The 121,896-nt window shown below is 42.8% G+C and overlaps 3 protein-coding genes across 4 annotated transcripts; 1 reads left to right on the forward strand and 2 right to left on the reverse strand.

Annotated features, from left to right (window-relative positions):
- Window positions 1-41,084: 41,084 nt before the first annotated feature.
- On the reverse strand, window positions 41,085-72,742 carry S100PBP (S100P binding protein). The gene is made up of 6 exons (XM_063455893.1): window positions 72,618-72,742; window positions 51,524-52,818; window positions 49,163-49,269; window positions 48,324-48,415; window positions 41,987-42,071; window positions 41,085-41,840 (listed from the first exon to the last, which is right to left on the reverse strand). Exons 1-6 carry the CDS (start codon window positions 72,628-72,630, stop codon window positions 41,690-41,692), a joined length of 1,743 nt encoding a protein of 580 aa, XP_063311963.1. The 5' UTR covers window positions 72,631-72,742; the 3' UTR covers window positions 41,085-41,689.
- Window positions 72,743-72,780: 38 nt separating this feature from the next.
- Window positions 72,781-100,722, forward strand: YARS1 (tyrosyl-tRNA synthetase 1). The gene is made up of 14 exons (XM_063455907.1): window positions 72,781-72,879; window positions 74,902-74,983; window positions 78,039-78,185; window positions 78,393-78,568; window positions 78,867-78,996; window positions 79,117-79,197; window positions 91,908-92,000; window positions 92,387-92,522; window positions 92,605-92,690; window positions 92,793-92,928; window positions 93,315-93,412; window positions 93,826-94,019; window positions 99,909-100,050; window positions 100,159-100,722. Exons 2-14 carry the CDS (start codon window positions 74,927-74,929, stop codon window positions 100,267-100,269), a joined length of 1,587 nt encoding a protein of 528 aa, XP_063311977.1. The 5' UTR covers window positions 72,781-72,879; window positions 74,902-74,926; the 3' UTR covers window positions 100,270-100,722.
- On the reverse strand, window positions 100,547-121,695 carry NHSL3 (NHS like 3). Of its 2 annotated transcripts, none has more exons than XM_063455881.1 (7): window positions 121,247-121,695; window positions 115,904-116,053; window positions 115,746-115,798; window positions 112,989-113,097; window positions 112,208-112,315; window positions 108,277-111,012; window positions 100,547-103,033 (listed from the first exon to the last, which is right to left on the reverse strand). In XM_063455881.1, the coding sequence occupies exons 1-7, from the start codon at window positions 121,425-121,427 to the stop codon at window positions 103,029-103,031; spliced, it is 3,342 nt and encodes a 1,113-aa protein (XP_063311951.1). In that variant the 5' UTR covers window positions 121,428-121,695; the 3' UTR covers window positions 100,547-103,028. The 2 variants fall into 2 exon arrangements, with proteins under 2 accessions (XP_063311951.1, XP_063311942.1); XM_063455872.1 differs by having other exon boundaries at window positions 108,266-111,012.
- Between the last annotated feature and the right edge of the window lie 201 nt (window positions 121,696-121,896).

The raw sequence follows: 121,896 nt of genomic DNA on the forward strand, positions 1-121,896 counted from the left end.
GAATCGCCAGTCCACTCTATCGAATGCTTTCTCTGCATCCGTAGATAGCAGAAGTAGCTTCTTCCGATAGAGTTTCGCCGCATGTTGGACCACGAAGAGCCGGAGGGTGCTATCCCTGGCTTCCCGACCCGGGATGAATCCCGTTTGGTCCGGGCGGACCAGTCGCGGCACGTACTGTCGTAGTCGAGAGGATAGGACTTTTGAGAAGAGCTTGATGTCAGCATTGATAAGCGAGATCGGGCGATAGTTGCCAACCTGTTCCGGGTTTTTACCCGGTTTCGGGATCACCGTTATCGTTGCCGCTAGGGACTCCTTGTGAAAGGATGCGCCTTCCCGGAGGCTGTTCAGTGCGTTGGCCAGCTTCGGGACCAACTCCTCACCGAATTTCTTGTAATACTCCACCGGAAAGCCATCCGGGCCCGGCGCTTTACCATTCTTGGCCACCTTGAGGGCGAGTTTGACCTCTTCTTCAGTCACCGGTGCGTCGAGCGTTTCAGCTTCCTCAGGGGTGAGTGTATCGGGGTTGAAGTCCCTCAGGTATTCTATGGTGTTTCTCTGTTTGCTTGCAGCAGCGGGGCCCTCAGGTGAGTTGTCCAAGTTATAGAGGTTGGTATAGAAGACCTCAAATTCCTTTGCGATAGCCTCGGGGAATTGCGTCAGTACTCCTTGGCTGGTGCGCAGAGAGTGGACTTGGGCCCGATTTTGTGGGCCTCTTAGCATTTGGGCCAGCAGTTTACCCCCTTTGTTTGCATGCCTGTAAAAGAAAACTTTGGAGCGTTGTAACTGTCTCGTATATTTGCGTTCTAGGATGTCAGTTAGTCTTCTCCTTTGTGTGACAAGGTCTTTAAAAGTTTGATCTTGTTGAGATCTTTTATGGCTCTGCTCTAAGGCCGCTATCTGTTCGGTGAGGTCGCGTATCTGCTGTCCTTCTTCTCTTTTCTTCCGTGCTGCTATCCGAATTAGGTGGCCTCTGAGGACACTCTTGTGCGCTTCCCATATCGTCATGTCCGTCAGTTCCTCAGTCGCGTTCTCCTCAAAGAATTGACGGATGTGCCCCGCAATTTGCAGTCTCGTCGGTTCGTCTAAGAGCAAGGCATCATTTAGTCTCCATGTCCTTTTTGTCGGGCGGTATAAGGGTGACTCCATCTCCACTTTTACTGCACTGTGATCTGACCAGGGTGTAGTTTGGATAGCAGCTGACCTTAGATAGGTCAGTCCTTCCTGTTGTACGCAGATATAGTCAATTCTGGAGTATCGACGGTGCAGCGTGGAGTAGTATGTGAAGTCCCTCTCCATTGGGTGTAGTGCACGCCACGCATCCATGAGCCGAAGGTCTCTGAGGGCTTTCAGGATGGTCCTGATCGTCGAGCTTGGCACACTGCTCCGTCCCGTGGATGTGTCAGTCAGGGGGTCCAGCGGGACATTGAAGTCCCCCCCCAGGATCAGGACTCCCTCTACAAATTTGGTTAGCTTCAACAGTGTTCTGCGGATAAAGCTCGCCTGTCCCGCATTCGGAGCGTAGATGTTCGCGAGCGTGTATTTTTTCCCTGTTATCTCCCCTTTCACGAACAGGAATCTACCGTCGGCATCCGCTATCTGGTCGGAGACCGTGAATTGGAGATCGGCCGCGATCAGTATAGCTGTACCTGCCTTTCTCATGGAGGGGTGGTTGCTATAAAGGTTGTTCGGGTAGTACCTGCTCCTGAGTAGGGGATTCGCCGTCGCCCTTAGGTGAGTTTCTTGTAAGAGCGCGATGGAGATGTGTTGGCTCCTGAGGGTCCTCAAGAGATGGGACCTCTTTTCCGGGGCATTGAGTCCCCTGCAGTTCTGCGTGAGAATGGTTAAGGGTGATGGGGAGTAGGCCATCGTGGGAGGGGGGGGGGGTGTCGACTTCGATCTGTCGACTTCGGCCCAGCCCCGCCGGACTACCAGCTGCACAGGAAGACTGAGGAAGGAGGGGGGGGGGGAGCGGTGTTCACGGGGGGGGGGGGGGTAGCGGTCGCCTGGGGGCCCAGGAGGGGAGGGTGTGAGGCGAAGGTGTGTGTGTCGGTCCTCTACCAGAAACTACTATGCTCCCCGTGTGTTAGTATCCTAATGTGTGTTAATGAGTGAGGGTAGTTACCCCAGAGTATCCCAACGTGTGGGGTTGATACTGCCTTTGTCAGGCAAAGTCCCTCGTAACTGGGTGGGCGGCCTACGCTGTACCACTACACGGTGAGTACCGGAGCGGCAGCAAGCGCGGATCCCCCAGTAGTCCTGGTGTACTCGGGTCTAGGTCGGGTTGTGGCTCTCGCCTAGTGGCGACGGTCAGGTGTGTGTGTTCCTTATGGGTTGGGTCGGGTTCCTGTTCCGCTAAGCATGAGTCAGTAGGTGTGCACATAGCGATCGGGTCAGGTGCCAATGCGTACTCTCCATTTGGGGCCTGAGACGTCCGTCAGGTGTGTCTCGTACCAATGTGGTCCCCCTGTCCCCTGTAGTCCGGGCTCTCGGCATGATAGCTGGTAGGGTCATCTAAGCATACAGATAAAGTAGTGAGCTTGTCATTCGGGAGCAGAGGGGTGGCGGGGGGGCACGGTCTACCTTCCCACAATGCAACGTAGTAAGCAACAAAAATACATGAACCAAGGTACATAAACATGAATAACCCCCCCCCCACCCCCCACCCAGCCCAGCCAAATATCCCCGATCACCCGTCAGGCGAAGAATAATGCATGTATATAGGGCAGATTATAACGATCAGTATTATTAACCAAATAGTTCAGCATAATCGGGATGACACTTGACACATTTGTCCCCATTGTAGTGGAGCCCCTCCCCTCCCAACATGTGCCCCCACCCAACAATGTCGTGGTTCTTGTGCAATCCATTAATAGAGCTGTCAGTATGTGTGGCCCACCATAAATCTTCCGCTGTACTGTTGCAACGCTGAAATAGATAGGGTCCCTGAAGAACACCCCCCACTCAGCTCAGTGCCCCGTCTCCATGCGGGAATCCCCAGTCCCCCCTCCCAAAGTGTCCACATGGCATCATAATGTTCCTTAGTGTGTGTGTTTCCATCAAAAGCTATGCCCCATGGTGGGGAGGGTCCCCGGGGGGGACGAGTCACTTTCACAAGTGTGAGGGTAGCAGTTGGTATACGACTCATTATGGGTGGTGGAAAGTGCTCATCCACGACTATACAGTGTGTGGAGTCACCGTTATCTTAGCTTCAACTATGGGTGTGGTGCTTGCTACCAGTAGAGGCCATACCTCGCGGTGGGCTAGGTCCCGGGAGGGACGGGTGTATGTCTATCGCAGAAAGTTATCAGTCAGTGTGCGGCCCAAAATGGGGGTGGTGGAAAGTACTTATCTGTTTCTGCGCGGGGAATGACGTCTGGGTCCCATAATCGGGTGCGGCATCATCTCCGGACCACCGGGCAGGGGGGAGAGACACACCGGTCAAGCCAGTCCGCCCGGCTAGTCCTCAGCATGCGGGGCCGGGTTGCGCGGCCTGTGTGCTGGGGATCTGCGTGGTGAGTCCTCTCTGCGTCTCCTAGCGGCTCTCTGAGCGACGGGACCTGGTCGCTGTTCAAGGGGTCCCAGTATTCAGTCCGCAACTTCGGTCGGTGGTAGGCTTAGTCTCCTCAGGAACACGGGGACCTCGTCTGGCCACCTCACAGGTACCCATTCATTGTCATGGCGAGCTAGCAGGCTAAAGGGGAATCCCCATTTATATGGTATATTTCTGCTTCTGAGCAATTGCGTTACAGGTCGTAGAGCTCTGCGGGCTTCTAGTGTGAGGGGTGAGAGGTCCTGGTAGAGGGCGACTTCGGCTCCTTGAAATAGCCAGGTTTGTCTGGATCTGGCTTTTGACATGATGAGATCTTTCACCTTAAATTCGTGTAGGCAGCAAATGATATCTCTGGGCGAATTGTCTGCATTGCGGGGCCGGAGCGCTCTGTGTGCCCTGTCGAATTTGAAGGTCGGCGGGGAGTCAGGGCCCAAAATCTCCCTGAATAGGGCAGTGAGAGTAGCTTCCACGTTTTCTTCGTTACGTGGTTCAGGGAGGTTACGTATCCTGATGTTAGACCTGCGGCCCCTGTTGTCCAGGTCTTCCGCCTGTCTCCTAAGATGTAATAGGATGGTACCTTGTCTGCTTATAGCCAGGTTGTTAGCTTCTATGCGGCCCGACATCGTTTGCTCTGCTGTTTCCAAGGCCAGTATACGGGTGCCCTGTGCTGCTAGTTCATTCCCCAGCGTTGCGACCTCAGCACGGATAGCCTCATGTAAGGTATCAGATGAGGCCTTTAGGTCCGCTTTAGTGACCATGCTGGCAGTCAGGGTAGTCAGGGCTCTTATGTCCGCCCTGATGTCTGCTAGCGAGAGGGTCTCACCCTCCGGTGGCGTGGTCGGCCCGTCGGCCATCTTGGGGCCCTGTTCGGCTTGGGCCGGTCGCAACGGAGTGCGGAGGTATCCGTCCAGCGGTCCGCTCTGTGAAGCGGGCAACTGTCCCCTGGGTGTCTGTGGAGCGTCTGGGCGTTTGGTGCGCCCCATTTGGAGAGTCTGTGCTTCGGATTGTGCCCTTATTATCGCTGCGCGGGTCGGAGCTCCGAAATCAAGCGGGCGGCGCCATCAGCGTTCAAGCCACGCCCCACCGATGGATAATTCCATTCTTGTGTAGATATTGTATTCCACACACCATTTCAGCAGCGAGAAATCTTGCGATGTCAATGTCCAGCTTCCCGTTCTTTTCAATCAATGCATCCAGATCACCTCCGTTCAAATATGGCATTACAAAGAACAGATGATCTTTAGTTTGGAAAGTGGCATGTGCTTCAATGAGGAAGGGACATCCACCTGCAACCTCTAGCACTCTACGTTCTACGAGTGTGCTGTCCTCATCCTCTTCTAGCAGGACTCTTTTTTTTAACAATTTTCACTGCCAGGTTCTGTTTAGTTATATTATCTGAGGCAAGCATGACCTGTTGTCTGCTGTCTCTGCGATCAGGCTGCAGCTCCTCATTATCTTAGCCAAGAAGCACTCTGAAAGCCCACATTATCATTTTGTATAGAAGAAACAATTAAATAAAAATACAATTTACAAGAATTTTAAAAATATAAATCCGTATATTCAGCCATCCATCATTAGAATAACATTCTCCACTTAATATATCTGTTAAACCAGCATCATCTAGGGCCCCTAGTTCTGGTATTTAGATGATGGGAGAGAAGAGAATCCCTTTGTGTGTCTCTTTTTCCTATTCCCCATCCCCTCTTTGTGTGTCTCTTTTTCCTATTCCCCATCCCCTCTTTGTGTGTCTCTTTTTCCTATTCCCCATCCCCTCTTTGTGGGTCTCTTTTTCCTATTCCCCATCCCCTCTTTGTGGGTCTCTTATGCCCCCCAGCGTATATTCCCCAAAGCTCCTTTATGCTGCTTTCTCCTCCTAGCCCCTGTGTGTGTCTCTCTTCTTCCCCCATATCCCTGTGGTCACCTACAAATTTCCCTCAGTACTCATGCAAGTAGCAGTACAGTGAAGAATGATGTCTGCCATGGAAAAAAACATGGAGTAATATGGTTCACTCTATTATAGAGCTAAAGAAGTTAATTAGGTTAGAACTCATCGTATATATCCTTTAATAGTTTATTTAGGGATTACTTTTATCCGCCCAGATAACCTTTGAGAGTTTATTTAGTGATTACATTTATCTACTCAGGTAAATTATGTTTGCATTTGTTTTTGTATTTAACAGCCATGTTACAGTGCTGCTGCACACCTAATGTATTTCATATTAAGTGGTAATAAGTTTGTAGTGGTTCCATTAGAGATTTTGCCTTTTAGCTGCAAGGTGAATTGTTAGTATATAGGAGGAACCAAAGAAGTTTGACTTGATGTGGCAGATGAGTTTACACTTGAATGGTCATTTGAGTGATACTATAAAAACCTCCAGTTATTTAAATGTGCAAAGGAATTTAGGATCTTTTTTGTTTTTGTTCTATGTATTTGGGCTGATGAAGAATTTAACCACTGCTGCGGCCCAAGAGTAGTGCAAGTTCAAGCGTAGTCATACATTTTGTGTTTTTGTGTTTGAAACCAAGCCTTTGACTCGTGTATTGTCTGTTGGTCTTTTTTTTCAGGACCCAGGTTGGACGAAATGTACAGTGATAATGCAGAAATGTTAATTTTGCAATATCAGTGTAGTCAAGGAAGGCTGGTCTCTGGGTATGTAGGAGAGCTCTGTTATTTTGTCAAATCTCTCCGAAAGCAGTTCTATTTTAGGCAATATAATCCGGAGGGTGTGGCTGCTTGCTATGTATTTTTGGAAACTATAATATTTGCTTGTTGACACTAAATTCCATGAATTGTGGCAGAAATCTCACACCATCCTTTGCCTCTGATCCCTGTTGGTTATACATACCATTCAATACTACCATAACAACTGTCCCCACTTACCATTGTGAAAGAATTTACATTGATTCCAAGGTTCAGGCATTTAGGTGGCATATTAGATATTCTATATTAAAATTGGCTAACTTGGACTCAGGAAATGCTTAATGCTTAAAATGACACTTAAGACCATATATGTCTAGTTCCAGGAGCAGATAGCCCCCACCTGAGCTGTCTCTCCTAAATCAGTCTGTTCTTTCTCTTTCTCAAAACTTATCTGTTAAATGTACATGACTTTCATCCCTATGTCATATGTGTATTCCTTTCACCTTTTCACTCCCTTCCTACTACTGTCCTATGAGTATTGGCACGTAAGCACTTACTTTTTAATGTATAAAAGAACAACTGACAAAATAAAGGTCAGATGCTTATTTTGATTACCAACAGGTGTCTGGTGTCTAATTCACGCTTCTCCAAGTGCAATTGAAATATAACACAGATCTCATTGGATCTATATCACAGTATGCCTCTTTGTGTATTGTATATGCAAATGGAAAGTGTAAGGGGCATTTGAGTCGTAGTAATCAGGGCAATGGAAGATCAGACTGTTGCTTTGTAAAACGGTTGTCTTATGTTTCGACTAATCTGGGGGCACAAGCGGGGACTGAAGGGGGAGGTGTGTCTCCTGGAGCTGAGCTTTAGCATCCTATTGGTTGGGCCCCTTTCTCTACAATCAATTTGTTTACAAATCAGTTTGAATAAGACACATTGTTCTTGTTCTAAATTACTTTTTAGTTGTATAAAGTGTCTTTTTGTCCATTTGAAATGGTAGATATAACTTTGTAACATCAGTACATGTGACCACCTTGCTAGATATTCTTGCTGAGGAGGTTAGATTGTTGACAGGAATGTCAACTCTTTGCCAAAATGAGTGAAAGCTATAATGATTGAATAAAGACATAACCGATTGCAAGCTGCAGGTAAAATCACTGCAATTCCCCATCCAACTACTTACAGTTATATTTATCTCGTGTACTGTAGTGAAAGAGATCTTGATCCTTTTTTCTGAATTATCCTTTTTCATGACCTTGGTATTTAAACATCAGCCTCATCTATTTAATAGCCATATTTAAAAGCAAATATACTGTGTTTTGGATCATAATAATCTTGTCTTCGGGCCAGGTTTTGAAAATATATTAATAATACTTTGCTGAGATTAATATATTAACTGCCTGGCAGATAAACAAATGCATTAGAAAGAATCCTGTCAGGATAAAATTGTAAAGCATCCACCCCCCACAATGAATAACCCAATTCTACAAAGATTATAACAAACTAAATTGGCAGACGTGACATAAGGGTTATTCCATAAACTGAACTGAAATTCACCTTTGTTACATTTAGCCTCAATTTTAAAATTAGAAATATAGCTGTTTTAAAGTTTTTTCTTAATGTAACAAATATGGTCAACAATTAGACTTTCAGTTCCCCCCAGAAAATAACAGTTATTCATTAAGGTGCAAATTGTCAAGAATTCATGGTGAATTTCATATTATATGCCAAAAAAACCAAAGCTAGCCTGAGCTAATTTTTCCAATTGAGCTATTTTGTTCTACTTTTTAAAATTTTCATTGTGTTTTATCATTTTTGTATAAACAGGAGTGTTTACATTTTGTTAAATTTAAGTTTATTGCAAGAAACGTAATCTTTACCACACACAGCCTGAGGATAGCAAATTGAAGGAGTATCTGGTAGCATTGAATAGGTTGAAATTGAAAATGTGTTTTCAGTGTGATTTTGTGTGTGTAGAGTGCATGCAGAGTGTGTGTGTGTGTGTGTGTGTGCAGTGAATGTAGTCAGGGCCGGCCATAGTGCTAAAAGTCTTCACGGGCCCCTACCCCCCAAGTTGCCTGTATACAGTCCCACACACAGGTATAAGCAGACAGTCAGACACGCTCAGTTACAGGCAGTCACACACACACAGTTACAGGCAGACAGTCACACACAGTTACAGGCACACAATCACGAACAGTTACAGCCACACAATCACACACACACAGTCACAAGCAGACAGTCACACATACTCCATTACAAGCAGACAGTCACACACATTTGTTTACAAATAAAAATGTAGAAAAGAATGCAGGCACTCCAAGATATTCCAACAGATAGGCAATTTTATTGGACCCAAGTAATCCAAGGTATTCCAACAGACATTTGGTTACAGGCAGGCGGACACTCACACACGCTGATAGGCACACACACACACACACAGTTGCAGTAACACATACAGGCACAGGCACACACAAAGGCACAGCTACAGCGACACACACAGTTACAGTCACATAGAGAAAGACAGTCACACACACAGGCAGACTGTCACACACACAGGCAGACTGTCACTGTCACACACACAGGAAGACAGTCACACACATAGGCAGACTGTCCCACACACATAGGCAGACTGTCACACACACACACACACACACACAGGCAGACAGTCACACACACATAGGCAGGCAGGCAGTCACACACACACACACACACACACACAGGCAGACAGTCACACATAGGCAGGCAGTCACACACACACAGGCAGGCAGACAGTCACAGGCACACAGTCACACACACCCAGGCAGACAGTCACACTGTGCAGCAATTACCAGGGGCTTCTGGTAGGTTTAAGCCCCACCTCTGACTCGGGATAAGCTCCACCCCACTGCTTGGTAAGCCCCACCTCCACAATATTGTGGTATCTGATTAACTCCCTCCACACTCCTGTCACCCGGCCATGTGTGAGCTGTGTCGGCCAGATGGCACCCCATGCTCCACCGCGCCCTGTGCGGCCGCACAGCTCGCACACCCCTTGGGTTGGCCCTGAATGCAGTATATATGTTTGTGAAGTGGATGCAGTGTGTATAGTGAATACAGTGTGTGTGTTTGTGTAGTGGATGCAGTATGTGTGTAGTGCATGCAAGGTTTGTGTGTAGTGGATCCAGGGTGTGCTTATTGGAAGCAGGGAGTGTGTGTAATGGATTTAGTGTGTGTAGAAGATGTAGTGTGTGTGTAGTGTATGCAGTGTGTGTGTATAGTGGATGCAAGATGTGTGTAATGGATGCAGTGTGTGTGTATAGTGGATGCAAGATGTGTGTAATGGATGCAGTGCGTGTAGTTGATGCAGTGTGTGTGTGTGTGTGTGTGTGTAGTGGATGAAATGCAGTGTGTGTGTAATGGATGCAAGGTGTGTGTACTGGATGCAAGATGGGTGTAGTTGATGCAGTGTGTGTGTAGTGCATTAAGGGTGGGGTAGGATAGGGGCTTCATTCTGTGGGGAAGAGGCTGTTGTTGTTTAACCCCTTAAGGACACATGACATGTGTGACATGTCATGATTCCCTTTTATTCCAGAAGTTTGGTCCTTAAAGGGTTAAATAAATATATTAATAATTTTATTCCCACCTCCCTGCCTTTTACCTGTGGCCAGGGAGGGGGGACATTACACTACCTGGTGGTCTGGTGGCAGTGTGCATGCTGCCAAGTGCTCTGTAGTGAAGAGAGGCCCAGAACACACAATCTTCAGCTTCCAGCAGCACCTCTCTCCAACTCTTGCATGCCCCGTTTTTGTGTCTCACGGAACTTTGCTATTGTAACCAGCTGCAACGTTCTAATTGTCAAGGGGCCGCATCTTCACAACACAGGCTTCTGGGGGTTTGCAGTGGCACATATATATATATATATATACACAGAAAAATGAAAAATCAAAATGCACTCACAGGTCTTCTTAAGTGGAACACTTAGTGCTTTATTGTTTCATAACTGGTGTACAGAAATCAATCGACGTTTCGACCCTGCCGAGTCTTTTTCAAGATCACAGAGTACATGGCAGTGACGTGTTTATATATGAAATACAAATCTAAATCAATGTGCACTTACCCAATGGTGAAGTGAGGTGGAGTGAGTCTGCCCGTTAGAACCCGGAAGTGCTTGGAAGCCGCATAGGACGTCACGTGATCGGGACGTCGGACGGAAGAAAAGTGGTTGCCAAGGCAACGATATACACAAAGAAAACTCAGATACCGGGCGCAAGTGAAACGCTGTGGAGAACAGAGTGGGAAGTATAGACTACCAAAAAGTCTGTATAACACAGATGCCAGGAAAGAGTGCTGGTAGACAAACCAGTGCAGTGTACTGACGTGTTAAGAGTTGTAAACACACATGTGAAAAGGGTGCCCAACCAAAAAAATTACAACCAGTGAGACAACACAAAAAGCCTGACATCATGAATTAAAGATTAAAATCAAAGCGGAGAACAACATATATTTAAACAATGTTATATGCATTATTATTATTATTATTATTATTGCCATTTATATAGCGCCAACAGATTCCGTAGCGCTTTACAATATTTTGAGAGGGGGGGATGTAACAATAAATAAGACAATTACAAGAAAACTTACAGGAATAATAGGTTGAAGAGGACCCTGCTCAAATGAGCTTACAGTCTATAGGAGGTGGGGTATTAGAAACATTAGGATAGGAAATATCAAGTAGGAGTGAAGCAGAGCTGGAGGAGAGAGCAAAGCACTATCCCATAGGGACAGGTATGTAAGGGAGAGATTACTCTGGGAGGCCATACGCTTTCCTGAAGAGATGGGATTTAAGGCCCTTCTTAAATGATTGAAGACTAGGGGAGAGTCTGATGGCAGTAGGCAAGTTATTCCATAGGAGAGGAGCCGCCCGTGAGAAGTCCTGCAAGCGTGAGTTGGCCGTACGGGTGCGAGCAGCGGTCAGGAGGTGGTCGCGGGCAGAGCGGAGGGTACGAGGAGGGGCATACCTCTGGATCAGTGAAGAGATATAAGAGGGGCTGGAATTGTTCAGTGCTTTAAATGTATGGGTTAGCACTTTGAATTGACTCCTATAGGATACAGGGAGCCAATGTAAGGACTGGCAGAGGGGCGAGGTGTGAGAGGACCGACTGGATAGGAAAATCAGTCTAGCTGCAGCATTCATTACAGACTGTAGCGGGGCAGTACGGCTTTTGGGGAGACCAATCAGGAGAGGGTTACAGTAATCCATGCGGGAAATTACTAGAGCATGGACAAGCTCCTTGGTAGCATCTTGCGTAAGAAAGGGGCGGATGCGGGCTATGTTTTTGAGTTGGAACCTACAGGACTTGGCAACAAACTGGATGTGAGACTCAAAGGTGAGACCAGAGTCAAGTATGACGCCAAGACAGCGCGCTTGTAGGGATGGACTTATGTGGATATCACTGACTTGAAGGGAGAGTGAGAGAGGAGGATCAGTATTAGGAGGAGGAAAGACAAGGAGTTCAGTTTTAGAGAGGTTAAGTTTGAGAAAGCGTGACGACATCCAGTCAGAGATGGAAGAGAGGCAAGCAGTGACACGTTGCAGGACGGCCGGGGAGAGGTCCGGTGAGGAGAGGTATATCTGAGTGTCATCAGCGTACAGGTGGTAGTTGAATCCAAAAGAGGCAATAAGTTTTCCAAGAGAGGCAGTATAAAGAGAAAATAGAAGGGGACCAAGGACAGAGCCTTGGGGAACTCCAACCGAGACAGGGCGAGGGGAGGAGGTATCCTTGGAAAAGGAGACACTAAATGAGCGTTGGGAGAGATAGGAGGAAAACCAAGAGAGGACAGAGTCACAGAGACCGAGTGATTGAAGAGTTTGAAGGAGGAGAGAATGATCAACTGTGTCAAAGGCAGCAGAGAGGTCAAGGAGAATTAATATGGAGTAGTGACCTTTGGATTTAGCGGAGATTAGGTCATTAGTCACTTTGATAAGAGCGGTCTCAGTAGAGTGGAGAGGGCGGAAGCCAGACTGAAGAGGGTCAAGGAGAGAGTTGGAATTAAGGAAGTGAGACACACGGGTAAAGACAAGTCTTTCCATAAGCTTTGATGAGTAAGGGAGCAGGGATATGGGACGATAGTTCGAGGGGGAGGACGGGTCAAGAGATGTTTTTTTCAGGATAGGTATTACAGTGGCATGTTTAAGGTCAGCAGGAACAGTGCCAGAAGAGAGAGAGCAGTTAAAGATGTGTGTTAGGATAGGCACAAGACAAGGGGAGAGAGATCTGATGAGGTGAGATGGGACAGGATCAAGTGGGCAAGTGGTGGGGCGAGAGGAATGGAGAAGTGCAGCCACCTCTTGTTCAGTAGCTGGGGAGAAAGTCTGAAGGGTAGGGAAAGCATGATTTATGTGTGGTTGAGAAAGAGAATGGCAAGGAGGGGAGAATTGTTTCCTTAGCTGTTCAATCTTGTCAGTAAAGTAATATGCAAAGCTATCAGCTGTAAGGTTAGTTTGGGGGGTGGCCACAGCAGGGCGGAGAAGGGAATTAAAAGTGTCAAAGAGACGTCTGGGATTGCGGGAGCATGAACTAATGAGAGAGGAAAAGTAGGACTGTTTGGCGAGGGCAAGGGCTGCGCTGTACGAAAGCAACATGAACCTATAATGAAGATAGTCTGCCTGGGTGCGGGACTTCCTCCAGGAGCGTTCAGCACAGCGGGAGCAACTCTGCAGATAGCGTGTTGATTTATTATGCCAAGGTTGGGGTCGTGTTCTCCTCGTGGTGCATGTTTGGAGTGGGGCTGCAGTGTTCAAGGCAGATGTGAGGGTAGTGTTATATGTGGAGATGGCCAGTGAGGGACAGGAGAGGGAAGGGATGGATAGCAGTTGTGAATCAATGTCAGCCGACAGCTGCTGGAGGTCAATAGAGTTAAGGTTCCTCCTGAGCTGAGGGGGGTTAGGCTGAGGTTGTTGGGTGAGGGGGTAATTGAGAGCAAACGATAAGAGGTGGTGATCAGAGAGAGGAAATATATATATTATGCATGGGGGGATGGTTGCACTCACCTAAACATGCTTAAATGGGGTGCTGCTGGGGGCCATATTATACAATAAACAATACACAAGATCCAGTGCACTCTCCTATCCACTAAACAGCAACTTCAATGTTGACAGATTGTATTAGTTTGTAAAAGTTTTTTTTAAAAACACCTAATCTAGGCAAAAAAATGGGGATTTAGTTACATTATATGATCATACATTGCATAAGCCTGCCACAACGTCAATGTACCCCATCTTTGGCAGGTCCTACTCTCACAGCCTAATGTCTGCTCTTATGAGATTAACCACTTACTTGGGAAAAAATTCCATCTGAGGCTCTCTGCAGTACAAGGCTAAATAGGGACCTGAGATGAGGCACCTGTAACAGGGAGGGGTGCAAAACCAAGGAGTTGGCTAGACTCCCAAATATATATAGGAAACACAATACTGACACACAGATTGACACACATTGACAAACTGACACACACAGAAGCACGCTGATAGACTTACTGACACACAGACTGACAGACATACTGACAGACAGACAGAGATACTCACACACACAGTGACACACATACAGACACAGACACACTGACAGACATACTGACACACACACACAGACAGACATACTGACACAGGTACAAACAGACATACTGACACACACATAGACATGCAAAATTTACATTTGGAAACCCACCCTCCAGTTTCCTACCTTTTGCTGGAGGGTTGCTTCCTGGGGTCCAGTGTGGTGTTTGAGGTTGTTGGGAGTAAGGATCAGACTCCCAAGCCTTCTTTCTCACTGCCTCCTCCTCCTTCCTCCCGTGCGGCTCTGCGTTTTCTCTGGGAGGAAGTGACTCATGGCAGTCACTTACTCCCAGTGCTGCCAAAAAGCAAGGGGGCCGGTCGCGCTGTTAAAGGGCCACAGCGCCTAATCGGGCGCAATTGGGCCTGTTGATACAAGCCCACCAGGTGGCCGTAAGTGCATGGGCCACCCGTTGGGCCTGCTTGGTGTGTGGGCCCCTGGCTGCACCGGTGGGCCTGTGGGGGATAAGGTAGGATTAGTGAGGGCAGTGGAGCCCAAGGGGCAGCTGCCTTGGGCCCCCCAGAAGTAACTGGGCCCGGGCTAGCTGCCCCGATTGCCCTGCGTTAAAGACGGCCCTGGATGTAACCTGACGACCGAGGAAAGTGGACGGGAATGCACATGTGTGTACAAAAATGACTTCACTGTACTAGCTAGACACCATTAAGTGAGTATGTGTACTGGGTGTCTGTCACATTCAAAATGACTGAGCAAGTAGAGCAACAAATCAGCATCAAATTTGAAACATTCAATCAAACATTCCTCAGCGTAAACTATTCGGATGATTCAGAAGGCTTTTGTTGATGATGCAATGAGAACAGCACAAGTAAACGTGTGGCACAAACACTTTAAAGATGGTCAAGAATTACAATATATTACATGCAGGTATCCTTCAGTGCTCTCACCAGGCAGGGGAGATTGGGCACTGAGTCCTTGGGGCACACATTTTGGTGCTCCCCATGGATGGGAGGGACCTGGAGAACTGTTCTAGTTACAGACCTATCTTCCTGCTCAACTGTGATGTAAAATTACTAGCCAATGTCTTGGCCAATTGCATGAACATGGCTCTACCCTCTCTAATCTGCCATGATCAAAGTAGGGTTGTACAGGGCAGAGAGTCAAAAGACAATACTATCAGGTTTTTGAAACTCCATCTTGCACAGTTTTCTGGGAAATGGTAATCCTTTCCACAGATGACATAGGTATGCTGCTCCAACGCCTGCGGACACACAGAGAGCAGGAGCAGACCGAGACAGAGGCCTGTGCCCACCAGGGGAAGGAAGGGGTGAGTGACACTGCACAAAAGCCACCCCTAGCGGAGACCCAAACCATGCATACCCCGACTACCTCAGAACCCGCGACCAGACAGGACATAGACAACCTGTTTGACCGCATCCAAAAGCTCTTTGCTGCCGACATAGCCGCGGTGCGGACTGAAGTACAGGCGGTAACCGCCCGGGTCCAGGCAACAGACACAACTATAGCCGACTTGCAAACCAAATTGCGGCAGTAGGAGACTCCGTCGCACAGCTGCAGACGCAACACTCTGACACCTCCCGCAGAATAGATGCACTGGATGAAAGGACACGCCAGAAAAATATAAAGATCAGAGGAGTAGCAGAAACAGTGTCAAATGAGTAACTACCACATCTCATCAGGAGAATGGTGTCTAAGTTACTCCCAGCGAAACAAGCCAAGCAATTCACACAAGATGGGGCATACCGCATCGCCAAGTCCCCAAGGGCACCACCCACAGCTCCAAGAGACATAATATTACGCTGTGGCACGAGACAAGACAAACAAGCCTTACTAAGGCAGTCACCTCTGGACTTTGAGAAACACAACACCCTACTATGGAGAAATTCTATGAAACCCATCACGCAACGGCCGCAGGAGGCTGGCATACAATACCGCTGGACTATGCCCAGAACCCTTACAGTACTCACAGAAGGAGGACAACTCAAGGCTACAGACGTGCCTGAGGCGGCCACCTTCCTGGCAGCGGTCGGTCTAAGCAATGTCCCGCAGGATCACTTCTGGGACTTGGAACGTGGACAATATAACCCCTTTTACTCCGCGGAATGGACAGGGATCTGTGACATAATGTGCAACCTTACTTTACGTAAAGTTGATATGTTCCTGTTTTTTTTTTTTAACTCACCACCTCGTTCTCACCTGTTAACAATACCTGTTAGACACTCCTGACTCTTCTGTTATGACTAATTACCATTTAAAAATGTGCAATGTTTATCCAAGCCATGCTTTATTCCACTATGTATGTCAATAATTAACTTGCCCATGCTGTCGTGGCATTGCAAGTGCGTCTGTTACTGCGTTGATGCACAAAAAAATAAAGAATTTAAAAAAAAAAAGATAAGCCCATTTAGGAATGATATATGCCTTTATCGTGTTAGTTCTTCCCAACCAGGAGATCTCCAGGAAGCGCCATTCTTTAAAAATTCTATTAGTGTATTTCATCAATTTCAAGACATTGGTTTCCACTATAGATTTTGGATTTGCTGTTACAGTTATTCCTAGGTATTGAAATTCTTTGTTAGACCAATACAAATTATATTTATCTTTTAGACTTTTTAGAGAAGAAGAGTACAAGTTTATAACCAAAGCTGTTGTTTTATGAATATTAATTTTATAGTTAGAAATATCCCCATATTTTTGGACCGCATACAGACAAATTTTCATTTCGGAATTGCTTATGGACATATCTTTTATTCCAGCATTGTTTCTAATGCTGATCGCAAACGGCTCAATTGACAGAACATATAGGAGAGGAGACAGAGGACATCCCTGTCTCGTCCCATTTGTGATTTGAAACCATTCTGTACAATAGTCGTGTCCCACTATTCTAGCGGTTGAGCAATTATATAGGGCTCCAATAGCATTCACTATCCACCCTTCCAGCCCAACTGATACCAGAGTTTTCTTTATATAGCCCCATCCGACCCTGTTGAAGGCCTTTTCTGCATCCACCAACAGGGTCAGAAGGGGCATCCCTAAGGATTAAGCATGTTCAAAGATATCAATCACTCTACGCGAGTTATCACTAGAGTATCTACCCTGGACAAAACCTATTAGATCTGCATGAATCAGATCAGGAAGAAATGGGGTTAATCTTCGGGCTAGGACTGAAGCATAGATTTTCATGTCTGTATTAATCAATTAAATTGGTCTGTAGTTCCTAATATCTGTTGGAGATGTATTCTGTTTCAAAATGGGTTTTATATTGGCTCTTAATAATTCCTTTATTACATTACCCGTAGAGGCTATTTCATTATGTTGCAGTTAATTTTGAAGAGATAATATCTTTAAATGTTTTTTTAAAAGGAGTTTGAGAAGCCATTAGGGTCTGGTGGTTTTACAATTTGAAGATTGTTTATAACGATGTCTACTTCTTCTTGTTTTATCTCTTGATTTATTTTCTGTTTTTGTTCCGCTGTGATTTGGGGGATTTTAATTTTTTCTAGATATTTATCTATATCTAGCTCTATGGGTTTAGCTGTTAAATTGTATAATTTCTCATAATATTTCCTAAAAGAATTGCCAATACTTTCTGGGGTTAATAAAATGTTATGTTCTCCTATAATTTTATAGATTTTATAATCTGCTTTGTTTTTTTTTGTTTTTTTAAAATCTATTTGTTAATATTCTATCGACTTTATTGTTCTGATAGTAATATTTAATTTTATTTTTTTTCAGATTAAATGTTATCGTCTCTAAGATCTTTAGATTTATCTTGTTTTTATATTCTTTAATAAGAAAAAGATTCTCCTGTGAGTAATTCTTCCTATTTTGGGCTGATGCATTATATAATTTTATAAAAAGGTTTGTTAAACTCATCCCTTGTTCTTTTCTTTCTTGGCTAGCTAGCTTTATCAGATGGCCTCTGATTACAGCCTTATATGTGCACCAAAGATTGATGTTAGATGTATGTTCTGGTAAATTTTCAGCAAAAAATAAAATAATTCAGAAATATATTTTATATATTCTTTGTTTTTTTCGGAACTAATAAAAAATCATTAGTCTCCATGGAGGGGGCTGTATTTTCATTGATTCATTCATTTCTAGTATAAGGAGATCATGATTGGACCAGGTGTTCTCTTATAATAACAGATTTTTACTTTTTTTACTAGGTCGGCATCCCCCAACACATATCAATTCTAGCGGAAGTTTTGTAAGTTCTGGATTCATGCGTGTAATTATGTTCCTTGGATAGAATAATCTCCAAATATAAAAAATTTAAATTTTTTATTTTTTTTGCCAAGTCTGCATAATGAATATGATTGTTTAGCTAAATTCTTGTCTATCCGCTGGCCAGGGTTCAGGTCTTTATCTAACATTGGAGCAGCCATACAATTAAAGTCTCCTGAGATAAGTCATGTTCCCTTACATATTACTTTGATTTTAGTCATTATTTTAGACAGGTAATTTACTGGAGATTTATTTGGTAAGTATATGTTCACTTACTTATATTCGGGGCCAGTACAAACCATTATCTGGAAATGTATTCATAAACAGGGCTATACATAGGACACGAGGTCACACATTTAGGCTGGAAGAAAGATTTCATCAAAAGCCAAGAAAAGGTTTTTTACAGTAAGAGCAATAAGGATATGGAATTATCTGCCTGAAGAGGTGGTTTTATCAGAGTCCATACAGATGTTTAAACTGCAATTGGTTAAATACTTGCAAAAACATAACACACAGGGATATAATTTCTAATTAGTGGGGTAATAGCGGCTTGATCCAAAGAGACATCTGACTGCTATTTTGGGGTCAAGAAGGAATTTTTTTCCTAGTTTGTTGCAAAATTGGAAGCGCTTCAGGTTGGGTTTTTTGCCTTCTTTTGGATCAACAGAAAAAACATATGTGAGGAAGGCTGAACTTGATGGATGCAAGTCTCTTTTTAGCTATGTAACTAGAGTGTATTGAGTCTCATTAATCGTGCCTATCCATATACTAAATCTACCCTCAGGGTCACTTTCAGGATGTTCGCACAAGTACTGAAAGGAGCACTATAGGATCAAGAACACAAACATGTATTTCTGACCCTATAGGGTGAAAACCACCATCTAGCCACCCTGGTCCCCTCATGCCTCCCTAAAAATAGTAAAATCTTACTTATATTCAAGCCTGAACCTGTAACTCTGCATGCTGTTTGCCTCAGAAAAACAAGCTGTCTGCTGAGAACATCAGAAGTGGTGGCCTAATCCAATCACAATGCTTCCCCATAGGATTGGCTGAGACTGACAAAGAGGCAGATCAGGGGCAGAGCCAGCACAATTCTAACACAGCCCTGGCCAATTAGCATCTCCTGATAGAGATGAATTGAATCACTGAATCTCTATGAGGAAAGTTCAGAGTCTGCATGCAGAGGGAGGATACACTGAATGTTTGGATGCATTTTAGGCAGCCATGACCCAGGAAGGATCTCTAACAGCCATCTGGGGAGTGGCCAGTGAAGTTATCACTAGGCTGTAATGTAAACACTGCATTTTCTCTGAATAGACAGTGTTTACAGCAAAAAGCCTGAAGGTAATGATTCTACTCACCAGAACAAATCCAATAAGCTGTAGTTGTTCTGGTGACTATAGTGTCCCTTTAATTGTGTTTGAAAAATTTATTGCGACTCATCTTTTCTTTTTTTGCATCTTTCAGGCAGTGGCTGAGGGTAAACTTTAAAAAATTTAATTGTTGTTAAGTAATAGATGCTATTATTAGCCAATTGATTTGAACATGTGACCTTGCAACAGGCTTTGTAGTCAGGGAATTTACCAACTGAGCTACCTCACCGACGATGGAGCCACTAGAGATTTCATCTGTACTCAGACTTTTATACGGGTGACATTGAGGGTAGGGCATCAAACTAGGTTTAGACTCTCTCTCCACACCAGATGGACCTATGTATCTGGTGACGGGCAATCCTGCATTACCAGCTGGCTCGGAGTGAGGGGCCTTGGGGTTCATAGCTGAAGGCACATATGTGCAAATAACATCACTCTGCAGAGATGGCACTTCCCCTTAGAGAAATCATTCAAGATAGACAGTCCACCGTATGGGAACTTTACCAGTATCATCAACTTTATCATCAAGGTATCATGAGCATCATCAGAACCTACCAGTATCATCAACTCAAACATTTCTACACTACTTTCTTGAATTGACAGCAGCTTCGCAGACCACTAACCCCATTTGAAGAGCTTTGTTCTTGGTAGGCCCTTGTTCTCTGAAAATGCTATGTTTACATCTGAAGGGTTAAAACCTGAGGGATCTGGCACCCAGACCACGTCATGTGTTCTTTTCTATATGTTTCAAAATACCTTTAGTGAAAATTATTTGTCAAAATAAAAGAAAAACAGTAACTGCAATATTAGTATATAAATATTTACAACCTAACTATAACTTAGTAGAAAAACATTTACAAAAGTAAACAATGTCTCAAAGAGCCATGCAAGCCCCAAGAAAGCATAGTCCAACAACATGGACCTGAATTCACACCAATTCGCACCATAACATTTTATGCTCATTGCATAGGTCATGAGAGAGGTCTCTGGTCCTCACCCCAATCTCTTAGCACACTGTTGTTTTAACTGTATTAATTATTAAAAGTAGAGTACGTTTTACTGCCTGCTTTGTCCAGAATCTATTTGTGTTTTGTCTACTAGAAGTTGGGTCTGCTCATGCAAAGTTACATCTTAGGATATCACTGTACCCAGCCCTATTTACAAAGGTTGTAAATTTGCCTCAAATGGTAGAACGGTCTTGTTTGTTTTGAAATATTTTGTCTGTGTTCTCTATATAAAGCATTAAAAATGGTCAACTCCAAGCCCTTCTACACCTCATTGTAATTAGCAAAACCACTTTCTAGCGGTTTACATGACATGCGCACAGTCGATTATTCGGCAGGTGCGCTGTTTACCCCAAACCCCCCAATAACTTACAGACACCGTATTTCTGTTGGAATAAAAAAGTCCACAGCTTTATTTATTATTATAAACAAGGTAACAAATTGGGGTCATTGCCACAAAAGTAAATATACCTCCACCCCCCACCGTACATAAATTACCCCCGGCAATGACCCCGCCAATAACAATAAATAACATTATAAATAACCAATAACACATAACATATGGCCTACCAAAGAGGCCCCATATCCATAACTTTTTAAACTGTAGGGGTGTACCGAGACCCCCCTACACCACCTGGTTCGGAGCCACCGATGAGCTCGAACCCACAAACCATTTCACACTCCAGTTTAATCCAGCCTAACCAATTTATACTCCTCCTACCTTCCAATTACCCAAGCCCTATCCCGCCGCTGTGACCAAACGGGAACTCCAAAACAACAGGGAGGGTGGGAGGGACAATTACCAGGTAAGTGTCAGTTTAGTTAAAATGTCCCTTAGTCATAAAATGGCCGCTTAATATACTCCTATAGTCCAACCCCCATTTACCAATAACCACACCCCTTTAACTGGTTACTCCCCTGCCTACTCCTGGCTCTGTCAAGGCCCACTCCCCTGACTGCGCTGTTCCATGGGCTACATGACATGCGCACAGTCGATTATTCGGCAGGTGCGCTGTTTACCCCAAACCCCCCAATAACTTACAGACACCGTATTTCTGTTGGAATAAAAAAGTCCACAGCTTTATTTATTATTATAAACAAGGTAACAAATTGGGGTCATTGCCACAAAAGTAAATATACCTCCACCCCCCACCGTACATAAATTACCCCCGGCAATGACCCCGCCAATAACAATAAATAACATTATAAATAACCAATAACACATAACATATGGCCTACCAAAGAGGCCCCATATCCATAACTTTTTAAACTGTAGGGGTGTACCGAGACCCCCCTACACCACCTGGTTCGGAGCCACCGATGAGCTCGAACCCACAAACCATTTCACACTCCAGTTTAATCCAGCCTAACCAATTTATACTCCTCCTACCTTCCAATTACCCAAGCCCTATCCCGCCATAGCAAGAGACTTGACCCCTTAATGTCTCGAGCGACCCCCACCACACATAAATAGGGCTTTGGAAATACCCTCCTGGAAACCTAAGTTTAATAGATCACACCCCACATCAGACAGGTGCACACCATCCCGCCTAAAATAACCGGGCAACCCGCCCTCCAATTCAAAGTGCCTCACTGGGACCCCCCCTATTCTCCTAATAAAGACAGACATGGCCTTATTTACTTTACCACGGCAACGTGCCACAGCCGCCGGGTCCCTGGCATGCCTCCAGTTCAACCGCGGCACCATTTCAGACCACACTATTGTAACTCCTGGGACCAGAGCCCTCACCCTGTCCAGGTCCCTCTTCATTCTCCTGACCAACACCTTCTGGGGGACCAAACCTAAGTCATTGCCCCCACCGTGAATCAACAGTATATCTGGGGCAAACCCCCTGGACAACATCCCAAAAATTTCACCACTTATACTCTGCCAGCTGAAACCCCTAAAACCAAACCACCGAAGGTCCACTGTGTCCAGAAGAAAACCCAGTTGTGTGCCTTGTCTCCGAACTGCGGCCCTCTTCTCCGCCCAGTAGACAAACGAGTGACCCACCAGCCAAGCGACCAAGCCTGAAAGGAAACAAATTCAGTTAACCGGCAGAGCACCCTTTTCCCACATCCACAACATTCCATTCACACCAACCTTTCCGGCCTTACATATGCACGGAACCTGATGGATTCCCATCTCCCAATCTGCTTTATCCGCTCCTCCCCCAGCCCGAGACGCGCCGCCTCAGTCGCAGCCCCGATACGGAAGGAGTGCGTACCAAATTGTCCGGGCTGCAAGCCCAATCTCGTCAACCCCATGCGGAAGACTCGCAAGAACTGAAAGCGCGACAGCGCCTTCCCATCCTCGTGAATCAGGAAGCAACCACCAACCTGCGGGCGAACCCGTAAAAACACGTCCCCACACGCTACCGGGCACACCAGGGACCCTGGTAGTGAGGACAGGACAACATTCTTACCCTTTCCGAAGACGTCCGTCTTCGAGCGCCGGAGCCAAATCACGACCTTGTCCTGTTCTATAGCCACATCCTCATACCGGAGGCCCGATGCCCCCGACCTATTGGCGCTCACCAATTCGCCAATACGAAAAGCCCCAAAGAAAGCCCACACGAAAGCCACAGAGAACAAAGTTACTTCAAATGCCGAACTACACACTTCGTTCAACAACCCCACCAACCCTTGAAGGGTGGCAAAGGACACAGGCCTCCTCGTATCCACAGACCTCCTGCCCTTCTTGAAACCCTTCAAAGTTTGCTTTACCAAGAAATGTTTGGTCAGGTCTTCCCACCCGTTAAACTTGAACAGGAAGGCTAACGCAGACATGTAGCGCTCCACCCTAGAAGGGGATGACCCACCTGCCACCAACCTGCAAAGAAGCCACAACAGCGTGTCCAACCTACCAGCTGCAGAATCGCCTGCTCCCGCCTGGGACAACATTTCCTCCCATTCACACCAAACCTTAGTATAAGCGGTCCAAGTCCCCGGCGCCAGTGAGCTCCTTATGTATCGCCCAAGCACAACGTCCCGAGCCGCCACATCTCCTCCGGGCATGCCTGCCCTGTCGCTTGTGCGTCCGGCGCTGCTTCCCGGAACCGCACCCACTGTGAACGAGACAGAGCGTCAGCGACCACATTCAGCAGGCCCGGCACGTGCCGTGCCCGGAAGACAATGTTCCAAGACATACACAAGAGCACTAGCTGCCGCAACAACCTAACCACTGGCAGGGACGAAGCCGATAGACTGTTAATTACCTGTACCACTGCCATATTATCAGAGTGGAAGATAAATTTCTTGTCCCTGAGCTCCTCGCCCCATAGTGACACCGCTACCACAACTGGAAAAAGCTCCAAAAAGGCGAGGTTCCGAATCAAGGGGCTCTCGGACCAAGCCTCAGGCCAAACCTCGGCACACCACTTGCCCCCAAGGTAAGCCCCAAAGCCAACGCTCCCCGAGGCGTCCGTAAACAGCCCGGCTTCGCCAGATGCCTTCATCGCATCCCTGAAAAACACCCGTCCGTTAAACTCAGTGAGGAAGCGGTCCCATATGTCCAAGTCCTCACTCATACCAACCGACACCCTGATGTAATGACTCGGCAGACGGACCCCACAGGTAGCCCTAGCCAGCAATCTACAAAAAACTCTTCCCATAGGGATCACCTTACAAGCGAAATTAAGGCTGCCGAGCAAGGACTGCAGTCCCCGCAGCGTAACTTTCCTAGCGCCCTTTATCGCGTGCACCTGCTGGCGGAGCACAATCAACTTCTCCTCCGGCAGCCTACATTCCCCCACGACCGAGTCGATTTCCAGCCCTAAAAAACTCAGACACTCGGTCGGGCCCACTGTCTTGTCCTCAGCCAGAGGAATCCCAAACTGTTGGGCTAACCTCTGGAACACCCGCAGTATTTGGGCACATCTGTCGGACCCAGCCGGGCCCACACACAGAAAGTCGTCCAAGTAATGGACCACCGTACCCCCGCCCGATTCCCTGCGCACTACCCACTCCAGGAACGTGCTAAACTTTTCAAAATACGCACATGAAATGGAGCAACCCATGGGTAGGCACAGGTCCACGAAAAACTTACCCTCAAAAAGGCACCCTAACAAATGGTGACAGTCTGGGTGGATAGGAAGGAGCCGGAATGCTGCCTCCACATCCACCTTCGCCATCAAAGCCCCTCGCCCTGCTCTCCGAACCAACTCGACAGCATGGTCGAATGATGCATACGATACGGAGCACAGGGCCTCATCGATATCATCATTTACTGACGCCCCTTTCGGGAATGATAAATGATGAATCAACCTAAACTTACCCGCCTCCTTCTTGGGGACTACCCCCAGCGGGGATACCCTCAAGTCAGGCAGCGGCGGAGCCTCGAACGGCCCAGCCATCCTACCCAGTTGCACCTCCTTCAGCAACTTGTCCCTCACAACTCCCGGGTGTTCACCCACCGACTTGAGGTTACTGCATAACCTCCCCACATCCCTACTCTGAAACGGTATTGAAAAACCCTCCGTAAAGCCGTGCCATAAGAATTCAGCGTCCTGACGGTTACCGTACTGTTTTAGCCACGGCAGCATCTCGCCTACTTTCACCGGGGTTGCCCCCCGCGGCAGCGGAGGGGGCCGACGCTCCAACGGCTCCCGCTCCTGGCGCAGACTTACCTCGCTTAAAACACCGGCTGGCTCCGTGTGCACCCCCACAACCTGAGCACTCGTGCTTAAACCGGCACGACGTACCCCACTTACATTGGCCCTCGTTAAAGAGCCAACAGAAGCCTTTCTTTTGCCCGGCCGATGCAGGTCCCCCAGGGGCCGCACCGGCCGTCCCTTGAAAGGGCGCAGCCTTTTGCGCCATCATGAGCCGCATCCAGAGGGGAAGGTCCATTTGATCCCACCGCATGCTGGGATTCGCCGCTAACCTCTGGCGAAATTGCTCGTCGTACCGCCACCAGGCGACCCCGCCATAGGTCCGGTACGCTTCCCCAATCCCATCTAGGTAGCAAAACAATTGGGAGCATTTATCCGGCGACTTTTCCCCTATCACGCTGGCCAGGATACAAAAGGCCCGCAGCCAGTTCCCAAACGTTTTAGGAATCTTCCGATACCTACGCTTTTTCTCCTCCTCCTCCTTCTTTGCGTCCTTCTTGTCCTCCTCCTTCATGTCTAAGAACTCCTCCAGCGGGAGCAAGGAAAAAACCTCCACAAACTCACCCTTCCAAATTTTCTCCTTGATGTCCATTTTCAGATGACAACCTAATGGGCCCGAAAAAGACACGTGCACGTTTTGCCGCGCAGCGTCGGTAATTTCGCCCCCAATACCTACCTTTTCCCCCGACTCCTTACTAGTTTCGGACACAGATAACCCCACTTCGCTATCCAGTGTTGGGCCCACGGCCCTACCTTGTAACCCCTGGCCTTTCTCACACGTCCACACTCTCCCAAACTGAGGTGAAGCCATTTCCCCACCCGCCCATGAATCTAAGAAAGATTTTAAGCAATTCAATAGTGTTCCTGCGTGTGGTGTAACAGTTGACTCACCGCCTGAGCCCGAAGCCGCAGAAGGCTGTGGGTTCGTTTCCCGTCCGTCCGCCATGCTTGGCTCCGGAGCATCCAATTGGCGCCGACTCCCGTCAGCCTGGCCCTGCCTCAGGACCGCGGGTGTAGTGCTGCGAGACCTGCAAGGAGAACGACACCTGGGTAGTGTGTCCACATGATCACATACCCGCCCAACCTCCTTATGTTCCTGCCTGTAGTTCCGCACCATATCCCGTCTCCCTGCCTGGCCCTCCCGGCCGTAAGCACTGCGCCGCTGACCTGGCGAGCTCCTGCCTGATGACCCAGACGCACTGCGCCGCTGCCTCCACCTCCGGTCCCTTGAGGCCGATCTCCTTCTGCTAAACCTGCTTGCAGACCTGCTCCTCTCTCTACCCCTCCACCCGTCAGCCTGCCTCCTGTCATGCCTGGCACTGACGCCGTGCTGCTCCCTGCTGCGATGCGGCCTAGGGCTCCGCGAGAGACCCCTCGGTCCCCGGGAGCTGCCCCTGCGGCCCTCCCGCTCTCTCCCAGCCCGTCCTGTCTCCATGCCCTGAGCTGAGTCCTGGGAGCTATCCCGACCTGCTGAACCTGGCCCCTTTTGGGCCGCCTTGCGAACTGGGGATTCCGCCTGTCTATCCTGGCGTTTTCTGTCTGCTAAAGCCGCGGGCCCTGCCGGCCCCAATGTACCTGGCTGAGCGGACCCGCCGTCTGCGTCCCTTGCGCTGAACCTGGCCCCACTAGAGGCCGCCCCCGATGTGTCCCCTTGCCCAGGGGCTCCCCCTGCCATCAGGGGGACCGCCTGATCACTAGAGGCCTCCGCTCTGCCCCCCGCCCGCTGCCCAGCCCCAGCGCCATTCCCTGACTCACCGGGCCGCAACCGCTCACTGCTTCCACCATCCGATCTGCTCTGGGTCCTGGCTCCAGCCGCAACCGTCCCGCCTGCCGCCTCCCGGCGGGGCGCACACCGCGTGGCAGGCCTCGGCCTAGCTGCTGCCCGCGCCCGGCCAGCACCGCGTCGGACCGACGGTGCCGGCCGCGGTACATCCACTCCGCTGGGGCCCGCTACCTCATCCAGGGCCCCAACAGACTCCGCTGACGGGCTCCTCCGTCTGCCGACTTCGGGCTCCATGCCCGGGCTCAGCCGCTGGGGCGGTCTCGCCCTCCTCATGGAACGCCGTGCAGCCGCCGCAGGGGTTGTAGGGGGGGGACCCTGAGCCCCCAGTTGCTCGTGAAGCCAGGCCAGTCCTCTATCCCGCACAGCAGCTCTCACTCCCTCCAGGATTTCTTCCATTGATGCCATGATCTGCAAGACAAAAGAAAAACCCAACACAGACCTGCCAAAAACAATTACCAGGTAAGTGTCAGTTTAGTTAAAATGTCCCTTAGTCATAAAATGGCCGCTTAATATACTCCTATAGTCCAACCCCCATTTACCAATAACCACACCCCTTTAACTGGTTACTCCCCTGCCTACTCCTGGCTCTGTCAAGGCCCACTCCCCTGACTGCGCTGTTCCATGGGCTACATTCTTATATGGGGTCAACCGGGCCCCACTTCCTGTCCCTTCCCTTCTAGTCTGGAAGCCGAATGTCAGCTCATTGCTGTCAGACTTAGCTCAGACAGGAAGCCTAATACCTGGAGTTGGCTGGAGCCAATCCCTGCCTCTCAGAGAGCCAGAGAGTGATTATGGTGCTTGGAGTGTTATTTTAAATATCTCCTGCCTAGTGAACCACGTTGCAACATGCTGATGATCATAATCAGCAAATATTTTTATACAAGTATATAAGCTGACCAAACACAACACTTGTAAAATATTGTCCAAGAAGGGGCACAAAAATGTGTTCATGTATATTTGAATAAAATAATTGCAGAATTCAGTGCACTAATTGGCATGTGAAAGTGTCTGGGTTGTTTTTTTCATTTTATTTTACAGCATTATAAGAGGAGAGGGTGATGAGCAGTGTTTGGAAGGATGGGTGAATGGTGTGATTAGCTAAACATGTGCTTATTAGTGCAGTCACCATCTGGAGATATCATGGTTTTCTAAAATTAATTAGTATAACAATTTGCTAGTATATCCCTCTGCCAAATATATATCTAACGTTGCTTTACAAGAATATATGGCCTTTGCCGATTTAGTTTTCTTTGGTAACACACGAATAGCTAGTTTCACCTTGTGTTCCTCAATTACGTTTTTTTGAGCAATTTAAAAAACGTCATACAATAGTTCTTACATATTGTGCATTAAAAACCTAATCTTCATTGATTCTACAGTGGCAACATATTTTTCAGATTATTACAAGCAGCTGCAATGCATAAGATAAGATAATCAAACTAAAGCAAGAGCAGATGCTGTTCTTCTGCAAGAGAAATGTGTGAGCAAGTCAGAAAAATTATCATATATGTAGCATTTAAAGGAATATTCCAAGCACCATAGCCACGAGTGTCCAGATATATCCCAGTAGTCTATTTAAGAAAGATTTGACAGCTTACCTGGGATCTGCCAGGCACGCACTGTCTCCGTCTCTTCACCTGAAGCTCCACACTGAGCTAGGCCCGGAGGTGCAAAGAAGTGCTTATTAGCTGAGATGGCTCAGCTGATGCTCTCAGTCAATGAGTGCTTTTCTGCACAATCCTGCTTTGCTTGGTAGAACAATCTGTATTCTCCTGCTGGAAAAGACTTGGCACAGGCACCCATTGAGACCCACGTAAGTTGTCAAAACATACTAAAGGTTTGACATCTTACCATGGGATAGTGCCAGGGCATTGGTTATGGTGCATAGTGTACCCATAAACCATTAGTTTCCAAACCTGTCCTCAAAGCACACCGACCGGTCTAGGATTTAGGGATTATACAGTTGTATCAAAGGTGTTTTTAGAAAGAATGGTAGGTATGCATTGGAAACCACTGCTATAAACTTGCTGCTGGGCAATTAAGTCAGCGTGTGCTGCGGGCCCCCTCTGCAGAGAACACATAGCCGGGGGCCTGCAGGTACACATATATATAGCGAAAATGTACATAGGCAATGTGGGGCCTGGAACTCCCAGAGCAGCCCAGGCCCCTCAACCATCATGGTTGTCATGCCCTGATAGTGGCCCTGCCTGCAGTAGAAAAAAAACACCTACACAAATACACGTAAGATGCACATAAAATTGACTAAAGTATGTGAATTCTTACAATTTTATTCTACTTCAAATTCATGAATTTTTTCTTCCTTCGGGGGGCGTGTCCTGGACGCAGACCGGAGCAGCCGCATGTAAGCAGAGCTCCGTGCCGCGGCGGCTATTAAAAGGCGGAATACTAAGCCCATCACGCGACGAAACACAAAAAAAAAAAGCTACCTCCAACTAATATGTCTCAGCCCAAAGGCAAAAGGGCAGGTGAGAAGGGAGAGAAAGCAAATTTTTTCGCCGCACGGACGGCGCAGGGGAAGGCCCCAAGCCAGGCTGAACATTTCCAAGATGGCGCCGAAGGGGAATCTGAAGCAGATACGGGCGACCAGGAAAACCCACTGACACACAACTCCTTGAAAAAACTGCTGGAGGAGATGTCAGACAAGATAGTGGGTAAGCTGGACACTGCTATTAAAGACCTGCAAAAAGAAATACAAGATATAGGCCAGCGCACGTCGCATGCCGAGGATCAACTCGCAGACTTGGCAGAGGCCCACAACTCCCTAGCAGACTCGGTAGAGGCCCTGGTTGGAAGGCTAAATGACCAAGACCTAAAGATAGCCGACATGGAAGATCGGGCGCGCCGCAACAACCTGCGGATAAGAGGAGTTGCGGAAACAGTGAAAACGGAGGATCTCTCTGCCCACATCACGGGCCTACTACGAGAATTAGCCCCGGACCTGCCGCAGGATTTATTCCTGCTAGACAGAATCCACAGGACAGCCAAACCCACATTTCTACCTCCATCCACTCCGAGAGATATCCTGCTCAGGATGCATTATTACCATGCTAAGGAGGCGATTCTCACTGCCTGCAGAAAACGGAGGGAGATGCCACCGGCTTACAAAGGCATAGCCATATATGCGGACATTTCCTCTTACACACTCAAGAGGAGACGGGACTTCAGAGAGGTAACCACCCGACTCAGAGAGAACCATCTGCCATACCGATGGGGATATCCCACCAAACTCCTGGTATTGAAAGAAGGGAAGACTACCGCCATCGGCATCCTCGGAGGAAGGCCAGAAAATCTTGAGAGAATGGAACATCGCAGCTGCGCCAACGAAGGCCCAAGAAAGAGACAGATCCAGAGTGACACAGGACTGGAAAAAGGCGAAAAAAAGATAAAGGACAATGACTGTCAGTGTGGGCGCCCTATGGTGACCTAATGCATGGACATTTAAGCTGCAAGGCTGGGAAATGTACGAAACTGCAATGCACACACATTACAACACATATACCCCTGGTAGAGTGAGAGGATGAGGGAGGGAGGGCCACAGGGAGCACAAGAGATAGGAAAGTGGCACGGAAACCTGCTCCGGCTCTCCCCTCCTAGCTCACTAAGGTGAGCCGGACCAGCACAACATACCCACCCCAATAAGCTTTATACAATTTAAAGAAAAAAGGGAAAAAAAAAAAAAAACCAAAAAAAAAAAAAAAACCACAGAGGGTCCACCCACATGACTTTAAAATATTCTTCCATAGCGCGGATAAGCGAGACTACACTGACATATTAAATGTAACAAACAAAAAACAAAAACAAACAAAAAAATATATATATATAACAAAAAAAAAAGCACTAAGCAACAAGAGACACTACGTCTACACGAAAGCTGCAAAGTCGCGAAGCTTTAGCAGAGAGCTGGGCTTGCCCAGCATACGCATGTGGTATAGCCGCACAGGGAACTGTTATTCCTGTAGGACAGGAGGCCATAAGACCTCTTCCCCCCACGGCACGCCAATGCAGTGCCATGCCGAACACACGGCACCATTATTACTAAAGAATGTTTATGTATATACTTTGGTTAATGTTATTGCATTACTGTATGTTGTTTTCGGTTATGTTTTTGATTTATATGTTATGTACCTTACCAACGAACCGGGGACAGGGTTAGTGGGTGATTCAACGATCAGCACCATACAAACTATATCAAACACCGAATGCCAGGGGGTCGAGACTGATGACGACTCCATAGGCCCATTAAAGGAACTACCCTACACACAGGGGAGGACTCTGCTCAGCACGAGTAAGCTGGGAAGAGCAGAGACCCCCAAATCTATCGAATGACACCTCAGAGGTGCAGAGTACCGATCCCACGACCCACCGTGATAGTCTGTTCTTTCAACGTCAGAGGTCTAAACGCCCCGGTGAAAAGACACCTGCTCACCAAAGAAGCTAGGGCCCTGGGAGCTGATGTCCTTTGCCTACAAGAAACGCACTTTAGGCACAATGACCACCCAGCAGTATTGACTAATGATTACCCGAACCAATTCCACGCCACGTCTCCAGCGAAAGTTAGAGGGGTGTCCATCCTGATTAGTAAGGCTGTCTCGTTTACGCTCCATTCCTCAGACATAGACCCAAACGGCAGATACATCATTCTCATAGGAGAGCTTAACGATGTGCTGTACACCATCGTAAACATTTACTCCCCAAACACCAATCAGCGAAACTTCCTGCACAAAATTCTGACCAAAACGAGCTCTATCCAAAAGGGCGTCACAGTGATTGGAGGAGACCTCAATCACATTCTAGACCCGACACGACGCTACCGACACATAGGTCACGCCACCGCCCCCTGAATAGGCAATGTAGGGCCATAGCGAAACTCCTACATACCCATCACCTATATGACGCTTGGAGAATCACACATCCAACAGAGAGAATGTACACTCACTACTCAGCTGTGCATAACTCATATTCGAAAATTGACAGATTTCTGGTGGCAGGCTCAGCACTTGACCAAATCATATCCAGCGACATACAGCAAATCACATGGTCCGACCACGCACCAGTAACCCTAGAATTAAAAAACAATTATGACTTTAAACACCGCAGCCCCTGGAAAATTAATAACTCCCTGCTGAGGGACGAGCGGTTTGCAGACACACTGGCAGGTGACATCCACGCATATTTCCAACTAAATGACACCAAAGATATCTCAGATGCTACGTTGTGGCTAGCACACAAATCAGTAGCGAGAGGCTTACTAATACGCAGAGCGGCATACGTGAAAAAACAGCGGCAAACACAACTCAGAGCATGGCAAACAGAACTATACGAGATAAACAGATTGAACCAAACCACACCGACTATAGAGACAAAAACCAGGATTGCCCAGCTCAACAAGCTCATACTCCAACACGCACTAGACACGGTTAACTTAAACATGCAACGACTCAGACTGTCACATTATGTCCAGGGCAACAGAGCTAGTAAGCTATTAGCGCAACGCCTAAAAACCAGGCAGGCGAATCAAAAAATATCCTACCTCACAGACCAAACGGGATCCAAAATATCCACCCCTAAGGGAATCAGTGAGGTGTTTGCCACATACTACTCCTCCCTCTATAACATAAAGCACAACACACACACGATGCACCCGACAGAGGGGTTCCTTCAGCAGGTACTAGGCAAATTCGACATCCCCGAAGGGTTTGTGTCGGTGGTCAAAGCCCTCTATAGTGACCCCTCAGCGAGAGTACTTAATGCGGGTTTTTTATCCAAGCCGTTCCGGCTCACAAACGGAATGAGACAAGGGTGCCCCCTGTCCCCACTGCTCTACGTCCTGGCGCTGGAGCCGCTAGCGATTAGGATAAGGGAGAAAGCGGCGATTCATGGGGTGGAGATAGGAAACAAGTTGTACAAGGCGAACCTATTCGCCGACGACATATTGCTCACCCTCACGCAACCTAACATTTCACTGCCAAACCTCCTACACGAAATAGAAACATACGGAGGGCACTCATATTACAAGCTTAACATCTCGAAAACGCAGGCAATGGGGATAGGGATACCACGAAGTGACATAGACCACTTGAAACACACTTTCCCCTTAGATTGGAGAGACGACTACCTCACCTTCCTGGGATTGAGAATCCCAAAGGAGCCGCAAGGTCTCCTGGAGCTCAACTATGGGAGACTGCAGAGGGAAATCAGCGACACACTAAAACAATGGGAGACTAAATACATGTCCTGGGTAGGGAGACTAGCGGCGGTAAAGATGATGCTGCTGCCAAAATACCAATACCTGCTCAGAACACTGCAGATTCCACTACCTCACATATACCTCCGAAAGCTGCAAAACACCCTCATTAGTTTCGTATGGGCACACAAAAAAGTGCGTGTAGCCACAAAGATCCTTACCAGACAGGTGTCGCAGGGAGGGCTGGGTTTGCCAGAGGTCCAAACATACTACAGAGCAGCACTGCTGTCCACAGCACTACAGGCACACACGACACAAAACCCACCACAATGGGTGGAGATGGAGTCCACATGGACATGTCCCAAAGGCCTCAAATATCTCTTCTGGGTACCTCATGGGAGACGCCCGGCGCTCCCTGAGATGCCCACCACAACCGACACCCTGTTGAGGATATGGGACAAAGCCAGACCACAACTGGGGTACACCACCAACTGGACAATGGCCACTCCCTTATATAGCTTACATATAGCATACCCCAATTTTGACCACCGGGGATGGACCGAGAAAGGGTGCACACTGGTTACTCACCTGTTTAGCCATGGACTCCTGAAACAATTCCCTGATTTGCAAGCTGAGTTTGACCTACCGCAGAGGTTGATATTCTCCTACCTTCAATTAAAAGGCATACTGTCGCACAACACCACCACAACCATTCCGACACACGCGAAAAGCATAGAAAAGGCATGTACGTCTATGACCATGCCCAAAAAGCCGCTGTCACTTATGTATGCCGCTCTCATTGACTCCACAGACCAACCACAAAAGGACAATTATAGAGACGCCTGGCATAGGGAATTAGGCATGACACTTACAGTTGAGCAATGGAACAAGGCATTCACTGCACACAAGGGTAGGTCCAGATGTGCCTCCCACCTAGAGCTCCTCCGCAAGCTGCAATACAGATGGTACCTGGTACCAACCAGATTGGCCAACATATACCCAGGCACTACCAGGCTTTGCTGGAGATGCTCCAAAGCAGAAGGCACGATGCTCCACACCTGGTGGGCCTGCACGGCTCTCAAAGAATATTGGCGCGGGGTAGAAGGGATAATCAATGGAGCGCTACTCATAGACACCAAGCTCAATCCAGAAACAGCTTTACTGTTCATGTCGCTAGAAACCTACACTAAATCACAAGCCAGCCTAATATTCCACATACTAATGGCAGCTAACCTCTTGATAGCTAGGAATTGGAAACAAACACAAGCACCTATAAGATCTAATGTCATCCAGCAAACCACACTGAACCTGACGTATGAGACTGGGACCTACCAGGGGTTCCACCCATCGAAGCACATGATACAGGCCAAGAAAGACTGGGAGGCATACATAGAGAGGGACAAAGAGCTGAACCCCTAGAGCTGAACAAAGGGAATTATCAAAGAAAAAAAAAAAAAAAACAGGAAGAAGGGGGGACAAGAAAACACTAAGATAGGAGTAATAGACAAACCAAACAATCAGGAACGAGCGTCTACATTCGGGAGAAGAAGGCGAGGCTTATAAGGTCAACGGCCCTAGAGAAAGAGAGGCAGGCAATGTACCCACTATGTACACATTTATAGCGAAGTAAGGTACCCCGTTCCCATCTCCCCCTCTCCTACAGCCCCCCCCCCGCCTTTCCCCAGGAGTACACAGTAAAAACAACTGGGAGATAGTCCACACAGATGTGCCCATGATAAGGCACCAGTAGCATGCATAAGTATATTCCGAGTGTGACTTTGAAATTGTATCACTGTAAATGGAATGTCGCATTGTAAGTGTCTTTTTTACCCACCCCTTCTTTCCTTCTGTATCCCAGTTTTGATATTTGGACATGAAAAATAAAAATTGTCAAATTGAAAAAAAAAAAAAAAATGTCTTCTTTCCATAGAGAGACGGATTGCCCATTACGCAGCATAGGTGATTGCCAAGGGCCTGGGGCTCAGGCTCTGGCTGTGAGAGTTCTCTCCTTGACTTAGCAGGGAGATCAAAGAGATCTCTATGCTTGGCCTTGGGCTCCTTTCCCTATTCATAGAGGTGCAGACCATTTTAGGAACTCTGTCGTGTTTCCTTAACGTTTCTCGATGCCCCCCTAGGAGCAATCTGTGTGTGACTCTAACAGAGCAGGAGATAAAAACTTCTGTGCTTTCACATCTGATTGAAAATTAAACAATTTTTAATGCAGGCTGTATGAGTCAAAGCCAAGGGAGGTGTGGCTAGGGCTGCATAAACAGAAACCAAAGTGATTTAAAATCCTAATGGCAGATAATTGAGCAGTAACACTGAGGGGACATGATCCATTCACCCAAACTGCTTAAATGACCACTAAAATGCCAGGAAACATAATCGTTTTCCTGGCACTATTGTGCCCTGAGGGTGCCCCCACACTCAGGGTCCCATTCCCGTGGCGCTGAAGGGGGAGGAAGGGGTTAATCCCTTACCTTTTTTCCAGCGCCGGGCTCACTCAGCGCTGGGACTCTCCTCCCTCTTCTGATGTCATCAGCTGAATTCAGCCAGTCTCATATTATCAATGCGACGCTGGCGTCTTCTCACTGTGAAAATCACAGTGAGAAGCGCAGAAGCGCCTCTAGCGGCTGTCAATGAGACAGCCACTAGAGCAGGGTTGTCCGACCTGCGGCCCCCACAGATGTTGCTGAACTACAACTCCCATGATTCTTTCAATGAAACAGATAGCCACGGAATCATGGGAGTTGTAGTTCAGCAACATCTGGGGGGCCGCAGGTTTGACAGCCCTGCACTAGAGGCTGGATTTTAACCCATTTGTAAACATAGCAGCTTCTCTGAAAGTGTTAAACCTAGCTGGACGTGGCACCCAGACCACTTTATTAAGCTTTAATTAAGCTAAAGTTATTTTGGTGCTTAGAGTATCTCTTTAAACACATGCTAAATAAGGAGCAATCACAATGGAAACCAAAAGAATGTTTCAATATGTAGCACTCTGCACCCAGGACTGCACCTCTTTTGCCCCAGTAAGTCTCCTTATTGTGTTATTTGTATGGTTTTATCTAGGGGTGGCCATAGGTGTTGAACTCGAACTCCCATTATGCCTTGACAGCCTTAAGTGAGATGAAAGATATAACTGAACAGCTGGTGATCTACCGTTTGCCAACTCTGGATTTAGTGTTTTCTTTATTAGTCTAAAATCATAGTGTATTTTAGGTCAAAATGAAGCAGCAATACAGATATCTTTAAAACCTTCCCAAATTCTCATCACAGTACATAGATTTTATGGATAACCATTGTATAGGCCACATATGCAGTGTATCTATACAATATATAGTGTGCATGTTGGCACTCATTCTCTCAGTAAGGATTAATCCGTGAACTGGTTTTTCTAACTCTTGCTGGATAATCTGCGGGGATTACTGTGTATCTGAAATCAGATTTTATATAAATATTAAACTGTCAGTCTATAGAGGGGGGAGAGGCCACCCAAGGACACTAGGTCACATTTCTCCTGCTGAGCAGGTGAAAATCAGGCCCCCCATCTATAGATATGAAGGTCAATCACTAAGTAGAAAAGAAGACAGAATGATGAAAAAGAGTTAAACTGCTTTGCATCTTCCACAGTAAAAACACCTGGTTTTGTCTAATAATTTATGTGGGTGGGTAACAGATAATTACAATTTTTTTCTAGCCAAAGCACACTAGCGCCCTGCGTATCAAACACAAATACTAATCACTTCGTAATAACAGAAATTTGTATAAACCCCCAAAACAGTGGTGGTGTTTAAACCCCCCTTTTAGCACCATCTTGCAGATTTTATCACTGAACGGCCAAAGCACCTTGAAGAGCATGGTTCAGGGAGAGACAGATGTGCAGTGATCGAGGTGATCCACATGCAGGTGCTAAGCCTCTGGTGACAGATGGCACTGACAGATTGGTACAAGAATGTGGCATCCATAGTAATTTGAAGGCACAGAAAATCTCCCAGATGTGTTCCTAGAGAGGTGGAGAGGACTCCAAGCACTCTGTCCCAGATATAAAAAAACAAAACACTGGAGTACATATTGTCAAAGTAGCACTGAAATGGGTACATAGGGAACCCGGGAGATTCATGCAGAAACCCAGAGCCAGCACTCTATATACACACATACATACATACACTATCAGTGATGTTTAGGAAAGTGAGAATTCAAAGTGAATTTCAAATTGAAAGATATAATAAACATTAAATAAGTCAGCACTCTTTCAATTCTGCTACTCTGCCTTAAATTTTAAATTCTTACTTTAGTAAGTAGCTTGGTATATAGCTACACATTACTGTGCAGAAGGCAGGTGTGATTCTGACAGATAAGTAGCCCCAAACATGCAATGAACTTTGACCTGGCTTCACTATTTCCTATAGACACCCATTATTGTGCCACTCCAGCCATTTGGCAACCCTCTTCTGTATCTGCCAAATATTTAAAATGTATCAGTCCAAAGCACCAGCTGACCTTTTGCTGCAGCCAAATTCTTGTGTTTTCATGGATAGTTGAGTCACTTAAATTTGTTCCAACATCAGAGGTTTGGCAATTTGGCAGCAAGTCTTCCTCAAAGATTTGCTGCCTGACTTCTCCGGACAGTAAATGTTGTAGCAGCAATTGGGCACTCTGTCATTTGCCTTACATGAAGAGGGGGACTGCCACCATGCCCAGTGGGCTCCTCCATGCTGCCTGTTCCCGCTAAGAAGAAGTTAATCGAGCTGCCAGGGCAGCACATGACAATGACCATCTTTGGGCAGGTAGGCATGTTCACAGCTATCCCAGGCAGGAGAATAAGAACCTGGGTAGCATGCAGCCACAGGGACATAGCAAAGAAAATTCAGAGGATGGTCATTGCTGGACTGTTGGGGCTCCATATGGCCAAATGGGCCTACCCTCCGGCTACCTGTCAGCATCCAGATTTAATTTAGAGTAGGTGTGCCTGCATGCAATTATGTATGCAAGTATGTGTTAAGGTGTGTAATTATGTGTGTCTATATGTGAATGTGCACCTTTGTATCTATACAAGTAATTGTGCATATCTCTATGCATGTAAAACTGTGTGTATGATTGCCTGTCTATGTATGTATGCATGCATGTGACTAAACGTATGGTGGTAAAGAGGGGGGTTAAGAGACACACAAGAGGGTAGTAGATAATGTGTATTTCTTTACCCAGAGATATACTAACTACATCTCCCATTACAGTGTACCAGTATTAGCCTGGCTAACAGTGTAGCTTGGGGGGCTGAGCTTTATCTTTCGTTATCTCTGTCTTAACTGGTTTTATGCAACAGGAATCCATTAAATTGCACAAATATTTTGCTCTAAGGGGAATTGTCTATGTCCTATTCTTCCCTGGTTTAAGTCCCCCGCCCCCCCCCCCCCCTTCATATAATCCTAATTTGCAACTTTCCCCCCCAATGCCCTCCCTCCATGGCTTATTTAGAGTGAATGCTTGTGCCCTGATTCGGTGAAATGGTCTATGAGAAGCATTTGATTGGACCTCATAAGAGAGGCAGTGAAAACACATGGGGAGTGGTCAGAAGTCTGGAGAGCTTTGCCTGGAGCTGGATTCCATGCTTGTTATTCATTATTTATGTAAATTATACATAGAAAAAGGGTTGGAGTGGGGGCGGAGCTAGCAGCGCGACGGAGCAGTCGCATCTCCTGGAGCTCCGACTCAAATAACTCTAAACATACCTTGCATGGGGGAATCTGAACCCAAAAGACCCCACAAAGTACACCACCGGTACCAAGCAGACAATGGTCCGGAAGACAAAAAAGGTGAAGGCAGACAAAGGCCCCCACGGCAGAGACATTGGAGACATGCTGCGGAACACGCAGCAGGCCGCGTGGTCCAAGATGGCGCTCACTGATGACTTTGCCACAGACCTCATGGAAGGAGCCTCCTTCCGACCCACACCTGACCGCAACACTGAACCCAAGAACACCGGGGACCCAGTGACTGCGGATCAAATTTAAAAAATGCTAGCGGAGCTCCGTAAAGACCTGGCGGCAGACATGGCCTACTATAAGGAGGCCATAGAAGCTGCTACGATCAAAATTGGAGGCAAGTACGAGCACCCATAACTCAAGGCTCACCAAGATAGACTAACCTGGAGACTAACCTGGAGGCACAGCAAAACGCCACCACAGATCGGCTGGATCTCCTAGAGGAGATGACACAACGTGAAAATCAGAGGGATACCGGTTTTCCTCACTGAATTACCCCACTATATTCGACGTCTCCTCGGAATCCTACTACCTCAGAAACAAGTCAAGTCAAATCTGTGAAACTGGACGGGCTCTTCCGATTGCCAAAACCAGCCCGAGCCCCGGCAACCGCGACTGCAGACCTCATACTACGATTCCAGGCACTAACAGATAAGGCCTCCCTCCTGGCCGCGTTAAAAGGAAAAACTCCTTTACTGTTTGAAGGCTCAGAACTAAAAATATTTCCAGACCTTACTAAGAGCACCCTTACTTGGCGGAAATCTCTGCAGCCGCTGCTACAGAACCTCCGCTACAGAGAGATTCCATACCGCTGGGGAACACCACGAGCTGTCTCTTTTACCCACGAAGGGACCACCAACAAGGACCAACACCATTAGGAGCCGGAGTCCATCCTGATGTCGGCATGTATACTGCGAGCGCCGCTGGCGAACAGACCAAGACTGTCCCAGATAAACCCTGCTAACATACAAGAGTTTACTCCGAGGGAACCCCAAGGATCATCGCCTGTCAGAGGCACCACCTGAAATGCAGATAGTCACCCAGCTCCAGGGGACAACCTGCTCCATCACCTGTGATTAACTTATACAGTACAGTTTTGAGATTGCTATATTTTATTTTAATGTTTCAGTTTAAATTTTATTTTAATGTTCCAGTTTAACTTTTTGCTGCAAGTAATATTGGCTGCACACATATTGTAACCCACTCACCTAGCTGACACTAACCTCTCTCCGACATGACTCCGCAAACAACTAGTAGGTTAACTTACTTACTTTAGCAATCATACATGCAAATGTCGTGTGTTACAGACACAAAGCTAGAGGCCGCACAACGCGGGACCTCAGTTGGCTGAAACTTTTTTCTTTTTACACGTACACACTCCGTGAAATCTCCCCCCTCCCCCCTCCACGCTGGTCCACAGACAAACCTGCCTCACTGCATATGTATATAGTTAACCGGCAAAGGGGGCTACACTAAGCGGGCACCACGCACGAGGAACACTACATCACCCACACAGAGCAAAAGAGCAGACCACCACAATTGTTAAACGTACCATAAATATTATTATCTTGTCTATATAACCACTTTCCAAAAAAAAAAAAGTGCAATGTCATTAATGCCATGTGATTAAGAGTGTATGCAAACTCGATTGTACCAGCTATTGTGGCAGTACTAATTCGCCTGTTAACCTTATGCACGAATAAAAAAAAAGAATTAAAAAAAAAAAAAAAAGAAGGAGTTGGAGTAACCCACTAATCACTCAGCTGACTATATGCCTATAAAATACTTGACAGTGCAAGTGTACCTGGAACAGACGTGCCCAAAAGGTAAATCCCCAGATGTTGTAGAACTACAGCTCCCATGATGCTTTGCATGCCTTTAGAATGACAGAACATCATAAAAAGCTGTAGTTTTAAAACATCTGGAGATCTATCTTTTGAGTACCCCTGGCCTATAAAAACTGATGCCGTTTTGAAAGGGTGGTCACAACAAGATATGATTTTTCTTCTTTTCACTCACAGCTTTCAAAAATCGAAATGCATTTACTACAGCATTGTTTGATATATATTGATATATATATATACACACACACTCTTTTTAAAAAGAAGATTTATATATTGATACAAAAGCATAACTCAAACACTTTTCATTATAAAAATCAAATGAAAATTCCCAAGCATTAGAATGAATAGAAGCACTGTCAGACTAGCTGTCAACTGACCAGGTTTCACCGCTTATGCTGGCCTGAAATGATGCCGTTTTTTTCTGTATTATTCCACCTCCACTAGCAGTGAAGGGTATTCATAGTAATCTTGGTTTTGATTTTAATCCGATAAAAAGTGGGTGGGGAGGCAGTTGGAGCAATGATTTACAGCAAATTTACTTCCAATTCATAAATCTTCCTTAAACCGAGATAATCCGCAGGCTGGGACCATTCCCAACAGATGAGAGAGAAATATGTGGAAGAGCGATGGGAAAATGACAAAAGAAAGAAAGAAAGATCTGAAGATAAAGCAAAGAACAGAAATGCAAAAGGGCAGATGGAATTTTATCATAAGAAACATATAAAGATTGGATAAATGCAGTGGGACAGGAAAGTTTAAATTGATGGATTAAGGATGCAGACAATCAAATGACAAAATGAACTATTTATTATATTATATAGAACACCTAAACCAGTTCAGAAAAACTGCATTTATAAAACATTAATAGTGAAAACTATTATATTACAACATCTTAACCAAGGAAGAACTACGTCTAATATAAAATGATGGTAGTAAAACCAAACTATATATGTATAAACAATTTGAGAAATGGAATGAGTTCACAGCAGTTGAGTTACCATCCTGAGGTTAGGGCTCTCATCCTCCTCATACCCACTTATAAAAGTTTTTTGGTTGGTGGAATAAACAAAATCACTCAAAGATGGATGGTAGAATGAAACCTTTAAATCCCATATCCTAATGGTTGGAGGGCAGGGCTTTAGGAATTGGACTCCTTTGAAATGTGCATGGCAAGCTTTGAAAGCGTTGACTGCTTCCTCCATTTTGTAAAACCCACTCTCTCAAGTTGTAGTTTGTGTTTCTCCTTTTAACAGAACGAGGGTGATTCCTGCAAAAGACAATGAAATCAAATGTAAAAAGCAGTGTATAGCACAACTAGCAAACATTCTATAAAGTCATTGTTCTAAGAGGAGAGCTTTGTCTGCCTCCACATAATGCAGAAATAAATCAGGGTGGGCTGTAAAGCTCATGTACCTCCTCGTAAAATCAGATATGTGAGGATAGCTGGGATTTTCTCTACTGATCTGGTTAAGTAACGAGGCCAGCTCATAATTGGGATCTGAAAAAAATACAGAAGTTGGGGGTTAACACAGTAATCCTTTATTGGATAAATAACTTAGGACCATCAAGTTCAACCTTTCATACATCTCGGGTGCTGAAGTTTATGAAAACAAATGGTAAAAAACAACAACAAAAAACGTATTTAGGGGGGCGGGGCCTGATCCTCAAGCGGGCCAGACGTGCTTTATATCAGCTCCGACCAGCACAAGGCCTAAATGGGCTAAAACTGAACGAAAAGAGAAATAATCAGCACGGAACCGAACACAGACGATACTCTCGACAAAGATCACCAAGCCTGCAAGTTTTACCTTCATAAAACTGCACTTTCGCGACGGTCGATCTCCCGCCTGGGACTGCACACCCCGTAGTGAACCACCTGAAGCTCCGTTACCCACCCCCCCCCACCTTTGGACCGGCGGGGGAGATCCCGGTCCCCACTGGGAACGCTAATCAAGCTGCCGCAACCGCAGTCTCTGATAACCCTGAGACCGCGTGGCGGAACAAAGATGGCTGACACGCCGACTGCCCCAAGAAACCAAGCAGACCTTGGGAGCCCAGACTGGCTGGAATGCATTATGGACAGATTTGACAAAATATGCCAAGATTTTTGGTCTCGCATAGAAAGCCGATCACGCATCTCCACCTCACCCACACAAACCCAGAGACAACCACAGAGGGCTCCTACCTCCACTCTGCTCGAACCTTCAAAACCCACAGTTCACCGCTTTACCTCAGCGCCAAACTCTGGGAGGCAGAAGAGAAGGAAGCAGAGAGCTCGGCGACCGCAGAAACGCCGCCCCGGCGGCAGCCTTCACTTACCTAAGCCTCGGTCCAACCAGAGACAAGCCCCAAGGCACGGTCTGCATCCCGGGAGAACAAAGACTCGACATGCACGACAGGTCACAGGCGGCGGATGCGGAGACTACGGCCGGGCAGCGGACCAGAGTGCACTGGAATATGCTGGAGCCCTGGGCCTGGAGCACCGCTATATGGGACTTGATCCATGGAGGCTCAGTTCACAGAGACTGCATGAAGTGGCCCTGTAGAGGCATCGGCTAAATCTCTGGGCCTCCGAGATTGGCGCACCCTACCCGATACCGGACCATCCACAACTACCGACCACCCTTACCATTCACATGGACTCCAGACCCGCAGAGTAGAGAGTCAGGTCGTAAATGACTGGGGGACATACTTTGCTTTACTTTAATCTTATACTTTTCAGATGAACACTTATGATTTACTTTGACCAATATTACTGAGAGTGATACTTTTTAGCCCTTACATGTTTCATATGTAACAGATACTCTACTTATCTATCCTTACTTTATGTTTAATACCATGAATCGATAAGCATAACAAATTGTTGGGGTATGTACCACTATAAGCTCCTGTGAGAAAGATACATAAAATACATTATTAGAAATATTTCACTATAGGTGATGTACACACTTGCTGAATTTGCTTTAGATAACTCCTTCAGGAAATTAAAAGAGTGTAAATACGAGAGATGTAAAGCTACATTAAGCAAATGGCCTCCTGTCCTAGTCTTATCACCCTCATTGGGAATTGACTGACTTAGCCACAAACCTTGCCAGAGGAGCTTATTTGCCTCACTGTTATTAGCCATATATTTTTTCAGTGTGCAGATGTTTTGTTTTCACCTGTATAGCATATTTTCTTATAGTTGGCCCCCAGTTGTATTAAATTAGCTGAACTAGATGTTTAAATACCACAATTGGCAGTTGTGATGACACAGGCTGTCCCTACTCTCTTAAACATTGCCTTACCCAGTGGTATTTGTTTCCTATGTTTTGTGTATTTTAGTTCCTACTCTGTGGCATAATAGCATGTTGTTTTTGTTTTTTGCCCTGTTTACCTATACAAGGTGTAACCTTGACCAGCAGCTACACATGTTGTGGCCTAACATTAATAATCATACTCACCTAACATGCTTCCCATTTGAAAAGCGAATTGCTAATTGCCTGAACGTTTCACTGTTTATCTACAATCCCATGCTAACATATAAGTAAATCAGAAGCTGGTTATACCTGTGAAGCATACTATTATTATCTTATTATATTATTATCCTATTTTAAATACCAAAAATGCCAGTTTACATAACCTTTTTTTTTACTACTCATACCTGTTCATCTTCTGGCATGACTTGCATTACCCTGTTTACTTATTTAAACATTGTGCAGTTCAATCCTATGTCGTGATACTGAATGCCTTGATTTGCCTGTTACTGCTATCGTGGCACTGCAGACCTGTTTGTAAACTTTTTTGCACAACAAAAATAAAGAATATATAAAAACAAAACAAAAAAAACAAAACGTATTTAAACCCTTAAGGACTGAGCCAGTTGTACAAGTTGTTATCAAAACAAAACGTAAACAAAAACTAGAATTTGAGCTATATATCTGTTCAACCATAATATAGCATGGTTTTGTTTTTCAGTTTATACACACTGAAATTTGCCAGACTGGTTATGTTGCTTTTTACACTGTATCGTAGCCCAGAAATTAGAATTACCCCCATGATAGAATACCATTTGCAAAAGTAGACCGGTATTTAATATAGTGTATGTCCAGTCTATTTTAGTAGCCACTTAGTCACAAACACTGGCCAAAGCTAGCGTTTATATTGGTTTGCGTGTGAAAAATGCAGAAAACGAATATGAACGCTAACTTTTGCCAGTGTTTGTGACCAAGTGGCTGCTAAAAAAGACTGGACATACCCCATTTGCAATACCTTGGGTTGTCTACTTTTGGTATGCCATCATGGGGGTAATTTTGTATTCCTGGGTTACCATACGGTCTCAAAGGCAAATTACAATGAAATAAATTAAATTGGCCTAAGACCAGTACATTGGGGGTACTGTTATACTCGGGAGATTTCGCTGAATACAAATATGTTTGTTTCAAAACAGTAAAACTTATCACAACAATGATATCGTCAGTGAAAGTGCCGTTTGTGTGTGAAAAATGCCAAAAACTTCACTTTCACTGACAATATCATCGCTGTGATATGTTTTACTGTTGAAACACTAATATTTGTGTTAAACAAAGTCTCCCGAGTAAAACAGTACTTCCCCCCTATGTACAGGTTTTAGGGCGTCTTGGAAAGTTACATGGTTAAATCTAGGGCTAGCAAATTAAATTATCTGGACTTTCTGCCTGGGTTGTTAGGCAGGTCCCTCAAATTGCAATCAATAAAATTACTTAAGTATGTAGAAATATTACATAAATATGCACATAGAATTTAACTATATATACACATATTTATATATATATGTGTATTTTTATATTAATATATGTATATACACTTAGTAAGACTATATATATATATATATATATATATATATATATACATACATACACACACACACACACACATACATACACATTATATATTGATAAATTATATGTATATAATAAATATTTATATAATTTTTTTTTTACTAACATTTTTATTTTATTTTACTGAAGCAAGGAGACTGCCTGTCAGTTTAGGCAGTCCTCCTGCAGACAATACTAGGGACGCCTATTGTGGACATGTGATCGCTCTTTTAGAGTGATCACATGGCCCGCGGGGTCCTAATTTGCGGAGGGGGGACTGTCTGGGCTGTCAGACAGTCCCCCCAGTGGGGTGGACAGTGGGGACGTTCTATGCCGCCTGCCGGCGTTTAGGCTCGGCTCCTTAAGGATGGAATAGAACACCCGCTGTCCTTAAGGGGTTAAAACATTTCCCTCGGGGGGCGGAGCCTAGCTTCCAGGCTGAGCCGACGTGCAGAAACCAAGCTACTGACCAAAATTGCCTTTCTGGGGGAAAAACACCTGAAAAATAAAGCACATCCACTGCCTGGAGGAAAACAAGCAAGGAGGGGACACCCGGGGAAACCCTTTGACACCTGACTCATGCATGTCACAAACCGGGAACCCTGAAAATCTGCTGAAGCCTACCTTGGACCGAAACGGGGAGAGGCGGCCGCTCTCCTCGCTAGAGAACAGGCTCACAGACCGCTCTAACCTCCCAACTCCTACCCCTCTCCCTCCCCCCCGGACCGGTGGGGGACATCCCGGTCCACACAGGGCGCCTGAAACACACAAAGCTAAAGCCAAGAGGCCGTTGCCGGAAAACTTGGTGAGCCACGCGGCACCTCAAGATGGCCGCTGCAGACGCTATCTGTCAAGCCTTCTGGGACCGCATTGCCCAACGTGAACCACCCCCTCCCCCTCCCGAGATGGGACCTACCTGCCAACCAGCAGCGGACACCTGTCCATCTTCTGGGCCGGGAGCCCAACTGAAGGAATCTCCAGGCCGCAGTCTAACTACCTGCAGGGATGACCGCGAGCCTGAAACCCCAGGGACCCACGATCCTGCCTCACGACGGAGGAGGATCCATGGACAGAAGGCTCCAGCTCCCTTAACAACCCGGAGCCGAAGAGACAGGGACCTGTCACGATACACACAGCGCCTGCACCACGAGCAGGGCAACCCACGCTCCCGCACATCAGAGGGGAGCACTGCTAAAGCTGACCAGGAACCAGACTCTCCAGGGCGGCATGCAAGAGGCATTGGCTGAGGACGGCTGAGCACACACTCACCAACCCATCTCCTGAAGCCCATCAACGGCCTGAACTCTGACAACTCTAGTGTGGACACTGTTACCTTGAGTAAAGTATAGCATACACACGCTCACCCACACTTTGATGGAGAGAATAACCTCTCACTGTAGCTTTGGCTTTAGATGTACTATTGTTTATGCTGACGCCCAACCAGCTTGAGCTTAACGTCTGATTATCACTACTCTACTCTATATAACACTAAGCTGCATACAACATGAATAATCTTATATACTCACCATAAATATGTGCATGTATCATCACACCCCCTAATGTTATGTTATGTTAACTGTTTTAAAAACTAAAGCATGAGGATTGCCTTTGGGTTACCCCATGCATGTTGTATTTTCATATGCACAGCAAAAAAAAACAAAAAAACATTTCCCTCAAAGAAAAAATATACTAAGTCAATATGGCAAATCAGAAATCAGATTACTCACTGAATTAACAAGTATCCTTCCTTAAAGGGGCACTATAGTCACCAAAACAACTCAATGAAGCAGTTTTGTGTTGTGTATAGATCATGCCTCTGGAGTCTTACTGCTCAATTCTCTAATATTTAGTAGTTAAAGCACTTTTGTTTCTGTTTATGCAGCTCTAGTCATACCTCCCCAGGCTGTGACTGACACAGCCTATGTGAAAAAAAAACAAATGGTTTCACTTTCAATCAGATTATTATTATTATTTACATAGGGCCAGCAAATTCCGTAGCGCTGTACAATGGGTGGAATACAACTTACCTTAGCATAATTTTATAGCCTGCTTTGTAAATTGAACTTTAATTATATACATGAGACTCCTGCAGGCTCTAGCAAGCTTTCAACAGAGCAGGACATAATTTTTTTTATCTAAATTAAACAGAATTTGCAATAAAGGAAGGGTAAACATCAGCGGACTCTTTACAGGAAGTGTTAAGGAAGGCTGTGCAAGTCACATGCTGGGAGGTGTGACCAGGTCTGTATAAACAAAGTGATTTAACTATTAAATGGCAGATAATTGAGCAGTGAGAATGAAGGGCCTGATCTGTACACCAAAAACTGCTTCATTAAGTTATAGTTGTTTTGGTGACTACAGTGTCCCTTTAATATTAAGTCCTCTAACTGGATTTTCAAAGTGATAATCTAATGTAACCAGTGGATCAGAGCGTTTTTCTTGGATCTCGGTGTGAATAATACAGTAGCTGCTTCATAACATATGGCAATATATTAATTAGGAAGTTTTGTTTTTCCCTGTAGTAACTGGTGTGTATAGATTGCGAGATCCTTGGATCAAGCTTTATGTGATGTAATTTTACACATTCGTTGGCAATTAAATTCTTAACTACATAAAAATAGACCTTGACTATTATTTCCCATAGTATATGCCAAGTCATCTGTTTCCACAATTTCTGCATTAAATTTGTATTAATGAATAATGGTTGTATTAATGGAGGACTTTTTTACATAAGGGTATGTATCTGAAGACATATGTTCCGTTAAAACAAATGAATTACAAATAGACATTACCTAATACACATAACCTAATACAAATGTAAAAAATGCTACAATCACTACAAACAGCAAATTACAGATTTAAAGAATTAAAATTCTGTTTTACAGTAATGTATTTGTTGTTTATGCTCATACCTTGGGATGTATTTGGTGCATTAAGGTGCATCATTACACTGTGGAAGTATTTCTCCTTGTTTTCTTCCAGTTGATATAGATTAATCTTGGGTCTAAAATACAGAGTATACACATCCAGTTGGCTTGACGAATACAAATTCCAAGTTACGTACTAGAGCAGTGGACCACTGCATTTCCAGCGTATGAGCCTACCTTTTAAGGTCACCCTCCTACTGATACTCTTATCTCAGTCCATCTCAACTACCTAATTTTCAACCCACTTAACTCACCGGTATCTTTAATCCACAGTTCCTATGTCTCTTACCTCAGACCACACAGCCTATTTAATACGTAAGTCTCTTATACCCAGCCTACTAAGTCCCCTGGCTGCTCACCATCAGTGTCAAAGTCTTATTGGGTACTAAATGGTGACGGTGCAAATCCATATAAGAAATAGATTGAGAACTTAGATATATCTGCCCATTGCAGTGTCCTGCATATCCATATCTCTTTAAGACCACGCTGGCCATTTCAGACAACACTATGCCCACATCATTGTGCATGGTATTGTTAAAGAATGTAGCTGTCTGGACAGTGTTGCTGCTAGTTAGCGTGCCAAGTGCATAAGCATGAGGTGTTTCATTGACTGCTTTTGACATCATGTTACTGTTTAAATCTAGTACACTAGCAAATCCTGTTTAGACAGCAGGTTTACCTTGAAATGGAGTCCAGTGAATAAATGTATGGTTTGTATTTTTTAGTAAATACTTTTGTAGACTTACTATAGGTGTCAGCATCAAGGATACACCAGAAGAGTTCCCACATGTGCCCAATTCCTATTGTAATGTAACCATGGGTACCTGACTGTAGGATTTGGTAATGGAGCCACCGTTCCCAACTTTTTCTCTTTTGGCTTAGCAGGGACAACAGGAAGAGCTGGTAGTTCAGATTCTACAGGAGCCAATGCCTGTGCAGAAATTATAAACATGCAAAAATAAATTTCAAAAAATAAAAAATCTAATCAATGTTGAACATCAATAGGCTTATGCTGGAGAAGAGACAGTAATTTTCACTTTAAGGGTTTATACGAATAATGATCCAAAGGACATTACACTTTAGGTCCCACCTTCAAAACAAATAAAAACATTAAAAAAAAAAAGTTTTTACTTACCTTTAATCCAGCGTCAGACGAAGCTCCAGGTACTGCTCAGCACATCCCTGTGATGTCATACGAGCCACGTGGAAGGCCAATCAAAGGCTTCTTGAAGACACCTTCTTCCCCTCTCTTAGCTGGCGCTCTTAGACAGCAAAGAGAGGGGAAGAGAGAGTGGAGAGTGAGGCAGGAGAAGAAAAAAAGAAAAACAGAGGACAATATACTGAGGAAGGAAGACTGCAGTTAGGGAGGAGTGACCTGTTGCCAGTGTGCTGTACATACATTTTGCTCTTTTGCACAGAATTTATATTTGGCAGTCCAGAACCAAATTGTACGTTGACGCACGAATGTCATTTTTGTATCTCTGACACATTCTCAATGAAAGAAGGAAGAAAACACGTCTACTTGGTGTTTAGTGGTTTACTATGTATGTGAGAATTTATTCTTCCAAAAAAAAAAGAAAAAAAAGGCATTGGACCCTTAAAGGACCACTATAGGCACCCAGACCACTTCAGCTTAATGAAGTGGTCTGGGTGCCCGTTCCATCTACCCTTTCTGCTGTAAACATAGCAGTTTCAGAGAAACTGCTATGTTTACCTATGGGTTAATCCAGCCTCTAGTGGCTGTCTCATTGACAGCCGCTAGAGGCGCTTCTCTCGATTTTCTCTTGCCGCGCATGCGCATTCAGCCGATGACATCAGAAGAGGGAGGAGAGTCCCAGCGCAGAGGGAGCCCGGCGCTGGAAAAAAGTAAGGGATTAACCCATTTCTCCCCCTTCAGCGCCACGGGAGTGGGACCATGAGGGTGGGGGCACCCTTAGGGCACTATAGTGCCAGGAAAACGAGTTTGTTTTCCTGGCACTATAGTGGTCCTTTAAGGATTCCTTTTGCTCCTTTGTGCCATATGTGATTATACAAATACATAGAACATATACATATGGCAATAGTTTATATTTAATCCAATGTCTAAAAAAGTTCTGGCTCTCTTCCTCATCTTCTGTGCAAAGGCATGTTTCCTAAAACCACATTCCAATTCTGCTAGACTACTTGCATCATGCTGAAGACCATTCAAAATGGCCTGGGACTAAAATTTTAGACCACCTGGGTTAGAGGGAGCATTACAGGGACTACCTGGGCGAAGATTACCTCTCCCCTTTCTTTAATGTACTAAAAAAAGAGAAATTTCAGGTATTTCTGGCACATCTACTTCAGTCAATGGGAGAATTGCAGCCCCATAGTACTTAACATTTAAAGGGGATATTAAGCTCTGACCCAATACCTGTCTTTAATTGGTGAAAAAATATGACTAAGAAGCCCTTGTGAACGTTTGACTCATTTTATTTATTTTGTTCTTGATAGAAAAGAGGCCTGTGGTTCACTCAAGGTATACATGCTCGGCTGTACTTTATCCCATAGAATATGTATACCTATATGGCTTCTTCGAACATTATACATAATTTGTACACTTCCTAATTAAAGTAAAACTAGAGTGCTAGGAAAACAGTTGTTTTCCTAGCACTATAGCTCCCTACAGTGCCCCCCTCCCCACCACCATGGTGCATAAGGGGCTAAAAACCCCTTCTGTTACTTACCTCATTACAGGGCTTATGTCCCTCGGCACTGGTTCAGGTTCCGTCTCCACTCCTCCTCAGCTGTCATGGGGGACCTAATGTGCATGTGCAGCGAGTGCATTCCCTCATAGGAAATGCAAAACCTTTGGGTTTTGGTTGACGCTGGATTTCCTTATGCATAGCATCAGGCGATCAAAAGTAGTCTAACCACCCGGAAGTCCCTCCAGTGGCTTTCTGGTAGACAGCCACTCGAGGTGAAGTTAACTCTGCAAGGTAATTATTGCAGTTTATCAAAAACTGCAATAATTACAATTGCAGGGTTAAGGGGCCTGGTACAGTGCAGCCAGACCACTTCAATGAGCTGAAGTGGTCTGGGTGCCTATAGAATCCCTTTATTATATCTTTCTTCTTGCTTGAAGGGTGAAACAAGCTATGGTGTAAGTTTTGGGATAACTAAGACAATATGAAATAAACCTAAACACTTGAATTGAAGCTTACCTGTTGCTGCTTGCTTGATTTCTGTACAGCACATTTGTCCACAATAATGCTTAAAGGGTTTCCACTAATATTGTTTTCCTGCTTAATTTCAACAGGAGTTTGCTGTTCAGCCTCTGATTTGCCAGACTTTACATCTTGACCTGTATTTTCCAAGTTGCAGATCGATCTATTAGGTTCTGGGGGAAGAGTCAGTAAATCTGGAATCTCAGAATTAGCAGTAATAGGTGGCAAAGGTGACTGAAATGAGTGCAAAGGCAAACCGGTAGGTGCAGAGTCCAACTTAGCAAGCTTCATCTCGTCACTGCTGACTGTGAGGACCAGAGGAGTGCAGCTATCTTCTTCTGATGTGGTTTCCCCGGGACTAATTTGTAAGAGTTCATCAATGTCACAGTCAAATGGCAGCTCACTCTCTTCCTCAAATACCTCAACAACTCTTGGTGGAGTACTTGTTTTTTGTACCATTGTAGATAAGGTTCTAGTGCCATTACACTGAGTTACATAGTCTAAGCATAAATCAGACTCCATCAGTAATCGGTCATGAACCCCAGATTCACAGTCTTCCCTGTGCAGTGCGGAGTTACATGCAGGTGAAGTTGTTAAAGTGGAACAACTGGAGTTACTCACCCACGGCACTTCTACAGACTGTGCAGAAGATATGAGGGGCAGTGGAACCACTGTAGCATAGTTGCACATTTCTGTGTCGCTCTCTTCTACCCCAATCAAGGTGCTGTCCTTCAGTGTGGAAGAAAGCTCATCGTTCTTAATCCCATGATCCTCTGAAGGTAGCTGGGTCACTGTTTTCTCATTTTCCACCTCACTGTCCAAACCCGAAGCCTCTGCTGCGTAGCAGGAGTCATCTTCCAGCAATGACTCTATCTCGTCTACTGTCAAATATAAAGGTGAATCCCCCTCATCATCTGTAGGATCCAACAAAGAATCATCCCATTCATTATCTTTATCTAGAGGTCCATCAGATCTTGGACAAGTACCTTCACACAGAGACATGCTTGCATGGTCTTTTAAATGGCTAGACGAGGAGCAGGGAGTGCTGCATCTAAATACAGCACTGCGTAGCCTCTTAGGACTAGGGGATTCAGCATTTATCTCCTCTCGCCCATGTTTGGTTCTTGTAAATTTATCATTCACAATACTAATCTGTATTAATTCCATGTTGTTGGTAGAGTGGTGCGAACTTGATATGCAAAGCTCTACTTGGCGGTTAACATGCTCTGCTGTGGTGGTCCAGTGGTAATTGTTACAGGAATCTTCCATTGTGCCGCTTGTAACATACAATTCTGAGAAGAAACAAGTCAAATGTTAGTAATAGATATAGCAGCAAGTGAGATTTCTGGCGCTTGTTTCCTATGTTTACAGCAGCTAAAGCTTTCCCAAACCAGAGTCTCTTCTTTCTGGTCATTGATTCAAGTAAAGCGGTGGATGTAGGGAAGCAGCGCTTAACAATTAAAGTCCTTGTGTGGAGTCCAATGGAGCCAATATAAGGGAGAAAACAAAATGGGACAGGAATACTAATATCGTGTAGTATGTCTATAACAGCAGAGGTCCTTTACAGCATAGGCGGTTTGTCCCCCACCCGGGAATGTGAGATACAGCTTCTTCAATAAAAGATGTCCAGTGAAGGTCCAGGGGTGCAAATGCAGATTAATTTTATTAAACAAATAAAAAATACGTAACACACTAACGCGTTTCACCTATACAGAAGGCTTTTCAAAGCCATCACTCTTAAATAGCCTTCTGTATAGGTGAAACTGTTTAGTGTGTTACTTGTTTTTTATTTGTTTAATAAAATTAATCTGCATTTGCACCCCTGGACCTTCACTGGACATCTTTTATTGGAGAAGCTGTATCTCACATTCCCCTGTGGGGGACAAACCACCTATGCTGTAAAGGACCGAGCAATCCCTATTTACTCATCCATTGTGAGTATCTCTCTCTCTCTTTATTTTATTTGTTTTATTAATACAGAGAACTCTATTCCTGTTCTTTTATATCCTATATACATAACTGGAGCATCATCTGGAATACCCCACGTGGATTATTGGCACAGGGATACGATACCAGAGATAACCAGGACCATACTAACATCCACAGACGGGGATTGTACCGTCCAATAGCTGTGATCTGGAGCTGGTCTTGAGCTCCAGAAAAGTGTGAGTGCAATATATTTATTCCTTATATTCTGCCTCTGCTGTTATAGACATTCTACACTATATTAGTATTCCTGTCCCATTTTGTTTTCTCCCTTATATTGGCTCCATTGGACTCCACACAAGGATTTTAATTGTTAAGTGTGCTGCTTCCCTACACCCCCCGCTTTAAATGTTAGTAATAGGCAACGGTTACAACACAAATTCACGCAACTGGTATCCACTTCAATATGTTTACCTTGAATCACTGTGAACTTAAAGCAAACTAGAGTGTTTTTTTTTTTTTTTAAATACATGCCTGATATGTTAAATGATATAAAGGTGAAATTACTTTACCCATGAAGGTGGACAACTTTTAACACTGCACTTTAGTTTTCTGTGCAGTGCCATAATTGAGCCCCGCTGCCATCTTTGACTACACCAGGGATATGATCCAATTGGATGCTTATCACAAAGTGTGGCTTGCAGTCTTTGTTCATTGTTATATCCAAGAAGAAAGAGTGTTATCCAAAAGATGATACAGTAACATCATACAAGCAATCTAATGCTAAAACATGAAATACTGGCGGAAGATCATGATGTGTTTCCAAATGAACATTGAAATTTAATGTTTTTAAACTAATAAATGCCTTTTATACACTGCTTGTATTATGTCATGTACACTCTAGAAGCAAAAAATAAAAATAATAAAAAGTAATAAAAAGATTACATTGTTAATTAAAATAAGCTAAATTATTATATTCAGGCACGGGTGTAATTCAGACACAAACTTGCTTCATTATAAATAATAGTTCATGAATTAATAAGCAACAGGAAATAGACCTTTACGTGAATAATAAAATCAGAACACAATTTTAAGAAGCTACTTCTATTTTCCCCCCTAAAATGTAAAAATATTTACCTATTTTGATGCTTCATATATGTATGCTGTGGACTGGGTCAAGGAATCTCTGAATCTCTAATATGGAATTAATTCCCCCCCCCCAAAAATAGCATGTAGTAGCTCTGAAATAAAAGTTTACTTCCAATACGAACTAAAGATAATCACCTGATATCTACAAGCTCTATGGGCTTATAAATTCATAACTAACATGAGCTGAATGCAAACACAGTCCAAACACAGTTGTACCTATTAAATTACATACAACTGCAAATGCACAGAGGAATTGACATTTACCACTTTGCTGACAGGGTGAGCCTAGCATTCTCTAATATTTGCCTTTCTATGCTAGCACCAGAATGACTTGGATACACTATATAAGAATATAACGAAGTGATTGTGTCGTTATTACTGTAAACTTTTTTGTATATTTGATTAATGTACATTTATATAAGACTTATTTTATTTGTGTTCATTATAAAGTATTGCATATATTGATGTAAAATATAAAACCTTTTAATAAAAAAACATTTGAAAATAATGATTTTCATCCTTGATAGTTAATAAATGCAGCAATGCAAACCAATACATTTCTGTAAACAGACACCTTTTTGGAAATGACCATTAAATCCCTTCATAGGATATATGCTACCGCGGCTCTACAGTTCTGAATAGGTTTATTAAATTCATTGACCACAATGTTCAAAAAAGAATTAAAATCTCCTTCATGGACCATGGGAGTGTCTGCCTCATTAATATGGAAGAAAGTACTTTATTTTACAACACAGATTTTGCAATGTTCTTCTCAGCTTACACGTTCATGGGCCAAATTTGGTTTAATGGAGGATGATGGTAGTTTGAGACCTTGACTGTTAGAGGGGGAAAAAAACCTGCTTTAATCTCTCAGCAGTAGCTAGATATCTTCCAGCAGTGGATTTTTAAATATTTATTACTACCAATATTTTCAATGGATTTCAGGCTTATTTAATATAGATTTCAAGGAGGCATCCCTCCATAAAGACAAATATACTTGGTATTTAAAAGGGACAATATAGTAACTTGAAGAACTACAGCTTAAAGGACCACTATAGGCACCCAGACCAATTCAGCTCAATGAAGTGGTCTGGGTGCCAGGTTCCTCTAGTTTTAACCCTGCAGCTGAAAACATAGCAGTTTCAGAGAAACTACTATGCTAACACTGCAGGGTTAAGCCAGCCACTAGAGGCCGCTTCCGCGATTCTCACTGTGATAATCACAGTGAGAAGACGCTGACGTCCATAGGAAAGCTTGAGTAATGCTTTCCTATGTGTTTTTTTTAATGCGTGTGCGCGGCTCTGGCTGCGCATGTGGCTCCACTTGGGAGCCAAAGTCAGACGGAAGGACAGGCAGTGGCGGATCCAGGGGGCGGGCAACGGGGCAGTGGTGGATGCAGGGGGCGGGCAACGGGGCAATTGCTCCCCCTCACCCCCCAAGAAAACCGAGGGTCTCCCTCTCCCCTGTCAGCACATGCAGGGCGCTAGCCCTGCAATGTGCCTTCATGGACCGGGGAGGGAGATCAGATTAGGCGCTGTGCTGGCAGCCGGCGGGGGGAGGGAGGGAGAGAGAACCCGGGAGCTCAGACTGCAGCTCCTCCAGGTCCTCCTCTCGCGAGCACGGAGCGTTGCTGCGGTTACCACGGCAACGTTTCAAATCTCGCGAGAGTGAACTGTAGCCCTGGAGCTACGGGCTAGAGTTCCCTCTCACCACTGGAACCACCAAGGATTCCCACTGGACCACCAGGGATGGAGAAATGTCCCCCCTCCTCCCAGTAAAGGTAAGAAGGGAGGGGGGACATTATGTTTATTTTAATTAAATTTTTAAAAAAAAGCATATTATAAAAAAGCCCCCCCCTAGCCTTATCACACACACTCACACACACATTGCCCCTCCCCCTCACACACGTATACAGCCCCCCATACACACATTGCCCCCCCTCACACACACTGCCCCAGACACACATACACTGCACTCCAGACACACACACACACACACTGCCCCACATATGCCCCAGACACACATACACTGCCCCCATATAGCCCCCCTCACACACATACACTGCCCCCCATACACACACACAGCCCAACATACACACATACAGCCCCACATATGCCTCAGACACACATACACTGCCCCGATAAACACACACACACACACACACACACACACTGCAACTGTCACACACACACTGACCCCCTAACACACACACACACTGCTCACACACTGTCCCCCTCACACACACACACACACACACACACACACAATGCACCTATGCCCTATGACAGCCCCGTTTCCCAGCAGACCTCAGGTAAGTTGTCAAACTGTTCTTAAACGGTTTGACTACTTACTCTGGGAGGAGGTCCTGGCACTATTGGCACCATAACCACTACACTGAGCTGTAGTGGTTATTGTGTCTGGATTATTTATTTAAATAATCTACAAGTGCCCCTCCCGAGATCAGGCTCTGGATCCGCCACTGAGGAGAGGTCACCAGCGCCGAAGGAGCCCGGCGCTGGATAAAGCTAAGTGGCTGAAGGCGTTCCCAGCGGGAGGGGGGCCATGAGGGTGGAGGAGACTTAAGGACTACATAGTGCCAGGAAAAAGAGTTTGTTTTCCTGGCACTATAGTGGTCCTTTAATGTAGTTCTGGTGAGTATAGTCGGTGCCTGCAGGCATTTTAATGTACATACTGCCTTCACAGAGAAAAAGCAGTGTTTTCATTACAGCCTAGGAACAACTCCAGTGGTCACTCCTCAGACAGCCACTAAAGGTGCTTCCTGGGGCAGTGCTGCACAATGTGCAGCATTGCCGTTCAGCATCTCCACGCTCTGCACTGAAACGCTGAACTCTATGAGGAGATACTGATTGGAAAGGGCGGCGTCTGGCTCTGCCCTGCCTCCTTGACTGAGATCATCAGCATCGACAATCTAAGGCAACCAAATGCTTTCCTATTGGAAAGTATTGTGATTGGTTAAAATCATCAATTCTGATGATGTCAACCAAGGAGGCAAATCAGGGGAGGGGCCAGACGTAAGGACACTCGAGCTGCGCTGGAAAAATAGGAAGGGATACTAATAGTCAACATAACTACAGCTTATTGTATTTGTTCTTGCAAGTATAGTCAGTCCCTGCAGCCTTTTTGCAGTAAACACTGCGTTCTCAGTGCTTACATTACAGCCAATGATACCCCCAGTGGCCACTCCTCAAATGCTTCCTAGAGATGCTTCCTGGGGCAGTCCTGCACACTGTGCAGCACTGACCTGCAGTGTCTCCACCCTTTGCATTATTAAGACACTGAACTTTATTTCATAGATATGCATTAATTCAATGCATCTCTATGAGGAGTTTCTGATTGGCCAGGGCTGTGTTTGCCTTGAGCTGGCTCTGCCCCTGATCTGCCTCTTGACAATTTCAACCAATCCAATGCTTTCCTATGGCTGACATTACCACTTCTGATGATGTCAGCCAAGGAAGAAGATCAGGGGCAAAACAAGCAGCAGCAAACTGAAATAAAGGTAAGATTTTACTATATTTTTTTGGGTAGGGGGAACCAGAGGGTGTTTTTAACACTATGGAGTCAGGAATACATCTTCACATTTCTTACCCAATGTAAGGGGGGAAAACCACCTAAAAAGTGGTTTTAGAACAATAGTGTCAGGAATAGATGTTTGTGTTCCTGACTCTATAGTACCCCTTCAAAGAAAAAGAAAAAATGGTCATCGTAATCCCACACATACCCACAGACATAAGCAATAAAGTAAAATAAACATTCCAACATACAAATCCACCGATAGGACATAAGGACATGGTTCTTGATAAAAAGACTGAATCCAGAATAAAATGGAGACAGTGGGAATCTAAATACCTGGATTATACACACAAAACTTAATTTTATTATTTTCACATGCATCTCGCCAAGTACTAATCACCAAATGTCCATGAAATGGATATCTTGCACAATTTAATGGTAAGGGCCCTTTAGGAGAGAGCATGGGACAGGAATGTGAGATATAGGTTACTCTGCGAGGCCATAAGCTTTCCTGAAGAGATGGGTTTTGAGGGACTTCTTAAATGTTTCAAGACTAGGGGAGAGTCTGATGGGTGTAGGCAGGCTGTTCCAAAGGAAAGGAGTCGTGCGAGAGAAATACTCCAAGCGTGAGTTAGCAGTATGGGTGCGAGCAGCGAACAAATGAAGGTCACTGGTTGAGTGGAGATACTGAGAAGGAGTATACCTGTGAATCGGTGACAAAAATATAACAGGGGCTAGAGTTGTTAAAGGATCACTATAGTGTCAGGAAAACAAAGCTGGTGACCTATCCTCCCTCCGAATTTGGCTCCCCCGTCCGACGTCAGCGGAGCAGAATGCGCATGCGCAGCAAGTGCCGTGTGCGCATTCAAAGTGTCCATAGGAAAGCATTTCTCAATGCTTTCCTATGGACGCTCTGCGCGATAGAGGCGAAATATGCCTGCAGCATCGCAGATGCGCCTCTAGTGGCTGTCCGGAAGACAGCCACTAGAGGCTGGATTAACCCCAAATGTAAACATAGTAGTTTCTCTGAAACGGTTATGTTTACATGTGAAGGGTTAAAACCTGAGTGACCTGGTACCCAGACCACTTCATTGAGCTGAAGTGGTCTGGGTGACTATATTGTCCCTTTAAGTGCTTTATAGGTAAGGGTTAGTATTTTGAATCGACTCCTATATAATACAGGAAGCCAATGTAAGGACTGACAGAGGGGCAAATTGTGACAGGAAGTGTGTATGTATGTATGAATGAAGCAATAAGAGATGCACTCTCCGGTCTTAGTAAATGATCAATAGGTATTTATTTCCCAAAAAAAGGTTAACATCATCAGATCGACGTTGGACCCTACAGGGTCTTCATCAAGATCCTGTAGGGTAGAAACGTCGATCTGATGATGTTAACCTTTTTTGGGAAATAAATACCTATTGATCATTTACTAAGACTGGAGAGTGCATCTCTTATTGCTTCATTTATATCTTCTAACGTGGGATAGCACCAAGGCATCAAAACTACGTAATTGAGACAGGGTGAGTGCCAAGCTACATATTTTTTCATATATATATATATATATATATATACACACACACACACACACACATATATATATATATATACATATATATATATATATATACACACACATATATACATATATATATATATATATATATATATATAGATATATATATATATATAAACAATTTACTAGCGCTGTGCTTATTGCAGACTTTTCTCTGGTGTCCCCAACAAGTAAAAGAATAGAAAACAATCCAATGATGGCCGAACAGGACCCGAAAATATGGACATTCCCCTGTAGTGTTATGGTACCAGGAGCGCCCGTGGGATGTAGTTATTATGGTGCTTTGACTTTTCCTTTAAAAACCTTTTGCCGCTCATGATGATATTTGTATACATGTACAAAATATATCAGAAATATGAATTCCAAAGTGCAGAAAAGTACAGCTGTTAAAGGAACACAAAGTACTTTAGCTTGCTGAAATGCTTTATCTATTTAGAGCTGAGATGCAAAACATAAGGCCCACAGAGTCCACAAATTTGGCCAGCAGGATGGCTCTAAGATCACGACCCTTTAATAGTGTACTGGACGGGACTCCTGTCACATCGTTAGTGTCGCAGGCCCATGAGGGGGGAGGAAAGTTGGAACCTCAGACTCCCATCAACCTTGGCCATCCAGCTCCCACTGGAACCAAAAAGTAAGGAAGGAGGGTGGCTAAAATTATAATTTTTACGACCAAGAATGCACAAAATACAACCCTGCATTCAAACATCTACATTACTCACAAATAAGCCCCTGCACACACTACACACAACTGCATTTGCCAATATTACTCACAGATACATGCTTGTATTCAAATACCAACACTATACAGACACACTCCTGCACACAAATTCACCACTGCATTCAAACGCCAACACTACATATACACACACACACACAACTACACTTAAACGCTAACACTATAAACAAATCCGCCTTTTTTGTTTATTGGTGTAAGAAAGTAATAAATCACAGTTACGAGATTACGTGAACTGGTAGACAGCCAATAGAGGTGGAGTTAACCCATAAAGGTAATTATTGCAGTTAATTCAAAACTGCAATAATTACCTTGGCATTGTTAAGGGACCTGTGAATATGCACCCAGACCACTTCAATGAGCTAAAGTTGCCTGGGTGCCTATAGTGTCTCTATAAGGTGGGGCTAAATCCCATTCAAATGCATGGAAACATCATGTATCACAGAGATAGATTATGTATCCAACATAAAATGTCGAGCTCTCTCTCATAACGCCAATCCAGCGGAACCATTCCTTGTCTTCATGGGTGTTTCTTTTTATGTATAACACCCACCTCCAGTCCGATCTCCATACTCCTGCTCTCTTCGCTGATTTGCCCTATTTGGGAACACTTCCCCAACCTCCTGTGTGACACTGACATGCTGGCTTCTCTGCTTGCACGCCAGCGTCTGAACAGAGTGACGTCCTATAATCCCTAGCCAGCGCTACTAGCATCTGCTAGGGAGTTTCCACAGAAACCACATGGGCTGGCTGTGGTTTCAGTGATAGGGAGAGCATACGTACCATCTGTGGGAAGTATTTTCTGCTCTCCCTTGTTAGTCAAATTGTCATGATATAATCTATGCCAAAGATATGGCTGAGGTGTGAGAAAGATTTATTTTTAAATAGGTTTTTCTCCTAAAGTATATATTTGCTAGCAAAACTGCTGGCACAATGTACAGACAGAATAACATGCTCTTCAAAATGAGCATATGTTCTACCTGGCATGACAGGTCCCCTTTAAGGGTCTATGTCAAAAAACCCGAATACGGTTCTCAGGGTTAACAGTAATACCATATCGCCACCTACTGGCTGTGGGAGTGTTGATTCACAAAATAGCACAACGGGGCCTTTCGGTCATTACTGGTAAGTATGAACATTTTTTGGCACACTGGATTTCACTATGACAATAATGTTTTCTAACACTTTCTTTGAGTTTAAGTGCCATGTAGCCCACAAAGCGTAATCCAATAATAAAATGATGTTAAAGGGGCACTCTAAGTATCAGAACTGCTACAGCATCTTATAATGGATTATGGTGCTAGTTTTCTAAAGGTGACACCCTCTGGTTCTTTTTGATTACCTATTCATAACTTAGCTCAATACAGAATAGTATATTATGTATTATTGTTTTTCACTCCGAATTAAGTGAAATGTGTTTTATAGCAAGAAATATATATACTTTTTTCCCACTTTTTTTAAATTAAATAAGTTTTCTTCTAACTGAATTAAGTATACCGTCTTTCCTCAGGTTCTTCTAAGCAAACAGCAAAAGTCATATGCATCTTCCTTCTTTTAAAGGAAACAATCTCATTGTAAATTTGTGCACAAGCTAATAGGTTGTGCCGTTTTGGACTGTGATTGCTGTGTCTTCAAATTGGATGCAAGTAGTATACCCAGCTCTGTTGCCCTAAACATAGTAGCAATGCTTCACACACCTTATTATTTGCTCAGAGATCTCCAGCTGTATCTTCTCCAGTTGTCACCAGATCAAAAGAATGCTAGTGAGATGGGTGGAGCTGGAGAGATGGGTGGACCTTTTTATTAGCCCTCTAGTTTTGCGTACTCCTGAAGGAGCTTAGTTCGAGTCTGATCGGCTTCCCTCTTTAAATCAGTGCGCCCATAATAATGTGAGCCGACCATACAGTCTGGATGGTAGTGGGCCCGGAGATGTTATGGCTAAAAGTATGGTGATCACCTGTCCTCTGCCCTCTTTTATAGATTTGTCCAAGAGAGACTCAATTAGTCTCCAATTCCCCCGATCCCTCGTCGGGTGTATAATGCAGAAGGATGTTATCACCGAGGCTTGGCCTGTCCATAATATCTTTCCTTTCAAATCATTATGAATTTTGGATATGTACCGTCACTAGCCACTTGTCAATTATAGTATAGGTCATGTGAACAGGTGAATAAAAGGTGTAATCACACAGTGCCGGGAATTTGGCCCTCAAAATATTGTGTAGTTCCAGTGACATCAAAAGGGCAGACACCCGATGATTTAGGGATATATTTTTTTATTTTTTTAGATATAGGCCTATGTGTGGCCATCTGCATGCCTAGAAGTGGATCTAACATACAGTTGAAATCACCACAAATGATTAAATGATCCAACTGCATTCTCGATGGACTTCGATAAAAACTCAAACTGCCAATCATTTGGGGAATAAAGGTTTACTAATGTAACTGTTAGGTTGTTCAAAGTACTGCACAGGATAAGCAAGCTGCCCTCAGCATTAGACTATTACTTTACTATCCGGAATACTTTACTATCCCTACGAACTAGAATGGAGACTCCCTTTGATTTAGTTTTATAATATGAGTGGAAGGCTAGAGGGAATACCTGGGACATTAACTGTGGGGGGCCTACGCGTATAGAAGTGTGTCTCCTGCATTTAATTCAGATAGAACAAGCCGTCTTTGGTGTGGGGTGAAAGACCCTTTACATTAAAGGGACACTATAGTCACCTGAACAACTTTAGCTTAATGAAGCAGTTTTGGTGTATAGAACATGCCCTGGCAGCCTCACTGCTCAATCCTCTGCCATTTAGGAGTTAAATTCCTTTTGTTTATGAACCCTAGTCACACCTCCCTGCATGTGACTTGCACAGCCTTCCATAAACACTTCCTGTAAAGAGAGCCCTATTTAGGCTTTCTTTATTGCAAGTTCTGTTTAATTTAGATTTTCTCATCCCCTGCTATGTTAATAGCTTGCTAGACCCCGCAAGAGCCTCCTGTATGTGATTAAAGTTCAATTTTATTAATGACACAGAGGCTCCTATTATGCTCTCTTACTTTATTCCTCAGCAGCAAAGAGAAATATAACTGAAAGATAAAAATATGTAGAATATGAACAATATATAACAGATACAACCATATCTGCCTAGTAACAGGGCAGCCAATCAGTCTCTAGGAACAGTCCATAAGTCTCTATCCTTGTACTTCCACTCCCTCTTTCTTTGCTGCTGTCCTCAGACCAGCTAAGTATTATTTTCTCTCCTACTTAGTGTGCATGATTTGTATCTGCTAGGGTTATATACCCTGTTTTATAATGCCTAGTTGTTGATTTTATCCTGTTAGTTTTGCTGTATAATTACGTTTTTATTTCATCTGATTTATGAGTGTTTTGTTGCTGTTGCCTCCCCTGCGCTTTTCCGCCGCTTCCCCTGTCTGGGTTGCCTTTTCACTCACCCAGACAGGGTTCGCGGCTAGCAGGGGAGATTTAAACCGGAGTTTTGTACTCCTGGGCTCCCTTCCCTCTCCCCTCGCGGCCGCGTTTATCTGACGACCCGTTTCGCTATCTCCTCGCACCCACTGGTGCGAGGGAGTTCCTGTACCTCACACGCTCCCCGGCCATTGGCGGGGAGGAGCTTAGAGGCAGCGCGGCGCGCTCTGCACACGGCGGCCATCTTCTGCCTCATTACACGAGGGCGGGACGGCGTTTCAACAGTCGGCTCCCTATACCTCTCCCTTATTAACTGTGTTTTTGTACAGGTATTTCCTTGTGGGTTAATCAACCCTTTACTATTAGATTACTTGTGTTTTTCCTGTTACTGTTCAGTATTGCATTGGGTACTCTGTGCCTGATTAGTATTTAAAGGTGCAGTACATAAATTTATATTTCTGCTCTGCGCATTATGCAGGCCAGAGGTGAGGGTTCTGGTAGCCCCAGTTACCCCATTATGGACTCCTCTCAGACACCTACCGCAGGGGACATGGGCCTTACTCCCTCCCAGGAGTTCCAGGCCCTTATTGATTCTACTATGCAGAGGGCTCTGGCTTCGGCCATGGGGACCGTGTCCTTGTCCCTCTCTCACACTATTCAACAGGCACTGACACAGCCCTTGGCCCCTGCCATGTTGTCTGCTCCCATGCCTGCAGTTCAGACTCAGGCGGGTCGCAAGGCTCAGGCAAAATTTAAACATGTCTCTCCAGATGTGACGCAGGTGTTACCTGCCCTGACTGACGCGTCTATGGCCGTCCAAGATGGCGCGTTTCCGCGCAAAAGAGCCGCTGGCCGGGCAAAATCGGCCAGAAAATGGAAACGGGCGCGTGCCCGTTATGATGGATCGGATACCGATCAGACTGGAGAGTCAGATTCGGATCCCCCTGATTACGCCTCCTATGAGGAAGGGGGCTCCAGCGATGAGGCGGAGTTTGACGCTTCGGCGCTTCCTCCGGGTGAGGGGCAAGACATCTGTGATCCTCAGGGTTACCCCCTGTTCGATCCCGATGACCTTCGCCATCCTCGCTCAGTGGAATGGGACCCGCCCACATTGCCAGTTATCTGGCACTTCGTATGCGTACCCCTCTCTCCAAAGAGGGGCGCAGTAAATTGAGGGCCGAGTGCCCGAGGCCTTCCGTGCCTGATGCGGCGTGTTGGAAAAAAAACGGGTTGGAAACCCAGGAAGGGGCTGGAATTTTTACTGCATAATTGCCAGGACAAGATCCTGGACACCCTGGGCCCCGCTGCCAAGCTCTATGAGCTTTTGGAGGCAGCTAAGGCTGGAACAAAACCCATCAACTTCGATGAAGGTGGGTCCAGAGATTGATTTGCCTCCTCGGCAACGCGAATACAGCCATGTCGGCTGAACGCCGCAAGGCGTTAATAAACCTTGCTGTGAAGGAGCCGGGTGCCTCGGCCAAAGGTATGCTCTTTGGAGAGTGTTTTGTCAAAGATTTGTGCTCCTTTATGCGTACCTTCACCGCACTCGATAAGGCTCAGTCAAACCTGAAGCGGGTTTTTGGCCCTAAGGTTTTCCATGGGGCCGGGAGGTATAGGAGCCGTCCGCCCGGCCGTGGAGCTCGAGGTCCCTCGCGGACTCACAGAGGTTCCTTTTCCGCCCCCCGAACCTACCAGGAGTATAAACTAGCGCCCTTCTTTCCCTAACGTGGGAGACCGTGGCAAAGTCGAGGAAGTTGTGGACAACCCTCATACAGACGCCCTTACGGTGAGTACCCCAAAACGTATGTTTTGCAGGGCAAGTGTGGGGGGCAGACTAGCGCTATTTCTAGATATCACAGATGTATGGGTTCTGGATACGGTCAGGGGATTCCACCTGGATTTGTTGTCTCCCCCTGTCCAAACTTTTATCCCACAGGAGACTGCCGGACGAGCAGTCCGAGCTAATTACCGCGGAGATCGCGGAATTGTCTGCCAAACGAGCCATTCAAGAAATCCCCTACGACCACCCAGGATTTCTGAGCAATTTATTTCTCGTCCCCAAGAAAGGCGGAGGTGTCCACCCGGTGATAAACCTCAAACACCTAAATTTTTTCCTCCGTTACCATCACTTCAAGATGGAGGGCGCTCACTGCCTCCGAGACCTGCTCCATCAGGGAGACTGGATGGTCAAATTGGACCTCAAAGATGCCTACTTGACTATACCCATGGCAAATGAGCACTGGGACTTATTGCACTTTACGTGGCGAGGTCATCGATGGCGGTTTACCTGTCTGCCGTTCGGTCTACCTTCGGCTCCATGGTGTTTCACCAAAGTGATGAAGCCCGTGGTGGCTTTCCTCAGGGCTCGTGGGGTCCGCATGATTATTTACCTGGACGACATACTGATTATGTCTTCGTCCCCCGACCAACTTCTCAGACACCTGGGATGGACGGTGAACCTCCTGGAAGGCCTAGGCTTCCTCGTGAATTGGGAAAAATCCATTGTGGAACCGGTACAGAGGATAGAATTCCTGGGCTTCGAAGAAGTCGATTCGGTCACCCAGTTTCTGTTCCTACCGGAGACCAAACTTCGGTCGATGAAGAAGGAGATAAGGCGTGCACTACGGGCCACCTCTCTCTCCGTCCGGCAACTGGCGAGAGTGATCAGCCTCTTGGCCTCGTCGATTCAGGCGATTTTCCAAGGCCCATTACACTATCGGGCCCTACAACGTTTGAAAGGGTCCCATCTTCGATCCGGGGGCTCGTACGAGAGCGAATTGACCCTGGACGACGACTCCAGAGATGAGCTACGGTGGTGGTTGGACCACATGGAAGCCTGGAACGGCCGGGCCATCTTCGGCTCCGCGCCGGACATGATTATAGAGTCGGACGCAAGCCTACACGGTTGAGGCGCTCGCTGTGGCAGTGTCTCCACCGGTGGAAGATGGTTGAAGTCGAGTCGACTTTACACATAAATTGCGGTCAGGTACATAAACCACCTGGGTGGTACGAAATCGAAGCAGCTGGCGAACCTGGCAAGGGACTTCTGGCAGTTTTGCCTCCACAACGCTATATTGGTTACGGGCGAACACATTCCGGGGCTGGACAACGAGTGGGCGGATTGGAATTCGCGCTACCTGAAAGATTCAGGAGATTGGCATTTGCTATCCTCGACCTTTCAAAGGATAGATCGGCTATGGGGTCCACTACACATGGATTTGTTCACGTCCAGACTGAACTCCCAACTGCCCCAGTACTTCAGTTGGAGGCCGGACCCAGCAGCCGTGGCGGTAGACGCGTTCTTACAGACGTGGCCGCAAGGGCGCCACTTTGCGTTCCCACCGTTCAACCGGATATCCCGGACGCTGACGTACTCGACCAGACAGGATTGCACGTTAGTACTAGTAGTTCCCCTCTGGCAATCTCAACCGTGGTTTCCCCGTCTCCTGGAAATGGCCATAGACTTCCCACGGATGATCGAAATGAGGCCGGATATGCTTCTGGATCCGGATGGGAACTCGCACGAATTGGTGGATCAGAACTTGCTCCAACTCACGGCTTGGCTGGTCTCAGGGGACCCTGGTGTGTCGCGGACGTTTCGCAGGCGACTGCTCGACTCTTGGAGAATGCCTGGGCACCAGGTACTAGACAGGCTTACAAGTCCGCATGGCGCGTGTGGTCTAGCTGGTGCTTGGGTAGATTGCTGGATCCACTTTCTGCTCCTCTAACTGCACTGCTCAGTTTCCTGACTGAACGTTTCGATTCGGGTTTGGCCTATCGTACCCTTAATGTTTATAGATCGGCCATCTCGGCCGGACATAGAGGGATAGATGGATCTCCGATTGGACAACATTCTGTTGTGTGCCGACTGCTGAAGGGTATCCGTTTCGCTAGGCCTCCAAGCTCTAGATACGCATAATTTGGGATGTTAACGTTGTCCTTGGTTTCTTGGACTCCTGGCCCTGTAATGAGGACCTGACTCTCAAGCAGTTGTCATGGAAACTGGTCATGCTTCTGTGCCTACTTTCGTGTAAAAGGGTATCGGACGTCAGGGCTCTGGATTGGAACGCGATTTCGTTCACCCCCGAAGGTGTGTCGTTTAATATCTCAAGGAGGACTAAGTCGGCTTCCAAGTCGGTGGACTACCCTAGATGCTCCGTCAGACCTGCTTTGTGTCCTGTGGCTTGTCTCCAGGTTTATTTGGCTCATACTCGACAGTTGAGGTCAACGGACTTGCCTCCACTATTTATTTCCTTTAAGGCACCGTTTCTACCAGTCTCCTCAACTACGTTAGCCCGATGGGTTAAGGGTCTACTTTCCGCTGCAGGAATTGATACTTCGATTTTTTCAGCTCATTCGGTTAGGGGTGCCATGACATCGAAGGCTTCTACGATGGGATGTCGCTTAGACGATATCTTGAAAGCGGCAGACTGGTCTAAGGAATCTACGTTCCGTGATTTCTATTTCCGCCCGATTGAACATGTTTCTTCGTTGGTTGTGGCTCAGCTTTAAACTAGCATAATAGGAGCCTCCGTGTCATTAATAAAATTCCCAGATTTTACTATTAACATGACGTAAAGTCATGATTCTATTAATGACACGGAGGCGAGTATTATTCCCACCCACCCGCGGCTCTGGGGTAAGTTTACAATTATGGTTCAATCGGGGTGATCTTCTTCTCTCACGGTGAGTACACTTGGTTTACTTGTATTGAGTGCATGATTCTTGTAGGGTGTGACATATATTCATACTATTCTAACTAGGATGCTCGTTATGTACAGGTCATGTGTATACGATATGTTACACTCAGATCCTAAGTTTGGAGTTTACCACCTATTTCTTTGTTTTACAGCTTGATTTCGTTCTGTGGAAATTACCGGTTTGAAAGTTACTAGTTGCTGAAATGGATGTTTCGGTTTGGGTCTTCGGTTCAGAAGGCAAAGAAGAGGAAGTGGAAGTACAAGGATAGAGACTTATGGACTGTTCCTAGAGACTGATTGGCTGCCCTGTTACTAGGCAGATATGGTTGTATCTGTTATATATTGTTCATATTCTACATATTTTTCTCTTTCAGTTATATTTCTCTTTGCTGCCGAGGAATAAAGTAAGAAAGAGATAGCATAATACTCGCCTCCGTGTCATTAATAAAATCATGACTTTACGTCATGTTAATAGTAAAATCTGGGAATTTAGAGATTGAGATACAATTATTTAAGGTAAATTACATCTGTTTGAAAGTGAAACCAGTTTTTTTTTCCATGCAGGCTCTGTCAATCATAGCCAGGGGAGGTGTGGCTAGGGCTGCATAAACAGAAACAAAGTGATTTAACTCCTAAATGACAGTGAATTGAGCAGTGAAATTATCTATACACTAAAACTGCTTTATTTAGCTAAAGTAATTTAGGTGACTACTGTGTTCCTTTAAGGGTGAGAATGTCAAAGGAAACATCCATTGAGATACATATAAAAGGAGCTAGGCAGCAGGAGCTAAGGGAATTTTATTTAAAGAAAGTTTTATTTCCAATGACAAAAATACAATTCTTAAAGAGACACTATAGTCACCAAAACCACTACAGCTTAATGGAGTGGTACTGGTGTCTACAGCCTGGCCCAACAGGCTTTTCAAAGTAAACACACTGTTCACATTGCAGTTTAGTAATACCTCACTCAGACAGTCATTAGAGGTACTTCCTAGTCCAGTGCCACCTGAATATTCACGATAGAGATTCAATGCATCTCTATGAGAAGATGCTGATTGGCACAATGCGGCATATATGCACCAAAAATATAATTACATCTAAAAACACTTCTCAAACTTTAAGTGAAGGACCCTTAAACTTGTACAATCTGCATATTTGATAATGCCTCCTTAAAAAATCAGCACACAACTGTAGAACCAGATACCAGTTGTAATTTCCTCCAAATCTCTTACTTTACAAAAAAATAAAGCATGCCTTAGTTGTTGTTTATTTCAAGGGATTTTCCAGAGGTCACCAACAAAATTTTACCCATCACTTTACAGATGCCCTTATTCTCATGAGTATATCAGGGCCATGACCACTACAGCATTCCGTAGAGTTTATGGAGTTTTGAGTGTTCCTTTAATACTTCTTATATCGATATCTGAAGATGGGACCTGGATGGGGGAATCCCAGTGGAACCTTTAAAGTGTCGAACTGTTCAAGAATAGACCATTATGCAAGCACTATAGTTGTCATGGTAGTTGGAATGCCAATGTAAATTTTTTTTGTGCTATACAAATATCAATAATGTTATAACAAAACAAATCTCCTCCTTTCACTACACATACATTGGAATCCTGAGAGGAAAAACTATTTTTTTTGGAACACTAATCTTTAAAAGCACACTGTAGACACTATAGCCAAATTATCTTCGTAATTGAATTACCGTAGATATAATGCTTGGATTCCCCTGGCACTCCATTCAGTGTTACCGGTATTTTTTTTTAAAACGTTTTAAAAACTTTTTAAAATTGTTTTTTAAAGTTTTTTGTTAACTTATTATTTTTTTTACTTTTTTAAACTTTCTTGAAACTTTTTTACACTTTTAAAATTTTTATAAACGTTTTTTACCGTTAACCCCTAACTAGCAGTAAGCAGCACTAACTGTAAATTAACCAATTTCCCATAACTTCCACCCACGCCAGCTAGCAAAATATATAATTTAAAAATATATAAATTCATTAAATAAATTGAACCCCTGAGAGTTAAAAAAAAAAAAAAAAGTTAACCCTCATGGGTTAAAGGACCACCACAGCGTAATGAAGTGGTCTGGGTGCCAGGTCCAGCTAGGGTTAACTAATTGTTTTATAAACATAGCAGTTTCAGAGAAACTGCTATGTTTATCAATTAGTTAAGCCTTCCCCCTAATCCTCTAGTGGCTGTCTCACTGACAGCCGCTAGAGGCGCTTGCGTGATTCTCACTGTGAAAATCACAGTGAGAGCACGCAAGCGTCCATAGGAAAGCATTATGAATGCTTTCCTATGTGACCGGCTGAATGCGCGCGCAGCTCTTGCCGCGCGTGCGCATTCAGCCGACGGGGAGGAACGGAGGCGGAGAGCTCCCCGCCCAGCGCTGGAAAAAGGTACGTTTTTACCCCTTTCCAGAGCCGGGCGGGAGTGGGTCCCTGAGGGTGGGGGCACCCTCAGGGCACTCTAGTGCCAGGAAAACGAGTATGCTTTCCTGGCACTAGAGTGGTCCTTTAAAGAAAAAAAAATCAGATCACAGTATAATACCCTGATCTGTATTTTGATCACTGTAGTCAGTGATCAACTGGCAGGGAAGGGGTTAATTTTTATTAGGACTGGGTTAAAGGGGGTGGAATTTTTCTTACTGTTTTTAAACATTATTAAAACATGCTTTACTGTTTTAAAGCTTTTTTTTTTTTTTTTTTTTTTACTTTTTTATATTAACCCCTACCTTACCTTCCCCGCCCCAGCTAGCTAAATATATAATTTAAAAATATTTAAATTAATAAAATAAATAATAAAAGTTAACCCTCAGGGGTTAAAAAAAAAAAAAAAAAATCAGATCACAGTAAAATACCCTGATCTGTATTTTGATCACTGTAGTCAGTGATCAAATGACAGTGAATGGGTTAATTTTAATAACGCAGGGGAAATGTGGGTGGGATTTTCATCACTGGTCCCTCTCCCTGCACTTCACACTGACTGCGGAAGCACAGGGAGGTGTATCACAAGTCCCTGCAGCACATGTGCTCGCTCTGACAGCCTATCAGAGTGATCACAGCTGCAGGGACAGCGCGATCGGATGCTCCCGGTCTGCCTTGAATAGCAAGGCAGACCGGAGGAGCGATAACCCTGTGATCGATTGCGGCGATCTGGGGTTAATTTTAGCGCATGACTTACCCAGTCCGTCATCCGTCCTTAAGGGGTTAAATAGTTTGTGGGAGTTTTTTTAAAAAAAAACATACAAAAAAATAAACACTTTAAACACTTACCTGGTACCAGCGCCAAGGGCTCTGTCTCCTCCAACATCAGTGCGAGGGTGAGGGGGGAATCTAATGCACATACACAGCAAGTACATGCTCGCACTAGGCCTTCCCCTTAGGAAAGCATTGAATAAGTGCATACCTATGGGGAATTTTAAACTCTGATACTGTCTGGTAGACAACAATGAAAACAGTGCAGTTTAGGTAATGTTTCACATTTCAGGGTTAAGGGGACACTGCACCGAGACCACTTCAATGAGATGGTCTAGGTGTCTATAGTGTCCCTTTATGATAAAGTTGTGTTGATGTCTGTAGTATCCTTTTAACCCCTCAAGGACCAAACTTCTTGAATAAAAGGGAATCATGACATGTCACACATGTCATGTTTCCATAAGGGGTTAATGAATAATTAAGGTGGTCAGCAAGGGTTGCAGTTGTGGCCTAAAATTGGAAACTCACTTTGAATTATTCTAACCCCCCTCTTTCCTAAAAACAAATTCACACTTTTGTGAATCCTAATCAACAAACACAACTAACTTCCTATAATAATGAGTGCATATAAATGTGTGCTAGGTATAAACCCCCAAATCATGGCTGGAAGGAAACCATCTAGTTTGCTCCACTGATATCAATATAAAACACACACTGCCTGCTAATAGATCACTGTATAGTAACTATAGGAACCTGTATCAAGCTCTGATAACAATGGGTGGCACTGAGCTTGGTTGGACTATTCCATAAAGTTTGCTATGGGGTGTATGATGACCGGCGCACTCTCACCCGTCTGCAGCATGCGTGTTAAGGCTGGCAACTATCTCAACCGCCTCAATATCCGGTCGGGACATTTTGTTAACGGGATCTGCGGAGGAGTTCTTTGCAACTTTAAGATCGATACACTCGGGTCTCCTTCGGAACTCTACTGCGCAGAACGTTCGGTCAACTCAAGCTCAACTTGTCGAACGCCGAGAGCATCGAACTGAACGCCTGACGCAACCACAGGCAACAAGGAAGATCCCTGCTGTAGGACCACGTGTACCGGCAGGTAGAGCTCACCGGGTGGGGTAGGGTAAGGTGAGGGTCTTTATCATAGAGATCAGTCTGCCTGGCATGCATTAAGGGCTGTTTAATATCATGCTGCATGTAGATCAGAACTGCAGTGAATTTCCAGCTTGTATGAAATGCATTAGGGTTAAGGAGGTTCATTGTCCTTACATTGAATGCAGCAATTATCTCCCTTAATCTGATTATCAATACCTGTCACTGCTGTTAGGGGATACCTACTATCATTATTTATGTGATTTATTACATTTTTTTAATGCACACTATTATTTTTAATTTTCTTTTATTGTCTATATAGGCTTTCCCTTCTGTCATTCACCCTTGTAGAAAACCCCTGTTATTGGTGTGTGTGTGTGTACACACACACACACACACACACTGACAGTCTGATGTATTGTTGTAAGACTCATGTTTGGTGGTTAGCTCTTGAGGAAGCTTTGAATTGTAGCAAAGTGAAGTTCAAAAGGCAAATTTAAAGGGACGCTAAAGGCACTCAGACCACTCCATCTCAGTGAAGTGGTCTGGGTACCATTCCCCCAACCCAGTTTTAACCTGCAGACTGGCAATGTGTACATTGCAGGGTTTAAACACCTCTAGTGGCTTTTATTCAGACAGCCACTAAATTTGCTTCTGATGAAATCTGTTTATTTTATTTTATTTTATTTTTTTTTAATATATAAATCAGATGGTTTTAGAGAGACCTTCTGATGGGCGCAGCACTGTGTTTTGTTGCAATTGAGTACTAGCCTCCCACTTATTTCCTATGGAAAAGCAATGGATTTTAATGATCTCGGCCAAGGAGAAGAAGCTTCCCTGTGGAGATTGGTGAGGCGAGGAAGAAAAGGTAATTAAAAATTCACATAAAGGGCAAACACTATAGCGTTAGAAGTGCAAATTGTTATTTCTAATACTATAGTGTTCCTTTAAAGAGGGCACTCTTAGCACTATAACAACTACAGCACTATAGTTCCCTGGCACTGTTAATCAGTATGATGTCAAACCGTGTTAGATTAGTTTGACGATTAAAGGGTTGGTTACACCAACCTTTTCTTTCTTTCTTTGAATAATACCGTATTGTGCATTATTCTTTAAAAGCAAAACTTTTTTTTTTTTTTTTAAATAAGTCTTTGCTTATCTTAATCTAGAGCCATGCTAAGCTTCTGGCGCTGCTTGGATTGCACCTTATTTCATTACGGTAGCCACGGGAGGTCCAATCAAAGGTTTCTCTATAACTGTGTGTTAATGAAGATATAATATATGCACACAATTAGACATTAGACAGCTCCGAACAGAGCTTAAGGATTCCTAAGTCACTTGATTTGTGAATAAGTCTGGATTTGCGATGTTTTAAACAAAAACACTGCACATCCAGACTGCTACCACCAAGACCACTTCAAAAAGCAGCAATGGTCATGTGGTTATAGTAACCCTTTAGCTGGGTGCCCTAAGAGCCCACAGCCCTTAAAGTCTTCAGTGATGTTGCTAAAGCGGACATTTTCATTATGCTTTATAAATACCAATTTATTTTCGATTAGAGCTTAAAGGGACACTTAAGGCACCTAGACTACCCAGGCAGAGCTCATTGAAGTGTTATAGTTGCAGTGTCCCTGCCCTCTCTTAGTCCTGCAATGTAAATCATTGCAGTGCTAGAGAACAGCAATGATTACATTGTAGACTATAATGCTTCTAGTGGCTGTCAATCAGACCGCCATAGAGGGACTTCCTGGTGGTTAAGTGACGTTTGGTTATTTTTGAGCGGGCACTGTTCTTTGTATCTATTTTTTTTTTTTTTTTTATTGTAAAAATATGATTATTTTTTTACTTTATGTTTTAAAAAATTGGATAAGTAAGTATATGGGGAATTGTCTAATCTGACTGTACATATTGGCAGTTTCTCAATCTTTATTGTAGGAAAATGTTAGTGTAATGTACTTTTTCTTGTCCAGATCATATGTGTAATCTCTCTATGTTTGTCCTAAACCGAATTTCACCCTTATTCTTGTAGTTTAGTGTGTATTTACCAAAACAACATGGGGGAAAGTCTAAGTCCTGAGGAGAAGGTTGAGCTCATTACACGCAACTTGCAGGTCAGTATGTACCTATAGTACATCTATACATTGCAAGTATCAGTTTGTATGATATTTTTCACAAAAATGTGTGATTTTACTGTAAAACTGTAAAGTAAAAATTTTATGCAGATTGCCGTTTGAATAATATACATGATCATTAAAATCTTGTACATGCACCCAGCATGCGTCCTCACACACCCACAGGTGATGTAAAAGAAAGAAAGAAAATTGTTTTAAAACAGTGTTACCAGGAAACACAATTGAAAGTAAATACACAGAAAGGTATCCTTTGTGGTGTATCAATACAGTAATAGAATAATTTAAATGTAGGTGTTGATAAATCTTTTGGTATAAGCACTTTGGTGATAATCCGTGGCAGAATCATCAGAGGTTTTATCACATCCATTGTTGATTTGGTCTCCGCACACATAGACATTTTGCAAACCAGTGAAGAAACCTTAGCTGGGACATAGAACATAGCAGGACACTGCTTACTAATGTAGCATGAACTGATATCATCTCCTTGAATGAGGACAAAGCTTATTCATATGAAATTCACATTGCAGATTGGATTGTTGTAGAAGAGGAAACTGATATGTTGAGAGAAGACTGTTATAGCGTGTAGAAAGAAACAAGAAACAGGTAGCAGGGAACAGACTGAATAACTAGACCCAACCGGGACACCTAAGCACCGAAACGCGCGTCGGGCGTTTTGTTATTTTCACTTTGTTGTTCTCACATGGGCACTTACTAGACACCTTGGGTGTAGAGCACCTTGATGATGCTCTAAACCACTACCTTTGATTTACTCTTTCTATTTTTCCCTACTATGCCTGTTTAGCTAGTTTTACAGGGAGAGAGGCTTTATAAAGTAACTGTCAGTGCATTTGTCACTGACCTCTGATTTTGTTCAATATTTCTCTCTCTCTATACTGCTCTATCTCCTTTTGCATCATTAGGACCCCTGGTATACAATTATATTCTCGGAGTCTCTCTACTGGACTCCTGTATACCGGAAGGGGGGCTGGGGACCTACATCATACCACCGTTTTTTAGGTTTTAGGTTCCAGCTTTTCTCATGCAATAGAGGACTGTATGGCTGTGGGGTTACTAGGGGTATGGATACTTTATTAAAGGTTTTTTATTTTATTTTCATTTCTGGTATCCCATATATACCTCTGCACTTTGATTGTAGTGCATATGTGCCCTTTTCAGTTTTTCCACATAGTAGGGATTAGATCTTTCTGTATATACTTTGTTTCATTATAGTACTGGCCTCTCTGTTTTGGGCCATTGAGCCAAACAGCATTCATACATTTTTATTTTCCAGTTGGCTATACTGATATCCAGGGGATGCATGGGGTCTCACAGCTTGTTTTAGTTTGAGACCCTTTAGCATCCTTTTTCTCTGGTTTTGCATTAGCGTGTAGAAAGGTTTGATGGATAGATTGGGAGAAGGAGACTGTTGTGGATGTTTATAGAGGGTATATTGTGATTGTGAAGAAAATAAACTTTTTGTTTAATATTTTCTTCTTTGTTCGGGCTCTTTACTACAAGTATTGCAGGTATATTGAATCTATTGGTTCGGTAGTTTGAAACTACCGAACACCGACCACCCTCCTGGCTCATTAACTTCAAAGGAACCGTCTATTGTGCTCTCTGGGCGGCCGCTGTTCGTATAGCCGAACGCCACGTGGAATAGAAAACGGTGGCCATCTTGTTCGCACGAGGGGAGTCAGCGGGACTTGGCCATCGAGTGTCTGGAACTAAAATCGGACACTCGACCTCACGAACCACCGCTGAAACTACCGAACGCCTGCTTCCTTTAGTTGCCGAACAGCCAGGAGAGCGCCATTCGGTACTTTTGTGCGTACGGACAAGGGGAGCAATTGCTCCCATGAGCCAGGAGGATCCATTCGGTACTTTATTTGTTTTTTACCTTTTTCTAAATTGACCGACCGCACACGCAGAATTCGTGGAACTGTTTTGGGCAGGAGCCTCGTGTATGGTCGGTAAAATGTGACTTCCATGCTTTTTAAGAATCCCTGAACCGATCTGGGTGAAATTTGGATATGTTTGTCCCCCAGATTGGGGCTATCAGGGGATATGTGGGGATGGATACCTTGTGTGGAAAGGGGTGTTCCAACTTTTGGGGAAAATTGTGTGCCCTCTGCCTGGAGATAATTGATTTATTCCTTAACTTATCTCAATATCTCCCAGGCAGAGAGAGGGTGGGTATTACTGTAAATCTGTATGGTGATTGGTTATTGTCTTTGTTTGCTGCGGGAGGTCCTCTTGCAGGAGGATTTCTCATAATAGCCAGTGTGTTTTCAATAAACTTCATTCCTGTTACACCCTTCATGAAGTCTAGGCTCATGTTTGGGGGGGATATTCTATTTGCTGGGGAGAATCGTCTTGGAAGCTGCATTCATCTACACTATTCCTCTAATTCCTACTGCAGCTATAATCACTTGTGCTGAGCTATTGGAAAAGGAATAGAAGACCGCAGTACCATAACCACTGCAGGTCTTAACAGTGATATCAGTAAAAAAATGGCAGACTTAAAGTGAAGTAAGGCAGATGAGATATTAGTCTGAGAGGTGACATATTTAGAAGATGTAGATTATAGTGAGTGGAGATGAGGTAGCTGGCATGAATAGTTATTGAATGAGCTACTATGCATGGATTAGGATGGATTGGGAAGAATTGATGTGGGAACTCAGAATGGGTATGGAGATTGGATGAACTAATCTAGAGAGGGTGGCAGTTACTGTTGTCTGCTGGTATAACTTTTCATAGAGATGATGAAGCAGATCTCTATCTGTGGAATGAGAAAGGAGTAAGGAGAGGTGTACAAATTCCAACACTGTCAATGTGTATATTTCATAAAGAAATTTACTTTATGAAATACTCATTTTGGAGGGTGTGACATAGCCACTTTAAATAGATACATATATATAATTTTTTGTAAAAAATCTTTATATATAATGTAGCAATAATGCCTTCACGATGTGCTTCACGATAATTAAATAGTTTTTTTTTTTTGTTTTTGTTTTGTGACTCTTTGATCTAGGAGGTCCTAGGAGAGGACAAGTTAAAGGAGATCTTGAAGGAACGAGAGCTGAAGATTTACTGGGGTACAGCCACAACAGGAAAGCCGCATGTAGCTTACTTTGTACCTATGTCAAAAGTTGCAGATTTCTTGAAGGCTGGCTGTGAGGTGAGTTGGTGATATCATTGTAGAGGGGCTGAGAAAATGAGCATTGGGGACATTTGGATCAGGTTGCCCAGTTGAAAAGAAGAAGGGGAAGTTTAGGCCTTGCTACTGTACTGATTCAGAACTCTCTATAATAATATTCATTTACAGCTGTGTGACTGGTGTAAATATTTTCTGTCTTACATCTGAGGTGTATCCTTGTGTCCACAGGTAACAATTTTGTTTGCGGATCTCCATGCATATCTTGATAATATGAAGGCTCCATGGGATTTGCTGGAACTACGTACTCGTTATTATGAGCAGGTTATCCAGGCCATGCTGCTAAGTATTGGTGTCCCACTAGAGAGGCTGAGATTTATACGTGGGACAGAGTACCAGCTGAGCAAGTATGATTGGCAGAGGAAAAGTTTACTATCTCCAGATTCTTGATTAACCCTTTTGCATCTCTCCAACTGAGTATTCTCACATGGGGTAATATAGTATCTTCATGTCTCGTCCTATAGGCTCCCAAAACAACTTATTGTAAGGGTTGCTTGGTTTATAGACTATGACTTCAATCTGTCTATGTAATCTCCAACCAACTTGTTGTATTAGGAGTTACATACATCCTATTTTTTAGCCTACAATGCCTACCTCATTTCCCTTTACTCTCTCTAAATGGAACATCAACATTCATTGTTACAGAGAATACACGCTGGACGTGTACAGACTGTCTTCAGTGGTCACTCAGCATGATGCCAAGAAGGCTGGAGCAGAAGTTGTTAAACAAGTGGAACATCCTCTGCTCAGTGGGTTACTGTACCCAGGACTGCAGGTAAGTCATAGACAGCAGGAGGGTGACTGGGTAGGAGAAGGGTGTTAGAACTGATGGTGGTGGACTAAACACCCATTTATTACTTAATGTCCTATACCTAGTGTCACTTATTGTCCCCAGGCTCTGGACGAGGAATATTTGAAAGTAGATGCCCAGTTTGGAGGAGTAGATCAAAGAAAAATCTTTACATTTGCTGAAAAGGTAAGTGCACATTCTATTAGTGACAGTGTGACTCATACTCTGCATTGGCAGGCTGATTATGTTTTGTGTTTGTTTCTTGTAGGATACTAAATCACGTTCATTGCACAGTGGCTGATGCTTTTTGCTGCTAGTCTCTGTTGTGTTGACTTGAATGTGATGCATGGGGCTTTGGTTTTGTTGCTAGTTCTGTCAGGAGCTTGTTTTTTGTCACTGTTTTATCCCTGTAATTGTTATATTGCTAACCATTACACTATCCTTGTAGCGGTTATGTTATGATGCTCTTCGCTGCTATCTTTGTAATGGTTAGGATGCTAGTCAATCTTGGGTTTTTGTTCTTGTTTCCTTGTAGTGGTTAGGGTGCCCCCATCCATCTGGACTGGACTATGCTTAATCCCTGTAATGGTTATGGGGCTAGTTATTGCATTATCCCTGTAATGGTTAGAGTACTCGTTATTGCATTATGCCTGTAATGGTTAGAATACTCGTTATTGCATTATCCATCTAATGGTTAGAATACTCGTTATTGCATTATCCCTGTAATGGTTAGAATACTGGTTATTGCGTTATCCCTGTAATGGTTAGAATACTGGTTATTGCGTTATCCCTGTAATGGTTAGAATACTGGTTATTGCATTATGCCTGTAATGGTTAGAATACTCATTATTGCATTATGCCTGTAATGGTTATAGTACTGGTTATTGCTTTATCCATGTAATGGTTATAGTACTGGTTATTGCTGTAATGGTTATAGTACTGGTTATTGCTTTATCCATGTAATGGTTATAGTACTGGTTATTGCTTTATCCATGTAATGGTTATAGTACTGGTTATTGCTGTAATGGTTATAGTACTGGTTATTGCTTTATCCATGTAATGGTTATAGTACTGGTTATTGCTTTATCCATGTAATGGTTATAGTACTGGTTATTGCTTTATCCATGTAATGGTTATAGTACTGGTTATTGCTGTAATGGTTATAGTACTGGTTATTGCTTTATCCATGTAATGGTTATAGTACTGGTTATTGCTTTATCCATGTAATGGTTATAGTACTGGTTATTGCTTTATCCATGTAATGGTTATAGTACTGGTTATTGCTTTATCCATGTAATGGTTATAGTACTGGTTATTGCTGTAATGGTTATAGTACTGGTTATTGCTTTATCCATGTAATGGTTATAGTACTGGTTATTGCTTTATCCATGTAATGGTTTTAGTACTGGTTATTGCTTTATCCATGTAATGGTTATAGTACTGGTTATTGCTGTAATGGTTATAGTACTGGTTATTGCATTATCCCTGTAATGGTTAGAATACTCGTTATTGCATTATGCCTGTAATGGTTATAGTACTGGTTATTGCATTATGCCTGTAATGGTTAGAATACTGGTTATTGCTTTATCCATGTAATGGTTATAGTACTGGTTATTGCTGTAATGGTTATAGTACTGGTTATTGCTTTATCCATGTAATGGTTATAGTACTGGTTATTGCTTTATCCATGTAATGGTTATAGTACTGGTTATTGCTGTAATGGTTATAGTACTGGTTATTGCTTTATCCATGTAATGGTTATAGTACTGGTTATTGCTTTATCCATGTAATGGTTATAGTACTGGTTATTGCTTTATCCATGTAATGGTTATAGTACTGGTTATTGCTTTATCCATGTAATGGTTATAGTACTGGTTATTGCTGTAATGGTTATAGTACTGGTTATTGCATTATCCCTGTAATGGTTAGAATACTCGTTATTGCATTATGCCTGTAATGGTTATAGTACTGGTTATTGCATTATGCCTGTAATGGTTAGAATACTCGTTATTGCATTATGCCTGTAATGGTTATAGTACTGGTTATTGCTTTATCCATGTAATGGTTAGAATACTGGTTATTGCTTTATCCATGTAATGGTTATAGTACTGGTTATTGCTGTAATAGGTTTGTGCTAGTGACTGCTTTACCCCTGTAATGGTTATTGTTTTAGTCTTGTACAGGTTATATTACTAGTTATTGCTTTATTCCTGTAGGACATTATATTCACCTAAACAACTTTAGCTTAATGAAGCTGTTTTAGTGTATAGATCATGCCTCTAAAGTTTCACTGCTCAATCCTCTGCCGTTTAAGAGTTAAATCACTTTCGTTTCTGTTTATGCAGCCATAGCCACACCTCCCCTGGCTGTGACTGATAAAGCCTGCATGAAAACAAAGTTGTTTGGGTGACTATAGTGTCCCTCTAACTGTTATTGTAACAGGTAAATTTACTTTCCTAATTAATACATACAATAGGTGGAAAATCACACTTCTGGAGAATCTGTAAGATATATAGCACACACAATAGTGTAATACAGTTAATATCACTGAACAGTATAAGATATGCAGATGTGGTACTCACAAACGTGGAGCCAAGTATATGTGGCTCTCACTCGAAGCGCCTTGGGACTTTTTATGGAAGGATGTCCCTCTCCTAGCTGGATCACTGGTCCCACTTGATCTCCAGGATAGTTAAAAGCTGGATAGGTATGCCCGGTTGTGTGGTAAAAACAAAAGGGTTCCACTCTCCAATACTTGGTATAAAAAGATGGCATAAACAGCCAAAAATATTTATTCAAACAATATCGGTAAAATCACAATAAAAATAAAGAAAACGTTTCTATTAAAATCACAATAATGCGAAATATATCCAGCTATTGGATGCAGGATAGAATAATAGCCCAATGGCTAAGAGTCAAGTCCGAAACGCGTTTCGCCCCTTTCAGGGGCTTTTTCAATCGGTATAAAAGTTCAAACTTCTTTTCGGCGGCTTTTTCTCCAATGCCGGCTTTTCACTTCCGGGTTTCGACGTGTTCTGCCGTGGAACGCACCTTTGCGTTCCAATTCACTTCCTGGTTCGACGTTCCTCTTACTTGGAACGCATCGTTGCGTTCCACTCCGTCCCCTCTGGCATTTCCGGATTTCTAATATCGATCTTCTCTCACATATTAATACGGTTTTTCGGTAAACCAGTCTGTTTTTTTTCCCACGGCTTAAAGCCATATTATTTTCATGTGAAAAGTCAATAAATAAATATAATGGAAAAGTCCTGAAAGTGCTTAATGTGTGGAAAGAATATTATAAAATCACATACATATGCTGTATATATATACACCTAGATCAATAAATGGCTGACAACATCTCAACTTTTCAGAGACTTAATTCTAGATGGTAAATAGTACTTATACTGAAAATTAAAAAAGGCAGTGAGAATAATCAATAAAATCTGATGGTAAAAATAATGGTCAATGATTTCCTCTTGTTAAAACTAATGTGTGTCCGCATGCAATATAAAACCTTATTTTCCCATGCATCTAAAAGAAGTGGCACACCTCAAAATCTGAATTTAACCCGTGTGGTGCAAGGGTGTTAAAATTGTATATAAATTGCATTTCTTCTTTTCCTATTTTTTGGTTAAAATCGCCCCCTCTCCAATCCCTTTTGACTATTTTTAACGGACAAAAGAACAAATTCTCGGGATTTTTCTGGTGGTACTTCTTGAAATGGTTAGACACACTATGTGTTTCCACTCCATTCTTTATATTTCGTATATGTTCTGAGATTCTTGTATTTACACACCTTATAGTTCTTCCAATGTATAACAGATTACAGGGGCATTTTAATGCATAGATCACTCCTTTTGAAAAGCAGGTTAATTGATCTCTAATGTTGAAATCTTTATTTATATACTCTTTCAGATTAATTAAGTGTCTTTTTTTGCTTTTGGTGGTTCTGCATGCGAGGCATGTTCCGCATCCATAAAAGCCTTTATTTAGATTTAAAAAATGTGTGCTCTTGCTTGGGCCATTGCTGCTATGGACAAGGGTTCTTTTAAGGTTAGTCGCACCTCTATATATTATATTCGGGCGAATGGGTAAGATGTCTTTTAAAATGGGATCTTCTTGTAAAACATGCCAATATCTCTTTATGGCTCTATTTATACTTCTATGATTACCATTAAAATTACAGATAAAAGGGATTTCTTTGGAGTACGCTTGTTGATTCAACTTTGGTTTATAAGTTAGAAGTTCTTTCCTCACTATTCTTTTGACATCCTCTATGTCTTTCTCTAATGCTTCTTTCTCATAGCCTTTTTCTTCAAACTGCGTTTTTATTCTATCTGCCTGTATTAGAAAGTCATCCTCATTGGTACAATTTCGCCTAATTCTGAGGAATTGCCCTTTTGGTGCGTTGTTCAACCAAGGTCTATGATGACAACTCGATTTTTCTATGTACCCATTGGCATCTACTTCTTTAAAATAATTTTTGGTTTTAATCTGAGCGTCTTCAATAAAAATTTGTAAATCTAAAAATTGTATCTCTGTCTGGCTGTGCGTTGTAGTTAGTAGAATTCCCCATTCGTTATCATTGAGATATAAAAGAAATTGTTCTAAGAGCTCTGTGGGGCCATCCCAGATGAACAAAATATCATCGATATATCGATGATGGGACACCAAATTCGACACCCAGGGGTGGCAGGAAAAGATGTACTGTTCCTCCCAATATGCCATAAAAAGATTCGCATAGCTGGGTGCGAATTTGGTGCCCATCGCTGTGCCCCGTACTTGAAGGTAAAAGGTGTCGTTGTGCCAAAAAAAATTATTAGTTAAAATAAGGTGGATTCCTTCAATAATAAAATCTATTTGTTCTCTTTTAAAATCCGTTTTTGTTAAAAAATATTCAACTGCTTCTATACCTTTCTCGTGTGGAATAACCGTATATAATGATGTCACGTCGCTTGTGACAAGACAATACCTGTCTTCCCATCGTGTTGATTCTAAAATCTGTAAAGTATGGATAGTATCCTTAAGATGGGCTTTTGTTCTAGTGACTATAGGTTGTAGTAATATGTCGATATATTCAGAAATTCTCGAAGATATTGAATCGATCCCAGAAATTATTGGGCGGCCTGGGGGGTTCACCGGATTCTTGTGCACCTTCGGTAAATAATAAAAAACAGGAATTTTTGGATGAGCCATTGTTAGGTACTTGCCTTCTTTTTCTGTGAGGATGTCCATATCTATTCCTTTTTTGATATATTTATCAAATAGTTCTTTTACTTTTTCGGTAGGATTAGACTTGAGTTTTTTGTAAGTTGTAGCGTCTGATAGGATTCTCTCGGATTCCTTCATATATTCCGCTTTGGATAGTACCACTACCCCCCCCCCCTTTATCCGCTGGTTTTATCACCAGCTCTTTATTTTTTTGTAGGTTATCCAAAATGTTCTTTTCTTTTATTGACATATTGTGTTGGAATTTATTTAGTTTTTTAATTTTGTTGATTTCTCCCATCACCATGGTTTCAAAGGTTTTCATCTTATCCGAGGTCATATGTTTCGGATAGAAAGTAGATTTATCCTTCAATTGTGTTTGTGTATACCCAGTGCTCCTATCTATTCCTTCTAAATTATTGGTGGTGTTTTCTTTTTCATTAAAAAACTTTTTTAGGCACAAACTTCTCATGAATTTATTCATGTCTATAAAGAAGTTGAATTTGTTAATTTCCGCGGTTGGGGCAAACTTAAGTCCTTTTTTCAGGACTTGCATTTCCCCTTCTGACAATGGGCTACCAGTGAGGTTAAAAACACCACTGGGGTCTAGATTCGTCCATTCTTTTCTTTGTTGCCCCCTGTTCCTTCCTCTAAGTCTTTCTCCCTTGATCTCTTTTGTTTGCCTGGAGATTCCCATAATATGGGATTCTCCTGCCATTTGAGATTTTCTATTGTCGGATCCTTCTGAAAAACCAGTGGGCATTCTTGTCGTCTCTTATTCTGCCGTTGTTCCAGAGGGGGTTCTCTTGTATCTCTGCATCTTTCATAAGGAGCGTCCATTCTTCTTTCTTCCTCTTCTTGTCCTTGCTGTTGATACTTCCTACCTTTGTTGACTTGTTGGGGACTATTGCTTCTACCCCTACTCTTCCTTTCTTTCCTTCTCCAATCGGTCGGTAATTGTCTCTCTCTTCTATATTTCTGACAATTCTGCGATTTCTGAGGGGATTCCTCCTGTATTCTCTGCCGTCCCTCTTTTACGACATCTCTATAGCTTCTACTAGGGTGGTAGTGCGTGGAGGTTGATGCTTTTTGGGACTGATAGTACGTGGAGGTTGATGCTTTTTGGGGCTGGTGATGTTCTTCACTGTTCTTTTTATTATATTGGCTATTTATTCCTTGTTCAGTCCCTTTCTTTACGAATTTTTCATCTATGAATTGTTTATTCTGCCTATTCGGTCCCTGCTGGGTTCTATGATCCCTATTATATCTGGGGGCAATCTGATTTGAGTAGGAGTTCTCATTCATCCTACTACTGTAGTTACTTCCATTCTTTTTTCTCTTAGGAAACCTGATATTGCCTGTTCTATAATCATTAGTATCTCTCAGATATTTTTTTCTTTTTATGGCAACTGTATCTTTCTCTACTTTTTCTACTTTTATTTTGATGTCTTTTACAGTTTTATTGAAGATTTCTGGGCTAGAGGTATCGCTCAATTTTTGTTTCCACATATTAATTTCCTCGTCTATTTGTAACAAAGTTTCCTCTCTTCTAGAAACTATGTAACCGATTACGCTGAAGGAAAAGCCCTCAAGTAGTTTATTCCATCCTAGCATAAAACTTTCATTTTCCTTATCGAACGTAGGGTCTTTCTCAAACCTCAACCCCCTCGGGGTGATTTGCTCCTTCACATATTTTTTTAGGGTTGCTACTTCCCATTTAATTTTCATCTCCCTTATAAGGGACTTTCCTGACTAATCATGGCAGCATCACTTATGGGTAGCTCCAATCCCATCATTGCCCATCATCTCTCCATGTGATGTGATGTGATGTAGTTTTCCTCTGGATACTTTTCTCTTCCTGTTATAAGTGAGCTTTATCTAGGCTTTGGTTGTTTTGCAGCTTTAAAAAGTGTTGTGTTATTTACATGATTCATTAATATGAGTTGTAACTCCATGCTCTTTAACTTTCTTTGCTTCTATTATTTATTTTTTAAACCTAAAAAAGGTAAAATAGCTCCTGAATAACAACTCTAATATATCGTAAACTATAGGGTAAATAGCGAGAGAAAACACTCTGTTGTGTAGCCGTTAGAAGTTTTATTAAAAACATAAACATCAGGTTATTAAAAGTTGTCTTGTCTTCCAAGTTGCCTGCATTTTTGTTTTATTTTCTGTATATATACAGTGTTGAAGATTTGGGTAAGTATAAAAAAACACATATATCTGGTTTAATAACAGCAACTTACACCTGCTTTCATCCAATAAAATGCGTATTATTACAAAGCTATGAGTAAAGTACAGCTGTCAGGATACTAGATGATGATAAAGTAATGACTGAGTGCAAGGATGTGTAGTTTATATTGTTTGCTTTTACTGTCGTTGGGGTCTCTCTGAAAATGAAATCACAGACTTTGTGATAACGGCAGAGGTGTAACAGCCAGAAGATGGCACTGTTATTCAGAAACTCAAATCTCACCTTCACCTGACCATTTGTTCTCTGATTGGTCAGGTAGACCAATTGTAATATCCTGGTCGGCCATTGTATGCATTATTTCCTTCCTTTTAATATCTATGGAGTTAAATCTCTCTTGGCAGGCTTGTTATTGACAGTATTGCAGGTGTTGGGTCAGCAGCTTTGTTTAGAATAATACAGATCTGAGTATGATATTTGTAAAAAAAGTCTTCTACGTGTTGTAATGTTTATACCACATCATAGATTGGTCTGAGAAATAATCGGTTTTAAATTCCTTCTTAAAGGAACACAGTAGTCACCAGAACAATCACAGCTTAATGTAGTTGTTCTGGTGTCTATAGCAGGCATTTTAATGTAAGCACTGAAATTTCAGAGAACATAATTCTGACTGCCACTAGATGTGCTTTCTAGTCCAGTGTTGCACAGTGTGCAGCACTGACGTTCAGACGCTGAATGTCAGTGATGCACACTCTGCATGGAGTCGCTGAACGTTCATCATAGAGATGCGTTTATTCAATACATCTCTGAGGCCATGCTGACTGACGCCGGGTTTTTCCGCTGGGGAAACCATTGGAGTGTCTCAAATAATGAAATTTGATGATCTCAGCCGCTGGAACAGCCCAGAGGAGACCCTCTCGGCGCTGGCAATAAGGTGTTATTTACCTTTTTAACAGGTGCCAAGTAGGCCAGACACCCAAAATGTTTTTTTACACCTATATTGTCAGGAATACATATTTGTATTCATGGCTCTATAGCATTCCTTAAAAGGAAAATCAGTCCATATTTTCTCCATTGCTACATTTGTGAAAAGAAAAAAAATGTGGCATAATGGCTTGTTGAACAATGAGAAAGCTGCCAGTTTGGAGTCTAATTATTTTTATTTTTTTCCTAAGTGGAAGTGCAAATAAGTTCGATTTGGTTTGTGTATTTTTTTTAATTTTTTTTATATCACTATTTATTATGTAATACCAATCATCATAGCGTTACCAATTTAGAGAGAGGGCCTGATGATTTACTGAATTTCCATAATTTACACACACAAACACAGACGATCCACCCATATGCGCGTCTGTATTTACGTGCACAGGCATTCCACAAACCTACACCCCTGCATTTATTGGATGAAAACAACCTGCTTTCCTGCACACAAACGGACATTTTCAGACAAATCTGCATTACCCTCGTTTCCCAGTGTAGTAACTGAAGAAGGAATTTACTAAACAGTGAATTGTGCTTAAGACAACAGTTTCTACTCAACTCAATAACTCACTGGTAGTGAATGGATCCCTTAACTTGGATAATTCTGTGATCATGATGTATAGCTTAGCCAGGCTCTAGTTATTTATATCTTATTTATTCATATAAGAGACCCATGCTTATCTCACCTAATGGCTCTGCTGTTTTATGGTTCTTTTTTTTTTTATTCATGAGCAGTATTTTGACCCTCTATCTTAATATAACTACATGTAGCCTATACCTACCCGCTGGTGTCAGCCAAGTAGCAAAACCCAGTAGGTTTTAATGCAATACCCAATTTCACTTCACCATCCATTCCCCTCCTGTGCATGTCGTAGAGGCATTCTGAACTTCTCTTTCTTGGTAAAATCAAAAGGGAATTGGGGGCACACCTGAAACATGCATCTTGCAGGAATGGTGCTGGCATAGTGACTAAAATGTATACATTATACAGATTAAGCAACAGTGCACTCATAAATTTCTAACATTTCTAAATTTTATAAGGCTACTCAAAATCACCCATCTCTGTAAACAAATGTGGGGATTCCGTTACACCATATGGCCATATTGTGTTAAGGCCACCACTACATCACAGCACCTCAATATCGGTGGGTCCTACACGAATACCAACATGGGAGACAAATCAAATCGTGCTAGTGCTAAATAAGCTGAAGTGTACTTGAATAATCGGTTTGTAAGAGCGTTGTGAATTGGGGTGTGCCCCCAATTCCCTTTTGTCTTTACTATGTATGTTTTGAAACCAGGCCAAATTCCCTTTTAGGTTAATCACCCCGCCCAGCCCCCCAACTTCAGAGGGCCCTTTGGAGGTGACCACAGGTAAGACTTTTCCTACCCCAGGAGACCCACAGACACCCACACTGACCCCCTGCCCAGGACTTAACCTGAATCACACACCACGGCTACACCAAGACTTTCCCTACAGATGTGAATTGTCCACTTCGTTACACACTTATCTCTTTATTTTATCTTTTTACTTTTTATTCTTTCACACAAGCCGACCTTTAAAGTGTATAATATCTTCTCCATTTTTCAATAAAAAATGGGACGCAGCTCACTGTTTTTGTGGCTCCCTGGTTGAACATAAATCTTGATGGAATAACCTTAATGTTGGGGACAGATAACGTCACCACGCTCTTGCAAGCGAGCACCCACCCCCTACGTCTGCACATGGAGGATTTCTCAGATGCCGCCATATTTTCTAAAACGAATGACTCCCTCTAAGATTTGAGAGAAGAACCTACTGGCGGGAAGGCTCTATGAACCATGGAAGTCTGGAACGCCAAGGCCTTTGTTCTGAGAACTCAGGGGCCCACTCCTGATCCCTTCAGTGCCCCACTGTGAGAACTCACTAAATATGAACCAGGGTGGGTGCCTGTTACTTAACCTATTATGTTTAGTAGCAGTTTCTGTGTAGCTTCAGATTACCTGCCACCCTAGCAAAGAGAAATCACTGGGCGACTAATAATTCTAGAGAATGTATGTTATATAACCACTTGACTGATAATAGGCATGTTGTTTTACATAGTGCAAGATTTCTTTATGTTTGTGCTTATGCTTATTTAGAGAGAACTAACTCATAAGATGAGGTGGCGCAACTTCCCTACACGACCAACGGTTTCGATTACATCGTAAAATGCCATCGATGGAACTAGGTTCCTAACTTGTGAAAAGTGACGTGCATCGTCATATTAACAAATCTGGCGGGACTAGTGGGGCCATTTTATGACTTGTACTGTTCTCTATAAGTTTATAATCTTTGGTGCGGTTTTGACAGCCTGGTGGACTGGCAACTCATGCTCTGGCATGGTGGTCACCACGAAGCCTGCCATGTTATAGGACAACTTTGGTGTTCTTGAACGTTACTATCTTCCAATGCTTCCAGTGAGACCCCTTTTTTTTTTTTTTAAGTTTTAAAGCTTTGACTTTCTGTATTCCCTTTGGCTTGTAATGGTGACTGTTACTTCTGACTTGACTTGGAAGCAAACCCTCTTTGACCCCCTGAGTAGTTGACGCAACCGGGGAAATAGGCATAAATCAGTCACCTCCGCGGGTCACTCAGGGAGACAGTGCCACCGTATTTGTGATCTGCTATGCACACAGGCTCACTATAGTTGAGTGACCCTTGAAACTTAGACAGGGCGCCAGATTATAGATTATAGGTCAGGCATTTTACAGACGTGAGTTAGGGCCAAATAACTCTTTCCACTATCTAAAATATACCTAGCCATGTTGAATGAATGGTCCTTTTTAGCCTGATAGGCCTTATAACTGTAACTCCCCAAAAATACAATATTGCCACAACGAGAATGGAGAAAATAGATCTCCACATGATAATCTGTTCACTCTGCTTGTATGCGATGCTACTCTTGTTAATTTCTATAGTACTTTAAGATGTACACTGTATTTGTTATACCATATCATTCTATGTTTAATGAACGGCTGGCTGTAGCTATTGTGGCGCAGCTGGCCAGACTGTACTTTCATGCACAAACAAAAATAAAGAATTTAAAAAAAAAATCCCATGGGGCTAAGTTCCATATCCAAACATTATTGCAGTTACTTTTAGAAAATGGCAAGCTTTTGCTGTGTACAGAGCAGAGAAAGGGCCCTTGTCCCACAACCACTATAATAAGCTGAAGTGGTTATGTTGTGTTGCTTGCAGTGTCCTTTTAAATACACTCACCAAATTTAAATGCAGAGCTAAATAATAATGCCAAGTAGGTATTGCATGGAAAACACACCAATAGGGAAAAAAACACAATGTTAAAGTATTGGAGCAACCCTTTAAAATACACATCTAGACGCTGACAGGCATTGGAACCGCTTCTGCTGTGAGAACCAATTAAATGTCGGTTCTCACTGCAAGCTTCCAATACACTGCTGCACATCCACATAAAGCTCCCAATGCTCCTGTATGACTGTTTGATGCGTCGGCATGACAAACTTCTCCAGGGGCTGGTTCTTAGCTCTGTTTAAAAAAACAAACTGTAATAATACCCCTTTTCCCCAAAAATTTGTATTGATATTTATGAGGCCCTGAAGCTAAATCAAGAGGAACGCACTATAGAGTTAGGAATAAAGGGATAATCCTGGGTGAAGTTAACACCTATTCGTATATAGTACTTTTATTGTACTTTTAAATAAAATTCTATATTTGGTCCCAAATGTTTCTTTTGCTGCTTTTACATTTTTTTTTTTTTTTTTAAAGGAATCTAGACATCCCGTGACTGACCGATAACATGGGCAGAAAGCTAAGTTTACTGAGCCAAGTTCAGTAATTAAATTACCTATAACTGAAAATTCCCGAATAGGGCAGTGTTATAAAACACTAGGTAGCAAATCAATACAACCAAAGCAGCTTCCATCTACAAGGACACCAATATCATTTTTAGTTATTTTTTTATGAAGTGATTATCTTCAGTAGAATGTTGATATATCTAGCTGTAATATATTGGGATCTTAGACTGGTGTCTGAGAGAGGTTCAACTAGCTGTACATTTTTGTAAACCGACTCCTGGAGCTAATGTTCAGTGTATTTATTTTTTATTTATTTATTTTTTTTAAACCCCTGCGCCCATCAACTGGGAAAACTCTGTCATGTTTTGTTCTTCTTCACAAGTGACTTGTAATTTTATTTCTTTATCTATGAGCCATTACCATCAGGGTTATTCACCAAAATGGTAATTCAAGGTAAATTTTAATATTTAAGGGCACAGTAGCTGAATGGAAAGCATTGCTGACTTAGACATATTTTCCAGTTTGGCCATTTTAACTTAAATGTTAAATTTACTTTGAATTCACCTTGATTTCTCAGTTCAGTAAATAACCCTGTTAAGTGTCTTAATCGAAAGAAGATACTTTTTAATCTGTCAGCATCTGTGGACACGCAATACAATTATTTTATGCCAGTGATTAATGTGCATCCTCAGTATAATCTACATTTTGTTTTATATAGTACCTTCCTGCTCTGGGTTACGCCAAGCGAATTCACCTAATGAATCCAATGGTCCCTGGACTCACAGGTGGCAAGATGAGCTCCTCGGAGGAGGTAAGACATAGGAGGGAAGTTAAAGCTTATGTGAAAAGATGATCATATTTAAATGTCACACCACCTCCTCAGCAACAGCTTTTCTTAAAATACACGTAAAAAAAATGCACTTGTGGATATTTGCATATCTGGATACTCAAACATTCTTATTTGTGGCCGTCTGATATTAAAGGTAGTTAACTCTGGCTGAGCAGCATGGGTAAAATCTGATGCTTTAGTTGCCGTTTTACCATTGACGTGCAAGTTATAAGAGCAATGGCTTAACTCATTATTTCTGTCCATCATGTGTTTGACCTGAAATAATATATTTGAGCTTTATTGTATTTTCAAGCACTGTATGTTCTGTATATTAATCTATAGGACATGCTGTCTTCCAAAATTTTTAGGAATCAAAGATTGACCTCTTGGACTCACCTGCAGATGTGAAGAAGAAACTGAAGAAGGCTTTCTGTGAGCCTGGAAATATTGAGAATAATGGTGTTCTAAGTTTTACAAGACATGTTCTTTTTCCTCTAAAGTCAGGTGGGTGTAAGTATAGAGCGAATAAGAGCATGATTTGACTCATGGAGATGTATAATGTCCATTTGTTCATTATGTTTTGCAGAGTTTGTGGTCCTCCGAGATGAGAAATATGGGGGCAATAAAACATACACTGACTTTGAGACACTAGAAAAGGACTTCGCTGAAGAGGTAAAATGTAATTATAAAAAAGGGAAATAAGGATTAGAGAAATGTTAAATGTGGTCTTTCGATGAAGAAGACACATTGATATTAAATCTTCTCTTTCTGTAGCTGGTTCATCCTGGGGACCTGAAGGCCTCTGTGGAGAAAGCTCTGAATAAATTACTGGACCCAATCAGGGAGAAGTTTGCCACACCAGAAATGAGGAAACTGAGCAATGGGGCATATCCAGATCCTAGCAAACAGAGTGAGTGGGGAAGTCTGCCTTGTATGTGGAATGGATAGCTGTAGTTGTCTTAAGTGATTCTAGCTTTAAGCTGGTAGTTGAATGTACAACTTAATTCTACTTTCCTGAAATAGAATTATTTGTAGTATGAACAGTACTTACAATTTCCATTAACACCATGGTGAGTGTGCCATGGACCCTACAAGTTACTTATATATATATATATATCTATTTAATTAGCGTTGGACTTGAAATGTTGAACCCGGATATTGAAGCATATGTTTGTTACATAGATTGTGTGCATTAGATATTAACTCTGTTCGTTATTTGTAATGCTGTATTTCATTCCCATTTACCTGCTTTTTTGATTGATTTTTTTTTTTCTCTCCTCTAAATTTCCTGTTTAGAGTCTGCCTCTAAAGGTCCTGTTAAGATTAGTGCCCCAGAGGAACTTGACCCTTCTTTACTGGACTTAAGAGTTGGGAAGGTGTTGACAGTAAGCAGAGTAAGTGTTGTATCAAAGTGGCACACAGGGATTCATTCAAAATGTTAGACTACAATAGCCAAGCTGTTGGAAAACGTTTTGACCTTGATATATCTGTTTGGCATCATTCAGTTTAATAAACCCTAGTCTTAATTGCACATTGTTGGGGTTATTCCTAAAAGTGATAGTTACTGGCAATTCAAAGTGCATTTCAAATGTAAAAACAAACTAAACACATAATTGACTTGAAGTTAGCTATTTTGGTCTAAATTTTTAAACCATGGTAATTCTCACTTAAATTAATAAATTTGTTTATAAACGAGCTTGAAATGTTCCACCTTAGGAATGTACAGAGACTGGTTTAAAGCAAACCACATGTACAGATTTTTAGAAATGCCTCTTACTAAACACCTAACGTGTTTTCTGTTTGGCAGCACCCAGATGCAGACTCACTGTATGTGCAGTCAGTGGATGTTGGTGAGGAGAATCCACGTTCTGTGGTCAGTGGTCTGGTGAAATATGTGTCTGCAGATGAGCTACTAGGACGATCTGTTGTTTTGCTCTGTAACCTTAAGCCTCAAAAGATGCGCGGGGTTGAATCACAAGGAATGCTGATGTGCGCATCAACGTAAGTCAAGCATGTATTTGTTTTATTTTGGTTTTGTTTGCGTGTGTGTCTACTACATTGTTAAACACAGATCTGCACACCAGTCAAGACTTGCTTTTCCCACAGAAATCTCAAATTTGCAGTAATGTTACTACTGCAAAGGATTCTGGGTGGGCATATGCAAACTAATTCAACAAAGAATCAACATTGTGCCTCATTGTTCAATTTTAAACATGGATTCCTTGAAATTTGTTTGCTGTATACAACAGCTTTGAAACACAACTCAGGAAGAGATGCAAAGCCAGTAGACTTAACTTTCTTGGTTTGTTCTTTGCAAGCAATGCCAAGCCTCATTAGCAAGCCAGTAACCAACCTCATGCTGATGAGTTGCATTAACAACTAAACAACTGTCCATGAGTGGTTCACTGGCTTTTCTCCTCTTCCTGAGTTGTTTCAAAGCAGTTGATTAAAGCAAAGACAAACTCCTAGGAATTAATGTTTAAAATGTAATTATGAGGCAAAAATGTGATTCTTTGTTGAACTAATTTGCATATGCCCACCCAGAATCACTTGCAGTAGAGTATATGTGTGTGTGTGTACACACACACACAACAACATTTTGACCTCTTTAGGATGTCAGGTATTCCATTCTCCACAAAGTGGGTTTTAATGATAAGAGGACTGCATGCAAGTTGCTAACATTTTGGTGGGAGTATGGTTACACCCCTGCTCACAACAAGGATACCCTGCTATCAATTGATACTTAGGGCTCCATATTTAGTGGCCCCAGACTGACAGATGATATATGTGAAGCTCTCAAAGAGAATGCTGCCTTCATGCATTCGTTTAAATCCCTGCAGCTGAGTAATAGCATTTAAGCACAGTGATTCTGAGCCTGCCCTGATTTTGAAGGAGACCCCAGCGTCTGAAAATAACCTGACAGGGTCTCCCTGCATGTGCCCTTGCCGATTGTGCTGTGCTTTGTAGGTGCCTACCACCGATCACAAAGTGATCAGCAGGAAGCACATGCTGCAAATAACTATACTACTACACCAGCCAGTAGATGGCGATCACAGACCACTCTACTGATTAACAGGGAAATCTCTCTTCTAATTTGTTAGGTAGGCTTAGAATAAAATCTAGTGCTTTTTTAGGGTAGGGATAGTTTAGCAGTAAGGTTAAGGTCTACAGTTAGTGTAAGCATAGGGTTAGAGATACGGTTGGTGTAGGGTTGAAGAGAGTTGGTATAGAGTTAGCAGTAAAGGAACACTAAAGTGCTGGGATGCCTATTTAGGTTTCATGCCTCCCTCTGTAAGGAGCTCAAAGGTAGCTTACTCGCCTTTTCTCTATCGCTGCACTGGTCTTGCAGTTGCTGACTACATTTCCGTGGCTGAGATAATCAATATTGATGACTTCAACCATTCCAATGGGAGGCTACTGTGCATGCATGGCAAAACTGAGCCAAATTAGCATCTTATAGAGATGCAATGAATCAGTGCAGGTCTATGGATAGCGTTCAGTGTCTCCATGCAGTACCTGGTGTGAGCGAAAATTTGGAATAGTGGTTGAAGGAAGATATATCCGGCCTGCTTTGCTTAACAGCGGCCTGATATTTTTCAGTTAAAGAGATGTTAAAGTTTGCAATATACATTGCTAATGTTGTGCAAAACACGGTATGGGTCCCTGGGGCGGAGCATTTGGAGAGCAGGGTGGGCCACTGCTCAAACAGCACTAGTTGCTCTGTAACAGACCAGAACTTGGATTTTACTTAAGCGTTCCAGAGTTGTGAACTAATTGACACTCACCTGTAGCTGGTCAATTAGAAGGTAGGACTTTAAAAGAAGAGATCAGCCCACTGCAGAGTGAGGGAGAAAAAGCCAGCTAGGAGAGAAAGATTGTGTTTATTGCAAATCTATTTTGGTTTTTTAAAATTGGTAAGTGGGAAAGCCACCCAATTACAGATAGTTAACTGGACTCTGTATACTCTAGAAGGCTGTGGTTACATTAAGATCTGTGACAAATCTTACCTGTAAAAGAGGTGGTTTGTTACAGTGGACATACACAATGCAGCACTGAAATAGGAAGCACCTCTAGTGGCCATCTGAGTGATGGCACATAGAGGTGTTACTAGGCAGCAAAGTAAACACTGTCTTTTCTCTGCAGGGACATGTTAGAGCCAGATGCTCTACATTTCGTTGTAGTGGTTCTCGGGACGATAATGTCCAGAAATATTACCTGTGCCACGCGCTACAGCAGAAAGGCAGCGGCAGATTGGAGAGGTCAATGCGTGGCTAAAAGTCTTGGTGCAGGAAAGAGGGTTTGGGTTTTTTTTGAATGTGTTAAATGACACCTTTATGTTACAACTGGTACAAGCACCAACTAGAAAGGATGCTTGTCTGGATTTCGTCATAACAAACAATGTTGATCTTTTAACCAATGTTCAAGTAGGGGAGCATTTGGTGATTGTGATATAGTGATCAAAATATGGTAAATTTTGAAATAAACTCAAAAAAGCAAAAGCAAGTGGGGTATACTAAAATAATTTTTAAAAAGCCAATTTCAATAAGATTAGGGCAGCTCTACAACATATCGACTGGCATAAACTCCTTAGTGATAAAAACACTGAGGATAAATGGAAAATATTGAAACAAATATTAGAAAGGTACATTTCTCAGTATGTACCATTGGGTAATAAATATTAAAGAAACAAATTAAAACCAATGTGGCTTAGTAGAGAAGTAAAACAAGAGATTAAAAATAAGAAAAGGGCATTTAAAGCATTTAAATCAGAGGCATCCTATTTCAGATATAAGGAAGCTAATAACGCTTGCAAAAAGGCAAAGCGGCTAAACTAGAAAATGAGAAATTGATGGCTAAAGAATGCAAAACCAACCCCAACATTTTTTAAGAACATCAATTCTAAAAAAACAAAAAATGAAACAGTTGGGTTTATTAGCTAATGAAGACCAGGAAAAAGCAGAAATTTTAAACAACTATTTTTCTTCAGTATATATTATTGAGGATCCTATGGCAAGAGATATGCAAATGATTGCTGCAGATAACTTGTGATTGGATAACTCGAGACAAGGTGCTACAGCTATTAAAGAAATTTTATGTAAATAAAGCTCCGGGGCCTGACGGTATTCACCCACGAGTACTTAAGGAGCTAAGTGGGGAAATAAGTGAACCTCTGTATTTAATTTTTCAAGATTATTTTGTTTCAGGTGTTGTACCGGAGGATTGGAGGAAGGCAGATGTTGTTCCTATATTTAAAAAGTGTTCAAAATCCTTGCCTGGAAATTATAGACCTGTGAGCTTAACTTCTGTGACTGGGAAATTATTTGAAGGGCTATTAAGGGATAATATTCAGGAATTTATTGGGAAGAACTGTGTTATTAGCAATAATCAGCATGGTTTTATGAAACATAGGTCATGTCAAACTAACCTAATTGCATTCTACGAAGAAGTAAGTAGAAGTATAGATCAGGGTGTTGCAGTGGATGTGATCTACTTGGATTTTGCCAAGGCATTTGATACGGTTCCTCACAATAGGTTAGTCTTCCAACTAAAAGAAATTGGTCTAGATGAATATTCTTATTCTTGGGTAGAACATTGGCTTAAGGAGTACAACGAGTTGTAATTAATGGTAAATTTTCAGGCTGGACAAAAATGGTAAGTGATGTCCCTCAGGGTTCTGTTTTGGGACCACTTCTATTTAACGTATTTATAAATGATCTTGAAATAGGCATTGAAAGCCATGTATCAGTGTTTGCAGATGACACAAAACTTTGTAAAGTAATAAAATGTGAGCAGGATATTGCCTTGCTGCAGAGGGATTTGGATAGATTGGGGGACTGGGCACTAAAATGGAATATTGCACTTCGGGCTTAAGAATACACAAGCAACTTACACACTAAATGGTAGTGAATTAGGGATAACTACACACGATAAGGATTTGGGAATTGTTATAGACAACAAATTAGGCAGCAATATGCAATGTCAGTCTACAGTTGCTAAAGCCAGTAAGGTTTTGTCATGTATAAATAGGGGGCATAAATGCTCGGGATGAAAATAGAATTTTGCCTCTTAATAAATCGCTGGTGAGACAACACCTTTAATATGCTGTGCAATTTTGGGCGCCTGTGCTAAAGAAATATCATGGCACTAGAAAAAGTCCAGAGACAAGCTACAACTTTGATAAAAGGAATGGAGCATTTTAGTTATGAAGAAAGGTTAAAAAAATTAAAGCTGTTTAGTTTGGAAAAACGGCACCTGAGAGGGGGATATGATAACTTTATACAAATATATTTGGGGCCAGTACAAACCGTTATCTGGAAATCTATTCATAAACAGGGCTATACATAGGACACGAGGTCACACATTTAGGCTGGAAGAAAGGAGATTTAATCTAAGGCAAAGAAAAGGTTTTTATACAGTAAACGCAATAAGGATATGGAATTCTCTGCCTGAAGAGGTGGTTTTGTCAGAGTCACTACAGATGTTTAAACTGCAATTGGATAAATACTTACAAAAACATAACATACAGGGATATAATTTCTAATTAGTGGGGTAACAGCTGCTTGATCCAAGGAGACATCCGACTGCTATTTTGGGGTCAAGAAGGAATTTTTTTCCTAGTTTGTGGCAAAATTGGAAGCGCTTCAGACTAGGTTTTTTGCCTTCTTTTGGATCAACAGCAAAAACATATGTGAGGAAGGCTGAACTTGATGGACGCAAGTCTCTTTTCAGCTATGTAACTACCAACAGTAGTTTAAAAAAAAATGTTATTTATACTTTAATGAAAACAAACATTTTTGCTTTTTTTTTTAAACTTGCCAGCGCGGATACTCCGTTGATGCTGGTTATGTCTCCTCCTAACGCAACTTCAGGGCAATGATGAGACCTAATGCACAAGTGCAGCTAGGGACGTGCATTCAAGCTTCCCCATAGGAAAATGTAGGCAATGCTTCCCTGAGAGCAACATAGAAGATATTAGGAGTGAGGACATCCAACATTGGGTAGCGGAGGGACCCAGAAGCACCACTAGAGGTGGAGTTAACCCTGCAGTATATTCATTGCAGTTTAAAATTACAGGGTTAAGCTGACAGGGACATTGCACCTACACCCCTTCAATGAAATTAAGTTGTCTGGGTGCCTATAGTGTCCCTTTTAATTCTGTTAGGTATTCATTTTGGATATCAAAGCAAAGCACTTTTGGTCCTACAAAAAAAACCTTTTTATTTTTTTGAGGACCGAAAGTGCTTTGCTATCTGCATCATCTATGGGTGCATAGTGCAAATCCCTCCCCCCACACTTTCATTTTGCAAAACTTTGTTATAAATTTAACCTTGTTACACCCCCCACCCACCCGTGGCTGTCTAACAACCAGTCTTGTTACATCTTTGTTGTTTAGCTAAACTCAAGAGGCAGCAATTGCCAATTGCTGCAGACATGAGAACTGCATTTTTTTGTTCGTTCTTTTTAGATACACACTCAATGAAAAATGCATAATCAAATGCATGGATATTTTCATTGGTGTGTAATTAACCGTACAGTTTTTATTTTGTATTTGGGCAGTAAAGTGTCCCTTTAAGAGGTTAACAAAATCTGGTTTCATATTCTACTAACTTGCTTGGGGCAACTGCACAATTATATAAAAAAATATTTGCCAGGAATGCATGCATGTGTTTGTTTGTTTTTGTGTTGGGAATAAGATGCCATGCTTTTTGTGTGTGTAATTTATTAGAATTAATACTGAATACTGTCAAAGCTAAACATGAATATTTAACTTTGCAGTTTTTTTTGTTTTCTTAAAACATTGCCTTGTTTAACTTAATATTTTCATGTCATGATATTTTACCTTCTACAGATAATGGATATTTCCCTGTTCATATTTTATTTCCTTTACAGGGAAGGTGAAAATAAGCAGGTGGAACCACTGGACCCTCCTCCAGAGTCTGGCCCAGGGGAGAGAGTATTTGTTGAGGGACATGAGCAAGGGCAACCTGAGCCAGAACTTAAACCTAAAAAGAAAGTCTTTGAAAAGCTGCAGGTAAATGTCTAAAACCCTATGTTACCTGGTTCTGCATATTATTATCATAGCTCTTGGGATCCATACTTTCCCATGCACTCATGCATGATGAATGTCTCAAACTTATAGGTCGACTTTAGGATTTCTAACGATTTGTGTGCTCAATGGAAAGAGAAAAATATCCGGACCAAACTGGGGCCAGTGACCTGCAAGACGCTGAAAGGAGGGAGCATCAGCTGAGACTTAAAGCACTGCATGGAGGACCTACCTTAACACTGGATGATACCAACCAGATGGATGATTCACAGTTTATTTATAGAGGATGCATGCAACCAACAGGATGGACATAGATGACAGCCTGTCCAGAATCCTTAATGCTGGGAACAATCTCCAGTTACAGCATAACAAAATAAAGATTTACCTTGTTTATCATACAACATGCTTGTTTGTGCCACGTGGTATATACACATAGGGCCTTGCTCCCACACACCAAGACAAATGAGTGAGACACAAACTAGTTTGGTAACAGCATTTATAAAAGGATTGTTTGGTTCATATATATATATATATCTCAGATCAAAGCATAAGATAAATATACATCTTCTACTAGAAGCATAACCACAATTTGGTCACTACTCTGGGGGCTGCATACTGTAAAAGCTCTGTTTATGTAAATAAATACCTATATGTGGATATATATTTAACTTTGTGCATACAGAGGCAATTACAGATGCAGCTGAGGTTTCCTATATCCCCTTTGTACCCAAAAAAGAAAATACCACAACCCTGCGGCTATCCTGGGTCCATAAAGGCCAAATACAATTATTATTCATAGATTGTCTGGTGTATCTTTTTACATGTCAAGGCTCAAACTCCTGGGTACAATATTGTAGCGGCTTCACACAGACCTCCACGTTTCAGTGTGTGTAAATGTATATATGTTAAACGTGTATATAAAGTGACTGATCTAAATATATTGCAAAATAATAGGGAAACCTTGGTGTGACAGCTTATGACCCAATAATCAAGCCTAAAATAGGTGGTGTTGGTATAAAAGCGACTTTAAAAAAAAAAAAAAAAATTCAATAGGTTTAGTTAGAGAGGAATTTGTTTTACTCTTAGGCACAGTGATTTGTAATACTGAGTCAGGGTAAATTATCTGAGCTTAACCCTTATTTCCCTGCTCACTGTATGGTCCGAACAAGTTGTGACAAACAGGAAAAACTGCATATGTTACGATTTAGTACTAAACTGTTCTCAGCTGAGTTAAAGCTTGCGCACGTAAACGGAGAGTATCCACAAAACACAGCACAATAAACGTACTGCATACATGCACTCACAAGGTGAAATAAGGTATATCACCATATACTGTCCACAAACAAAATAGCATTAGACTAGGCCTGCATTTTCTTACGTAATACGTGAAAGACACAGTTGTTGTACATCGTGTTGTCCACTTCATAGTAAACTATACCTTTTGAGAAATTAGTTTCTAATTAGGAATTGTGCTTTCACAAGCTCTAAAGTAGACATTCAGAACCAAATTCAATCCTTAAAAAAGGGAGTGCAATTAAATATAATAAATCCAGGACTTAAATTAAGGCAACAGTCATGCTCAAAATCTTTCATAACTGTATAGTTTTTGTAGTGTCATTATGATAACATTCCTATATGCCTGTTATGCTAGATTGTCATTAAAACCAGTGGAAAGTATCTGCTATGAAATATGGCCAAGGCTCACACAAGATAAATCATGGAAAATGCATGCCTTCCACTACAAGGATGCTTGAGAGAGGAAAAGTCTGTTGCTATTGGTTATGCACTCTTAATCATTATCATTCCTCATTCATATATATTTTTAGCTGAATAGTTTAGGAATGTTTGCAATTGTCATTCGATATTGCTTAATTATTCAAGCAATTAATAGGCACCAGCTAGCTTAAATATTTAATATAACACCTTGGTAAATCTGCCAGATTAAGGCACTTTAAAAATAAAACAAAAAGGCATTGAAATGCCTTATTAAACTATGAAATGAGGAATCACACCTGATTATAATCTGATACAGTGTGAATGTTCTCGATTGTCATATACCAGTGTTTACCAACACTGTCACCTCCTATGTTTCTGCTGTATTCCCCATGATATGCAGCCTGCTTTGAGGCTAGTCATTGTCCAATAGAAACAAATGACCTTTCATAAAGTGATATTTTATGTCTGCCTATCCATGACAGTAAGGCATATTGTTAAGCTACACAAGTTGTGTAGAATGGTCGGTATACTTTGAGAGGACGTCTGCTTCCTCTCTGTCTGTTTAAAATCAAATGGGATAGAATTCTGTGCTTGCATCCTCAAATATCAACGATTTATCTCTGATAAAGTCTGATTAACTTCCAAGACAATAGGTTTACATTTTAGAGAGCCGCAGGGTTCAAAAGAAGGGAAAATAAAAAAAGCTGCAGCATTATATAGGGAAGTGCTCTGATTTCTACAATTCTTCTGTGCAGATTTCTAATCTTTAACACCAGCATTTCTAGATTTCCAAGGCTTAAGGATCAGTGAGATGACTTCATTTTGCATCAACTAGAGAAGGCAGTGCTGCTACCTGATACTCAAGCCAAAGATTGAAAAAAATAAGAACTATACTAAAATTTTAAAAATAAAATGAAATTTAGATCAAAGTCCTGCATGAGTTTGTGGCTAAAACTGTAGGATGCTGTAGTTTTCCCATCAGATGTTGATCCATACTACTGACTATGTAACTGCAGCATTTTTGTTTAACACCAGAGGGAGCTCCATGTTCTTGTTAACATGGAATAGCAGTCCAACAACAGATTGCAAAATAAAATTAAAGTAAAATCCATCGCCAGTTGATGCATAAATACCAAGGCTATCCACGGTTAAGGCAAATCTTGTGACCAGTAGTACAGGGGTCTTCTGCAGAGCATCATAGAGGTGTCCCTGAGATCGCATGTCCCTGAACATTCCCCATGACCGGCTCAGGCTGAAAGAAAACAAGAAGCTGCATTATATACTGACAGTAGGACAATGTGGGAGTGGTAGCATACAATGCAGGACAGGATGTAGGTGCGGTGTCAGATGGGTGTAAAGAAAGCACAGTCTAAGTTGTCAATGTCAGCTCAGGGTCAAACATGGCTGGTTTATAAGTGCGGGAAAAAAATAGGAATGAGATTGAGATCATCTCATGGTATTGGCAAAGTCACCTGCGTATTGAGAACACATGCCATGCAGAATGAGTCAGCCATGCATAATGTCAAAAAACGTACGGGTGCAGTGGCAAACATATTTTAAAGTAAACTTGCACACACTAAATTAAGCACGAATTGGAGACAAAACTACATGTGTGCACAATATTAGCACCTACATTAGATAGACACACACACACAAAATCATGGGAAATGCATGCCATACACAACAAGGATGTTTAAAAAACAGAGGGGGGGGGGGGGATCTGTTGCTGTTAGTTAAGCTCCATAAACTTATGAACTCTTGATCATTAACATTCCTCACTCATATATATTCTTAGCTGGATGTTTTAGGAATATGTTAAATGGAAAATTCCATTGTCATTCTATATTGCTTCATTATTCAAGCAATTAATAGGCACCACTAATATTATATTATATATAGTTAGTAATATCTCAGATAAATAAGCCCACTCTGTCTCTGCAGAGTTGTAATTCGCGTTACAGCCTCCATAAATAAAAAGCTGAAAACACAACTGCAACTTGCAAACTGCTGCTCTTCTGTTGTACTGAGATTTATGGGATAGAGTCAGCACTTTGAAACGAGCCATTGAAAGCTGCTGGAACATGGAATTGGATGATCAGCTCAGAGGTAAAGAAAAGCCTGTGTGAGAATGCAGCAAACATAAAATCCTAATAATTTTCTCTTATTTCTTTATACTGGTAGTTAATGCATATTATAATACAATATCTAAATAATGCACTAAAAATAATCAGTTACAGGCTGGAGTTCCCCTTTAAGAACAAGAAGTTTCAAGGCAAAAGGTATGCCGAAGAATTCATAAAGACAGGTTGGAAACTTTGTTTATACAACAATGGATGAGTCTAAGGAAATGGTATGATAACTTTTTACATGTATTGTCTAAATCAACACGACCTGCTCTCTGGGGAGTTCTCTCTGTAACCTAGTCGATGAATAAGGCCATGCCTGCAGGCTAGAAGGAAGAAGATTTCTCATTTAGTAGCTGAAACTGGTCTACCTGCAATGAGTATAAGGTTAAATTCTCTACCTATAGAGGATGTGCAATTAATAGATTAGTAAACCGAAAAATAAATTCTATATAAAATAATACATGTGTACTGGGGAAACATCTCTTTACAATCTAATGGTTTCTTGTTTGTGGAAGTAAAGTACAATAAAAGAGCCAACAGGATTCATTTCTGGCTCTAGCCAGTGCACAGAAAACTTGACAAGAAAGAAGTTACTTTGCAAAATGAAAATCCTCCCTAGCAATGCATGCCATCTTCCGCTAATCCTATTGCATGTGACCGGCTCTAAATGCCAGAAGAACCATTTGATGACTGACATAAAAAGCATTATTGTAGCAAAAGCTACCCAACAGTTTGTGTATGAGCCAAGTAACCTCAAGCCTCAAAGCCTAGAGAAGCATCCCCCTTTTACAAAATATGAAGGACAATGAGTTACCCAAAACCCTGCTCCCATTACCCCCACCCCACCATACTAACACAGCTAAGTCGAATGGGCTTATTGATCCAAAACCTAAATACCATAACCAGAAAATGCCAAATCTAGTGAGTCCTAAATCCCTTAGCCATTCGCTTACCAGCCTAATCTATATGCTGCATGGTGATTATAGTTTTGAGAGAAATTATGCTATTTGACAATTGGGCCATTTTGCATTTTTATTTTTGGAATGCAGTTTGTCATGGAACCATTAGACGTTCCTGAGAAAACACTTTTCAAAATATTGTTTCTGGCCCCAATAACATGAATCTCTACTGGTTAAAAGATAAAGTCATGGGGGGCGGAGTCTGACAGCCGATCAGAGCAGACGCAGGGTGGATGGCAGACCCAGTGTAACCCAACCCCTAAAAATAACACCCAGGCGACCAAGAACGGCAATGGGGGAGGAAAACAAAAAAACTAAAACCAGACCGACCCACACAGGGGGCCAGCATACGAGATCTCTTCCACCAGGCGCAGAGATGGCCGCCGACCTCGAAGATTTTTCTGACTCCTCGGGGGATTTCTATCCGGAGGACGCCACTATCAGATTACCTCCAGAGAGACCCCAACAACCGACACCAAGCCCAGCGGCAGCAGAACCGGTCACGGCAACGCTACTGAAGACTCCTAGGAGACCTGCAGAAAACTCTCCAGGCAGACGTCGCACAGCTACGCACAGACCTCGCGGGCCTGGTGAGCCGCATCGACGCGGCCGAAGCTACCTCCACGCGGCAAACAAGATATTGCACAGCTCAAGCAGGAAATCCAGGCTCTTAAACAAAAGCAGGCCAAAACCGACCAGCGCTTTGCGGCAATGGAGGATGCCAGGCAACGCAATAATTTAAAGATACGCGTAATCCCTGAGGATATCCCAGCAGAAGAAATCCCACACCTCTTGAGACGGCTCACGGGAGCTTTGCCAACACCTAAACAAGCCAGGAATATTGGCTTTGAGGCAGCCTTCCGGATCCCGAAACCCCGGAGAGCCCCTGCGGCAGCCCCCCCGAGATCTAGTGGTGAGATATAAAAGCCCGACAGACAAGATGGCGGTTCTGGCAGCCCTGAAGGGATCCACCACCTACACCTTTGAAGATATGACACTTGCCTTCTACGCTGACCTGTCAGGGGAGACGCTAAAATGGCGCAGGTCCCTACAACCCCTCACCTCATTGCTGCGGGGCAAACAAATTACTTACCGCTGGTGCACACCGAGCACACTACGAATCCAACATGACAACCAGACATACTCCAATTCGGACATTCAGGAAGCAACCGCCTTGCTGCCCCTGCTGGGCTTGCCCACGGAGGGGCTGTCATCCACTGCTGCACCTAAACAAACAGCGGAAGCACCGAGATGGGACCCGACGAATATAGTTCCCTTCATCCCACGGGGAAACGGGAAAGCCGCACTCGCAGCAACTACCACCTGAGGGCCAATCAAAACTACCCTACTGCAGGACAATAAACTACAGGCGACAACCTGGTTCCTTGTTATTACTCTCCTCACCCAAAGGTGAAACGCAACCCAAGGACTGGCCTCTAGGGCCCCTGTAAAAGGAATACTGCGAACTGAACAGTTGAAGATGCCCCAATTACTTGTCTCATAAACGTCTGGTATTTATTATTGCCTTACACACGCAATGTTAGACATCAGGGGGTTCAAATCTCAGGGCACACCTAATACCACACACCAGCAAATAAAATACCACACAGCCCAACTACATTAGTTACACTTGCAACCACAGGGCAGCCCGACAGAGACTGGGCCATCAAAAGCCTGTCCACTTATTCTTGTTCACACCCATTCCTCCCCCGGGTCACAGGGGTTACCAAACCTACATGGCAGGCACAAACCACCCGACTCTCTCCCGCAAGCACCCCACATACAAGGACTGAAGGACGACCACACACATCAGGTACCGGGAATGCCATGTTTCCAGGAGTCAACGAGCCAAGACATACACCAGCAAATACGAGACACACACACGACGCAACTAAATCATAGCTCACTACACAACCTATGTCTTACCATCACTTTTTTAATGCCTTCAGAAATAACACTACTTAAACAAACATAAAATTGTGCAGTCGAAACAAAGCCATATTCTTGACCAAAGTTGAATGTTGTTATTGCGCTTGAAACAGCTTTTGTGGCAGTTTAGGCATGTTTGTTACTATTTGCACATGAAAAATAAAGAATTAAAAAAAAAAAAAAAAAGATAAACAGTCATAAAAGAGTAGGGAAGTATGGTATTTAAAGGGACACTATAGTAACTAAAACAACTTTAGCTTAATGAAGCAGTTTTGGTGTATAGATCATGTCTCTGCAGTCTCACTGCTCAATCCTCTGCCATTTAGGAGTTAAATCACTGTTTATGAACCCTAGTCACACCTCCCTGCATGTGACTTGCACAGCCTTCCTAAACACTTCCTATAAAAAGAGAGTTATGTTTAATTTAGATTTTCTTGTCCCCTGCTATGTTAATAGCTTGCTAAACCCTGCAAGAGCCTCCTGTATGTGATTAAAATTCAATTTACAGAGAATTGTTTACAACTGATTGAAAGTGAAAACTTTTTTTTTTCATGCAGATTGTGTCAATCAGTGTCAGGGAAGGTGTGACAAGAGCTGCATAAACAGAAACAAAAGGGATTTGACTCCAAAATGGCAGTGAATTGAGCAGTATAACCTGAGAAGCATGATCTATACACTAAAACTGCTTCATTAAACTAAAAGTTGTTTAGGTGACTATAGTGTTCCCCTTTAATAATTCTGAATCAGCAATATGAACATAATCGCTATGGTCAAAATTTGAAGAACATTCTTTTTTCATCTGTTAGAGCGTACATATAAATCAACGATGGAGTCCGGAATGATACATTGTAGTGCATCGTACTTTTTTGTGCTAGAAAAACAGAAATTACGTATTTACAGTAGATGTGCAGTGACCCAGCCATGTGCCCATTAATTGATGTATTGCAGGAAGACCTGTATGTTGAACTGAAATCCATTTACAACCATGCTGCCCAATAAGTAAATCCCCACGTGTTAGATGTACAACAGCATGTGCGGTTTATTTAGCTCCCACAAGCTAACAGAAGTGGCAGATGCAATCTACTAGATTGCGCCTGCCTCCCCCTCGGAAACCTCCTTAGCTCCATCTCAGATCAGACTAGCCTTGTGAGTGTCAGGACATGAATGCGCGCACCGAGGAAAGATTCAGAGGCTTCTCATTGCGAAACCTCTGATAAGCAATTTCACAGTAAAAAAAAAGTATACCCATAGATAATGCACAATTAAATAATGGTGTAGGAATGCAAGCTGTGTACAGAAACAAGAGAGAGAATTCAGGGTTAGTTCAGGAACAACCTAGTGAAGATGAGGTGTCATTACTTGTACAGTACAGACTGTATGGGTCTAGTAGATTGTGCTCTAGAGAGAAAGCATTAAGTCTTTCAGGTTGCATTCAGGATTGCAGTAAAACATTGTAAAGTGTATGCATACATTAATGTTACCTTTCTCTGCAGGGCTTTGATGCTGCTGCTCATGGCCTGCCACTGTCACAGCTACATTAGTCCCATTTACTGGTGGCGTTGTCCCTGGGCCACAGGGTATAGATATACTGCCACTTTTCCCTGCTGTTGGTGATTGAGGGCTGGTGGGAGTCCGTGGCATACCGATCGATGGTTTCCTGGCTACAGGTGGGGGGATCTTGCTAGGCTTCCTCTGAATTGGGGGTTTCCCTTCTGGGCTGCGAGGTCCCCCATGTGACTTAAGTTCAGTCACCAAGTCCTTTTTTAGGGAAGCCTCAGCCTCCTGGGATGCGGGAGGCTCAAACACAAACTTCCTTGATGCTCGCGCAAACACAAAGCTAGCAGCAGAAGCTGGTGATCTGTGTGCAGAAGGAGAATGCCCAGGGTCTGGGTGTTTTATTGGAATCTGGGAAGAACTCCCAGGAACTTCCCCTGAGGGAGAGTCAAGCCCTGGGGGGGACCTAAGGGATAAAGACTTGCGTATTGGTTTCTGGGGAGCTGAGAATCCAGTTGTCTGTTGAGGGCTGTGTACTTGTGGTCCTCTAACTTGTACAGAACGTAGTCGAACCATCTGAAGTAGAGAGGGAGTGACAATGGGCAAATTTGCATCTTCTTTTTGTGCAGGAGCTACAATTTGGTTAGGGGTTGCCACCTTCTTAAAACTTCCCCCTGGGGCACTGACTGGTCTCAAGACACTTGGCTTGGACCACGGACTGATATTGTCTGGCACTGGTGGATTGGCAGATTCAGTAGATGCAACAGGATGTGGAGCAGTAGTCACAGAGTCAGATGCTGATACAGTGCTTACAGTTAATGCTGTCAAAGTAGTTTGTTTTATAGTGGTTTCAGATTGGTCCACAGCAGAAGGGAGTGGCACATCAGGCTTAAGTGGTCCGGTGGGTATAGTGGTTGACGTAGGGCTTGATACAAAATGTGGCTTATATGTTAAGAGTCCTAAGGCTTCATTTAAAGGCTCTTTATCAGGAGGGGCCAGCAAAGACTCTGTGGATGGAGGCACAGGTTCTGTGGGCTCTGTGGTTAAAGGCAGTACTGGAGCAGATGGGCTATCTGTGGCAAGAGAAAGCACAGGTGTAGAATTAGGTTTCAGAACTTCATGTTTTTCATTCTTTTCACCCACTACTACGTGGCCAGCATTGGCAGATATGTGGTCTGCATGATGCTCTGGTTTCAAAGATGGCAGAATGGGCAAGAATATGTCATCTTCAGGTGGAGGAAAGTCAGCCATGGATAAATCCTGTTCATCTGGAGCTTCAGGGGGAGGTGGAGGCCACAAAGGATCCCTTTGTGTATCTTCTTCCAATGTAGCAGGTGGGATGTCCACATCAGACTCAGATTTCCGTGTTGGTGGTGGTGTTGGATGATGAGATGGAGGTGGAGATGGGGGCGGAGTGGCACCAGGCGTTCCTGTAACCCCCGATGTCTTGCTGGGTGGGGGGCAAAGTGGAGCAGGAACCTTTGGGTGTGGAGGGATTACATATTGTGTTTCTTGGTCTCCCATTGTAGAGCCAGCTCTTGGGGGGCTTTCAAAAACAAAAGTATTTTCAGTAGATGACGGAGAGGTCATTGACACAACTACTTGTGATTTAACAATACTAGATCTCTCTGGCTTGGGAGGTGTTTTTCTACGAGTTCCAGGAGACTCTGGATACTCTATCAGAGTTTTTGCAGGCAGTGTGGGTGTTCCACTTTGACTAGAGTAACCACTAGAGGGAGACAATGTTCTATCTGAACGGCTTGGTGAGCTTAGTTTGCCTCCATCCGTATCTACCATCACCCCTTCTGTTCGCAATACCCATGGATCACGTGACTGGTTGGGCTTACTGACTGGCTTTCTCTCAGGCCTGGGTGGAAGCCCCATTTCCCGCTGCTGTTGCAGGGAATAGGTTCGCTTAGGAGGTGGTGGGGCTTTCTTACTTTTCCGCAATGACACACTACGGATGGAAGAACGACCACTGCACAGGCTGGCAGCATCAGACCCATCTTGCGTGCCTGTGCTGGGTGCTGGAGATGCCCTACCTGTACTCAAACCGGATTCATGCCTCTCACCCGCTTCCTGAAGGATATCTCCATGTGAGGAAATAGTGGAGGAGTCTGAAACAATAGTCTCGGTGGACTGGGAGCGGCTCCAATTTTCACTGGAGAAAGACTGACCCCTTCCTCTGTGCAGAGATCCACGAACAGATGCTGGGCTGGCTGTTGTCAGGCTGCATCTGCTCAGAGTTCGGACACTAGAACTAGTCAAGGCAACCACATCAACCATTGGAGGTAAAACTGCATTTGGAATGATCTTGGACATATAGGTTGCCTGGGGTGATATGCACATGACAGGGCCAACATGGTCACTTTGGGGGGAATGTGTAGTCATCCCTGGAACAGCCAGAGATTTTGGACGAATGAGCAAAGGGGAAATCTTTGGTCCAGACTTCCATCCAATGCAGCTGTCATCTTGATACACTCTGTCAATATGTCGCTGAAGAGTGGCTTCAGTGTGTTCCAATGTTGTGAGAGAGACACGAGCTCCATCATGTAATGTTACACTAGGTTTACCATCCACTGTGGGAATCACCACAAATCCCTCCTCTGCCCCCAGTTTACCATTTATCACTGGGGATGGTGATCTATTTTTGGTCACATGGTGATCTCTGGCAAAAAAGTCATGGATTCCACGATGTGAGCCAGAAGAACGGGACTGAACACCTGATTGTAAACATAAAAATAAAATTATAAATGTTATTTGGCACAACAATAATGTTTACAGTTCCTGTAACAAAAATATAAAGAAAAATAAAGTGTCAACCTTACATTCTGCCAATAAGAGCAAATTAGTTGCTCAACTGGTTACATAAATATGCAATGCTGGCAAACTAAAACGAGCAGCGAATTTCAATCTCTTGCAGAATTTAGCGTGAAAAGAGGTAGAGATTGTTCAGGATATTACAGAATAAGCACTAGATTCAGAATTTCTCCAGGTATGCTAAACCTCAGTCATTATGTTGTATTAAGAGGACATATTAAAAACATAGGTCACTTCAAATGTGACTATTATTGTTGATTATTTTTTTTTTTTACATTTTAATATATACATTTAATTTAAGTACATAACTATGCTGATAAATTACAAACATAAAACTATAGGAGACGGTTATTAGACAGACCTTTAAATCATGCGGTATTTGTGATAACAAATAATGCATCATGTGGAAGATCATTGATATCATTTAGATCATATCTTTCAAAACAATATTTAACAAGCAATATTTATCTCTTTAACTGGAGCTATATTAGTTACCAAACATGATAACATAGTAACATAAACTTAATTAATTTAAAAAGGTCTTTGCTATGGTCCCCTTCTAGAAGGGCAAAACTGTATAAAGTCTGGGGTAAACCAGGTGAAATCATCATACAAACCATGAAATATTGGCATTCCATTATTATCATACACAGAACAAATGAATGGCAGCCATTACAAAGGATGTTTGAATGTTTTGCAAAATGAAGGTGCTTTGCCTTTACAAAGAGGAATATTTTCTGCCATCTGCTTTGAAAGTTAAGATATACATAAAGCTTTTATGGGATGCACGATGTTAAGACAGATGGTAGATATATATTTCACATCTAAATCTATGTTCCAATGACATTTGATCATTTTAGTCCAGTAATTCAAATTTGCAATGCTTCAAGAGAGATGAAAACAATAATGCAATTGTGGTACCTCATCCAAATGAAAATGCTGAAGCTCATCTTAATGTCCTATGTAACCTCTTACTTATGGATCTGCTTGCCTACACTGCATTGTCAAGATGTTAGGTTTACAGAAGTGCATCCATCCTACATAATCTGTTGTTTGATGGGCGAGAAAGGGAGTAGAAAACTCATGCAAATTATTTACCCAGTTCTGCTGCAATGTGATGTGGGACCCCAACTACAGTAGCTCTCTTCTCCTTGCGTCTCCTCCCTGACCTTCCAGAAGGCGAATCATGAGGCCTAAATGTAGAGCCTGTTGGGGAGGATAAAAAATATGCTTTTATTCTGTAACGGATAGCGAACCCCTACTCATATCCACTGCTTAGTGATCTCTGCTACACTAATTTTATTTGTAGCCAATTAACACCACAAGAAGTCTGCATTTCTCCCATGTATGTCCCATCATACAGATTTGGAAGAACTTCAAGCTAATCCTTTCCCCTTCTCTCTAACTATTTTAAGACTAGCTACCTCCCTTCCTAAAACTCAAACAATGACTGGTAAGCCCACAGTGAATATGTTTTACCCCCAATAATTTACAGTGAACGTACTTTACAAATTTTTTTTGATCAGCATTACGTTTGTAGCTCCCTATCCCAAGCAACTGTACGCTTAGCTGACATTCTTACTTCATTTTCAAGTCACTAAGTCACACCCACACTCAAAGTATATGCATCAAGAACTATTCTGGGACAAAGTTCTAAACGTGGAACCAATCAGAAGGACATTTATATTGGTTTTCAAGGAGATAAAACCCCATTTTAGTCAATCTCGTGTTTGCTCTCAAATTGCTCATTAAAATTTACACTATTCACTCTTGCCCTTGCAGAGTAAAACTGAGTTGCATATCTTAACTACCCCAAGGCTGCTAACTGTATTCCCTCACAGTGAATTCCTGAGCCCCAACAGTCTGCAACATGTCTCACCTTTGCGTTGGATCATCTCTGATCGAACAGACATAGCATCATCTGTATTTTCTGTGCTGCAGGAATGTGAACGGGCACGGAAGCCGTTATCAACATTGTCATGTGTGTGCTGTAAGTTGAAAGTAAAGAACAATTAAAAGATTGCAAGAAAGAAGTGAGCTGACATTACAGTGAAATAAGGAGATATATATAAATATTTATGATTTTTTTTTAAAGAAGAAAACCTGGGTGTATAACAACTCTCCCATAGAATCCATTCGCTGTACAGAAACACAAGTAACATTTAATTTCAAATTGTCAATTTTATATTCAAATAGTCAGCAACTACCAATACAGATTATTATGTTAAATTTACAATGTGACAAAACACTATTGTGTGACATGTGGGGATATTTATGGGATAATAATAGTAAGCAGTCGAGAATTGCCCACTATTTCAATTCTCAGATCCCAAAGATCGTTATCGTGTAAGTGAAATGTATTCCATATAAATAAAATCACAATTTGTTATAAAAATAGATACAATTTATTGTGACAAATTAAATAATAATAATAATAATATGTAACATGCGTGATAATAACCAATGAATTTGAAAGTGGAACTTACACACAGACACAGAGCTTGCAGCTTAAGGCCATAAAACTTTAGCTGACAGTTAGAATAACCCTTTCAATGCTGGCTAGACCTCCTAGGTAATTAAGACCTATTCTCATGTAATTTTAAATAAAATAACATTTATACCAGCTCATTAGTCATTTCCTGGAACCATCCAATAAGAGTAATCTACCATGTTCTATAAGCAGAATTTTAACTTGCCTAAATAGATATTTTATCTTATTTTAGAGCAAATCAATACACCTGGATAAATATCACGATATGCTAACATGTGATAGGTCACATTAATACATAATTATTCTTTTCCCATCTGCAGATTGGGATATTATAACTATATATTCTTTAGTAACTAAGATTTCTAAATATCGAAATCTGATCGTGATTTATACAGTCATATATCATGCTATTAGAAAAATTTTAATTAATTTAGATTAATTAAATGAAACCAGTATAATTACCAGTTGAGTAGATATTTTCATCAGATTAGTAGGTAGTCTCAGGAACTGAATGGATGTGTTATGGTGTGTAAAAAATTCTGAGTGCCCTGGAGTGGATATCTGTCATGGATTTCTCTGCATTGCCCCCGACTGCTCACCTCTTTGCTTCTTTGCTTCCTTTGCATACCTCTCTCTTCCCTTTGTCTTAACTTTTTAAAGGGAAAATTCACTAGGTGATAGACCAATAGAAAACTGGAGGTGTGGTTACCTTCCAGATAGCAATTTAAGTATTTGGTCTATAGAGGGCAGTCTCGTCCCACTAAACATACCTATCCAGGAAAGAGTTAACTTTTCCTGGTGGCTATTTTGACGTCATTTACCATATCTTTATGGTTATTTATAATTTAAGTTTTCTGTCAGTTCAAAGAGTTTCTTTGGGCTTTCTTCAGACTATGTGTCTGGCAATTCTGCTATAATTTCTAATATGACAGTTCGTAAACCAAGTATGACCTCTAAATTACAATGGGATCTTATACAATATCGAAAGTAAAATTAAATTATTTAATCTTCTCTGTCACAAATGTCTGGGTTTAGAATTGATTATATTCCATTAGCATTTAGACAGTCTGTCCATCCCCCATTCTCATTTCTTACCAATTTGGTTGTATATACTAAGCATTCCTTAGCTTCTGGCAAAGTGGTTAGTTTTACAGAAGGGATAGAAATCTTGTGTCTTTTGTTAGTTTGAAAATAACAAAATGGAGTCTGATCTGTTCAGAGTGACTCTGACAATATACATTTTAATTTCTATCATAGCACAAAAGGTCTGCCGATATAAACACCCTGTAGACAGCTTTTCCAACACAATGACCAGTGAGGTCATAATTTACTACAGTAAATTAACGGTATAGTCATAACATTAAGAAAGAAAGGAGAGAATTCAGACATTCCCTATTGTAAGGACTAAAAGGTTAATCAAAATTCTCACATCATCCTGAATAAGCTCGTGGGAAACGGAGTATTAAAGCGAGCGAAGTTGCACATCATCGTTTACATAAAAGTTTTTTTTCCCCATTGCACTGCTTTAAAGAATGTGGTTTAGAAATTAAATAATCATACACAAGGTGGCATATTTCCATGGTATGGATTAGGTTGGTACTCACTCTGGAGATAATAAGGACATTAAAGACAATAATGGGCACAGCAAACACAGGTTGAACCTTCATGACAGCCATAGGATTAAAAACTATTGATCACATGGAGAGAGTCTTCAACCAGTGCTATTTGGGGATCACACCTGTTCTGTCAACCCCTTGAGGTGGTTTAAAGCTCATAGATGCCAAGATAAATATAGATACACACCATTTTATCCTGTGCATTGTTGCCCTGCTTCATTGTTTCCCTGACACTCCCCGCATACTAAGTCTAAGTCCGCTATATTGATTTCACATAAAAGCCCCAAAACATTGAAATAAAATGTCATTATCCCTTTAAAAATCACAGCAAACTTTAATTCTGTAAACGATTTGGAATGTCTGAGGTGGAAGAGTGGCTGCCAAAATATCACATAAAAATGTGTTAAAAATAGCTTTAAAAAAAATGAAAGTAATGGGACTTCCCCCATTTATTCAGGGACTAGAAGAAGCGCAGACAAATCTGTATAATCGACAAAATCAATGATTGCTCGCCGTCTATCACACTGACCTGGGGATTTTTGTTCTCATCCTGGGAGGCAGTAGAGTGGCCATGTTGTTTCTCTAGAAGAAATAAAAATGAATGGTTAGTCTGTGATAAAGAAATAGTTTGTCAACGATAAGCATATGGAACACAGAGTAACAAAACTTGGAGAGGCTCTCCCTTACCCCTTCTCTGTAAAGATTTTAGCCCTTCCTGAGCCTGGTTATGGATTTCCTCCAGGACAGGTGTGCGTCCGGTGGGAAAGAAGAGATTATCCTGGTGCTCATCTTCTGGAGTTGGTATTGGCGGAGGGTCGCCATCGGCTTTCGAAATACCTGTAAACAAAATAATGACACATACTATTTGTGGCATCTGGTCATGAGCGAAGGATGTCATATCATTTTGCAAATATACAGCGCTAGGAATGGATTGGGGTACTAAAACTTGAACAGTTTGCAGTGCTACTCAACTTTGGGCCTAACGACTTCAAAGCAAGGTCACTGCCAGTGAAGGGAAGGAGAGGGGTATGTGACTCAGGAACAATGTGAGAAACATTATGCTGGATAAAGCCATCTTAAATCTTAATAAATAGGAGCAAGTTTATTGTTTACATATTGCAATGACTCATTTACTGCCTGGAGGACACAAGGCTTCAATGTCACGGGTTTGAATGTACAACATCAGCACAATGTGATTTCAGGATCCCAAAACATCAATGGGCACAGACAAAAACCACGGCCCATGTCCCTGAAATAAGCACACAGATAGGGTGAACCAAGTCCCTGAACATAGTTACAATATACAGCTTCCTTGCATATGTTCACTTTGGAGACACAGTGTACTGTATAAGAATGTCAGCATTGATTAAAAAAAAAAAATACCTATAAGAGTTATTTAAAGTGGATACTATTTGACCCAAACCCAAATTATTAAAATGTATTTAACACAAGTATATATATACTAAATGTATTTGGCTAACCAGTTACTTAAATAAGATGAAAATTCTTCCGTGGAACTGTGAACATTCGCTGCAATGATGAATGCATAAACTGCACTGGAGCTTAATTTATATACATGCATGTTGCATCCATGTATATACCATTTTCCCAGGACACAATGAATAATGAAAATATACACAGACAAATAAAATATGCAGTCATTTCTTATAGGGACACTGCTGGTGATTGTATCTTTAAGAGCATAGATAGCTGGCCCATTACAAGGTGAGGTGGACCTTGTAGTATGACACTGATTAATCCACTTACCATTAAGTGACAAGTTTCCTGAACTAGCAATGCTTGGGGTACTTGCAGAGGGTTATGTAACAATTATCATTGGGATAGCAATTGCATTACTTTGCTTCTCTCCATATAGCTTTGTGGGCTAAAAAGGAACAGAAACCAAGTCTTTTATGGCATGCGCTGGGATGTAACACTAGATTTGATTGGAGACAGGTTGCAAATGATGAACAGTACAGTATAAAAGAAAAGAATATGTCTGCTCCATTCTTCACAGAGAGCAAACAAATTATTAAAACACACCTACAAACAAAAAAATCACCAACGCAGTTAAATGAAGAGTCAGAGATATTTTTCCGAACTCAACTATTCTGGCCTAAAATTTGCAATTCACTTCAGCCCACTGGAGGTGGTCCCAGGTAATATTATGATCCATGTGTGATATATGTGCCACATTAGATTTCTCTAGCAATAAAAACATATATAACGCAGTGCCACAAACTGTATGGAAAGGATTCATACAAACTTTCAGTAAAATGCAAACAATATAGCAGAATAACCCATTTCTCAAACAGCAAGGAATGTTAGCAAGCCCTGTGGCATTCTGAAAGAACGTAGCCACCTTCGTACTTTGTAAGGTTTTCTCGATCTACCCTGCAAACACAGACATGTTACAGCTGAGTCAGGCTGATCTTCTTATGAGGGTTTTGAAACAGACAGTTAATGAGAGTTAGCAATTTTAGGCCTTGAGGGCCGCAACAACTATAAACTAACCAAACCATGCTGTATTCTGCGACAGAAAATATATTTACTGCGTGGCTACTTCACATTAATGGGGAGGGGGTCTTTGTTATAGTTTGCTCATTATAATTCAAATTCTTTATTAAAAAGAAAAGAAAAAAGCACAACACAAACACACTAATCTGGTGACTTTAGCCAACAGGCCAAGAATTAAATTATAGTATGGATGTTTGCACATGATGGAGGTCAGAAATTCCAAGCAAGTAGCAAAGAAACTAAATTAATGCTCTGTAGGTGAACTCCGTATACTAAACTGTTTCAATACAGTAAACAGAATCTAACCCCAACAACATTACACAACCCACATATTGTGAACTCTGTTATCTGAAGATCACTAAACAAACTCAGTACATAGGTACATAGATGCTGGAAAGAGAGTAGTATCATGCAATTCCAGTACACAAGAACATATGCGGGTATATCATAAAAGTGACTGAGTGAGAAATATATTGTGGTTAGCAAGGAACATATTCTAGCAGATCAGCCTCATGATATCACCAAAGAGTGTGACACACAGCTCCGGGAAAAAGGGTGTGTAACACATACAGGAAGGAAAGTGATTGTAGGTCATGTTAAAAAATATAGGAAACAGGCAGGAATCAAAAAAATATCACATATGCACAATGACATGCGTGCACTGTATGTACTTCTGCTGAATGTCTACTTACTTATATAGCCAACTTCATATACACACACAGTGGCATGCATATAAAAGATACCATTGCCATTGCTACTATCACACCAAGGTCACAATACTGGTATGAGCAGGATTTTAACAAACAGCGCACATAAAAAAATCACTGCTTCTTTGTGTCAATGTCTACTGTATACTGTAAAGTCAAGGGGTGGCCACCCAATCAGTAGTCCTTACTTTCATATCGACAACTCCCATGATTCTCTGCCAACAATAAGACAGGCAACTCCAAATGTGTTGTAGTTATTCAACTAGGGGGGTGAGGGGGTGCCTGATGTAAACGCGGTCTGTAAACTTTCACTTTACAGTAATACATGTTGCCAGTTTTATTTTTAACTTTTCTTACTTGTGCCAATGCTCAATACCTGGGCACGACCATTTTGTTGTCCCCAGTCCTTCTGTGGGATTCTTTTGACCTGGCATCTCAAACTTCACCCGCCTCTAAATGTTTTTGAAACACAACCCCCAAGATTTTTTAGCCATGTATTGCACTCAAATAATTTTGGGAGTTGGAGGCCATCAACATCTAGGAGGGAAGAGTTTGAGATCCCTGCTTCTGACTGATGGTCTGTGGCCAAATTACCGTGGCAACTGTAGAGGAAACCTTGCTTAAGCAACCCCATCATTGCCAAAGATTACTTAAAAATAAATAAAAATAATAATAATAATTAAAAAGAAAAGAGAGAGAGAGAGAGAAGAAAGGAGAAAGAAACGTACCCTGCATAAGAATGAAGTGGGTTTACTTATGTTAATTGAGAAAGGGAGTGGGTAGAGGGGGGAGGGTTAATATTAAAATTCTAAAAATTCAAATATACAAAACACGCGCATTAAGGCCAATGATAGTCTAATACTACTTAAAGGCAGGGTACCTAATTTGACAAAAACAGGTATCCAACTCCAAGAACAATATTATGCACAGTTTATTGCAGTTGTTAATAACCCAATACACAGTGTAAACTGGGTGAAAACTCCTACAGGAGTATATTTTGAAACTTTAGAAATGTGTTGCTTGTGTCAAACAGATTTGAACACATAGAAACATAGAATGTGACGGCAGATAAGAACACACAAATAATTTCAAGCATCTCTCCCTGGCTTCTAAATACCAAGGAGGAAAAAAATGAAAGTATCTCTATAGCTCAGTGTGCTGCAAATTAGTATTATGTTAAAAATCCAATGAGTTGAGGCCTGCAACATGCCTAGGGGCCTTGCTACCAGCTGCTATGGACAAAAGTTGAAATTGAAAACACATTCTTCTATTAACTAATACTCATTATTTGGATTTGCATTTAAATCTACCTATACCTAATGAATGTCAAATAAGTCTATACCTAGCTGCTAAGTTATGTGGGTTATTTATAAAGTTCAATTGTGAAGCAATCACCATAGAAACCAGCACAATGTTCCTGACGATTGCTCCATTTTTGTTTTAGAACTTTGATCTAGAATGGCTTTTCTAAATAACCACCTACGGGCGCATGAAATATAAATAAAGTCAAATGAGTAATGCATATTGATTACCACTTAAACTAATGCATATCAAAATATAGAGCTGTATTTTGCAAATAGTAAAGTAATTTATGGCAAAATGACAAGCAATACATACAGTCATGTACAGTAATATAAACCAGCACACAAACTAACATGTAACAGCAAGCAAACAAATATTTCACGACCAAAAAAAAACCCAAATATACAGGGGCTTAATAATTTAAGGGAACCCAATTCAGAAAGCATGCCCTATGAGAAGAAAAAAAAAATGTAACAAGTAATAAAATGATCACTTAAGTATTTATTCACTAAACTCCGAATTGTAGAGAATGGAAAAAGAAATAGCAAAGCTTTGACTATAGACGAATTAGAGATTTTTTTGCTTCAGTTCAGAGTTTAGCCAATAATCCCGCGATGGTCTGAAAACGAATTCTGTATCAAGTCTAAACAGGAATACCTATGTATCTTGGTGTGTTGTTCAAAACCCCACTTTACTATAATTTCCTCTAAGATCTAAAACTCTACAAAATAACTGTACATATGGTTGCTATATAATACAACTCCTGTTTAACTTTGCCAAAGATTGGACATGCATGAGAATAATTGCAGTCCGCAGAACCTGAAATGCAACTAGTCGCCCATCCCTATTTGCAAGGTGGAATGCATTATATAACTTTGCCACATCGATTAAACAGTGACCTTAATTTCAACATCAAAAGCAATGGCAGCCTTCCACTCAAATTCTTGAGTGCAGCTCCAAAGTACAGATCTGTCCCATTTCTGACTGACATGCACACTACAGCCAAAGTCCATTGTCTTTCATTAGAAATAAGGTCCAGACTGATCGAAAGGAACATTGATAATACACAAGAGGTTCTGCAGCAGTTGCATTCTTTATCATTCCTGCCTTAACATATGCTGCTCATACATCATCAACTCTCCCTGCCACCCGGGCCACATATCTGAACTGAATTATACACAATTCCAGACACATGCCACCAGAAAGCAGCTCAACCTGTTTCACTTTGCAAGAGGCCATTTGTAACAATATGACAACAAGGGCTTTCAACGAGGTAAAGCCTTACTATTACAAATGTACAACTGCCCTGACAGTTTAACTGGCAGAGCATAATAGGAGTTGTATATTTGTTGATTGGGCATTGCTTAAACTAAAGGAGTGTGCCTGCAGGTAACTTTCTCTGCGCACTCTAAACACAGGGCAGGGCTGTGTAGGTCCATATGGGTGGCATTATCACCTTCAGTATGTACAGTACTTGGCATTACTAGTGGCAGGTGCCCGTTACCTTTGCCCTCCTGCTGCCGTTTGACCTCTGGCTTCTTCTTCTTGCTGCGCCCGCGGAGCCAGCTCAGTGCCCGCCGCAGAGTGCCCGTCTTGTGCTTCTTTTTCTTGGGCTCCGCAGAGCCCAGGTCCGGGGCAGGGGGCACGGTATCATGGTCCGGGGGTGGGGCGGTCTCGGCAGACATGGCTCACAGGGTGGGTGGCATGGTAGGACTGGCACTGCTAGCCAGCGGCACCGGCTGCACTATCCTCTCCCAATCAATGGCCTCCGGGCAACTTCCACGTGTCCCAGCGGGGCTCTGTCTCCGGTCTCCCCCGTGTCCCGGGCTCTGTCTGTCTCCGGGTATCTCCCTGCTCTGTCTCCCCGGGCTCCTCCTCCCGCACCCGCTGCTTCCGCATTCCAGCCCCCGGGGTGGAGCCGGGCACACCTGGTACACCGGGAACACTAGGACCTGGACTGGGACCACTGGGCCTATCCCCTCTGCGCTACACCGCCCCCTAGTGCCCAGCCAGGACACGGCACAGCACCTGGCACCACAGGGGGACTGCAACGCCCAGCATCTAGGGCCCCCAAAACCACACACACCTCACACAGCTCGGAGACTGCGGTCAGTTTGTAGGCTGCTCTACAGACAGAGTCTAGGGAAAGTTCAC

This window comes from Pelobates fuscus, chromosome 1 (genome assembly GCF_036172605.1).
Source record: "Pelobates fuscus isolate aPelFus1 chromosome 1, aPelFus1.pri, whole genome shotgun sequence".
Taxonomy (NCBI): Eukaryota; Metazoa; Chordata; class Amphibia; order Anura; family Pelobatidae; genus Pelobates; species Pelobates fuscus.

Bases quoted from the DNA above. Each gene is read 5' to 3' on its own strand.
- S100PBP (XM_063455893.1), bottom strand. The intron at 42,072-48,323 runs GTATGAGCATAA...TATTTTTTTCAG, and splicing joins TGCACCAAATACATCCCAAG to ATCCCAATTATGAGCTGGCC. The intron at 41,841-41,986 runs GTACATGAGCTT...TGTCTTTTGCAG, and splicing joins ATATCTGATTTTACGAGGAG to GAATCACCCTCGTTCTGTTA.
- YARS1 (XM_063455907.1), top strand. From the start codon at position 74,927: ATGGGGGAAAGTCTAAGTCCTGAGGAGAAGGTTGAGCTCATTACACGC. The intron at 78,569-78,866 runs GTATGATTGGCA...TCATTGTTACAG, and splicing joins ACAGAGTACCAGCTGAGCAA to AGAATACACGCTGGACGTGT. The intron at 93,413-93,825 runs GTAAGTGTTGTA...TCTGTTTGGCAG, and splicing joins AGGTGTTGACAGTAAGCAGA to CACCCAGATGCAGACTCACT.
- NHSL3 (XM_063455872.1), bottom strand. From the start codon at position 121,427: ATGTCTGCCGAGACCGCCCCACCCCCGGACCATGATACCGTGCCCCCT. The intron at 116,054-121,246 runs GTAACGGGCACC...TTTTGTTTACAG, and splicing joins ACGGCAGCAGGAGGGCAAAG to GTATTTCGAAAGCCGATGGC. The intron at 113,098-115,745 runs GTCAGTGTGATA...TTCAACTTACAG, and splicing joins ATGAGAACAAAAATCCCCAG to CACACACATGACAATGTTGA.